General features: G+C 35.0%; 6 protein-coding genes and 1 long non-coding RNA gene across 19 annotated transcripts in view; 4 read left to right on the top strand and 3 right to left on the bottom strand.

The window, feature by feature from the left end:
- LOC133880694 (uncharacterized) overlaps positions 1–17,548 on the bottom strand; it is a 19,349-nt gene extending 1,801 nt beyond the window's left edge. The window contains exons 1-9 of one of the 8 annotated variants that reach the window (XR_009902367.1): positions 17,315–17,548; positions 17,174–17,238; positions 16,560–16,615; positions 12,224–13,066; positions 11,274–11,373; positions 11,133–11,197; positions 10,518–10,573; positions 3,803–4,104; positions 3,490–3,728 (exon numbers count right to left, since the gene is read on the bottom strand). This is a non-coding gene — a long non-coding RNA (uncharacterized LOC133880694). Of the gene's footprint in view, positions 1–3,489; positions 3,729–3,802; positions 4,105–10,517; positions 10,574–11,132; positions 11,198–11,273; positions 11,374–12,223; positions 13,067–16,559; positions 16,616–17,173; positions 17,239–17,314 lie in introns of those variants that run through there. The other 7 variants (XR_009902369.1, XR_009902370.1, XR_009902366.1 and 4 more) reach the window with 7 other exon arrangements.
- A 38,092-nt stretch (positions 17,549–55,640) lies between these two features.
- Positions 55,641–59,814, top strand: LOC133880516 (uncharacterized). The gene is made up of 4 exons (XM_062319466.1): positions 55,641–56,364; positions 57,272–57,427; positions 57,555–58,247; positions 58,356–59,814. Exons 1-4 carry the CDS (start codon positions 56,035–56,037, stop codon positions 59,463–59,465), a joined length of 2,289 nt encoding a protein of 762 aa, XP_062175450.1. The 5' UTR covers positions 55,641–56,034; the 3' UTR covers positions 59,466–59,814.
- Positions 59,815–64,852: 5,038 nt separating this feature from the next.
- Positions 64,853–73,348, bottom strand: LOC133879928 (uncharacterized). Of its 3 annotated transcripts, none has more exons than XM_062318748.1 (11): positions 73,184–73,348; positions 72,880–73,021; positions 72,137–72,197; positions 71,906–72,038; positions 71,604–71,727; positions 71,330–71,386; positions 71,112–71,208; positions 70,099–70,306; positions 67,714–67,774; positions 67,089–67,178; positions 64,853–65,098 (listed from the first exon to the last, which is right to left on the bottom strand). In XM_062318748.1, the coding sequence occupies exons 1-10, from the start codon at positions 73,288–73,290 to the stop codon at positions 67,113–67,115; spliced, it is 1,056 nt and encodes a 351-aa protein (XP_062174732.1). In that variant the 5' UTR covers positions 73,291–73,348; the 3' UTR covers positions 64,853–65,098; positions 67,089–67,112. The 3 variants fall into 3 exon arrangements, 2 of the variants coding, with proteins under 2 accessions (XP_062174732.1, XP_062174730.1); XR_009902163.1 differs by having other exon boundaries at positions 64,854–65,098; positions 67,019–67,178; positions 73,184–73,347; XM_062318746.1 differs by lacking the exon at positions 64,853–65,098 and having other exon boundaries at positions 66,936–67,178; positions 73,184–73,347.
- A 7,821-nt stretch (positions 73,349–81,169) lies between these two features.
- On the top strand, positions 81,170–85,284 carry LOC133880025 (zinc finger protein GIS2-like). Of its 3 annotated transcripts, XR_009902176.1 has the most exons (5): positions 81,170–81,362; positions 82,280–82,495; positions 83,083–83,175; positions 84,497–85,157; positions 85,200–85,284. XR_009902176.1 is itself a non-coding variant. In XM_062318882.1 (4 exons), the coding sequence occupies exons 2-4, from the start codon at positions 82,371–82,373 to the stop codon at positions 85,062–85,064; spliced, it is 786 nt and encodes a 261-aa protein (XP_062174866.1). In that variant the 5' UTR covers positions 81,170–81,362; positions 82,280–82,370; the 3' UTR covers positions 85,065–85,284. The 3 variants fall into 3 exon arrangements, 2 of the variants coding, with proteins under 2 accessions (XP_062174866.1, XP_062174867.1); XM_062318882.1 differs by having other exon boundaries at positions 84,497–85,284; XM_062318883.1 differs by having other exon boundaries at positions 81,189–81,362; positions 82,213–82,495; positions 84,497–85,284.
- A 6,799-nt stretch (positions 85,285–92,083) lies between these two features.
- Positions 92,084–120,299, top strand: LOC133879673 (zinc finger CCCH domain-containing protein 44). Of its 2 annotated transcripts, XM_062318349.1 has the most exons (12): positions 92,084–92,223; positions 92,427–92,772; positions 92,815–93,746; positions 93,866–93,945; positions 96,226–96,413; positions 105,394–106,318; positions 106,421–106,548; positions 107,334–107,393; positions 107,482–107,532; positions 117,066–117,136; positions 117,701–117,855; positions 117,942–120,299. In XM_062318349.1, the coding sequence occupies exons 2-12, from the start codon at positions 92,470–92,472 to the stop codon at positions 120,152–120,154; spliced, it is 5,106 nt and encodes a 1,701-aa protein (XP_062174333.1). In that variant the 5' UTR covers positions 92,084–92,223; positions 92,427–92,469; the 3' UTR covers positions 120,155–120,299. The 2 variants fall into 2 exon arrangements, with proteins under 2 accessions (XP_062174333.1, XP_062174332.1); XM_062318348.1 differs by having other exon boundaries at positions 92,427–93,746.
- A 1,810-nt stretch (positions 120,300–122,109) lies between these two features.
- Positions 122,110–123,563, bottom strand: LOC133880236 (uncharacterized protein At3g28850-like). Its single transcript, XM_062319148.1, has one exon. It carries the CDS (start codon positions 123,410–123,412, stop codon positions 122,291–122,293), a length of 1,122 nt encoding a protein of 373 aa, XP_062175132.1. The 5' UTR covers positions 123,413–123,563; the 3' UTR covers positions 122,110–122,290.
- A 2,932-nt stretch (positions 123,564–126,495) lies between these two features.
- LOC133879878 (agamous-like MADS-box protein AGL61) lies at positions 126,496–127,212 on the top strand. Its single transcript, XM_062318681.1, has one exon. The coding sequence runs from the start codon at positions 126,496–126,498 to the stop codon at positions 127,210–127,212; it is 717 nt and encodes a 238-aa protein (XP_062174665.1).
- The last annotated feature ends 2,036 nt before the right edge of the window (positions 127,213–129,248 follow it).

Raw genomic sequence — 129,248 nt, 5'->3', positions numbered from 1 at the left:
GTATCAAATAGAGTCCAAAAATTATGAAATTTGGAGGGTAGCTAGAGGACTTCAAGATGAGCGTCTCAGTTTTTGAATCGACCAAAACGGAGTTCGTTTGACCCTGTTTCCGTTATTCCAAAGTTTAAGGTCTGTTTTGAGTTTTTATCAAATTGCAACTATAAACGTTTCTACAAACAAAAATACACATTTATTTTCATAAATAATCGTAGTTATTCTTTTTCCTTATTAAAAATGTCTTAAATTGGTTTTTGATGTGAAAGTTATTGAGTAAAAATGATATTTTGGAATTTGTGATTTGAGAAAAACCTCGGTTCTAAAGGACTTTGCAATTTTTGAGAATTTATTATTTTAACCGAGATGTGAAGTCAACTTTTTTGGAATTGACAATAAAAGAAGAAAAATTTGTGAAACCCTCCAACACGTTGCCCCTGGATATACAAGAAAAGAATGAGAAAGTTTTGTGAGAAAACTCTATGAGATATATATAAAGGATAAATTTTTGAGAAAAGGGCACGTGTGTGGAGGAGACTATTATTTTGAGCCCCATATATATTCGCAGAGATTCGCAGAGATTAAGCTCGGTACCGATGCTTGAGATGGAAGCGCACCCGCTGATGAACTTAGTGAAAGCGGTAATCCGTCTCTATGTCAGTCTAAGTGCACTTTAATTAATTAGCTGACGTGGGCAGGGCCTGTGGCCACAGGTAAACCGCGTTACTTGCCCGAGGTCACAGCAACGACCGCGCAACCCTATCTACACAGGGCGTAAGAGTGTACAGGGGCTTATTATGAATAATGATTGATTTTAAATATATATTATATCTTGTGTATAAAAATGAGTTTTTGACAATTGTTTTGAGATTTTAAAAAGAATTTAACTCAACTGTTTTATGGTTGAGGATTTCCTTACTGAGCATTTTTTTTCGCTCACCCCTTATTTTGTTTTTGTTTTCAGGTTATGAACAGAGAGACCTAGGCGGCCGGAATGGGATCTAGGAATGCATTAGAATATTGCATTTATGTTTTCTTAATAAGTGCACTTGCACAACAAATTTAGTTTTCTTTGGATTTTCAATTATATTGAATCAAACATAATTGTTTATTTCGAAATAACCGTTTCCGCATTTATTAAAAGCTCTGAGTTTTAAAATCATTATTATTTTTAATTTATTTAAATCAGCATACTAGTTAAGATATTTGGCAAACCTTACGAATCTTTGCAGTTTTTCTAAATAAAAGGACGAACCTAACCCTTAGCGGTTTGGGGGCGTTACAGTTTTGGTATCAGAGCAAAGGTTATAAGGTTCTGTAGACTTTAGGAGCTAGATCATTAAGATAGACTTAGTGGGGTAATGGGGAATCACATTCCGGCCTAGCAGAGTCCGTCCTTTCTTGTCTTGTATTCAGTGCTAGGGAATCATTCCCTATTTTTTTTAACACCTCGCTAAGGATTGCAGGGGAACAACGGAATACTACGCCTGCACGTGTATATACCCTAACTCCAGGTGATTTAGCAGCGTCAAACGAAGTAGTGACGGGTACACTTTTGATTTCATTCCACCAGGCTATTGTGCTCTTTGACTCTGGTACAACGCATTCATTTATGTCATACTCTTTTTCACGAGACTATAACTTGATGTCTGAGTAGTTAGATGTAGACCTAGCAGTAGCTACCCCTGTAGGGAATTGCATCATAGCAGTTTGACTTTGTGAACCCTAGGATTGATCTTATTAAGGTTGAAGTCTCTAAGTTGGAATCAATACTAAGGAGTAAGTTATGATCAGTATCAAAGTATGATAGGTTTTCAAGACCTGTTTAACTAAGTGTTAAGTTGTACAATCTTTCTCGAGGAATAGCAAATTGCATCGGTTATAAACCAACTTGTTTTGGATGGTTAGGTATTGATGACCACAATATTTTGAGGTATAGTCATGATTTATGAAATGCTTTTAAAGATATAAATTATAGAAATTCGGATGCTTAACATCTTGGCAGATTTATGGATATTAAGTCAATAAATATATTAAGCATCACATAGATATTTTATGTGCATAGAGAAAATATTGAAGTTTAGAGATTTCTTGATTTGCTGTAGGATGTAAACAAAGATATCTATGATCTTGAATCTGGTATCCTTTTGAAGATGGACACTTAATCTATAGATGCTGATTCATGTGTTTTAAGGACATATAAGAGAATAAGTTGATCGAGTAAATTGATGATATTTGGGGCAATTATATTCTTGTGATCAGATAACTTTAGTGAAGTTAGAATATATTGAGAAATTATTGAAGTTTTCTAGAGGATAAGATAATCCACATGATAAGATGAATCTCTCGGAAGATCTTAAGTTTGAGAAATGCTCTAATTATCATATTTGAGGATTGATCAATGGTAAAATTGAATTGGATTGAGGTTAAGGTCGAATCCATTGACCTATGAAGATAATGTCTAAATGATAAATTGAAGTCTATGGACTAATTTGAAGATAAAGGTAAGAGACATAATTTTCGTACACCCTTTTGAGGATAAGAGAAACAAAATCTTTTCAGGTAAGGGTTATTTACAGGATTTTATTTAAAGCTTTATACCCTAGCTGATGATGTAATACATGTACAATCGGAACAAATTTTTGAGCTATAAGAGATCAATTGAATTGACTAGAGGAGATAGCTAACTAATTGAACATTGGAGAATTCTATAGACTAAGAATTTACTTGAGGAATTTATTTTTACCTCCCACTAAGCTGCATTTGAGGATGACTGAGGTAAACCATATCTTGATTTATAGTTTGATGCTTAGTGTGATTTTCCTGATGTGATCTACGTGTTTGAGGTCTAAGGAATGAACGACTATCGTCTACTTGAAGATAAGAATAGGTTATGATATACCACTTATATTGATGCCTAGTTGAATTTTAGGAAAGTGAGTAATGCTATGTGATAGACAAAAGGAAGTTGTTCCTAAATCAGGCTACAGGAATATGGTAATTGATTGTAATATTAGATGTTGATAACACATTGATTTTTTTTTAGATGACTGATTTAATGAATTAGATATTAAGTGAATGTCTGATTCCTAGCTGAACACATTTGAGGTTTATCCGATTAACCCTAGAATATAAAGGAAAGATATGTTATGACTAATGGGTATCTATTATTCCAAATCTGGTATCTTTGAAGATAGGTGTATAAAGCGTAAATTATTGATTTATATATATATATGAGGAAATTAGTTGATCAAATGATTTAATGATTTTTGGAGAGATTATTTTCCCTATGCATCTGACGAACTTTGGAGAAGATTATATATATTTGAGGTCTTTCTAGAGCTTAAGTTAAATAAAATTTTGATTATATGATTCATTGATATCCTTGCTTGGCGGATAAGTTTATAATTAGCAAATCTGAGTATTGATTGACTGCATAATTAAATTGGAGTAGTACTAAGGTTTTAATCTAATGAAATTTGAGGATGATAGTAATTATGCAGGAATAAGAAAGAAGATCATGATATCATACAAGAGTTATACCTTAGCAATAGGTCGAAATGAAATAACAGTTCAAAGGATTATAGCAACCTTAGGAGAATTTAGAGATAAGAACAATACGTAGAGAATAATTACTGTCTTACAAGATAGACTACTGGTGATTCAAAGAAAACCATAGACTTGCAAATCGGACCTTTTCTGCATCATTCCCGGAGAGTTCGGTATGCTTATACCTGCAGGTATTTCATAGGACTGCAGTTAGTTATTTATTTTTGTTAGTAAAGAATTGCTAGATCAAATAGAATACCTGGCTAAGTTTTTGGGCGGAAAACCCTAAGGTTTTGGACCGCAAGCAAGAGATCCTTGTGTTGATCTCGGAGACGATTAGTGTTCTGCTCCAAATCAGTATATCTCTTTCCCAGGTCATTCGCATATGAGTCTACAAGTTTCTTGAGCTCTTTATTTTCTCGTTGAAGAACCCGATTTCTTCGCCTAAAGTCCATATACATTCGCTGCAAAGTCGAAATTTGAGCTTTCTGCGCTTGAATTTCATTTCCCCGAACTTGCAGACGTCGAGCCATATTTGCAACAGAAGAAGCACCCTGAATACTGAAAGCCAAAGAGTCATTGATGGCTTGAGCATCAGTCCTATCCGCCAACAACTTTTCATCTCGAGGAGTTATGATGCCTTGAGCCACGGATGCAGCTACTGCATCACTCAGCATCACAGAGTCATTGGTCATAAGACGACCTTTTTGAGATAAGAATAATGGGCGCCAAATTTCTGGTTGTACTACAGGCGCAGCATTCAGATCAAGATTATTTTGGGAAGAGGAAGAAGCCATTTTTGGAAAACTCAGGAAATGAAAATATTCCTCAAAGGACCTGAAGGAGAAAAGAAAGAAATGAAGCGGTTATTCGAAAGATCTGAAAGGAAGAAAAGAGAACTTAATCAGTGAACGAGACGCAGTCTAATCGACGTCATTCTGAGCGCAGCTGCCACTACCACTAGCAGACAGTTCTCGAATTACGAGACTTCTTCTTTTTCAATTTTCACCCTTTTCACCTTCTCTAATTCCGAATTCACCCAAAGACTTTTCCGGATTCATCGCCGCACTTTCCGCAACTAGCAGTCGTAGAGGGGCATCCCGAGAATGAGCTGGATGAGCATTCCGAGAAAAAGAATGGAGATTTTACGATCCACTGTCGGTACCACTTGCACCAACCCTTCTCAAATCTCCTCTATAAATTCACTCATCTTCTCCCTTGAAAAAAACACACCTTTGAGCTCTCAACCCTTCACACTTTGAAAGCCAAAATTTTTCTTCTGGTCTAAGCTTATCATCGCTTCCTGAGAAGGAAGATGTAGTTTCATAACCAATTTCAAAGTCTAAAGTTGAAAAAATGAGCATCACAACCAGATTCACAAACAACGAAGCAAGATTATTTTTGATCATATCATCCAGAAGCAAGATTATCCTTGATCACGCTTCTGAGATGAAGTATCTTTCTCTTCCTTCGCATCACCATAAACTTTTCTGGCATCTACTCTCAATCCGGTGATGGCGATCTATGACAGAAGAGAGAGAGCACTACGATATGAGTACCGCACTCATATCCTTTCCAGATTGCTTGCCTTGCCTCCCTCCTTCCTGGATTCCATGCTTCTATTTGGCAAGCTTTCCACCAAGATTATCAGAAAACATCCTCACAAAGAGAAATTGTTGTGCAAGAAATTTCCTATAATGAGAAATAAATATTTTTCTTTTCTGCAACCTACCCATTAGTTTGATCTATTATACTTCTTGTTAATGAGCATAAAATTCTATATTTGATAATTAATCATACGGTTGTATACTTGTTTATGTTTCTTGTTTATAAATTCGATACTTTACGTAAAAACTGTATTACTAGACTTATGTTTTAAAAATCTAAATTTTACCTTAATAGAAATTTTATACGAAGCATAGCCTACAAATTTCGAGGACGAAATTCTGTTAAGGGGGGAAGAATGTAACACCCCAGTTTTTAAAACATATTTTTAAAATTTAAGAATAAAAATGATTATTTATGTGAATAAATAATCGTTCGATTTATAAATTGTTTTATAAATATTTTCAATTGATTTTAATGAACTATGTTTTAGTAAAACTGATAATTATTTTATCACCAAAGAATTTCTGAGTTAATAAAATAGACAGATAATTAATCATTAGATTAATTATCCTTATTTCATAATTGTGCAAATATTATTTTGACAATTTATTATTTAATGTAATAATAATAAGTGTATTATTGTTCATAATAAAATATCTTTATTTATGAAATAATCTAGACTCAAAATGAATTTAAATTACACTCTAGTGAATTATTATTTGATAAAAGACCTTTTGTAAAATACTGACAAATGATTTTAATCTGCTGTGATTTGATGCAATCAGCACCTTCAGTTTTAAAAATTAGCTTATTCTCCACTGCATTTTAATTAAACCGCACCATCTAAATTCCTCCACCAATAACAGATTTTTATATCGGTTATTCCCTCCACTCAGCATAAAATACAATCTCCAACCATTCGGCCAGCATGCACCATCAATTGCTTTACACATTATTCTTTCCATGAATCACGCATGATTTGCTGCCCATACTGAACCCTCCACTCTGATTTTATTAAACTCTCCAACTTACCGCACCAACTCAACCCACTCAGCATCTTCTTTCTTCTTTTTCTTTCTTTATTCTTCTATTCTCCCATCGACAGACGCATGTTTATTTGTTTTAATCCAAAAGAAGTTTTGGCCAGCTTGTAGTCAATTGGATTGAATTGTATATTGAATTGTGCGTCTAGTACATTGCAAACTTATGTATTTATAGAAGATTAATATTTGTAAAGAAAGAATTCCACCACTAGACAGCATCATTCCTCATCTCCAAGCACCTTTCGGCCAGCAGCAATGCGGACAGCTCATTCTAACATTCAACCATATAGTAATCATCATTTCCACTAACATTTCTCCCCTCAAATAGAGAAGGAGAGAGCGAGTGAGAAACAGAGAACTGAGATCAGTTGTGAGTTGAGAGTTGTGAGTTAAGGGTTGAACTCGAGAGATGAGTTGAGAGATGAGAGAAAACAGAGGGGAAGAGATAGAGAGCTGAGTTGGGGGTGAGAGACAGTAAACCCAAGAAGGGAAGAAGCCGATTGTAGAGGGAGATCGTGACCCACTGAACCAGCTGGAACCCGTGGACTCGAACCCAGCCGACCCGAAGCCAGTGAACCCAGAACCTGTGGCAGTGACCCGAACCCAGTGAAGTCCGGCGCGATCTCCGGCGATTGGGGGCTGTTCTCCGATGGTTTTTGACGGTAGAGGACTGCCGGCAAACTGAGGAGAACCCGGTTCTGCCAGCGATGGTTTTTCCGGCGAGTTCCGGTGTGAATCCGGCGAGTCCCAGTGTGTTTCCGGCAGTATCCTCCAGCGAAACCCGTGAGGAGGGGATACCAGAACCGCGACCCAGCCGGCCCTCCGGCGTGACCCCGACCCCAGCAAGCACGAACCCAGTGACCAAACCCAGACCGTACGTGCATGAAGCCGTGACCCAGACCCAGAACGGTGCAAACCCGGAACCACGAACCTATCTCCAGCCCAGCCCAAGACCGTAGCCCAGAATTTCTTAAGCCCGAAAGACCCGAGCCCATAACCCGAACCCCGTAAGCCCATACCTGCGAACCAACCAACCCGGCCCCAAACAGTGGCCCGAACCCGGAGACCCGACCCGGCGGCGACCCGCCTCCGGCATACTTTTCCGGCGAATTTCCGGCGAATTTCTGTGACCGAACTCCCTGTTTTCACTGGATTTTCTAGTGAAAATTCTTAATATAATAAACCAAGAAACTATACAAAGAGAGTAAAGCTCGATCCCGATGCTAATGGGAAGTCCAAGTAAGGGAATCCTCTACCCCTTCTCAAATTGTTGTGTTACTTTAATTATTCATTTATTTGCATAATTGCGATTTGATTATTTTTGATTCAGTATTTCAAATTATTTTGTTTATATAAAGGATTTGTCCTAAATTGGTTTATTATATTAAGAATTTTCACTAGAAAATCCAGTGAAAACAGGGAGTTCGGTCACAGAAAATCGCCGGAAAAGTCTGCCGGAGACGGGTCGCCGCCGGGTCGGGTCTCCGGGTTCGGGCCACTGTTTGGGGCCGGGTTGGTTGGTTCGCGGGTAATTAACTCAGCTCTCTATCTCTTGCCCTCTGTTTTCTCTCATCTCTCAACCCATCTCTCGAGTTCAACCCTTAACTCACAACTCTCAACTCACAACTGATCTCAGTTCTCTGTTTCTCACTCGGTCTCTCCTTCTCTATTTGAGGGGAGAAATGTTAGTGGAAATGATGATTACTATATGGTTGAATGTTAGAATGAGCTGTCCGCATTGCTGCTGGCCGAAAGGTGCTTGGAGATGAGGAATGATGCTGTCTAGTGGTGGAATTCTTTCTTTACAAATATTAATCTTCTATAAATACATAAGTTTGCAATGTACTAGACGCACAATTCAATATACAATTCAATCCAATTGACTACAAGCTGGCCAAAACTTCTTTTGGATTAAAACAAATAAACATGCGTCTGTCGATGGGAGAATAGAAGAATAAAGAAAGAAAAAGAAGAAAGAAGATGCTGAGTGGGTTGAGTTGGTGCGGTAGGTTGGAGAGTTTAATAAAATCAGAGTGGAGGGTTCAGTATGGGCAGCAAATCATGCGTGATTCATGGAAAGAATAATGTGTAAAGCAATTGATGGTGCATGCTGGCCGAATGGTTGGAGATTGTATTTTATGCTGAGTGGAGGGAATAACCGATATAAAAATCTGTTATTGGTGGAGGAATTTAGATGGTGCGGTTTAATTAAAATGCAGTGAAGAATAAGCTAATTTTTAAAACTGAAGGTGCTGATTGCATCAAATCACAGCAGATTAAAATCATTTGTCAGTATTTTACAAAAGGTCTTTTATCAAATAATAATTCACTAGAGTGTAATTTAAATTCGTTTTGAGTCTAGATTATTTCATAAATAAAGATATTTTATTATGAACAATAATACACTTATTATTATTACATTAAATAATAAATTGTCAAAATAATATTTGCACAATTATGAAATAAGGATAATTAATCTAATGATTAATTATCTGTCTATTTTATTAACTCAGAAATTCTTTGGTGATAAAATAATTATCAGTTTTACTAAAACATAGTTCATTAAAATCAATTGAAAATATTTATAAAACAATTTATAAATCGAACGATTATTTATTCACATAAATAATCATTTTTATTCTTAAATTTTAAAAATATGTTTTAAAAACTGGGGTGTTACATTCTTCCCCCCTTAACAGAATTTCGTCCTCGAAATTTGTAGGCTATGCTTCGTATAAAATTTCTATTAAGGTAAAATTTAGATTTTTAAAACATAAGTCTAGTAATACAGTTTTTACGTAAAGTATCGAATTTATAAACAAGAAACATAAACAAGTATACAACCGTATGATTAATTATCAAATATAGAATTTTATGCTCATTAACAAGAAGTATAATAGATCAAACTAATGGGTAGGTTGCAGAAAAGAAAAATATTTATTTCTCATTATAGGAAATTTCTTGCACAACAATTTCTCTTTGTAAGGATGTTTTCTGATAATCTTGGTGGAAAGCTTGCCAAATAGAAGCATGGAATCCAGGAAGGAGGGAGGCAAGGCAAGCAATCTGGAAAGGATATGAGTGCGGTACTCATATCGTAGTGCTCTCTCTCTTTTGTCATAGATCGCCATCACCGGATTGAGAGTAGATGCCAGAAAAGTTTATGGTGATGCGAAGGAAGAGAAAGATACTTCATCTCAGAAGCGTGATCAAGGATAATCTTGCTTCTGGATGATATGATCAAAAATAATCTTGCTTCGTTGTTTGTGAATCTGGTTGTGATGCTCATTTTTTCAACTTTAGACTTTGAAATTGGTTATGAAACTACATCTTCCTTCTCAGGAAGCGATGATAAGCTTAGACCAGAAGAAAATTTTTGGCTTTCAAAGTGTGAAGGGTTGAGAGCTCAAAGGTGTGTTTTTTTCAAGGGAGAAGATGAGTGAATTTATGGAGGAGATTTGAGAAGGGTCGGTGCAAGTGGTACCGACAGTGGATCATAAAATCTCCATTCTTTTTCTCGGAATGCTCATCCAGCTCATTCTCGGGATGCCCCTCTACGACTGCTAGTTGCGGAAAGTGCGGCGATGAATCCGGAAAAGTCTTTGGGTGAATTCGGAATTAGAGAAGGTGAAAAGGGTGAAAATTGAAAAAGAAGAAGTCTCGTAATTCGAGTGCTAGTGGTAGTGGCAGCTGCGCTCAGAATGACGTCGATTAGACTGCGTCTCGTTCACTGATTAAGTTCTCTTTTCTTCCTTTCAGATCTTTCAAATAACCGCTTCATTTCTTTCTTTTCTCCTTCAGGTCCTTTGAGGAATATTTTCATTTCCTGAGTTTTCCAAAAATGGCTTCTTCCTCTTCCCAAAATAATCTTGATCTGAATGCTGCACCTGTAGTACAACCAGAAATTTGGCGTCCATTATTCTTATCGCAAAAAGGTCGTCTTATGACCAATGACTCTGTGATGCTGAGTGATACAGTAGCTGCATCCGTGGCTCAAGGCATCATAACTCCTCGAGATGTACTTGTTTGTTTTTCCATGTGGGGCGCAAGTCGCCCCACTCATTAATATATATATATATATATATATATTATTTTATTAATTAATAAATTTATTTCTTTTATGATTTATTTTCTTTTATATTTCTTTTTTAATTTCTAATTTATTTTCTATTATTTCAATTTTCTATTTTATTTAAACTTTAAAAATATTACTTTTTACATTTTTAATAATACTAAAATTATTTTAACTAATCATTTACTCAAATTTTATACTCTAAATATTAAATAATGTCCTGGATATTACATCAATGAGTAAAATATCACCTGACTGCGCGGATATTAAGCACTAGGTCTCCTAGACATCACCTTGCAATGTATCACTGTGAAATAACACATTGCACTATTTAGCACATTAAGTAATTAACACCCTAATTAGCACTTGAATCGCTCAAGGCTAAACCGTTGGAAAAACTATAATATTTTAAGGGTTCCAAACGCCTACCCATAAATCCTAAACACTAACTAAAACTCAAACAATACTAACCCAAAGTATTTACTAAGGGTTAGATATTAAAATCACTTATTTAATTATTTACACTAACAATTTTATAATAATATTAACCCTAAAATTATATTCACTAATCTCTAGATTATTTTTCACAAACATTTTCTCGATATCATTAACTCTAATATTATTTCATAAATATTTTTACCTCAATTACTAATATATTAACACAATTTAATCATCTAGATTTTTAATCACTTAAAAACCCCAAATTAGTTTAACCTAACAAATTAGAGTCTCTAAACTTTAAATCATAATTTATAAACACTACCTCAAACACGATATTATTAACTCAATAGCTTTTATTAAGGGTTAATCATAATAAATAGCATTTTAACAAAATACCCGAAAACTAATGTCTATAGAAAACTTACCAAAAATTCGCCAAGCAAAGACCAAATGCTCGGGAAGCTCCTAGCAACTCCAAACTACCCAAAATCTAGAGAAAACGCCAAGTTAAACTCATTTCTATAAGATTTATAAAAATCTCCAAAAATGCTAGTTTAGCGATTTACCTCAAGACGATCGGTAAAAACGTAGATCGAGCTTCGTAAATCACGTTACCCAAGTCGGATCGAAGATCGGACCATTGGATCTTCGTAGATCAAGGATTTTCTATAAAAATCCATAAGAGAAAAATAAGGAGAAGAGGCACTGCCTCCTCAGGTAAGAAGAAAAGAAAAGGGCCGGATGGCCCCTTTTTTTTTCCCAGCAAGGCGCACACTGCGCCCTTGCTTTATAGTGAAGGGCCACTTGGCCCTTCAATTTTATATACATATATATATAATCTTATTTGATGGCCATTTGACCATTTCTTTATTAAATGGCCAAGTGGCCATTTGAGTGAGTGTGGGGCGCAGGTCGCTCCATATATATATATATATATATATATATATATATATTTGTATTTGTATTTCATTATTTTCTCTTCTTATTTTTATTTTTATTAATGAAAGGCCATTTGGCCTTTGTATCACGTGAAGGGCCATTTGGCATTTCACTTGTTTGTTTTTCCATGTGGGGCGCAAGTCGCCCCACTCATTAATATATATATATATATATATATATATTATTTTATTAATTAATTAATTTATTTCTTTTATAATTTATTTTCTTTTATATTTCTTTTTTAATTTCTAATTTATTTTCTATTATTTCAATTTTCTATTTTATTTAAAGTTTAAAAATATTACTTTTTACATTTTTAATAATACTAAAATTATTTTAACTAATCATTTACTCAAATTTTATACTCTAAATATTAAATAATGTCCTGGATATTACATCACACATTTCATCTATACATCGTATCATAACATCATTAATATTATTTGAACATAGTTGAAACTACTCAAATCAACCAAAACAGATAATTAACATACAGTTGGTTCAAATTTATAAAACACATATATTTTTCTATTTTAATAAAATAACAATAATAATTTTTCAGTGAGTAAAATATCACCTGGCTGCGCGGATATTAAGCACTAGGTCTCCTAGACATCACCTTGCAATGTATCACTGTGAAATAACACATTGCACTATTTAGCACATTAAGTAATTAACACCCTAATTAGCACTTGAATCGCTCAAGGCTAAACCGTTGGAAAAACTATAATATTTTAAGGGTTCCAAACGCCTACCCATAAATCCTAAACACTAACTAAAACTCAAACAATACTAACCGAAAGTATTAGTTCACCGCCTCAGTACATAATACCGAGACCTCAGTGATATTAAACTAACTGAGTTTTTCCAAATGAACAAACTTTTCTTTTTAGTCTCGTGTACACTATAACAGCTACCAATTTATAGAATTTTGTTTGAAAACCCCCATAGCTGATATAGTCTACACCGACTATCAGAAAACCTTTAAAACATACTATGCAGTTAGACCCATACGTAGAAGTTCCATTGCGAGAAAAAGAATGGAGATTTTAAAATCTCCATTCTTTTTCTCTTTTTCTCGGTATCTTGCTCTGATACCAAAACTGTAACGCCCCCAAACCGCTAAGGGTTAGGTTCGTCTTTTTATTTTTAAAAACTGCAAAGATTCGTAAGGTCTGCCAACAACCTAGCTAATATGCTGAATTTAATAACGATAAATAATAAAGATTTTAAAACTCAGAGCTTTAATAAATGCGGAAACGGTTATTTCGAAAATTTAATTATGAAAGTTTCAATAACTGAGAATTTAAAGAAAAGCTAAATTTGTTGTGCAAGTGCACTTATTAAGGTAATTGAGATGCAATGATCTAATGCAAATCCTAGATCCCATCCCGGCCGCCTAAGTCTCTCTGTTCATAACCTGAAAACAAAAACAAATAAGGGGTGAGCAAAAAAATATGCTCAATAAGAAAATCCTCAACCATAAAACAGTTGAGTTAAATTCTTTTCTTTAAAAAAATCTCCAAAAACAGTTTAATTATCCAATGCGGTTCAAAGTATAAATATCACTTATCAATTTGAATTTCAACTCTCAATAACCAGGGTAAAACCCACTTTTTATACACAAGATATAATATATGTTTGAAATTAATCATTACTCATAATATGCCCATGTACACTATTACGCCCTGTGTAAATAGGGTTGCGCGGTCATTGCTGTGACCTCGGGCAGGTAATGCAGTTTACCTGTGGCCACAGGCCCTGCCTCCGTCAGCTAATTAATTAAAGTGCACTTAGCATGACATAGAGACGGATTACCGCTTTCACTAAGTTCATCAGCGGGTGCGCTTCCATCTCAAGCTACGGTACCGAGCTTAATCTCTGCGAATCTCTGCGAATATATATGGGGCCCAAAATAATAATCTCCTCCACACACGTGCCATTTTCTCAAAAATTTCTCCTTTATATATATCTCATAAAGTTTTCTCAAAAAACTTTCTCATTCTTTTCTTGTATATCCAGGAGCAACGTGTTGGAGGGTTTCACAAATTTTTTTTTTCTTCTTTTATCGTCACTTCTAAAGAGGTGACTTCACATCTCGGTTAAAATAATAAATTCTCAAAAATTGCAAAGTCCTTTAGAACCGAGGTTTTTCTCAAAATCACAAATTCCAAAATATCATTTTTTTTACTCAATAACTTTCACATCAAAACCAATTTAAGACAAATCCTTCATGTAAACAAAATAATTTGAAATACCGAATCAAGAATAATCAAATCGCAATTATGCAAATAAAGGAATAATTAAAGTAACACAACAATTTGAGAAGGGGTAGAGGGTCCCTTACTTGGACTTTCCATTAACATCGGGATCAAGCTTTACTCTCCTTGTATAGTTTCTTTTCTTTCTTATCTTATCTTCTTCTCTGTTTCTTTCTCCTTCTTTCTTTGTTCTTTTATTAGCACACCAGCCGAGCACACACACACGCACACTCAAGACAGGTAGGCCGAACTCACACACACAACCCAGGGAAAGGAGAGGTTTTCCTGTTCTGTTTAGGTTCGGGTGATGTGGGTTGGCAGGAGGTGGGGTTTGGTTCGGTTGAATTCACTGCTGGTTTGGAGGAGAGAATCAAGAGGGTTTCAGCTCTTTTTCTGCAACAGAGAAAGAAGTGAAGGGAGGGGCGCTTGGCGGTTTTCTGCAGAAAACAGGGAAGAGAAATGGAGATGAACGTTGCTGTCCAGTTTTCTCTCTACTCCGTTTTCTTCTTTCCATCTCATGGTCTCATACTCTCTCGTTCAGTCTCCTCGTCTCTCTCTCGGTAAGAGAGAGTAAAAGGGGAACGGGAGAGAAGGAGAACAGAGAAGAAAGAAGAAGGAAGGAGGGAGAGGTGGAAGTTTTGTTGAGAGAAAAAAAAGAGAATGCCTTGAAAGAAAAGAAAGGCTGCTGCATAAAAACTACAGAGATCAAGAGAGGAACGGAGTTCCTGCTGGAAAAGAAAAGAGGAACCGAGAATGAAGAAGAGGAAAATCTGTGCGTGAATCCAAGGGAAATGCTCCTTCTTTTATAGTGAATTGGATGGCTTGGATGGCTTGCTTTTGATCTAATCTAAGGGTTAGGAATGCTGCCTGGGCAGCAAGTTGGTGTGTTGGAGGAGCTGGATACGTGAGTGGAAGGAGGTTCTGCTGGGACCCATACCCACTCCTTGTCTGCTGCATGTTAGTCTTTTAACCTTGTTTAGTGCAAAGTGCTGAACACCTCAACCTTTACATGTTTTTAATGAATATAATCATGAACACCATAACTATTAATGCTTGCTTTAACTAAAGAATCTAACTTAGTTGCTGATCGGTTTTCTTGTGATTATTAGAAGCTGGGTTGTCATGTGGATTGGGTTTGTGAGCAAAAATAACAAATGGGCTGGGCTGAATTCTTATAGAGAAGAAATGGGCTTACAAAATTTATAAATATCTGAATTTTCGTCCAATTCAGAGGTGTAATTTTTCACGGATGTTTTCGGGTACCAAATAAAGTCCAAAAATTATGAAATTTGGAGGGTAGCTAAAGGACTTCAAGACAAGTGTCTCAGTTTTTGAATCGACCAAAATGGAGTTCGTTTGACCCTGTTTCCGTTATTCCAAAGGTTAAGGTATAATTTGAGTTTTTATCAAATTGTAACTATAAACGTTTCTAAAAAACAAAAATACACATTTATTTACATAAATAATCATAATTATTATTTTGCCTTATAATATTAATTTAAACCATTATAATTTATATCTTAAAATCTGGGGCGCTACATTCTTTCCCCCTTAACAGAATTTCGTCCCCGAAATTCGAAAGCTATAAAGTTTTCCCTTAACAAAGAAAATAAAGCATACTTTATACTATCTTGTCGTAACTATGACTTCCAATGTAACCATCACTATCCACATCGTTTCCATTTCCATTTCTCTGCTTCATCGTAAAGGTCTGCTCTTATGTAGAGCTCGTCTATTTCGTTCGTCTGTGTAACGACTCACCCCCAATGACATAATATTGTCCGCTTTTGGCTCCCCAAACAGAACTTCCCAGGAGGTCACCCATCCTGGGATTGCTCTCGCAGCAGCACGCTTAACTGCGGAGTTCTGATCGGTTCATGGCCATCACGGCTTTAAAACGCGTTGTTGTGATATCAGAGCACGTCGCAGCCATGGTGACCCACCCACAATATTGTCCTCTTTGGTATCTTGGGACTACTCGAACCCTCAACCTCAAGGCTTTGTTCCTTACACCCTACCATTTGGGCTCCAGACGCGTTGTGTCATAAAGGATGCATTTATACATATAAGCACATCCTCATTCCCAGGCGATGTGGACGTTCGACCCTTTTTTTTTCCAGCAAGGCGCACACTGCGCCCTTGCTTTGTAGTGAAGGGCCACTTGGCCCTTCAATTTTATATACATATATATATATATAAAATCTTATTTGATGGCCATTTGGCCATTTCTTTATTAAATGGCCAAGTGGCCATTTGAGTGAGTGTGGGGCGCAGACCTGCGCCCCATGCTCTATATATATATTTGTATTTCTATTTCATTATTTTCTCTTTTTTTTTATTATTTTATTAATGAAAGGCCATTTGGCCTTTGTATCACGTGAAGGGCGTCGCCCCACTCATTAATATATATATATATATTATTTTATTAATTTATTTATTTATTTCTTTTATAATTTATTATCTTTTATATTTCTTTTTTAATTTCTAATTTATTTTCTATTATTTCAATTTTTTATTTTATTTAAACTTTAAAAATATTAATTTTTACATTTTTAATAATACTAAAATTATTTTAACTAATCATTTACTCAAATTTTATACTCTAAATATTAAATAATGTCCTGGATATTACATCAATGAGTAAAATATCACCTGGCTGCGCGGATATTAAGCACTAGGTCTCCTAGACATCACCTTGCAATGTATCACTGTGAAATAACACATTGCACTATTTAGCACATTAAGTAATTAACACCCTAATTAGCACTTGAATCGCTCAAGGCTAAACCGTTGGAAAAACTATAATATTTTAAGGTTCCAAACGCCTACCCATAATTCCTAAACACTAACTAAAACTCAAACAATACTAACCCAAAGTATTTACTAAGGGTTAGATATTAAAATCATTTATTTAATTATTTACACTAACAATTTTATAATAATATTAACCCTAAAATTATATTCACTAATCTCTAGATTATTTTTCACAAACATTTTCTCGATATCATTAACTCTAATATTATTTCATAAATATTTTTACCTCAATTACTAATATATTAACACAATTTAATCATCTAGATTTTTAATCACTTAAAAACCCCAAATTAGTTTAACCTAACAAATTAGAGTCTCTAAACTTTAAATCATAATTTATAAACACTACCTCAAACACGATATTATTAACTCAATAGCTTTTATTAAGGGTTAATCATAATAAATAGCATTTTAACAAAATACCCGAAAACTAATGTCTATAGAAAACTTACCAAAAATTCGCCAAGCAAAGACCAAATGCTCGGGAAGCTCCTAGCAACTCTAAACTACCCAAAATCTAGAGAAAACGCCAAGTTAAACTCATTTTTATAAGATTTATAAAAATCTCCAAAAATGCTAGTTTAGCGATTTACCTCAAGACGATCTGTAAAAACGTAGATCGAACTTCGTAGATCACGTTACCCAAGTCGGATCGAAGATCGGACCGTTGGATCTTCGTAGATCAAAGATTTTCTATAAAAATCCATAAGAGAAAAATAAGGAGAAGAGGCACTGCCTCTTCAGGTAAGAAGAAAAGAAAAGGGCCGGATGGCCCCTTTTTTTTCCCAGCAAGGCGCACACTGCGCCCTTGCTTTATAGTGAAGGGCCACTTGGCCCTTCAATTTTATATACATATATATATATATATATATATATATAATCTTATTTGATGGCCATTTGGCCATTTCATTATTAAATGGCCAAGTGGCCATTTGAGTGAGTGTGGGGCGCAGACCTGCGCCCCATGCTCCATATATATATATATATATTTGTATTTCTTTTTAATTATTTTCTTTTTTATTTTTATTTTTTATTAATGAAGGCCATTTGGCCTTTGTATCACGTGAAGGGCCATTTGGCCTTTCACTTGTTTGTTTTTCCATGTGGGGCGCAAGTCGCCCCACTCATTAATATATATATATATATATATATATTATTTTATTAATTTATTTATTTATTTCTTTTATAATTTATTTTCTTTTATATTTCTTTTTTAATTTCTAATTTATTTTCTATTATTTTAATTTTCTATTTTATTTAAACTTTAAAAATATTACTTTTTACATTTTTAATAATACTAAAATTATTTTAACTAATCATTTACTCAAATTTTATACTTTAAATATTAAATAATGTCATGGATATTACATCATCAATTTGTCTTTTATAATTATAGCCCGTAGGGAGTGGCCTAGATATTCGTGCACCAAATCCCACTTTGCTTCAAGTTGCTTAGGTCATTGACTTAGTCCCCCCCTTTCATGTTGTTTTGCTATATATATATATGACGTGCTTTAAACTAATTGTCTAATTAGTGTTGATCAGATTAAGACATTAAGTGGTACAATAATATATCGAATACAATAATCAAAATAATATATCTAGGTGATAAAGTAAAAGTATTCTAATACAGTCGTTCAAAAGGCATTTAGTAAAGAGTTTTGAAAGGAAGGATGGGTGACAACTCTCGTTAGAGTGTTGCTCATATATATGGGAGAACCTTTTGAGAAGTCTTTTGAGTAAGTAGAAATCGTGGGCCAATGCATCCTTTTATAGATGCAGGATATCCATTCCTAAAAGATGCAACTCTTACAAGAGATAGAACCCTTGGAATGGTTGTTTTATTCCTTACTGATTCCATAAGAACCTATCACCCACGGAAGGTAATTGAATATTTGGGGATACACGCTATTATAGTGTGATCACCCACATAAGCCTGATAAGATTTTCAATTGGACATGATTTACCTTGGAATCAAAATTTTGTTCCGTGCCAACTCTCATTTATAAAACCTACATATCAGCGTCAGATTGTGACTTATGGACTTTTACATGGTATTAGAGCGGGTTCTTTGAACGATGATGGCGGGTCTTTCCCCCCGATGTTAAACACGTATTTGACTAAAAGTTACCACACATGAGGGGGTGTGTTAAAGTGTCTCACATCGCTAAGAAATACATGACCTGGGTACTTTAAAAGTCATGGACATCCTCCATCTCTCAAGGCGTCTTTTAAAAGTGAGTTAGGCACATGGACTTTTGCAATGATTTTCTTTAGCGTGAGTAAAAAGGCACCGTAGAGTAATAGACTCTGGACTGGTCTTAGGCAATAGGTCCAAAGGGCCTTTGGTAATTGGGAGGCATAATAAGGTCCTCAGTATATTAAGCACACCAAAGGAAAATATAAGTTAGAACGAAAACTTACTAGGTTTGTCAGCAAGAAATGCCTCTGATGCTTAAGTTAGTAAAGGGCATTGAGCAAAAGATTAGGTGCTAGAATGGTAAGTGTGTTGAGATATGAGGAATGAATCTACCTAAAATGGCTGGCTCTTTCTTACGTATACGAAGGACCTCTCCCCTTGCATTGCTTAGGCCGTGTGTTGCTCAGCTATTGGGTAGGACCTTGTCCTGGTGTGGTGTTTGAAATAGGGGCGGAGCCAGCTTTTAGATTTTGAGGGGGTCAAATTGAAAAAAATAAAAATAAAAATTGGGAGAGCCAAAACTAAAAAAAATAATAAAATAAAAATTAGGGGTAAAATTTAATTGTTTTCTTTTTTTTTTTTTGGAAAAAGCTTGGGGCTTGGGAGGGGCCATGGACCCCCCAAGGCTCTACCTAGCTATGCCCCTAATTTGAATAGTATTTTTGTCTAAATACTATAGTTGTAATGTATGGTAGATCTTTTTGTCTAAATATTCAAGATTATTTGTAATACTTTAATGATCTATCTTCAACATTTATTAAGGCCAAAAAAATCTTGGACATTATTAATTAATATTGGACCGGCATACGGCAAAAGACTAGATGATTTATATGATTGAACATTATGAACATAGGTATGGTGAAAAGTCTCAATCAATCAATTAAGACCACTTAAAGTATCATATGGTTACACTTCCCAAAAAGATATTATGCATGATATTTTATTTTATTTTTTATTATTATTTTTTTTTAATGACCAATTCAATTGATTTCTTCTAGAGACTTTCGATAACCGGTTAGTAAGGAAATTTTGTCCATACATAATTAAGAAAAGTGAATTAAGTAGCAAAATTAGTAAACCGTTTCGATCCCTACCCAAAATTTAGGTATAGTTCTTACTTTAATTAATTTAGTCGATTACCTAATTTAGGCATAGTGCTTTCTTTTAAAAAAAAAAAATATAATAGGGCAAATTGTGTCACATAATGTTTCTTGCACAACTATTGTACACTTTGTATAACAACACTGATGTGGAAATGATTTTCGCAATACTTGTACACAATTTTTTTTCACTTTCACAAAAAAAAAAAAAAAAAAAAAAAAAAAAAAAAAAAAAACAAAGAAGGTGAAAATCATTTCCACATCAGCTTTGTTGTACAAAGCGTGTACAATTCATTTGGGCATGCGAGTTTTATATGAGCTCTATTACAATGTCTTATAATGTGCTGTACAAATTACTTTAGGATGTCGATCCTTAGAAAAGTTGTATGGAACCTTTGCAATCAAGATTCAAAATCCAATGAATGGCGAACACAATCAAATTCCCAAAAATTGGTAATTTTTGGGGATAAATATAAAAAAGCTTATTAAACTATCAACTATTTTTAATAAAGTCCCACAAAGTGAGAATCGTGATATTTTGTATTAAAGATGCTAATTTTCTATCATTCTTCCTAAAATAACCCTATTTTCTTAAAAACTAAAAAAACTAAAATAATAATTTAAAAAACTAAAATCAAAATAAATCAAAAACTAAACAAACAAAATTGAAAAAAGTGGCCTTTCTATTTTAGTTTTTCTAAAATAATTTTTAATTTTTTTTTTAAGAAAATAGGCATATTTTAGGAATAATGACCAAAAATTGGTATTTTTTGTACAAAATGGTAGTTTAATGTCGCAAACTATTACACATCAATTTTTGGGGTTTAATTGAAAAAGACTGGTAGTTGAGGGAGCTTTTATTATATTTTTCCCTGATTTCTTTGTTCTCACAATTTCCTTTTCTAACTTCTTCCTCTCGTATAATTTGAATGATGTGTAGGTCATAATTATTATATGACAGTCATACAAAAAATGTTATAAAAAAGCGTGTTAACATGCTAATTAAGTGAACATGGGAGTTTCATTGCACCAACTAAGTGTGACTGAATTGACATTAAAATGACTCAAAATATTGTTTTATTATATAATGCTTTGGTGTTTACAAAATTTGAAAGCAGAAAAAAGAGAAAAATGGTAAGATATTGGAGGAAACTAACTTTTTCTCTTGAACATGAAATAAAGAGGGCATTTGCAGCTTTGTGGCTTAACGAGAAACAATATTAAGGTTTGTCCTCTAAATTTCAACTACTTAATATTGATGTTTATGATAATGTATCACAATGGTTCGTGAATTTCTTTTATTATATCCCTAGGAATACTGTTGACTTTAATAGCTTATTTGGTTTGAGATTAATAATAGGAAATAAGTTGGGCAAGCTTGGAATTAGAAAAATAAAAAATAAAATTACATTACTAATATTTGAAGATAATGAGTAAAAACTTTTTCTTTTCTGTTTTATCAATTTTTTTACCTTTTTTTTAAGGGAATTTAAGAAAATCCACAGCATATAAGGAGACAATCAAAGAGATCAAATGAGGCATGGTACCGGGGTTGACAACTCGACACTGAAATAAAAATAGCACAACAACACATGTGCTAAACCACTTTCCAACACTAAATGAAAATAGAGACGTTATTTCTTAGGTAATTCTACTACTTGCTTCAATCTCTCTCAGTGATTTTCCAGATATACATATGTATATTTGTCTTCTTGTGCGACTTATCCAACCCAAAATTTCAACCTTGGCGTCACGGCTCCACTTCTGCGCTAGTCTCCTTCTCCACCAAGCACTTCGCCTCCTCCACTGTGTTGGTAGCCAAATTTGTCATGAGTTTGAGATTGGATTTCTTAAAATCTAGATGTACTTTCATCCGACAGACATAGCCGCACACGCTCCCCTCCACCGCATCCACCATTGTTACAGCTTTCTGTTGCCACCGGCCGATGCTCATTCCGACCTCCCCATGCCGGCGCGTGGATCATACACGCCCCTCCGTCCTCCTGCCTGCTGCTGAAGCTGTTGCATTTTTGAGATTTTTGTTGTTTTTATGTTTCTATGTCTTTATGTTACTTGGGTTCTTGGATTGAATATCTTGGATCCTTGACACTAAGTCTTGTTCTTTTTTCTGCAAGGTTTTACCCTCCTCAACCTCCTTTTGGTGGTTACAGCTTTTGGTTGTATTTTATGTTACAGCTTTTGATGGTTTTAGTTGGGAGAAAGGCTCTCTTGAGTGTCGTGCCATTTCTTCCCTTGTTTTGGTGCCTATACCGCTATATGTGGCAATTTCCTTGGAAGCTCAAGGTATAGAGAACCAGGATTTTTTTTGACCTTTTTGAGGTCATAAAAATAGGGGTGTAAGCCCGGGGCCAGTTCTCAATTATTGGCGAAAAATCGAGAACCAACTCCGAGGTCCCCAGTTTTTGAATTTTAATAACCTACTCCGGACCATGGTTACCCAAGTAAAACCAGTTATCCGGACCGGGTAATGATTTTTTTTTTTTTAAAAAAAATGATAATTATTTTTTGGGCCTGTTTTAGGTATTGTGCCTATCTTTTTGGACTTCATTTGAATATTTTTTGGGCTTTATTTAAACGATATTAGCCATTTTTTAAGGTATTAGACTTAATTCAGTCAAGAAATTAAAGTAGGGATGTAAAAATCTCAAAGGAAATTATTTATATCTACATTATGAAAAAAAAAAAAAAAAAAAAAAGAAAGAAAAGAAAAAGAAAGTATGCAGCATTATACTAAAAACCTCCAAAAAAGAAGTATGATGTACAGCCTGTATTTAGCATTTTAAACCTGAAATTTTATGATTAAGAGCAAGTCTACTAAAATTCAACCACCTTTTTTACACAATCCAACAACCAAAAGTTCATAAACATATTAAAAAAGTTCATAACCAAAAGTTCATAAACATATTAAACATATCAAAGCATGGTACGATTTCTGGCTTTCTACAGCTCTGCTCTCAATCATCTATAACTACAATAGAAGAAAAAAAAAAAAAAAAAAAAGGAACGAGTTAAATCCAAAAAAAAAATAAGCAAGAAAAAAAAAATCAGAAAGCATAGTACAAAAGTTTTTAGCTTTATCTCGTATTTCTTTGGAACTACTTTGCATTTATCTTTGAAGCAATGAAATGTTATCGGGAGACCACCCTAATTGAACTTTGTAATCCTTTGCTCTCTTAATGTATGAGGTTCTTTTTTTTTTTTTTTTAAGAAAAAGAAAAACAACTATTAGCTATAGTCGTAATGTATGGTAAATCTTTTTGTCTTACATTCTATTTCTTTTCAAAAGGCAGAGAAAAAAAGAAGTAATATTTTTCACATAATTTTCGTACAATTTTAACAACTTTTTTTTATGATTAACCATTAGATCTAACAACTTTTCTTAAATTCAATAATTGATCATAAAAAAAATAGTTGTTAAAGTTGTATAACAATCTATTATAAAAATAAATAAATAAATAAATAATGAAAATACTCAAAATTATTTGTAATACTTTAATGATATATCTTCAACATTTTTTAAGGCCAAAAAAATCTTGGACACGTATTCATATTGGACCGCCGCATACAGCAGAAGACCAGATGATTTATATATATATATATATATAGGCATAGTACTTTCTTTTTCTGAAAATATATATATATATAGGACAAATCAAGTCTATTAATAGACCGAGTCAGAGGAAACAAAAAGACTTGGATTCTGTTTCTTAACAATCTTTAAAAAAAAAATAATAATAATAATATTAATAAATTAATAAAAAGCCTTATGCTTTTAAATGAAATAAGGGCTCAATACATATATGACAGAAATCTATTTTCTAAACTTCAATTATTTTCTTCTTCTTTTAAAGGAAATTAAGAAGACAGAAATCTTTGAAGATGTCATGTTAATAGTATATTTTCAAACTAAACTACGTGGTTTCCTTAACACCGTTTAATAACAAGGTTTATATTATGTCTGAAGGCAATATTTCTAAAGTCTTAGATCGATTCAATCTTTCTTTTTGATGGAATTAAGCTAGACCAATCAGGAGCATATGCATTGCCATAGATATTATCCATGTCTATTCAAAGGTTGAGGGTTCTCGATGTAATTGTAACGAAGTAAAATCTGAAAATAACAATGTTGAAGGGTTTGAATTTTTAATCCTTAGACATTTTTTTTTTTAAGTTTTTACACAAAAAAAAAAGTTAGCAGTTGTGCTAAAGTAGAATAGAATTAATAAGTACACAAACAAAAGGGATTAGGATCTCTAGCAATTTATTTGGGCAAACGAGATTTATATGAGCTCTATTATAGTCTTATGGATTTGCTAACCAAATTACTTTTGGATGTCAATCCTAAGAAAAGTTGTATGGAACCTTTGTAAGCAAGATTCAAAATCCTATGAATGGCGTATTAAGACTAAAGTTATAACGATTTAAAAGACAAGAGTTAAAAGATGATAAGTTAGATTTAACGTTGTCAATATAAAAGTTGAAGAAACTTGTAAAGCTCAGATTATTTCTTTATAAATGGGATCTTTGTATACGATCAAATAAATCAAGCAAAGATGTAACAAAGAAAAGGTTTTGATGTATGAATGCAGGCTATACGCTGAACGACTTTAATTCACTGTCAATATTTCTTTGTTCTTATCTCTTTGTTAGATTATGTGATCTTACTTGGTATCAGAGCTATAGGCTAATACTAGTATTTGATCTTATGCCAATTTTTGTTTTTTGTTTTTTTTTTGTTCACTCATCCTTTTGTATCTTCGATCCTAACCAAAATTAAAACGCTCACAAATATCTATCGTGTACCAAATTTTTATTTTATTTTCTTGAGTTTTCTCATCCTTTCACATTTTTTCATCCTGTGTTCGAGCTATTTCTCTTCTCACACCCACATGAGTCTCTCTCTTTGTCAAGATGACATGAAGCACTGTCATTGTTTCCTCTACTAGCAAATAACACCACCCAATTATCTCTTGTTGAAAAAAAATAAATAAATAAATTGTCCAAAGAAGTTTCATGCCCATAGTTTGCCCAATTCCGACCATAGTAGCCGCTTCTGGCCAAAGTTGTCGATGTCCAAATTCTCCCAAAGTCGTCGATGTCTAAGTCCCAGCCATAGTAGCCGATGCCGGCCATAGTCGCCAAAGTCTAAGTTTCGGTTATAGAAACGGATGTTCCAATTCAAGACATAGTAACCATTTTTTTCTTATAGACCTTGATATTCAAGATCAAATCTCAATGTCTGTGATCTACTGTTAAGTTTGCGTGAGCATATTAAGACTAGAGTTACAAGCATTCAAGAGATAAGAGTTACAAGATGATAAAAAATTAGATTTAATGTTGTCAATATAGAAGTAGAAGTTACTTATAACGTTTAGATTATTTCTGTGTAAATAAAGTCTTGTATACAATCAAATAAGTCAAGTAAAGATTTAGCAAAGAAAAGGCTTTGATATATGGATGTAGGCCATATGTTGAACCACCTTGATTCTCTATCTCTATTTCTTTGTTCTTATCTATTTACTAGATTATGTGATCTTATATAGCAGACATAATCAAGTTCCAAAAGATTGATAATTTCTTGGGATAAATATAAAAAAAAACTCATTCAACTACTAGCTATTTTCAATAAAGCCTTACAAAGTGACAGGCATGATAATTTGATACATCAAACTATAATTTGGTTTAAAATTTTCTATCATTCTTCCTAAAATACCCATATTTTCTTAAAAACTAAAATAAAAAATTAATTTTAAAAAATTAAATCAAAATAAATCAAACACTAAATAAACAAAATTGAAAAGGTGGCCTTTTTATTTTAGTTTTTTAAATTAATTTTTAATTTTAGTTTTTTAAAAATAGGGGTATTTTATGAATAATGACATAAAAGTAGTCTTTTTGACCCAAAATGGAAGTTTGATGTATCAAACTGTCACACATGTCACTTTGTGGGACTTGATTGAAAATGCAGGCCGGTAGTTGAAGGGTTTTTTTTTTTTTAATATATTTTTTCCTAATTTCTTTGTTCTCACAATTTCCTTTTCTAACTTCTTCCTCTCATATAATTTGAATGATGTGTGGGTCATAATTATTATATGACAGTCTTACAAAATGTTATAAAAAATCGTGTTAACATGCTAATTAAGTGAACATTGGAGTTTCATTGCACCAATTAAGTGTGACTGAATTGATATTAAAAGGACTTAAAATACTTTGTTATTGTATAATGCTTTGATGTTTACAAAATCTAAAAGCAGAAAAAATAGAAAAATGGTAAGATATTGGAGGAAACTAATTTTTACACTTGAACTTAAAATAAAGACTGGGCTAAGCTTTACGAGGGCTAGCCTGCCTGAGTGACAATCATATTCTACAAAACTTAGAACCTGATTTGAAATTGCATGTGCGAGACTATGTGATCTCGTCCAAACCTAACATAAACTCAGTAAACCATTAATTTTTTCAGTCCCTCATTACTTATATCTCGCCTTTGCTTCCTCATAACTCCCACCTCTATTTCCTAGCCACGCACTGCTCTCTCCGAGTCTCCTCAGCTTCTTCGTGTCTAGTAAGTTCTCCTTCATGTTTACACTTCTTTTGTTGCGTTTGGTTCGCGAGAAAGTTGAGTTCTTGGTGTTTTGCTTTTGGTTACAATCTTTTGCTGTTTACCCAAAAAGAAAAGAGAAAAAAGAAAAAAAAAATTGAAAGGTTGTACTCAGCTGGAAGGAGATAATTTCTTGGGAAAAATATTAAGAAAAAAAAAAAAAACCCTTCAACTATCAGCTATTTTCAATAAATCCCCACAATGTGACAGTTGCAATATTTTGTATCAAAGAGGCTAATTTTCTGTCATTCTTCCTAAAATACCCATATTTTCTTAAAAACAAATATATATATATATATATATATATATATATATATATAAAAAATTTAAAAAACTAAAATCAAAATAAATCAAAAACTAAACGAACGAAATCGAAAAGTGGCCAATTTATTTTAGTTTTTTAAAATTAATTTTTTAGGAAAATAGGGATATTTTCGGAATAATGACAAAAAATAGGCATTTTGACACAAAATGGTAGTTTGATATATCAAACTATTACACATGTCAATTTGTGGGGGCTTGATTGAAAATAGTTGGTAACTGAAGGAGTTTATATATATATATATTTTCTTTTTCTTTTTCTTTTTCTCTAATTTCTTTGATCTCATAGTTTCATTTTCTAACTTATTCCTCTCACATAATTTGAATGATGTGTGGATCATAATTATTATATGACAGTTATACAAAATGTTATAAAAAAAACGTGTTAGCATGCTAATTAAGTAAACATTAGAGTTTCACTGCACTAGCGAAGTGGGACTGAATTGATATTAAAAGGACTCAAAATAAGTTTTATTGTATAATGCTTTAATGTTTACAAAATCTAAAAGCCAAAAAAAAATAAAAAAATGGTAAGGTATTGGAGGAAAATAATTTTTCCTCTTGAACATGAAATAAAGAGCTGGGCTGAGCTTTGCCCGACCTGAAATATTACTTTGTTGAACCCCATATCATGAGAGCTAGCTTGTTTGAGTGACAATCATACTTTACACTATTTTACAAAATTTAGAACTTGATCGACATTGAGTGTGCGAGATTATGCGGTCTTGTCCACACCTAATATAATGTAACAGGTATGTTATTGACTTGTGTATTTTTGAAAATGAATTTATGAGATTGAAAGAGAGAAATGCTTATATTGATACTGAAATTCTAATTACACCATTACAGGAGCTAGTCTAAGTGCTAATCTAAGACTAATCTGATTACAATTCACTAAATGACATTTCCAAGATAGATTTGAGCTATTTATTCTGTAGCCAACTTGTGTGCCAACTAAGCCTAAGTGGACAGCCCACTAGCCTTACAACTAGAATCAGTTACAACTACTAACAAAAGGTCAGTCTCGTATAACAATTATGAGTAATGTTTTTTGCACAACTTTTAGACAATTTTTTTTTTAAGATCGACTATTGAATATTTATGACCTACGTGTAGGAAAACAAATCCAATAGTTGATTATAAAAAAAAAATCAGTTAGAGTTGTACAAGAGTTATGTAAAAGCTGTGCAATAATCATTACTCAAAAACCAATGGGCCGTTTGGATGTTGAATTTTTTGAATAAGAATAATATTCTGAAGCTATTCGCGAATTTTGATGCAAAGAAAATGTGTTTAGATATTGAATAGAATTCAGATTCTTTTTGAATTTATATTTGGATGATGAATTTTTTAGATTGAAAAAAAAAAGTGTTTTTTAATGATAGGAAGTGATTGGATTGCATGAAAAGTTGTGTATAATGATTGATATTAAATTTTTGAGATTGGAGACAAAATGTTTTTTTAATGATAAAAAATGATTGAATTGTATGAAAGTTGTATATAATGATTGTGTTATGAAAATTAATGTTGATAATGATTGAAATAATCATGGCATTTGAATAAGGGAATTTGAAAATTAGAATATTTAAATCCGAATTTTTATTCAGATTGGGTGTGGGTTTTTTGGATTCTGAAAAATATCCGATTAGAATATTGAATAATATTCAAACCAAAGCCCAGGGAATAAAGCCCAATCCGGTCTAACAACCAACTGACCCACAAGACCCATTAAACCAAATTGTCGGTACAATTACTACCATGCCCTTTCATCAGATATGGCTGCCAGCAATCAGCATAGCAACCCACTTAGTTATAGACTCCCATTGATACCTGAACACCCTTCTCAAACCCTGATGTGTAACATATAAACTCAGTAAACCTTAATTTTTTCAGCTTTCTCCGAGTCTCCTCAGCTTCTTCGTGGTGTCTGGTAAGTTGTCCTTCACGTTTACAATTCTGTCGGTGCGTTTGGTTCGCGAGAAAGTTGAGTTCTTGATGTTTTGCTTTTGGTTACGGTCTTTTGTTGTTTACTCAAAAAGAAAAAAACGAAAATCGAAAGGTTGTACTCAGCTGGAAGGAGATATTATGGTTGTTTTAGACCTGCAAGACTAGGAGTTGAAAAAGTGGGGAAAAGAAAATGATTCATAGACAAAGTGAACAAGCTTCTTAAGAATACAAATGTTGTCTCATGCAGTGGAATTTGAACTGATTTTCAGTACTTTTCACATGCATAGGCTAGCAGACCATGTTGACCTAGTATCCTTTTTGCTAAAATCTAACATACTAGCCACTCCTTTGAATGCTGTAATTCATTGCTCTGTGTGTGTGTGTGTGTGTGTTAAACTTTTGTTTTGTTTTGTTTGCTTAATATCTTGACACTGCTGAGAATGAACTTAAAGCTTCCCTAATGGAACAAATATTGCTAAATGTTCGCATCTGAAAATCTGGAGTCCAAGGTTGTCAGAAAATGTATATGGTACTCTAAGCATCTAATGATCTTATGCAGTATATGTTCTGATGGCTTGTTTCCAAATTGTCAGAAACTTTTATCTAAACATTTGGCGTAGATTTTCCTAGATCAGAGCCATACTCTTATTGGAGGATGTATATTGGATGATACTTGGATTTCTCATACGTTTACTGATAATATACGAAACTATGTCTTACAATTTTTTAACATGTTTGATTACTAGCTTCTTCTATGCTCTCTCAACTTAGCAGTGGATGATGCCAATGGTTTTTGGACCAAATGGCATCTTTTGTTGGGGGATTTTGGACCAAGTTAGTCATGTCATGTGTCTCCTATTTGTTTAACTGGCACATATATGCTAATATTTTAGTTTGAATTGTAATATTATATATTTAATTAGCCTATATTACAAATTCACATGTGAATTATTTTTCTTCCTTTTTCGTAAATATTAATGTCAATTTGCAGTGTATAATTGGTGCCCATTCATTGATATGAACTTTGTTATTTGGGTGGTACTTGATTTACCAACATATGCATGCAGCTAATCATATAACTATATATTGTGGCAAGTTGTGCCAATTTCTCCTCTATTTATGCTTATTGATTTCTAGAAATTTGTTTTATTTTGTCTACACAGGTTTAATAGTGATTAAATAATCCTCTTCAAAAAAAAAAATAGTGATTAAATAACAAGCACTAGCAGCCTCTTATGGTGTTTAGAATAACATGGTTTTTTAGGAAATAGGAACTTTTACGTTTGGATTGGAGTTGAATTTTTTTGAAATTGTTACAATATTCGGGTTTAATACAACCCAAATGCCCGATTTACCGAAAGATTTATTTATTTATTTTTTTTTAAAAAAAAAGAACCGAACTCGAAGGCATGGGACCCATGTATCTGACGCATGGAGAATTCTTTCATTTGCAAAAAAAAAAAAAAAAAAAGTACAAGTTATCGTTTATCATTTCAAAAATAATAATTATTCACCTTTATTTATATTAAATAATAATTATTTCAATCATTATTTTACACTAATTTTCATAACTTTAATCATTCTACACAACTTCTCATACCACCAATCGTTTGTTATCAAAGTTTTCTGTAAAAAAATAATTTTATACAATTCTTACTCAAACTTGATTTTAAAGAAAATTTAAATTCTACTCAACAATCAAACACCTTTTTTTATCTCGAAATTTACACGTCAAATAATAATTGAATTTTGATGTAAAAAATCAAGCATCCATATGTACAAGACTTTTTATCTGTCAAACATAATTCCTTAAATAGCCTAAGATATCCTAGCAAAAATTTGCTTCCAAAATACATAAAACAGGGACAGCAAGTAGCAAAAGAGAAATCGTGGTTAAATCTAAAATTAATTCAGAGCAAGAGAAGACGAGAGAAGAATGGATGATACAAACTTAAAAGACCCAAAGGAATAAGTAACCAGGTAGATTATAGATATGTGCCCATGGACAGCCAAGTCCCAACATCCAGATATAGTGAAAGCAAATATAATGGCTATATTTGTATTGACAAATGACTACTAATGCGTATACAAAGCAAAGGGTTAACACTTAACACAAAAAGTAATGCTACACTTTATACTCATGTCACACCAATTGACATGACGTGTTTTAAGTAACTTATTGACGTATAAGCCACTGAAAATACGTTATGTCAACCGATATGACATAGGTATGATAAAAGAATTTAAAAAATAACATTATTTTAACACGAATAAAAGAATGTTTCAGTCCAGCAGCTCAAACTACGATGGCATAGACACAAAAAAGTGATCAAATAACCAAAGGTTAAGCCTAATCAAAACTAGCCAGGGGCAGGAAAAAGTTCTACCTTCTAATTTCTATAAGTTCAAACAAGAAAACTAGAAAAGTATATGAGATGTGATTTCCTAATTTATCCATATTAATTTAATGTTGGCGGGTTGGGTACTTGGGTCTTACCATCTGTTAGATGTTGAATTGGAAATATGTGATCTATTCTAAAATAAGATTGAAGAGTCTTCTGGTTTGTGCATTGACACATACAACTGATACCAGAGAGCTCTGGTAGGTATGAGTGTCCTTTTTAGACCAGGACGCTCCAATATTAGAGTACATTGGAAAAGCAATTGGGCCCAGATTTTGGGCATTCAATTTCCATGCTATCCATATTTGATTATTGGGATTTGAGTTTAGAATTTTTTGTTGATTGGGCTGGCTTTGTGTCTGAGAAATTAATAGGAGTGAAAACTGAAAATGAATTGGCCTTGGGCCTGAGAAGAGTATATATGTTTCATTCTTTTTTTCTTTTTTCTTTTTTCTTTTTTTCAGAATTTTCCCACATGTTATTGTTTGATAATTTAATTTTAGAATAGCTGGACTCATTTTCATCTTAGATGCTTGGGACCAACCTTGTTAAGGTAAAATCCTAGATATACTAGTTGCATTTTCATAGGGACATATATAGGGTGAAGGGAAACTATAGGGCAGCCGGAGTCAATAGGTCGATATCCTTCTTGAGTAATATTCTCAAAAGTTATTTAAGGGTGTTGTTTGGAGTATTATACATTTTACTACAATTTCCTTACAACTTGACGTAAACTTGACACTTATCACGTCAGTCATTAAAATGTATATTGTCATATAACAGTCCATATAACACTTATCACGTTTACAAACTGACTTGTGACAATATACGTGACATTCATTTTCATAAAATATCCACTATCACATAAGTTTGTGAAAAAGTTGTAGATAAAGCTAGAAATTCTCAAGCATTTTCTTATTTTACGAAACTCAAAAGGAGATGCTTTTCGATGGCTCAATGCAATTTGTATCCTCTTCTTTCTAATACACCAATTGGGTTGGCTTGCCATTTACAATTGTAATATGGGCAATGGACAGCTTTTTATTTTTTTTATTTTTTTTTATTGTTTTATTTATTTTTAGAAATTAGACAGCTTTAATCATCCTTCGGTTGAACTATGGGCGTTTGTGTAATATTAAATATTTATATACCAAACCCAACATGGACGTGGTGGATTGAACGTGTAAGGCTTAAAGTCAACGATATCCTTTTTCCAATCTTATATGAATAAATGGCAGGCGGCGGCAATGGGCCATTGGAAGATAAATTGTCGTTCCCTCCAACTCGTTTCAAAGTCAGCCAAGCCTGATGTCACCTTTGCATTATGGCTTTTCAAAGAAAGAATCAAAATTGTTTCCTTCTTCTTCTTTTTTTTTTTTTTAAATAAAAATATTAACAAAATTTAAAACTCAAACACCCAATTATTTTTACCATCTAAAAATATCATCTAAAAAATAAAATAATACTAAAAAAAATTACATTTTTATTTTACAGCTGTTATCTCAACAAACACTTGAATTAGTTATTGTTAAAATAAAAATAAAAAGACCTAACGCCTGGTTAGAATTGTCACGCTTGCATTATAAGATAGTAGTGAAAAAAGAAAAAAAGAAAAAAAGAAAATATATATATATATATATATAACATTTCTCTTAAAAATTATTAAAAAATGGAGGCTTTTTTTTGTGGGGGGGGGGGGGGGGGGGGGGGGGGGGGGGGGGGAAGGGATAAGCAAGAAAGTCCCAATCATATGTTGGGAGATTGATAAATTCAGAAGGCCAATTGGCTTATTTGGTCGTTGACTTGATATGAAGGTAATCAAATAGTCATAGATTTGGCATATCTATATGCATGTTTGAAACGTATTACTGTGCATATGTCATGGACTATTGCTTTCCCACTTTATGTGTGCCTTTTGAGATCCTCTGTACAGGAAAACAAGTCCCCACTCGGTTTTGTCCCTTTCTTCCCCCCACTTTACTTTACTTTTCTTTTCTTTTCTTTTCTTTTCTTTTTTTTTTTTTTTTTTTTTAAGAATTTCACTTAAGGGTACTTTTTTTTTTCAATTTTTTTTAAAAAATAATTTTTAGAGTTTTATATTTTTAATATATATATATATATATTATTATGATTAATACGTGTCGCCATCTTATTAGCGCTGAAGTGGTGCCTAACGGAATCTATTAAAAATTTTAACGGAATTTGACTTTAGGGAGCACTTTGTAAATTAAGTCAACCACATGAATTTTTGAATTAATTTAAATACCAGAAAAAACGATTGGTAATTTAGGCCAACCACAATGACCAATAATGTAATTTTCCCTTAAATTTATTCTCTAAATTTCTAAATTCAACTTTTATCGCCTTAATATTTATTAATATCTTTTTAAAAAATTTTCATTTTTCATTTAAAAATTAACACCTTCCATTACATGGTCTTAACATAGCGCATCAGCAGTTTTGACATGTCATTTAAAAATATATTTTCTTTAGATTTTATATTTTTAAAATTATTTGTGAATAGTTTTCGAAACCAGTACAAAAGTAGTACATAAATGGGGGGACTATAGCGGTCCTTCCCTCCACTAAAAAATAAAAAATAAAAAAATAGGACAATTTTATAATTTTAAATTTTTTAATAATGATCTCCCCACCTAAACCAGCTTATTCCATCCCCTTTTTCTTACCAACCCAGCTAAGCTTCCTCCCGTTGATGCCATCTCTTTCATTTTAATTTTTTTTTAATATATATATATATATATATATATATATATATATATATATTATAAGTTCTTTCATTTTAAATTAAAGCGTGATAAATAAAATAAGAAAGGTTGACAGAATACTAACAAAATACTTTTTGAACAAAAGTTTAATGTTTTATGTATCCGTACATATATCTAGATTATAATTAATGTCTTTAAGAAAAGGAAAAATATATTTTTTCCCTCAACTTTGACTAGCTCAATTGGTGTGTTGAGAGGCATGCACAAGCCCATCTCAAAAGCAATTATCTATAGAATTTGTAGACATCTCCTCTTGGGGTTATTATAATTTTCACTATAAATTCTTTTACAAATTAATGTAGGAATACATAATTGGTAAATGATTAAACAAAAAATTAATTTGACACGTCAAACTACAAGAAAAATGGTCTTTAGTGACCATGTCACGGGCGTCAACAATTTGAGGTTGTTGTTGATGTCACGCAAGAATTTAACAGCGCGGGAAGTCGAGAAAAGATATTAACCACGAATTGAAATTGGACCTATTTGTGATAACAATTGACTAATTTAATTAATTATTGACTGACTTATTAATCATACGTACACTCTTATACATTTGACTAATTATAAAATGGCACAGCAATTTGTGTAATAATCCAAATATTTTCCAATTATATATAAGTTGGTGCATGCCACGAAGAAGACATCATGCATAATATTTTCACAGTTTCTCATATGGCATTCACCTGGCCTTATTCAATTTTGGTATTCATGCCAAGGATTTGTTCTGGTTTTCTCTTGACAATGACTATCTGTCTCTCACTTGTACATCTATCATCCTAACTTCAAAGGATTGGCTCAAGTGGTAAGAGTTTTGGTGACATCTATTAGGTATAAGGTTTGAATCTCTTTAAGTGCAAATAATTTTTCGGAGCCATGCTTGCCGATGAAATTGGAGTCTTATTTGATCCGTGTGGAGAAAGCGTTTTGCACATGGTTAGATACACGAAATGACCATAACTTGAAAGAGTTCTCCATCATCCTCCTGAAAATGGTAGTCAAAAGAAGCTGAAGTACTCATCAAGTTAACATCTAAAAGATCAATTAATAAGAATATATGAAATGTTTTCCATTAATTTTCTGTAATGACACCTCCCTGGCCCGGCTCTCCTTTGAACTACCCCAAGTGGAATATCCAATATTGATCAACTTCTTTACCAAAATAATAGGCAATATATGAACTAATTCCTTTTTATTAACCATATAAACAGGCTCAAATATTCTAACTAAGAGGGGAAAAAAAGGAATGCACTAATATCTTTACGTGGTTAAATTATTCACAATTGTTGGGATACAATTCTGTGCATTCGTTCCGTGCGAACACCGATAGATTTTAGGCAGAATGACAGCTCACGGTCCAATAAAATTGAGTGATTAAAATATTAATATTTCCCCATATGTGTTATGATATGGTTTGCTTATCTAAATACATAGATAAAGGTGCTGGCACTAAGATGCATAATTCAACAACACAAGTTGCAGAAAAATCGACACCTTGTGATCTAAGAAAGAAATAAAAGTGGGGCTATATCAATATTTTAATGACTTGATTGTGCATAATATAACCACATAATTAAAGATATATATTAGTGCATCCCTTTTTCTTTTCTTCTTTCTTTCTTTTTTTTTTTCTTTTTTTTTTTTTTTTTGGCTTAGAAAAAAGAAAAAAGAAAAGTAAGAACACGTATTTTTTTAATGGAGAACCCTGGTGGGTTTGCCGGTTTGGTCGGTTGTAGGCAATAATTCATTATGCAGAATATATAGTCGGTTCACATTTTTCTGTCCATAATTAGTCATCTTTTATTTATTTATTTTTATATATTTTTTTATTTTATTTTCAAGTGGTTCATAATTGATAATTACTTCAACAGTGCAAATTCACGGCATTTGGCAGGATGAGAACTTTGAAAGCAGAACATGCCATATGCACCTCAGCTTTCATGGTTATTATATATATATATATATGTTGGGTGGGGGAGATGATGGTTTCCATTTTTTAATTTTAATTTTTAATAATTATTAGTCCCTGCTTATAATTACAAGAAATTTTGCATCTTAAGTTTCAAGAGAGCAAAATCATATTTTTTGATCGTTGGATTGGACAATGGGTGACCTGCAAGACAAGAAAAAAAATTACTTGGAGTTGCGTTGGCCGACTGGAAAACCTTCGATGTTGAAGTCAGTAAATTTGTTAAGAAAATATAATAGAGTGAGTTTTAGGGTAGATCGAAAAAGTTCTTATCTTATACGCAATGATGGCTCCTTTTTATATTAAACTCCTTATTTGACTGCCACCTATTGAGTCTATGATTGTGGAGTAGTGATATGTAGGCAGGAGGCTCATTGGCTTTTCATCATTTCTAGCGAATAAGCTTTTATGTTAATTGACCCCAGGCTTTGGGTCCTAGACTTATTTAAAGTATCATCAAATAGTACATACATACATACATATATTGTCCGAAAACCCACTAGTAACGATCAATTATCAACTATTTCAACTATTTCAAAAATCAAACACCCAAACGGACCAACTTTTTATCTGTCGAACATAATTCCTTCAATAGACTAAGAAATCCTAGCAAAAATCTGCGACCAAAATACATAAAACAGAGACTGCAAAGTAGCAAAAGAGAAATCATGGTTAAATCTAAAATTAATTCAGACCAAGAGAAGACGAGAGAGAGAGAGAGCGAGAGAGAGAGAGAATGGATGATACAAACTTAAAAGATCCAAGGGAAAAAGGTAACCAGGTAGATATGTGCCCATGGACAGCCAAGTCCCAACATCCAGATATAGTGAAAGCAAATATAATGGCTATATTTGTATTGACAAATGACAACTAATACGTACACAAAGTAAAGGGTTAACATTTTACACGAAGAGTAATACTATACTTCACACTCATGTCACATCGGCTTACAGTAAGTCACTTAAAACACGTCATGTCAGCCGATGTGACATAGGTATGATAAATGAGTTTGAAGAATATCATTATTTTAACACGAACACAAGAATGCTTCAGTCCAGCAGCTCAAACTACGGTGGCATAGACACAAAAAAGGGATCAAATAACCCAAGGTTAAGCCTAATCAAAACTAGCCAGGGGCAGGAAAAAGTTCTACCTTCTAATTTCTATAAGCTCAAACAAGAAAACTAGAAAAAGTATATGAGATGTGATTTCCTAATTTGTCCATATTAATTTAATGTTGGCGGGTCGGGTCTTACCATCTGTTAGATGTTGAATTGGAAAGATGTGATCTTTTACAAAATAAGATTGAAGAGTCTTCTGGTTTGTGCATTGACACATACCACTGATACCAGAGAGCTCTGGTAGGTATGAGTGTCCTTTTTTGTCCGAGACACTCCAATATTAGAGTACATTGCAAGATCAATTGGGCCCAGATTATTGGGATTTGAGTTTAGAATTTTTTGTTGATTGGGCTGGCTTTGTGCCTGAGAAATTAATAGGAGTGAAAACTGAAAATGAATTGGGCCTGAAGAGAGAGTATATATGTTTCTTCTTCTTTTTTTTTCTTCTTTTTTTTTTCAGAATTTTCCCACATGTTATTGTTTGATAATTTAATTTTAAAACAGCTGGACTCATTTTCATCTTAGATGCTTGGGACCAACCTTGTTATGGTAAAATCCTGGGTGTACCAGTTGCATTTTCATAGGGACATATATAGGGTGAAGGGAAACTATTGGGTGGCCGGAGTCGATAAGTCGGTATCCTTCTTGAGTAATATTCTCAAAAGTTATTGAAGGGTGTTGTTAGGAGTATTATAGTTTTTACTACTATTACCTTACAAACTGACGTGAACTTGACACTTATCAAGTCAGTTATTAAAATGTATAATTGTCATATAACAGTTCACATGACATTTATCACGTTTACAAATTGACGTGTAGCAGTTTACGTGATATTTATTTTCATAAAAAATATGTACTATCAGATAAGTTTATAAAGGAAGTTGTAGATAAAGCTACAATTTTTCGAGCATTTTCTTATTTTATGAAGCTCAAAAGGAGATGCTTTTAGATGGCTCAATGCAATTTGAATCCGCTTCTTTCTGATACACCAATTGGGTTGGCTTGCCATTTACAATTGTAATATGGGCAATGGACAGCTTTTTTATTTATTTTTTATTTTTTATTGTTTTATTTATTTTTAGAAATTAGACAGCTTTAATCATCCTTCGGTTGAACTATGGGCGTTTGTGTAATATTAAATATTTATATACCAAACCCAACATGGACGTGGTGGATTGAACGTGTGAAGCTTAAAGTCAACGATATCCTTTTTCCAATCTTATATGAATAAATGGCAGGAGGCGGCAATGGGCCATTGGAAGATAAGTTGTCGTTCCCTCCAACTCGTTTCAAAGTCAGCCAAGCCTGATGTCACCTTTGCAATATGGCTTTACAAAGAAAGAGTCAAAATTGTTTCCTTCTTCTTTTTTCTTCTTCTTTTTTTTTTTTTTTAAATAAAAATATTAACAAAATTTAAAACACGAACACCCAATTATTTTTACCATCTAAAAATATCATCTAAAAAATAAAATACATTTTTATTTTACAGATGTTATCTCAACAAACACTTGAATTAGTTATTGTTAAAATAAAAATAAAAAGACCTAACGTCTGGTTAGAATTGTCACACTTGCATTATAAGATAGTAGTGAAAAAAGAAAATATATATATATATATATATATATAACATTTCTCTTAAAAATTATTAAAAAATGGAGGCTTTTTTTTGTGGGGGGGGGGGGGGGGGGGGGGGGGGAAGGGATAAGCAAGAAAGTAGTCCCAATCATATGTTGGGAGATTGATAAATTCAGAAGGCCAATTGGCTTATTTGGTCGTTGACTTGATATGAAGGTAATCAAATAGTCATAGATTTGCCATATCTATATGTTTGAAACGTGTTACTGTGCATATGTCATGGACTATTGCTTTCCCACTTTATGTGTGCCTTTTGAGATCCTCTGTACAGGAAAACAAGTCCCCACTCGGTTTTGTCCCTTTCTTCACCCCCACTTTACTTTACTTTTCTTTTCTTTTCTTTTCTTTTCTTTTTTTTTTAAGAATTTCACTTAAGTGTACTTTTTTTTTCTTTTCAATTTTTTTTTAAAAATAATTTTTAGAGTTTTATATTTTTAATATATATATTTTATTATGATTAATACATGTCGTCATCTTATTGGTGCTGAAGTGGTGCCTAACGGAATCTGTTAAAAATTCTAACGGAATGTGACTCTAGAGAGTAATTTGTAAATTAAGTCAGCCACATGAATTTTTGAATTAATTTAAATACCAAAAAAAACGATTGGTAATTTAGGCCAACCACAATGGCCAATAATATAATTTTCCCTTAAATTTATTCTCTAAATTTCTAAATTCAACTTTTAACGCCTTAATATTTATTAATATCTTTTTAAAAAAATTTCATTTTTCATTTAAAAATTAACACCTTCCATTACATGGTCTTAACATGGCGCATCAGCAGATTTGACATGTCATTTAAAAATATATTTTCTTTAGATTTTATATTTTTAAAATTATTTGTGAATAGTTTTCGAAACCAGTACAAAAGTAGTACATAAATGGGGGGGACTATAGCGGTCCTTGCCTCCACTAAAAAATAATAATAATAAAAAAAAAAGGACAATTTTATAATTTTAATTTTTTTAATAATGATCTCCCCACCCAAACCAGCTTATTCCATTCCCTTTTTCTTACCAACCCAGCTAAGCTTCCTCCCTGTTGATGCCATCTCTTTCATTTTAATTTTTTTAATATATATATATATATATATTATAAGTTCTTTCATTTTAAATTAAAGCGTGATAAATAAAATAAGAAAGGTTGACAGAATACTAACAAAATACTTTTTGAACAAAAGTTTAATGTTTTATGTATCCGTACATATATCTAGATTATAATTAATGTCTTTAAGAAAAGGAAAAATATATATTTTCCCTCAATTTTGACTAGCTCAATTGGTGTGTTGAGAGGCATGCACAAACCCATCTCAAAAGCAATTATCTAAAGAATTTGTAGACATCTCCTCTTGGGGTTATTATAATTTTCACTATAAATTCTTTTACAAATTAATGTAGGAATACATAATTGGTAAATGACTAAGCAAAAAATTAATTTGACACGCCAAACTACAAGAAAAATGGTCTTTAGTGACCATGTCACCGGCGTCGACAATTTGAGGTCGTTGTTGATATCACGCAAGAATTTAACAGCGCAGGAAGTCGAGAAAAGATATTAACCACGAATTGAAATTGGACCTACTTGTGATAACAATTGACTAATTTAATTAATTAAGGACTGACTTATTAATCAAACGTACACTCTTATTTATTTGACTAATTATAAAATGGCACATCAATTTGTTTTAAAATTTATATAAAAAAAAAATTGTAATAATCCAAATATTTTCCAATTATATTTAAGTTGGTGCATGCCACGAAGAAGACATCATGCATAATATTTTCACAGTTTCTCATATTGCATTCACTTGGCCTTATTCAATTTTTGGTATTCATGCCAAGGATTTGTTCTGGTTTTCTCTTGACAATGACTATCTATGTCTCTCACTTGTACACCTATCATCCTAACCTCAAAGAGTTGGCTCAAGTGATAAGAGTTTTGGTGACATCTATTAGGTATAAGGTTTGAATCTCTTTAAGTACAAATAATTTTTCAGAGCCATGCATGCCGACGAAATTGGAGTCTTATTTGATCCGTATGGAGAAAGTGCTTTGCACGACATGGTTAGATACACGAAATGACCATGACTTGAAAGAATTCTCCATCATCCTCCTGAATACAGTAGTCAAAAGAAGCTGAAGTACTCCTCAAGTTAACATCTAAAAGATCAATTAATAAGAATATATGAAATGTTTTCCATTAATTTTTCTGTAATGACACCTCCCTAGCTCGGCTCTCCTTTGAACTACCCCAAGTGGAATATCCAATATTGATCAACTTCTTTACCAAAATAATAGGCAATATATGAACTAATTCCTTTTTATTAACCATATAAACAGGCTCAAATATTCTAACCAAGAGGGGAAAAAAAGGAATGCACTAATATCTTTACGTGGTTATATTATTCACAATTGTTGGGACACAATTCTGTGCATTCGTTCCGTGCGAACACCGATAGATTTTAGGCAGAATGACGGCTCACGGTCCAATAAAATTGAGTGATTAAAATATTAATATTTTCCCATTTGTGTTATGATATGGTTTGCTTATCTAAATACATAGATAAAGGTGCTGGCACTAAGATGCATAATTCAACAACACAAGTTGCAGAAAAATCGACACCTTGTGATCTAAGAAAGAAATAAAAGTGGGGCTATGTCAATATTTTAATGACTTGATTGTGCATAATATAACCACATAATTAAAGATATATATTAGTGCATCCCTTTTTCTTTTTCTTTTTTGCTTAGAAAAAAAAAAAGAAATAAAAGTAAGAACACGTATTTTTTTAATGGAGAAAGTAGAAGCCTGGTGGGTTGCCGGTTTGGTCGGTTGTAGGCAATAATTCATTATGCAGAATAGTCGGTTCACATTTTGCAGTCCATAATTAGTCATCTTTTATTATTTTTTTTAAAAAAATTTTATTTTCAAGTGTATCATAATTGATAATTACTTCAACAGTGCAAAGTCACGGCATTTGGCAGGATGAGCATTTTGAAAGCAGAACATGCCATATGCACCTCAGCTTTCATGGTTATTAATTATATATATATATATATGGGTGGGGGAGATGATGGTTTCCATTTTTTAATTTTTATTTTTAATAATTATTAGTCCTTGCTTATAATTACAAGAAATTTTGCATCTTAAGTTTCAAGAGAGCAAAAGCATATTTTTTGATGGTTGGATTGGACAATGGGTGACATGCAAGACAAGAAAAAAAATTACTCGGAGTTGCGTTGGTTGACCGGAAAACCTTCGATGGGTGACATGCAAGACAAGAAAAAAAATTACTCGGAGTTGCGTTGGCTGACCGGAAAAACTTCTATGTTGAAGACAGTAAATTTGTTAAGAAAATAGAATAGAGTGAGTTTTAGGGTAGATCGAAAAAGTTCTTATCTTATACGCAATGATGGCTCCTTTTTATATTAAACTCCTTATTTGACTGCCACCTATTGAGTCTATGATTGTGGAGTAGTGATATGTAGGCAGGAGGCTCATTGGCTTTTCATCATTTCTAGTGAGTAGCTGTAGGCTTTTATGTTAATTGACCCCGGGCTTTGGGTCCTAGACTTATTTACAGTATCATCAAATAGTACATACATACATACATATATATATTGTCCGAAAACCCACTAGTAACGATCAATTATCAACTATTTCAATATATAATAATAATAATAATAATAATAATAATAATAATAATAATAATAACTACCTATAAGTGACTAATTAGCCATACCAAACCAAGTTTAACCAAGTAATTAAATTTTGTAGGTAAATAAAGAATATTTAGGTGGTTTTAGTATGAAGACCTACTTCCACGCACAATCCAACAAAGAAGAAATCTATTTTTAATAGAAGAAATTACAACAAAAGAGGTTCATCAAGCACTTGTCTCTCTACAAAAACAATGTAAAATGCAAGTATTAACTCTTATAATCTCATAAGTGTATATATCCGATTAGAGAAAGACCAGATTCAAATATTTTTTAGTCATTAATTTTTTTTATTCATAATTGTGCAAGCTTTGGAAATCATTTCTAACTTTATAAGAATAGGGAGGGAAAAATAACTCATGACAAAGAAAAATATGTAACGATCGACACTAATATATATGAGAAGTGTCATCAGTTTGTCTTCTATAATTTGAGGAAGTGGCCTAGATATTCGTGCACCAAATCCCACTTTGTTTGCTAAAGTTGCTTAGGTTATTGACTTAGTCCCCCCCCCCCCTTTTCATGTTGTTTTGCTATATATATATGACGTGCTTTAAACTAATTGTCTAATTAGTGTTGATCAGATTAAGTGGTACAATAATATATTGAATACAATAATCAAATAATATATCTAGGTGATAAAGATAATGTATTCTAATACACTCTCGTTAGAGTGTTGATCATATGGGAATGGGAGAACCTTTTGAGAATTCTTTTGAGTAAGTAGAAATCGTGGGCCAATGCATCCTTTTATAGATGCAGGGATATCCATTCCTAAAAGATGCAACTCTTACGAGAGATAGAACCCTTGGAATGGTTGTTTTATTCCTTACTGATCCCATAAGAACCTATCACCCACCGAAGATAATTGAATATGTGGGGATACACGCTATTATAGTGTGATCACCCCACATAAGTTGGATAGGATTTTCAATTGGACATGATTTACCTTGATATCAAAATTTTGTCCCATGCCGATTCTCATCTATAAAACTTACATATTGGCGTCAGATTGTGACACGGCCCTACCTTAATGCCTGAACTTTTACATGGTATCAGAACGAGTTTTTTGAACGATGATTAGTCTTTTTCTCCCGATCTTAAACACGTATTTGGCCAAAAGTTACCACACGTAAAGGGGTGTATTAAAGTGTTCTACATCGCCAAGAGATACATGACCTGAGCACTTTATAAGTTATGGACATCCCTCCTCTCTCAAAGCGTCTTTTGAGAGTGAGTTAAACACATAAACTTTTACAATGGTTTCCTTTAGCATAAGTAAAAAGGCAGTTTGGACTCCTGACTGGTCTTAGGCGGTAGGTTCGAAGGGCCTTTGGTAATTGGGAGGCATAATAAGGCCCTCAGTATATTAAGTACACCAAAAGAAAATATAAGTTAGCACAAAGACTTACCGAATTTGTCGGCAAGAAATGCCTCCAATGCTTAAGTTAGTGAATGGCATTGAGCAAAAGATTGGGTGCTAGAATGGTAAGTGTGTTGAGATATATATGGGAATGAATCTACCTAAAATGGCCGGCTCTTTCTTACATACACGGAGGACCTCTCCCCTTGCAAGGCTTAAGCCGCGTGTTGCTCAGCTATTGGGTAGGACCTTGTCCTGGTGTGGCGTTCGAATAGTATTTTTGTCTAAATACTATAGTAGAAATGTATGGTAGATCTTTTTGTCTAGATATTCAAGATTATTTGTAATACTTTAATGATCTATCTTCAACATTTATTAAGGCCAAAAAAATCTTGGACATTATTAATTAATATTGGACCCGCATACAGCAGAAGACCAGATGATTTATATGATTGAACATTATGAACATAGGTATGGTGAAAAAGATGTCAGTCTCGATCAATCAATTAAGACCACTTAAAGTATCATATAGTTACACTTCCCAAAAAGATATTATGCAAGCTATTTTATTTTATTTTTTATTATTTTTTTTTTTAATGACTAATTCCTTTGATTTCTTCTCGAGGTATTTGATAACTGGTTTGTAAAAAAAATTTGTCAATGCATAAATTAAGAAAATTAAATTAAGCAGCATAATTAGTAAACTGTTTCCTACCAAAAATTTAGGTATAGTTCTTACGTTAATTAATTTAGTCGATTACCTAATTTAGGCATAGTGCTTTCTTTTTTTAAAAAAAAAAATTATATTAGGGCAAATTGTACACAAAGTCTTATGTGCGTAATGTTTCTTGTATAACAATTGTACACTTTGTATAACAAAGCTGATGTGGAAATGATTTTCACAAAACACTTTTTTTTTTTCACACTTTCACAAAAAAAAAAAAAAAAAAAGTAAAAATCATTTTCACATCAGTTTTGCTGTACAAAGCGTGTACAATTGTTGTGTAAGAAATATTTCTCGTCCTTAGCAAGTTTAATAACAAAGTTTATATTATGTCTGAAGGCAATATTTATGCAGTCTTGGATCGATTCAATCTTTCTCTTTGGTGGAATTAAGCTAGACCAATCAAGAGCATATGCATTGCCATAGATATTATTCATGTCTATTCAAATGTTGAGGTTATGATATAATTATAATGAAGTAAAATCTGAAAATAACAATATTGAAGGGTTTGAATTTTGAATCCTTTAGACTTTTTATATAAAAAGTTTTTATTTTTTATTTTGACAGTATTTTATACAAAAAGTTAGTAGTTGTGCTAAAGTAAAATAGAATTAGTACATAAGTTAACAAAGTGGATTAGAATCTCCAACAATTTATTTTGGCATGCGAGTTTTATATGAGCTCTATTATAATGTGCTACCCAAGTTACTTTGGGATGTCAATCCTAAGAAAAGTTGTATGGAACCTTTGCAATCAAGATTCAAAATCCAATGAATGGCAGACATAATCAAGTTCCCAAAAATTGATAATTTCTTGGGATAAATATGAAAAAGCTCCTTAAACTATCAGTTATTTTCAATAAAGCCCCACAAAAGTTGTGAAAAAAAAAAAAGAAAAAAAAGAACGAGTTAAATCCGGGGGAAAAAAAAAAGCAAGAAAAAAAAAATGAAAAAGCAAAGTACAAAAGTTTTGAGCTTTATCTTGTATTTCTTTGGAACTACTTTGCATTTATCTTTGAAGCATTGAAATTTTCATATATATATATATATATATATATATATATATATATATATATATATATATATATATATATAAAGATTCATACTTCAATAAGAATTTCCCTGCACCTAATATCCAACAATGGTTTAAAGAACACTAGAAAAAGTCAAAATGCCTCAATTGAACACAGTTTCAGCACAACTACAGAAGAAATGCCATTTCATACGGGAGAGAAAAGAACAAGTTTATAATTAATGGACCACCTCGCAAAAAAGAAAAAAGAAACAGAGACAAGATCACATCTGATTTTGAAGTTGAAGCAACGTTTGGTAACATGATGCATGTCCCTTACAAAAACTGTTTAAACAAGAAGAAAAAAAAAAAAATTGAGACCCATATGGTCCGAAAGCCACAGTGAGAATTACATAGTAAACACAGATGGAATTTCGGTCATAAACAAATATTTGAAATAATAAACCACACTCAAGCACCAAAACAAAAGATTTAAAGAGCGAATCTAAAAATGAACCAAATTTAAAGAACATATCTACAAAAACATGAACCAAATCTACCAAAAATTTAAAAAAAAAATAAAAAAAAAAAAAAAAAAATAGAGCTAACCTAACCGTCTGCTCCTTTTGCTCATTCTGCTTCAGAAATGACCAAATCTGTAGAGAAATAGAGAAAGACGAAGTCAGTAAGGGTGAGAAAGATCAAAGACGAAGGTCAATTCAGCCGAAGGATGATTGAGTAATTCTGGATGAAGGGGTGTATATCGTGTAAGGCCGAAGAAGAAGAAGAAGAACTAAATAAGTGAAAGAAGAAGAAGACACCTGAATTGAAGAGTGAAAAACTGTGAAGAAGAATAAGTCTGAATGAGCGTGCCGCAAAAGGGTGAGAAGTGGGAAAAGAAACTAAGAAAGTTAGAAAGAAAAGGCGGAAATAGGAAAGGGGTGTAGTATTGGGGTAAAGGGCATAGGGGTAATTTTATTTTTTTTAATATATTATACACCCGAAGTCGGTTACCCGATTATAACCAGGTGTCTAGGAAATTAATAACCAGCTCCGGCTCCGGGTACCAAATCGGTTTCCTAGTTACCCGGTTTCCCAGCTGGTTATAACCAATCCGAAATTACACCCCCCTCGTTCTTCTTCTAATGTTCTTCATGCTTCTCAATAATTCTGCAAAACAAATTAGCTTCTGAGGGAAAAATCTATTTAATGCATAAAATATTGAGTCTTTGTTTATACCTGGGTATGTGCATATTTATATGTAAAGATGTGGATTCAAACCTAAATTAGAATTCCTGTTTCTTATTGATCTAGAATTGTTGTCAGAGTTCTAATTGGACTTTGATAATTTATTAGACTTCTGATTTGATCATTCTTTTGATCTGATCTCTTATTTGACCTCTGATCTTATTGGACCCTGAGTTCTATCCCAATTCTATCGGGAATATGACTATTGATCAAACTATAATTAGACTAAGAGTCCTATATCGATTCTATCGAGATATAACTGCTAATCGGATTATGACTCTTACTTCAATTTAACTTGCAGTAGAATCCTAATATGGATCTATTGAGATAATTGATACCTGATTTCTTAGGAATAACTTCTAAGTGTCTATCTTTCAAGATTGGACTTTCAGGGAGTCTTGTTGTCTCCTCCTTGGGCCAGGCTGAGTAGAATTTATTCCCAACAACTCTCTTTTTTTTTTTTCTTTTTTTTTTTTATTGAGAGACTCACCCCGATTGAACTTTGTAATCCTTTGCTCTCTTAATGTATGAGTTTGTTAGCTATAGTCGTAATGTATGGTAGATCTTTTGTCTACATTCTATTTCTTTTAGGTAAAAAAAAAAAAGTAATTTTTTTGCATAATTTTCGTATAATTTTTGTACAACTTTAACAATTTTTTTTTAATGATCAATCATTAGATCTAACAATTTCTTCTAAATTTAATGGTTGATTATTAAAAAGAGTTGTTAAAGTTGTACCACAATTATTTCTCAAAAAAAAAAAAATTAATGAGAATACTCAAGATTATTTGTTTTACTTTAATGATCTATCTTCCACATTTATTAAGGCCAAAAAAATCTAGGACATGTATTAATATTGGACCCGCATACAGCAGAAGACCAAATGATTTATATGATTGAACATTATGAACATAGGTATGGTGAAAAAGATGTCAGTCGCGATCAATCAATTAAGACCACTTAAAGTATCATATGGTTACGCTTCCCAAGAAGATATTATGCACGTTTTTTTTATTTATTTTCCAATGACCAATTCCTTGGATTTCTTCTAGAGGCCATCGGTTTCATAAAGAAAAGTAAATAAAGCAGCATAATTAGTTAACCGTTTCTCCTACCAAAAATTTAGGTATAGTGCTTACGTTAGTTAATTTAGTTGATTACCTAATTTAGACATAGTGCTTTCTTTTTCTGGGAAAAAAAAATTACAATAGGACAAATCAAGTCTATTAATAGACCGAGTTAGAGGAAACAGAAAGACTTTTTGATTCTATTTTTTAACGCTTTTTAAAACAAAAAAATAAATAAAAATTAATCCCGTTTGATTCGCGGAATTAATTCTTTGAATGGAATGATTATTCCATACTATTCCATATGAATAATCATTCTTTTGTTTGGTAGAGGTCTATTCCTTGGAATAGTTATTCCTATTGAAATACCTATTCATTTACGAAGAGAAACACATATTCCTTTAAAAAAAAATTAGAGGAATAGCTATTCTTTGAGGTAAAGGCAATATTTTTCAGAAAAAATTATTTATTTTATATTTTATATATATTTTTTTTTAAAATAAAAAATAAAAATCAAACCCCTCACTAGCTAGCCGGCCACCCTGGGGTGGGTGGCCGGCCATATATGGAGCCGGGGGTGGTGCGACCACCCCCGGCACTTTTGGGGGTGGCCGCGCCCACCCCAGGTTGGCTTTGGGGGTGGCCGGCCATCCCCGAAGCGGCCACTCCCGGCTCTTGGTGGGCAGTCGGCCACTCATGGGTTTTTTTTTTTTTTTTTAATAATTTGATTTTCTTTTTATTTTTATTTTTTAAAATGTGAGGTTTTTTTTAGTAATTTTGATTGGAATCCAATCAAAATATATGAGTTCCTACCAAACTAAAGATTATGAATAGTCATTCCATTCCGCCACTTTCTATTCCTAAGAATAACTATTCCTTTTTATGATGGAATAGCCATTTCGCAAACCAAACGAGGTCTTATGCTTTTAAATGAAATAAGGGTCCAATACATATATGACAGAAATCTATATGCTAAACTTCCATTATTTTCTTCTTCTTTTAAAGGAAATTAAGAAGACAGAAATCTTTGAAGATGTCATGTTAATAGTATATTTTCAAACTAAACTACGTGGTTTCCTTAACACCGTTATTAAAGGTTTATATTATGTCTGAAGGCAATATTTATAAAGTCTTAGATCGATTCAATCTTTCACTTTGATGGAATTAAGCTAGACCAATCAAGAGCATATGCATTGCCATATATATTATCCATGTCTATTCAAAGGTTGAGGGTTCTTGATGTAATTGTAACGAAGTAAAATCTGAAAATAACAATGTTGAAGGGTTTGAATTTTTAATGCTTAGACTTTTTATACATTTTTTTTTTTTTTAAGTTTTTACACACAAAAAAAAAAAAAAAAGAAGAAGCTAGCAGTTGTGCTAAAGTAAAATAGAATTAATAAGTACACTAACAAAAGGGATTAGGATCTCTAGCAATTTAATTGGGCAAACGAGATTAATATGAGCTCTATTATAATGTCTTATGGATTTGCTAACCAAATTACTTTTGGATGTCATCCTAAGAAAAGTTGTATGGAATCTTTGCAAGCAAGATTCAAAATCTTATGAATGACGTATTAAGACCAGAGTTATAAGTGTTTAAGAGACAAGAGTTACAAGATGATAAGTTAGATTTAATGTTGTCAATGTAGAAGTAGAAGAGACTTGTAACGTTCAGATTATTTCTTTCTTGTATATGATCAAATAAATAAAGCAAAGATGTAGCAAAGAAAAAGTTTTGATGTATAGATGTAAGCCATACGCTGAATCACTTTAATTATTTGTCATTATTTCTTTGTTCTTAACTCTTTGTTAGATTATGTGATCTCACATGGTATCAGAGCTATAGTCTAATACCAATATTTGATCTTATGCCAAATTTTTTTTTTTGGTTTACTCATCATTTTGCATCTTTAATCATAATCAAAATCAAAATGTCCACAAATATCTATCGTGTGCCAAATTTTTATTTTTTTTTTCTTGGGTTTTCTCATCATTTCACATTTTCTCATCCAGTGCCCGAGCTATTTCTCTTTTCACACTCACGTGAGTCTCTCTATTTGTCAAGATGACATGCCACACTGCCATTGTTTCATCTACTAGCAAATAACACCACTCAATTATCTCTTGTTGAAAAAAATAATAATAATAAATTGTCCAAAGAGGTTTCATGCTTATAATTGGCCCAATTCCGGCCATAGTAGCCGCTTTTGGCCAAAGTTGCCGATGTCCAAATTCCGGCCATAGTAGCCGATGTTGGTTAAAGTCGTCGATGTCTAAGTCCCGGCCATAGTAGCCGATGCCGGCCATAGTCGCCAACGTCTAAGTAAAGGTTATAGAAACAGATGTTCTAATTCAAACCATAATAACTATTTTTGTTTCTAGACCTTGATGTTCAAGATCAAACCTCAACGTCCGTGATCTATCGTTGGGTTTGCGAGGGCATATTAAAACCATAGTTACAAGCATTCAAGAGACAAGAATTGCAAGATAATAAATTAGATTTAATGTTGTCAGTGTAAAAGTAGAAGTTACTTATAACGTTCAGATTATTTCTCTATAAATAGAGTGGTGTATACAATCAAATAAATCAAGCAAAAATGTAGGAAATAAAAGGCTTTGATGTATGAATATAGGTCATACGCTGAACCACCTTAATTCTCTGTCTCTATTTCTTTGTTCTTATCTCTTTGCTAGATTATGTGATCTTTTACATAGCGAACATAATCAAGTTCCAAAAGATTGATAATTTCTTGGGATAAATATAAAAAAGCTCATTCAACTACTAGCTATTTTCAATAGAGCCCTACAAAGTGACAGGCGTGATAGTTTGATACACCAAACTATAATTTTGTTTAAAATTTTCTATCATTCTTCCTAAAATACCCATATTTTCTTAAAAACTAAAATAAAAAATTAATTTTAAAAAATAAAATCAAAATAAATCAAATACTAAATAAACGAAATTGAAAAGGTGGCCTTTTTATTTTAGTTTTTTAAATTAATTTTTAATTTTAGTTTTTAAAAAATATGGGTATTTTATGAATAATGACATAAAAGTGGTATTTTTGACACAAAATGGTAATTTGATGTATCAAACTGTCACACATGTCACTTTGTGGGGCTTGATTGAAAATGCATGCCAGTAGTTGAAGGGTTTATATATATATATATTTTCCCCTAATTTCTTTGTTCTCGCAATTTTCTTTGGGTTAAATACATTTTAGCCCCTCAAACTACCAATGCTTAGAATCTGGCCCCCTAAACTACCACTTTCTGATTTTTTGGCATCATCCGTCCATTTATGTCGTCAATTCTAAATAGAAACCCGAAAATACCCCTCCTACACTTTGAAATTCCCACGGTTAAGGGATGGGTATTTTCGGGTTTTTGGCCAATTTCTGTTAGAATTGACGGCATAAATAGACGAATGGAGCCAAAAAATCAGAAAGTGATAGTTTGGGGGGCCAGAATCTAAGCATTGGTAGTTTGAAGGGCCATCCGAATAAAGGATGGTAGTTTGGGGGGCTAAAATGTATTTAACTCATTTTCTTTTCTAACTTCTTCCTCTCATAATTTGAATGATGTTTGGGTCATAATTATTATATGACGGTCATACAAAATGTTATAAAAAACCATGTTAACATGCTAATTTAGTGAACATTGGAGTTTCATTGCACCAGCTAAGTGTGACTGAACTGATATTAAAAGGACTTAAAATACTGTTTTATTGTATGATGCTTTGATGTTTACCGGAAAAAAGAGGAAAATGGTAAGATATTGGAGGAAACTAATTTTTTTATCTTGAACATGAAATAAAGAGGGCATTTCCACCTTTGTAGCTTAATGAGAAGCAATATCAAGGTTTGTCCTCTAAATTTGTTTTTTCTTTTTTTGTTTATATATATATATATATATATATATATATTGTTTAACGTTAAATAAATTGAAGAAGAAAGAAGAAAATAAATGGAGGAGACTATTAAACATAATCATGAATCTATTGGATGTAATCCAAGACTGAAGGAGTATGATGATTTAAAATATTCAAACAACTTTAGAGTTAAAAACATAAGAATATTCCCATTATGGTTGCTATCTTTTTCGGTGATGTTTTGCACTTATATCAAATTTTTACATTACTCTATATCTTTTATCAGCTTCTTTCAGCGTAAGATATTTTCTATCAAAAAATATTTTTAGCGAAAGACATTTTTTTTTCTTGGAAAATTTTACCATTTCCTGTAGTTTGTTTGGAATCCTGAAAATGGTATCAAAAATAATTTTTGATGTTTAGCTCAAGCGAAAAATCACAAAATATTTCTTATATAACAACTTTCATACAATCATATTAAAAGTGAAGAAAAGATTGCTGCACACACTTTTATATAATCATATTTTTTTTTATGTGTAATTGCTACTGAATCTAACACTCTCACAAAAACAATTGATGTTCCCTACAAATATACAGCTGAGCTAGGAATACCGTTAACTCTAATAGCTTATTTGGCTTGAGATTAACAAATTGGTCATTGATCAATTAACCCATCTTTCTTTCCTCTTCTTTTTTTTTTTTTTTTTTTTTTTTTTTTTTTTTCTTTTTGTTCTCTTTTTCTCAGAAGAGTCCCATCCAATAAATTATAGCATGTTTGGATGAGAAAAAAATTTCAACTACTGTTTTTGAAATATCAAATTCTACTTAGATTTTATCCAACTTTTTTTAATTTTGTTTCAGGTTTTTTAAACCATTCAAACATAATTTCAAAAACCAAATTTTCTCGGTATTTACAATTTTTAAAAAAATCGCACACCTAAACAAGTTATAAACCACTCATCGAATGAATGAAACTTTTATAAAAAAAAGTTAAATTGACACTGTTACGTCAGCATTATAAGATAATAATGTAATATAAGCTAAAAAACTAAAAATTTAGCCTATTGGCCCCTACCAATAATTTTTTTTTTACCACCGGCCCCTGCCCATAAGAACTTCTGGCTCCGTCCCTGTGGAGGGCTGGGAAGAAGTTGCACAATGGTGTGTTGTAGCTTTGAAAGGTGATAGCTTGAAAACTAGATTATGTAAGTTAAGTATTGGAGCTGCTGTTTATCACCTTTGGAAGCATAGAAATGATCTGATTCATGGAAATACTCCTATTACATAGAGTCTCTTATTGCTAAGATCAAATGGGAAGTTAGATCGAGACTGTTGGTAAAGGCTAACTACAGAAGGAATGCTAAGAATTTAACTCTAGTGCAGATATGGAATCTGTAGAATTTGGTTTGATGTATTCTGTTTTGGCTGTAAGGGTTGTTGAGTTTTAGAGTTGTATTTTGCTACTGATTGTAGCTGATTGTTTTTTTGCCCTTTTGGGAGGATTGTTCCAGTTTTTACTAGGAGAAATGATCCCTACACTCATTTATCACAACAGCCCCACAACAAGCTGACGTGGCTGGTAATATTTTATTATTTTTTTTTGTTTTGTTTTGTTTTCTTTTTGTAAAAAAATAATAAAATATTACCAGCCACGTCAGTTTGTTGTGAGGCTGTTGTGAGAAATGAGTGTAGGGATCATTTCTCTTTTACTAGAGTGTTGGTAGCTTGTGTTGGTTTTATAAAGTTTTCATTTATCTAAAAAAATAACTAAGAGAGAGAGCTATCAATAAGAAAAGATAAGTTGATTATTATTTTAGAATACAGTTTTCTGTGTTTTGAAGGTTAAGGCTCCCTTGAAGTAGTCATTGAAAATCACGACTTGAAGTAGCCATTAAAGATCACGACTCTCTTGAAGTAACGGATTTATCATTTTCTATGTTTTGTAACTAGTGAGTTCTTATCAAAGATGAAACATGATAAGTATGGAGAGAAAATGTGACCTAATAGTTGGATTTGATAAAATATTAGACTAAAATAAAGTTATAAGTGGTGCATCTTTAATAAGTCTTAATTACATCAAGTTATCTTAACTTAAACATAACCCATTTCTTATCTTATCTTCCAAATTAAAGAAGCCAAGGCATGAGAATGGCATGCCAGCACTAAGCAATGTCACAAGCTCAATCTCTTTGTTTATGTTACTTTTAAACCAAATCTTCTTCTTCCCTTTTTTTTTTTATTTTGATTTTAAAATATTTAATACATTTGAAACCAAAGTTTAAGCCAATTCTAAATTCTGGACCTCAGCTATATTTTTCCATCTAATGAAAGTACAAATAAACTATTCTAATAAAAAATTTAAATAAATAAAAGCCAACAACAGGCGTGGTTTTGTTTATTTTATTAGAGTAAAATAATTGTATTTTCGTATCTATTTCTATTACCTATTTGATGGAAAGACTGACGAAGGTCTGGGATTTAGAATGAACATAAATTTAAGTTTTGAATTTATCAAATTTTGAATTGAAAATTTGATCAGTTTAAGTCAAAATAAAAAATATTATAGACGGCTCCTCACAGGAAGTCTTTTGATTGATATGTATATATATATATATATATATATATATATAACAGTATGAAGAAAATTTATATATTAATTAAGAAGCTATTTATCTCTCACGAATATTAATTATTAATGTGTTGACTACAATATTAAAATTATATATATATAAAAGTCATTTTTACACGGAATCTCAATACAGTTATATATATATATATATAAGTCATTTTACACGAAATCTCAATACAGTTGTTTGCTTGCACTACAAAAGAAATAAAACAAATGTATTGAAATCTAAGCAAAAACATGTAAGCAGAACAAGCAAAACAAAGAAGAATTTTCTAGGCAAAATGAGATAAAAATAACATTTTCCTTAATATTAGGAAATAATTTGGGCAAGCCTGGAGTGAAAAAAAAAAAAAAAAATCTAGTAATTATTTCATCAATAAAATTGAAACATATTACATGCACATCTTTTATATATTTTTTATATATCGTTTTTCTAAATTAACAATTGAATATGTAAGCTTAAACCCTGCGTTCAGCTACGATATTGTATATTTGTATTAGTTGGATGTAGTGTTCATCGATGAGATGATTGATAGACTATTTTTTTTTATTTAAAAATAAAAAACTTTACCCTGTGCCAATTTTTTTATTTTTACTTACTCTCAAGTTGCCCAACTTATTTCCAATTATTAAGGAAAATGTTATTTTTATCTCATTTCGTCAAGAAAATTTTTCTTTGAGTGCTGTTACAAGAATCTTACAAAATTCATATAAAACTCTTGCAGTAATATATATTGATAATACTCCAAATATATTATTTTGTTAATTTTTTTAATTACTATTTATTCTAAAAATTTAAACTAATAAAAAATAATACATTTAATTATTTAAATTAATATTTAAGTAAAAAATAAATTGTAGCTCAGTTTTGATACCATGTTAAATTAACATTAATTTTTAAAAACTAATAAAAATAGTAAATCTATTATTTACACTTATATTTGAAGATAATTAGTAAAAACTTATTCTTTTCTGTTTTATCAATTTATTTACGTTTTTTAAGGGGAATTTAAGAAAATCCAAAACAAATAAAGAGTGAGTCTTTTTTTTTTTTTTTTATATATAGATAAATAAAGAGTGAGTCAGAGAGAGATGAGGCATGGAAATGGGGTTGACAACTTGACAATGAAATAAAAATAGCACAACAACACGTGTGCTAAACAACTTTCCAACACTAGCTGGAAATAGAGACGTTAGTTCTTAGGTAATTTATTGCCGGCTTCAATCTCTGTTGGCGATTTTCCATATAAATGTATATCTTCTTCCCCGTTAATTCTCTCCTTGAATCTCCCATCAACTTTCAAAATCCAGCTATATATCTCCGCTTAATCTTTCCCTTCCAAACCCCAAAGCTCGCAACTTTTTCATACACTGTTCATTCCCAATTTCAAATTGTGAGACAAAATCTTTGTTAGTTTGTTCTGTGGTGAATCTTCGATACCCATTTCCTTAAAGATCTCAACTTTCATTCAAAATCTTTGTTCGCTTGACCCAATTTGAGATACCCAGTTCCTCAAATTCCTTTTTCTACAAGCCCATTTGGTGAAATTTGGCCTCAATTTTGGGTTTTAGCAAATGGTGGTGAAGCTGATACGGTGGCCGTCATGGCCACCACTCTCGTCGAAGAAATTCGAAGCAATAATTGTTGTTCGCCGGCTTGAAGGTCTAAGTTTAGCTCAAACTGAGGGAGAGAAGGCTATGGCGTGTGAGATCAAGTGGAAAGGTCAGAAGGGAGCTTTGCGGTCACTGAGGCGCCCTGGGAAGAGAAATCACACCAAAGAAGTGGGTGTTGGAGATGGTGGGGTGGTGGAATGGAACGAGACGTTTCGGAGTGTGTGTAGTTTCTCAGGCTATAAGGAGGGTGTGTTTAATCCATGGGAGGTCTCATTTACAGTGCTCTTCTATGTGAGTTTGTTGTCTTTTTTCTTGCTTACGATTCTTCTGTTATTGTATCAAGTCTTCTTCGGCTTGGATGATTTTGGGATTAATTCATAATATTGGTTTCTCTCTTTTCTTTTCTTTTTTTTTTTTTTTTAGAGGGATTTGACTTTTGATGCTACAGGAATTTTGGAGGGTTTTTTGTTCCTGGGGGAATTAAAATTCTTTGAGGCTACGTTGGTTTTTCTCTTGTTATTTCTTGCTTATTCATCCAAAACAAAAAACTTTTGTTTTTAGTGGATTATAGGTTTTTGTGATCATAGATTTATTTTATTTTGTTTTTAGTTTGTCGATTATTACCTATTCTAGGTTAGTATATTGGAGATTGGGTTTTTGTGTGTGTGTGTGTGTGGATGATTGGTTGAGATTCATTAGTTCCTCCTAAGAATATGATTATGTGCGATTTTGGTGCTGCCCTTTCTGTTGATCCTTTTTGGGATAAAATGTCCTTTTTTGGCGTCACGGCTTTACAACTTGGTTCAAAGATGCTACTTTCATCCTGATGTTTGACACGCATCTGTGGATGAATGATGCTGGCATATTCTCTGCTACAGAATTTGGTCAATTTTGTTGATTTAGACGTTTTCAGTATTTGAGCAAAGGGTGCTAATAAACTTGAACATGCTTTATTTTTCTTTTTTCCTTTTTTTTTCGCCCCCGTTGAGACATATTACTAGTCGGTGTTGTGAAATCGAGTGGAGCTTCTCACGAATTCTACAACAGTGCACTTTTTATCAGAATGTTGTAATTTGTCTCCACCAATTTAAGGGACATGTCCAATGTTTTATATTGTTTCTGAAAGTTTGTGCTTTGTGTCATTGATTTGTTAGGTTGTTGCTGATACTAACATTTGGATTCGTTCTTTTGAATCCAGGGTATGAAAGAAGGATCCAGAAATAGGGTTCCTGTTGCTGAAACTACATCATTGAACTTAGCAGAATATGCTTCTGCTGTTGACGGAGAAGAGACTCAAATAAATTTTTCCGTCAAAGTCCCTATTGGGATTACTGAGTGTAGTCCCTCACTCTGTGTAAGTGCCTTATACAATTTTTAAGTAGGATTTTTATATTACTTCTCCTATCATTTATCTCTTCTTTTCATGTCTGTTCGCGTTTTGGAAATTTGTTTATCTTATCCCATGTTTATTCATAATGCAGTTATCTCTCAGTTTATTGGAATTAATAACTGCTCAAGAACCTTCAGAGACCGTGCATAAATCAATATTGTGCCTTCCACTGTCACCCTGTTATGTGGAAGCTCACTCAACTGAGAAAAATGAATTATCTGCCCTTAAAGCTGGTCTAAAAAAGGTGAAAACCTTTGCAGATTATGTCTCAGCAGGAAGAGCAAAGAAGGCAAGCCGTGAAGGAGAGAGCAGTGATGGCAGGTGCTCTGACAGAAGCGTGGATCCTGAGTACAATTATCCCTTTGACACAGATTCACTTGAGGATGATGTTGATAATGAGGGGCAATCAGAGGAAAGTAAGGATGATTCTAGCATTAGGCAGCCGTTTAGTTATGAAACATTGGCCTTTGCAAACTGTTCCAAAGGATTATTATACTCCAATACAATAAACAATGGTCATGATGAATGCTTGATCTACTACAGTAACTGTAAACTGGAGGTGGAATGCTACAATATTGAGAATTCACATGCATCTCTCTCCCAGCTGATCCTGCAGCCAAATTTAAAGCGCAATATCCTTTCTTGGAAGAAAAGGAAACTAAGCTTCAGGTCCCCTAAAGCCAAAGGGGAGCCTCTTCTAAAGAAACATTACGGAGAAGAGGGTGGGGATGATATTGATTATGATCGTAGGCAGCTTAGCTCCTCTGATGAGTCCAGTCTTGGGGTATGTATCATATCTTTTGCTTAATTGTTACTATTCTTCCCCTTCCCCTTTTAAATAAAAGTATTTGTTGTTCAACTAATGACAATTGTTTTTTTCTGACAATGGCAGAAGAGTGAAGAAGGTTTCAGTACTGATGAATCGTCAATAACTGAATTTGGGGATGACAAATTTGCTGTAGGTAGTTGGGAGTGTAAGGAAGTAACCAGCCGTGACGGACAATTGAAGCTCCAAACTCAAGTATTTTTTGCTTCAATTGATCAAAGGAATGAACGTGCTGCTGGGGAGAGTGCATGTACAGCTCTGGTCGCAGTCATCGCTGATTGGTTGCATTCAAACCAAGATGAGATGCCCATCAAATCTGAATTCGACAGCCTCATTAGAGATGGATCATTAGAATGGAGAAATCTTTGCAAGAACGACGTCTACATAGAGCAGTTCCCTGACAAACACTTTGATCTCGAGACTATTCTCCAAGCTAAAATTCGTCCTGTTTCTGTTGCTGCAGAAAAATCCTTTGTTGGATTCTTCCATCCAGAAGGACTAGAAGAGGGAGGTTTTGACTTCCTTCATGGTGCCATGTCCTTTGACAGCATATGGGATGAGATCAGCCTTTCTGCGTCAGACTGCCCAAGCAATGGTGAGCCTTTGGTATACATTGTATGTTGGAATGACCACTTCTTCATCCTAAAGGTTGAGAAGAATGCTTACTATATCATCGACACACTGGGGGAGAGGCTTTATGAAGGATGCAACCAAGCATATGTCCTGAAATTTGATAAAGACACAATAATTACAAAATTATCAAGCGAGGGTCAAACATCAGATGAAAAACCTGCCACTGCCAGTGATAAGATGCAACCTAAAAGCTGCGAGGAAACCTCAACTAGGGGGACTCCGGTAGACCAATCCAATGAGTCGTCTGATGAAAACAGTGAGAAAGAAAAGATTGTGTGTAGAGGGAAGGAATCATGCAAGGAGTATATTAAGAGCTTCTTGGCTGCAATTCCAATAAGGGAATTAGAGGCTGATATCAAGAAAGGGTTGATGGCTTCTGCACCTTTTCCTCACAGGCTACAAATTGAGTTCCATTATACCCGGTTCTTGCCACCGATGGTTGAATCTCCAGTTGCAGAAGCAACGGTTGATCCACCAGCAATGGCATTGGCAGTTGCCGAAGCAATGGTTTATCCACCAGCAATGGCATTGGCAGTTGCATAGGTGACTCGTATATATCTCTATAAATTGCCTGGTTTCTTTTGCTGTATGTGTTTAGGCTAACGGGTAAGTAAAGAAAATCTCATCTCTCTTTTTGATTCCCTTTTTTCTTTTTTTCTGGTGGTGCTTTCAGTTCTAATTGTAAAGCGAGGAAATGGAAGCATCTCCTTTTCTATTACACGTTTTGGAGTTGTGTGGCTATTTTTTCTATTCTTTTTTTCCATGTAAATGACTGTTTATTCATGCTGCTAATTTCCGTTTAATTAGTTACATTTCCTTTATTTATAAACTATGACTCCATGTAAATTTTGTAATCCTTATTCAAAGGTTTGAGCCTTTTATATAGCGACAACCATACTGTTTCAGTTTGGTCTGCTTTTCTTTCTTTAGTCAATAATCACATATCCATAGCTCTACTATCTACGTTGGGGTATGCTTCCTACATAGCTTATTATTAAATTAATTACAATATTAAAAAATAAATAAAGTATAAATAAATAAAATATATGATACCGTAGTAATTTAATACACAAATTATTTTATTTCAATGAAAGGCAGGCCCCATAGAAGTAAGCTTGAGCCAGCTCAACGAAGACATCACATTATTCGAGAAAAACCATAAATGTCAGAGTAAAGAATCGTCAACAAGGGCATTTTAGTGCCTAGCATATAGTTATTATTTGATTTGATGACGCCATGTGAATTGCTAGAAACATGCAAAGCATATAGCTAACCCAATAATGAAAGTTTCTTAGGGAATACGAGCAGGTTACGATGGGACAAAAGATCTTCTTAAGATTGTCAATAAGAGCATTCTAGTGCGTAGCAGATTCTTATCATTTGATTTGATGATACCATGTGAATTGCTAGAAACATGTGAAGCATATGGCTAACCCAATAACGAAAGTTTTATAAGGGAACACGAGCATGTTACCATATGATAGAAGATCTTAAAATCGTCAACAAGGGCATTCTAGTGCGTAGCAGATTCTTATCATTTGATTTGATGATGCCATGTGAATTGCTAGAAACATGTGAAGCATATGGCTAACCCAATAATGAAAGTTTCTTAAGAAACACGAGCAAGTTACGATGAGACAAAAGATCTTCTTAAAATCGTCAATAAGGGCATTTTTATTGCGTAGCAGATTCTTATCATTTGATTTGATAATGCCATGTGAATTGCTAGAAACATGTGAAGCATATGGCTAACCCAATAACGAAAGTTTCGTAAGAGAACATGAGCGGGTTACCATTGGACAAAAGATATTCTTCTCAACCTTCTTGTGAATAAAGAATACGCGATATGCTTGCCAGGATTAATCCCTCCATGTGAGTAGATTAAAGAAATATGATAGTAACTTTCGAATTGCTTATATGCTGTATGCATGGAATAAAATCAGTTTCTGTTCGTCTGATGTTTCCTCCCAAGATACACAAACCAATAAACCATGTTCTTCGACAACTTCCTAGGCGACCAAGCATGATCAGTGTTGTAAAGATTTTTCTTTTTTCTTTTTTCTTTTTTTCTTTTTTGGATTATTGATTTTTTATTTGTATTTAAGCTTTATATATATATATATATATATTCTTTTGTTTTTATACTTTACCTTCCGAGGACATTTTTGAAAGTTTTGGTAAAAAAAAGTCTCGTTCCATGCACGTGACTTGATTTCCGTCTTAAGTGACAGAAAAAATAGACGAATGATATTTTTTTGCCGCATTAAGATACATTGAGGGGTCTATCGTTGATGTTTGAACATTTGATGCCAAAACACAAATGATTGGACACTTCGTGAGTAAACTTTAATTTTCCCAAAAAAAAAAAAAAAAAAAAAAAACCAAGAAGAAGAAGAGCATGGACTCAGTATCAAACCTATGTCAAGAAACACAAAAGCTTGCAAATGTAGAGGCCATCTTCTTCTTCTTTTACTTTTTTTATTTTTTTATTTTTTTATTAATGTAGAAGCCACCTTGCTCTATAATAATCACATCCATGTGTTAAACTACAATATGCAGGTGATAAAGCAAGACTTGAATCTGTCAAGTGATAAAGTTGGGATTTCATTTTTTTCAATTTCTTTTTTAACCTATTTTTTTAGTTTTTCATTAGGTGTAAAGTGTTTTGAAATAGACATAAAAACTTAACGGATGGTACACAAATATCACAGTTTGATAGTTTATAAGATTTGAGTGTCACTTTTTAAACTTTGAAAGTAAAAATGTGAAAGTTATAATATGAGCTTGTTTGGTAAATCATCCACAAAATTTTCATTTTCATTTTACTTCTCCCAAAAATATCAAATCAAAAACATTCTTACTTTTTTACACTTTTTACATTACATCAATAATTTTTTATTATTATTCAACCAAAAAAACCCACTACAAAACAAAACTTTTTCACTTTTCTATAAAACATTCTCAAATTTTCTATCACATCAATCATTTCTTACTACTATTCAAATAAATATTCCAATTCACAATCACTTACCAAACAAGCCCTTAAATTACTTTGGGGTAGAGTATATTTTTCCCTAAATTTATTATCTAATTTTTTTAAAAATAAAAAAGCAAAAAATAGAGATGAAACCTCCGTCCAAAAATTGATGGAAGTCCACATCACTAACATTAAAAACCGACACGTGTCCATTTGCCTCATTAAAAATTTAAAAACTAAAAATCATAAAAACATTTTGAAAAAAAAAAAAAATAGGGGTGGCTCGAGCCACTCCCATGGCCGGTCTGAGGGTGGCTTCAAAGGCTGGTTTGGGGGTGGTCGAACCATCCTCATAACCCATGAGGTTTGGTTTGGCCACCCCCAAAGACTAAACCCTTAGATGATTTTTTTTTTTCTTTATAATTTTTTTTTTTCTTTGGCCTCGTAATGGTGGCCAAAACCATCCCATACCAAACAGGGGTGGCTTGGCCCTTGGAAGTGGTTTCAATCACTCTAATTTTTCTCTTGGGGGTGGCCGAACCTCCCCCAAGGGCCTTAGGGATGGTTTGGCCACCCCTAAATCGGTCATGGAGTCATTTCAAAAAGTTTTTTTTAAAAAAAAAAAATAAAGTTTTTAATTTTTTTTAAAGTTTTAATTATTTTTCATTTTTGTAGTTTTTTAAATTTTAAATTTTGTATTTAAGCTTGAAAAAGAAAAAAAAAATAACTTCTTTTGTTTTTACACTTTACCCTTGATGGCATTTTAAAAAGTTTTGGTAAAAAAAAAAAATCTCACGTGCCATGCATGTGAATTGATTTTCATCCAAAGTGACAGAAAAAATAGACGAGTGGTATTTTTTGCCACAATAAGATACATTGAGAGGTCTATCATCGATTTTTGAACATTGGACGATAAAAACATAAATGAGTGAATACTTCGGGGAGGTAAAATTTATTTTTTCCCTTTTTTTTGTGTCATATTTGATAATTCATGTCATTGTTTGAATATGTGGTCACTGTGAAAAAAAAAGAGTTACTATCAAAGATTTTTAAAAGTGGCTTGAGAAGTTGATATATATCAAGGAGTGAGATCTTACTGCAATCAAAACTTCGGCGCATTGGGTGATCGCATGTAGCATTGTAGAAACACCCTCTTCAAGAAGGAATTAAAGTCCTTTAAATATAACAAAATAGTAAGGAATATTCCTCTTGTTTAGATTTAATGTGAATGATTATTATAAAGCTTTGGCCTAAGTATTTCAGTGGGAGATACTAAAACTTTAAAGCACATAGTGAGATGAGGTCTCGCATAATACAAATGATAATCATGTAATTAATTAACTCGGGTACTTAATGTTAAGAGGTAATGAATAAAGTGACAACTTATTGACTTTGATTCGACTACGGAATATTCCATGGAAAGGTAATATGTATTAAATAAGTATGTCATGAGGATTAATTGATTAATTCAAAAATACAAATTAAAGTGTAGTTACGTTATTTTTGTGGAATCAATTGTGACTTAGTAACCTATGACAAGTCATGGATGACAAGTGTCACAACATATTGAAGTTAATTGCATTATTTTTTTCCTTTTAGGTTTTCATTAAGCTGATGTAATTTGACTATTGGTTTTAGGCCTCCGTTATTTATTCATAGTTGTTTTATTTTATAAAACTTAGGCCAAAGAATTTAATTCCAATGTGGCTTGTTATTTGGAGTTGTTTAGGCTCAAAAATTTAATTCGTAAAGACTTAAGCAGTTAAAAGAGTTTTGGTCTTAGGAAATTAATTTCTAAAGGTTTAAGCAGCTAAAAGAATATTGGGCTAATGAGAAAACACAAGTCGAAGCATTGGGTTTCAAGTAAAATGGCTAGGTCTTAGCCCTAGGTGGCGCATGGGGAGAGTCTCTCCCATGGCTAGCAATCGTAATCCCCTTGTGACCATGAATCCTAGTTCTACAAAAATTTGGAATCCTTCAAGGATTAGGAATCCTAGTCCTACAAGGATTCTAGGATGCTTCTTACTACTTCTCCAAGTAATCTGAAGTCTATAAATAGAGGACCATAGAGAAGAATAAGTAGACAATATTTTACACCGAACAACACAATTTTCAGAGAATTGTGAAATATACAATAGAGAGAAAATTTATTCTCTTAGTTTATGCTTCTAACTATTCTCAAGAAACTAAGAATAGTTTGTGAGCCCACACTTACAGTCATATTCAGTCATCAAATAGAAGACTTGAAGTCTAAATCAAATCCTCAAGAACAAGAAGCCAACGTGTTAATCATCAAACATGCAAGAAGAAATTCAAGCAGAATTATATAGCCCAACATGACTAGGAGAGGCCAAAAATTCATGTAACTAACACTAACTTGTGTATTTATTTTAAATCTAGCTTTGTTTATCTTACAGGAAGTGATTCATGAGATTATTTTCTTCTGTGTATACTTTTATATGCATGATCCCAATAGAGACGGTCTCCGGTATGTTCTCTTCAATTACTTTCCTCCACAAACATTTAGTAAAACTATATTCAAAGTAGAGATGATCTATACTCTCAATACAATTTCTATAGCATACACACCGGGAATCCCTTGTATATCCCCATTTCAAGAATCTATCTTAGATAGAAAGCCTGTTTTTGATTATATGAAAGCATGTCTTGAAATTGCGGATGAGAACTATAACACCTCTTAAATTAATTAACTTGTAAGCAACTCAGTGCGTCTCCCTGAACCTATTTACCAAGTAAATAAATCCCAATGGATCAATTAATACTCCAAATAGAGAACTACTCAGTGAAAGATAACATTTAATATAGTCACAAGATAGCCAAATCTAATAAACAATAATACAACAAATATCCAAAGAAAAATACTAAACCTCCAATATAAATTGAATAACAAAGAAATAACTATCAAGGATCTCATCCAAAACTAAGCTCCAAATAGTATCTTAAAACAATACAAAAGAAAATTGTCTCCAAATCCTTAAAACCTAAACCTTGTCAAACCATAACAAAATCAAACTAAAGTCATCAAAGAGGCTCATATCCTTGACCTAATATCGAATCATGAAAGGGATGAACATGATCCAACCACAAAATTTGATTCAACTCGGGGTTTGACTCCTCAAAGACCATCCTAGCCAAATCCCCTCAAGCCTTCGATCTCATACGTTCCGCCATCTAACAACTGGGCAATTGTAAAACAAACATGTTTTACCAATGGAAACAATTAAAGCATAAGTTCACGACTTATTGAGTAAAGTACACATGGAAGACAATTACCAATGTAGTGAATTCATTATTTAATAAAAAGATTTCATAATAAAATCAATATCATGTAAGACAATTCTTGGTAGAATATCAATGCAAAGGATGAAAATGCATTATTCATATAGTACATGATATTGTAGAAATTTAAGTCATAGCTCAACTCCATATGGTTTAAATTTTTTTTATTTTTTTTTTTGGTTGCATGTTAAAGAAGCTCATGAGAACCCAATAGCATCTAGTTCAACATAAACTATGGGCCATCATTATTATTTTTTTCTAATGAATACAGGAAAATAAGGTTACAAGGAAACAAAAACCAAGAGAGGGTGGACTCTCCAACATAGGCCAAGCCAGAATTATAGTGCTCGAAAAAAGTATAATTGAATAACTGGAAAGAGTAATGCTACACATCATCCTCTTGTCCACCTTTTATCCTCCCAAAATTGATGTGGCTCTTAAAATCACCATTGGATCAAAATTCAATAATGATCTATCATAAATTCAATGGTGATTTTAAGAGCTACATCAAATTTGGGAGGACAAAAGGAGGACAATGGGATGATGTGTAGCATTACTCAACTGGAAATATGCCAAAAAAATAGCCAAGTTTACTATATCATGGGCAAAAAGCCAAGCAATATATAGGCTGCATAAGGCGGTTTTTGAGCAAGCCAAGAGGCAGGTTTGCTTGAACTCTTCTGCAACGGCAACCAATTGGAGACCACTAAAGGAAAAGAAGCATTGCTAAAAACCGATATGAGCCCGTCGATGAGAAGATTCATTTTTAAGTCTCATAAAAGGGGTGTCGAACTCCAGTTGAAAGTGTCTCCACCGAAGAAAGAAGAAGAAGAAAAAAAAACCAAGAATCTGCAGGTCCAGAAGAGACGAGGAGCAGTGGGGAGGCGCTTGAGGCCCACACACGGGGAAGAGGAGCGAGCAGTACATCAAGGTGGCCGGAGATGGCGGGAGGGTGGCCTGTCGGATGTGGAGGCTGAAGGTGGAAGACAGATATGGGATAAAAAAAGCTCAGATTTGTTTTCTATGGACGACATGTGGGTCTCACTCCAAGTGGAAGGGAGACAGTGGCGAAGAGAGGAGGCGAGAGATGGTGGAGACAAGCCGAGCTTGTAGTAGTGGAGGAGGTGGAGTTGTAAATTAGGCAGGTAAACCAACAAAAATACAAGAAAAAAAAAAATTGAGAAAAGAGAGGAAAAAGAAATGGGGGGTTGGGGAATAGACAAAGCTCATCTGTCCTCTCCGGGCACTCACAACGGAATCGGATAGACTCACAGGGAGGGGCTTTTCCGCGTAGGGGGGTTGGGAGAGGCCTTATGCAATGCATAGGAGCCTGGTAATTCATCTGGGAGCTTGTTAAATTGAATCAAGTATGCTTGCTGATATTAAGTTGTGTATACAATTTATCTTCCATTAATCAGCACAATTGATGTCGACCTAACAAAATCCACACTGAAAATTAGCTTCATCAGGTGTCACAGCCATTTGCTGTACCCAACCAAATGTTTATAGCCAAAAAGGTGAAGAGAAGCAAGCCCCACACTGCAACAGCCATGGGGAGTGGGGAGTGGACATCTGGGATTAGCATCTTAGTTTAGCAATGGTTAGGATGGTGGATTATTAATATGATGTGCATGCGTTCTTTTTTTTCTTTTTTCTTTCTTTTTTTGGAATTTATAAGGATATTTAAGAATTTTTATTGAAAAAAGTTTAGAATCATTTTTGTCTTTTTGCTAACCTTGGAGAAGATTGACAATTTTTTAAAATTTGAGGGGATATGCGTACTTTTCTCAAAGAATAAATAAATAATATAATCACAGACCCCATGTTAGCATAGCTTCTCCTATGAAGGAAGGCTTCCTCCAGTGAATTTGCATATAGTAATCAATCACCTCCAAATAAACAAATCCGAGAGGTTAATCACCTCCTGCTGGACATAGCTGAGAAACAAGCTTGACTACTCCCCACATGGCTGCGTCATTCTGCAAGCAAACATAAGCTGAAATCATTATTGAGGACATGACTTCTACAAAACTCTCTCTCTCTCCCCGTGTGAGCGTGTGTGTGTGTGTTTGGTGTGTGCGTGCGCACGTGTGAGAGAGCTGAGCAACATTTTGTGATAGTGCAGGGATCATCTCTTGTAACAAAAACACTATCTTAACTGACCCTCATTGAAGATTGCACGCACACAATTTTATGAAATGAGAAGTTCTCTTTAGTCTAGGCCCTGCATACGAAATGCTTCAAGAATGGGATGTTACATGGAGCGAGATGATTACCTAAGGACAAAGGTATTCTAACAGCATAAATATTGCCAAATTCACAGATTCATCTAGATAGCTTCACTGGATGTCTCATAAAATCCTTTGTTGCTTAATTGAGCCAGATGAAATCATACCTAAGGTTGTAGCAGCAGTCCGGGAGAAGATTATCTAATATTAGCAAGACTATTTTTGAGGCACCAAAGGAAGGAAATAGACAAACCAAAGACATTTTGTAACAAGGCATTCAACTCACCAGGTAAACAATATCAAAGGCTTTTCTGTAGCCATCAAGAGAGTTCTCAATATTGTCATTCCTGAGACAGCATTTCATAGGTTCAGTTACTAAATTAAGTTAATAAATTATAGTATTCCAGCATTAACTTTTAACCCAAGTGATAACAGAATTAAATAATAGAAAAAGCAGATGCATAAGTAAAAGAAGCAGCAATTTTAATATGAAAAACCAAAAACTAACTCGCTTGTTTTCAGTAGTGCTTGATGCTTGATTACAATGATACAACATAAACTTCACTTAAAACATGTGATCACTTTATTCTGCCTTCGAACATGACCACACAACACCTCCTTCCTTCTTACTTTCCAGCAGAACCAAATCAATGATCCCTTTATTTCGGCTGCTCTTAGACTCCACATAGTTAATAGTTATTTTTAAAATGGGTGAGCACTTCAATTTTTATTGGTAGCTTACATAATTATATATATAGCAAAATTTTGGTTCCCCCAAGTAAAAGATTTTTTTAATATGTGAATAAACTATTTTCATAACAGAAATTTTTTAAACTCTGCCACAAACCAACATTTCTATAGAAATGCACTCTATCTTACTTACCTAAGCATCTGTAAGCATGTGAATTAAATTTAAAATAATAATAATAACTTACATACACATATACAGGTAAATATAAATCCATACATGAAACTGCATATTAAATAAAATCTTCATCAGGGGTTCTATAGGGAAATACTATAATATTAGGGGCTTATACAAATAGATTTTATTGCTAACGGACCTGCATAACTGTCACAAATTGCTATGGTACATGACATTTCATATACGCCCATTAGCAAGAATTTCCATCCCTTTTTGTGTGCCATTTGATCTCTAATTATAAACAACCGGATGCAAACCATTAATAACTCCCAACAAGCTTTTAGTAACATGTCGTATAGCACATAACAGAAAGCTATTATTTTAGAAAACTTAATTCCATTTTAAAATTTGTGTTAGTCCAGAAAATCTGTCCTATTAGAAGATTTGTGTCATACTAGTGGACACTCATGTCCACCCAAGATGTTCAGAACTACAAGTGTTTGGAATTCTTTGTGAAGAAATATAAACATATTTATATCACCCAAACAAAAGCGCAAAAGTAGATAAGTGTATGCATCTAATAATATAAGTCACGAAGAGAAACATATATAATTTTGTCTCCATGTATAGATTTTTAAAAGTTGCCTTGTCTTTGCTGAAACACAACACCCATGTCCATGTCCACACATAGTGGTTAAAAGGAGAGTTTAAAACTGGCAGACGGAAAAAAAAAAGATTAACAAGAAATAATGTGGGCTTGCCCCAACTGATATAATATAAAAAAATAGAATCATGAACTGATCGAGAACATTTCTGAATAAATAACTTGTCGAATATATTGCGATGCCAGAGTCGCTAAAAAAAATAAGCCTAATAGGAAAAGAGCTCTAATGTGAAAAGAACAACAGTCCAGATTTTTTTTTTTTTTTTTATTACTTGTAATCGAAATTCATTAAAAAACCAAAGGTCGTACCAAGTACATAGGAAGTATACAAGTTTATGAAAACAATCATAGGCAACCATCCAATGGAAGAGAAAAAGTATTTGGAAACAAAACATGTAGTTTACGGAATTAGACACATTAGATGAAGTGCAAAAACATTTAGAATTGCATCTAGCATCTTTTACTGGGATTTGAGAATTTGGAAATGTTTGATTATTTTCTAAAATTACGTGAAGGTACTATGGAAGTATTATGCATTCAATATACTTCTGTAACTATGAGCAAGTGCTGTTAGTCTAAAATCAATTTTTACTCAAACTTCTTGTAAATCTTGGAAATATATTTTCCAATTACAACAAAGGAAAAATGATAGCAACTCAAGCATTTCACATTCTGTTTATTCACCGGAGAAGTTGTATATAAAGGTGAACATGACTATCTAAATACAAGAAGTGAAACATCATAGAAACAAGTTTATTCAAAACCAATGAATTTAGACAGAACAAAAGATCCATGTTTAAATATGCTTTAAAAAGTGAAGGCAACTTTACAATCTAAAATCAATTTTTACTCAAAACTTCTTGTAAATCTTGGAAATATATTTTCCAATTACAACAAAGGAAAAATGATAGCAACTCAAGCATTTCACATTCTGTTTATTTGCTGGAGAAGTTGTATATAAAAGTGAACATGACTATCTAAATACAAGAAGTGAAACATCATAGAAACAAGTTTATTCAAAACCAATGAATTTAGACAGAACAAAAGATCCATGTTTAAAGATGCTTTAAAAAGTGAAGGCAACGTTACAATCTATCCAATATATATGAATTGTTGAGGTTGAGCAAGTTTTACAAACTTACAGAAAACCCACAGATATTCGAGTCTCGTAGTTCAGACCATCAGACATTCCCAAGTCCCCAATGTGATCACCAAGAAGCAGCACGTTGGTCCTCTTCTTCACTGAGGCACTGTTGTCAGTTGGCCCATCGATATCACCCAATCGGTCATGCAAAGGAGCAGCCATGTCAAGAGCATGCTCATTTTTATTAAGGCTATGGATCGTCTTCCCTGTAAATAGTTCCCAAGCAAAAATTAAAACAGATTTATATTCAAAACCATATGCAAATCAAACAGAATGAATGTATTACTCCCTTTGGCAAAATAGATAATGTGCTGTCCTTTTCGGGTTGTTCCAAAATAGATGGAAGTTTTCCAAAAAAGAAAAAAATCCATTTAACTTCCCATATTATCCCTAAATTTGAACCCACAATTTTTCAAATTTGAACTCACTTTCTCATATTTGAACCCATCTTTCTTAGCTCATCTAAAGACATTTTAGGAAGAGTGTTTGTTTCAATAAAATGCATGCCATTGTAAACTTTCATCTATTTGTGTAAAGATTTATCAAACAAATAATATATAACAAAAGTACTAACACAGGTATGAAATAATTAAATACAGCCGTCCTACCTTTGTTACAAAACAGGCATAACTTCAGGATTATTCAATTACTTCCGGAAGGACTTACATTGGACTGAATGTAAACTTTACAAACAAAATAATAATGTCAAATTTTTCCCTATATGGCACTTTCTTGAGTGTTAGCTTTGTCAAATTGACAAATTTGCCTCAAAATAACTCATTTCTGGTACCGCATAAAAGAGTTGATAAATACCACAGGATGCAAGCCATTAATACTACATTGGCACAACTCCATGGACAGAAAGCAACCTAATCAAGCTATTATAGATCCTGATGGAAATTTGGGAGGTGCAACTCTATGTAGAATTATAGAGAAAACATGATTATCCAGAGATCAAACTCATTACTATAACTATTAACCCCTTTTAAGGCGAGAAGAATCAAAGGATACCTTTAAAAGAGACAAGGAAACCGTTGCTGTCAAATATCATTTGGTTTGAGACAATCTTAACATTTTTAAAAGATCTGTGAAGTTTCTGTCTCAGGACCTAGCGCAGTGAAAAGAAAGGCACAGACAGATAAAACAGGTGAAAATCAGACCTAACATTAATGAATAAACTCTATATATCTGGAATATGACCACTCCAAAACAAATTTTGTTAAACTAACCTCCTCTATGATATCAGCAAGCCCTGCAGAAAATATAAGAACAGGAATGTTTCTTTCCTGAAAATTATCAAAAGACAGAATAAAATATGAAAAGTAAGGTGGACTGTGTCAGATAACCAATAGCAACATAATGCGATTTGCTACACCAACTAAGACAACCCAAAATCACGAGATAAAATTCCTCACTGGATTGCTTAGTATATTTTGTCTCGCAATCATGCATGATCCAAAGTGGTGATAAAGAAAAAAAAAAATATAACGAAATCAGGCGTGCCTCCAAAAACTCAAACAGTTCAACGACACCCTCTCTAAAAGCAATTCTGGCATTAGCAACGGATTGCTTTATTGCACCATATGTAAGGCCTCCCTCAATAAGAAGCGCATGAGTTTTTCCCCACCTGTACCAATGAAACAAACAGTTTTATTCATAGGCCATTTAACCCACATAATGTACATTCCAAGGAACACAAATTAATAATTCATTTATCTCATTTAGATGTTTATAAGCTACAATAGCGCCTATGTTGAAGCACACGAGAGTCACATGGAGGCAGCACAGTTGCTGAATTCACATACCACTCCTCCATGAGCCTCGTCTTCTCTTCTATTGGAATTGTTGCGGAGAACTCTAACGGATGATAGTATTCATATAATTGCTGCCTCTTGGCATCATATTCCGGATTCCCCTGTTGCAAAAGGCCATGACTGCCTACACATGTTATTAAAGAAAATTGAAAGCAAATCCTGTAAACAGAGTTGTAAGAAAGAAAATAATCAAAAGACAACATAAATGCTGGAAAGACTTACTTTGCCCCTGTCGGCCATCGATTGAATACTTTGTTAACGTGCGATCAAAATCTACAATTACCTGATATATATCGAAGATATAAGAATACAACATTGTGCTAAGGAGGCAAACAAGAATATAATTCCAAAATTAGTAATGCAAAATTGAATAATCTTATTTTTTCACTTCCACCAAAATAATGTTTTTTATAAGTAAATGGAATTCATTAAAATACGCAAAGATGCAACACAAGTAGACAGTAAGTATACAAAATGTGAAAAGTTCATGGGCCCATTGACACTTTCAAAAAACTCCTTAAGAGAAAATGGGACATCATGACTTATAAAGTATCTAGGCGAAGGAAATCTTAGCGACGTGGGACACTTATCACTTCCACCCAAAAAAAGAATTTTAACTAAATGATTAAATTCATCATTTCCTATTCCCTTAAGCTATTGAGACAGCCGATGATTTAACATGTATAAGAGCAGAACCTACCTCACCTTAAACATTTCATATTTCACGAGTTGGGCTTCCCTTATTGACCTCATAATCGACATCATGGAATAAATTCCTTAACAGGGTTTAACATATAATACAATTAATACATAGTTACAATGTAATCGCTAATAGGTTCTTCATTAATAATCGGATATTATTTCATCTGAATTATTAATCCAGCAATTAGAGCAGTAGCCATGAGTTCGAAATCGTACTCCAACAATATGTTAGAGGATATGTAAAGAAAAATGCATGAAAAAACCTGGAGTTTTTGGGGACCCGCGCTTCGAATCGCAGCGATTTTCTGGTCCAGCAGCTCAGAGTCGCCGATCACCGCCTCACAAGCCTTGGAAACATCATCTCCGTCCATTCCGATTTGGTTCCTACAACAGCGAAACCAAGCCCTACCCAGAAAGCAAAAGGCAAAAAGGAAGCAACACGTACGTTAAACGATGAGTATGTGTACGAGTAATGGTGTGTGCGCGAGGGAAATGAAGAGAGAAGCGTAGAGGGAAAGCAGGAAATGAAGGTGTGTGTGCATGCGTTGTGGAGTGCAGATCACGGACCTGGGAGCCGGAGGGAAGCGGGGCGGAATGGAGAAGGAGTGTTTGGGAAAGGTGGTGAAGCGGAGACGGGTGTTGATGATGGTGCTGCTTTGGAGCCGATAACTCATTTGTGTGTGCGAGACGGAAAGGGAAATAATTGGCTGAACAGTCGAAGCGACACAGTGCCCGCAGAAGGCATGTCGCAAGTTCTTTCTAGAAACAACAAAAACTAATTAAATTGATATGGAATTTGGAGAAGAAAGTTTTTAGACATTTTGTTACGAAAACAAATGTAGGGAAAAATGTAAATTAACTTTATGGCATAAAAATTAATTGAGAGGTTCTTTATCTTAGGTAAAATTGACAAATTACTTTTTGAAGTCAATTTCTGTCTAATAATTTGACAAAAATCGTTAGGTTGTCAAATTAGCATCATCAAGCTCAATTAAAACGTGACACGTGTTACTCATAATCAAAAATTAAAAATTTAAAAACTTAAATATTTTTTTTTAAGGTAAAATAAAACAAAAATAAGGGATTTAGGGGTGGCTGCGAACCACCCTTAGAAGTAGCCACATGCCACCCTCAGCCCCATCTAGGGTGGCTCGAGGGCCACCAAAAGCAAGGAATGGCGGCAAGCCACCCCATAAATATATTAACAACAACGTGTCATATTTTTATTAGACTTGACGACACTGACGTGACAATCTAGTGGTTTCTGTCAAGTTAGTTGACGGAAATTAATTACAGGGTGTAATTTGTCAATTTCGCCTACCACAGGGACCTATTAGTTAATTTTTATAATACATTGAATGATTTGTAAATTATGTCAACCACATGGACCAATTTTACATTTTTCCCAAAAATGTAAAATCAATTTTGTAATTTTTCTTAGTCATAAATAACTTTTGGGTAAAGTCCACATACTCCTTACAAACTACCACACAATTGATAATGTCCTCCAAAACTTTTAATTTGGACAATATCCCTCTCAAAAAATTACTAAAAATTGTCAATATTCCTCCAATTATGAAAATACCTTTAATAAAATAATAAATTTATTTTTTTTTTAAAAAAAAAATACATAAAAACCAAGAGTGACTAAATTTAAAAATTTTAAAAGTTTTTTATTTGTTATTTCAATTAAAATTTTTGTTTTTTTAAAAGAAATTAAAAGTTTTCATTTTAAAAATTATATATTAAAAATAAAAATATATAAAGCTAAAGAATTATTTTTCTTTTAGAAAAAAAGAAAAAATGAAATGGTTGGCTGCCAGTTGAGTAGCTACCCTCAAGTGACCCGGGGTGTTGCGTGGCTACCCCCCATTGGTTGGGGTGGCCAGGTCACTTCCGGGCACCCACCTCTTTTCATTTTTCATTTTTTATTTTAAAAATAATTATTATTATTTAGTTTTTTTATTTTATTAAGAATGTTACGTGCCATCATTTTATTAGTGCTGACATAGCACTTAACAGAATTTGTTAAATTTTTTAACAAAATTTAACTCTAATGAACGATTTGTAAATTAGATCAACCTCAATGATTTATGAACTCATTTTAATACTACAAAGAAACAATTTGTCAATTAATAAAAAAAAAATGCCTCAAAATATCACCTCAATTTTTTTAAAAAAATAATCACATAGTCAATAGGCTCAGTAAATCTCTATTTTTTTTTTTTTTTAATTATTTCAAAAAATCACGTAGATATATTTGTTTCTAGGAAAATGATAAATGTACATCGCATTTACAACAAGGGTACAACACTCCTCTCACATGGGGTGGGCTCCACACACTGTGGGGTCCACCTCATGTGAGAGGGGTGTTGTACCCTTGTTGTACATGCGATGTACGGGAATCACCTCTCAGCTACTCAACTGGCAGCCAACCATTTCATTTTGGAAAATGTTAAATTTACAACACCAACACAACAACCACACAACAACCCCTCACATGAGGGTGGACCCCACACACTGGGGCCCACCCTCATGTGAGGGGTTGTTGTGATGGTGTTGTGTATGAATCAAATCCCTTTCATTTTTTCTTTTTTTCTAACACAAAACTTACAACAACGATACAACAGGCTTACGTGGAAAGTGATTTTTTATTATTTTTGTTTTTTCTTTTCTTTTCTTTTGGGTTTGAAAACTGGTTGGAGGGGATTGAAATTTTCATTTCCCCTCCAACGCAGCTCTCTCTCTCTCTCTCTCTCTCTCTCTCTCTCTCTCTCTCTCTCTCTCTCTCTCTCTCTCTCTCTCTCTCCAACTACCGTTGCCGCCGCTGGTCTTCCCCTTCCCGGCGCCGCTTCACTGGCGGTCGGTCTCCTCCGTCTGAAACCGCCGCTGGTCTCCCGCTCGCTCGCTCACTCACCGGTCGTGACCGACCCTCTCAGCGGTCGGCTTCTGTCTTGGTGGTCGGCCACCCTCCACCGGGCCATCCTTCACCGGAGTTCTGTTTCCGGCAGATTTGGCGGCCGGATCTGTATCCGTCGACGCTAAAAAAGGTACTCGTTGTCACTGGCAGATCTCCCACTTTGCCTTTGTGGGCTGTGAGTTTCTATCAATATTACTATTTTTTAGTTTTATCTTCTCTATTGAATTTTTTGTTCATTTGTTGATCATCGAGTTTGGCTGTTTTGCTATTGTGGGGTTGTCTTGTTTTTGATTCATTATAAGTTTGATGACCTTTCAACTCTTTCACTTCTTTTTATATCTCCTTTGCTGGAGCTTATTCGCTTGCGTGATTGGGACAGAGAGAAAAAATAAATAAGGATTTATCAATGAAAATTATTATCAATAGGAGGTGGTGTTGGAAATAGATGTTGTTTCTAGTTTCAAAAGCCTTTTTGAAATGAAACTTTAGAATCTCTTTTAGTATAGTTTGTATCTTTGATTGAAAGAACAATTGCAATGTAAGCATCTTAAGCAGACTAAACTAGTATCAGCCATATTTCTCCGGACTAACCAAAATACCTTTTGTGCTACAGGAATAGCCACTCCAATACTCCATCAATGAAATATTGATTCTTTCTTTCTCTTATTCTTTACCAAAAAAAAAAAAACTCTGAAAAATAATATTTAAATAAAACAGAGAGTAGAATAGATAATTGTTGGAGTGTGTATAGAAAAACATTTTCTAACATAGAAATTTGTATTTTTTCACTTGGTATTTTAGCTATTGGAGATGCTCTTAACATGTTCTCAATCTTTGATTTCTGTTTGTGGTAGTCCATCTATATCCCTTTTTTTTTTTTTCCTTTTTGTTTTGTTTTGTCTCAGTTTACTAACTTAGAATGCAAGAAATCAAATTGCAATGAGCTAGAAGATTACCATTTCTTTTTATGCCGTGTTTTTACCCTTTTTTGATCTCATCTTTTCTATTTAGCTCTTGACTTTCTTTTGTATTGATGTTTTAAGGCACTGAGTTAATAGTGAAGAAAGTTTAAAAGTGTTTAGCTAATAGTTTTGCGGAAACTTTTATCTAATTCTGATTTATCTGCAATCAATCAACTAGTTGTTCTCTCTTAAAGGTAGGTACTGCTTCTTGCAAGTTTGTGATTTTTTGTTGGTAAATACATATACAATGACCATTGATGAGGATTGGGATGCTTTATAATTATGGCTTAATTATTTGGCTATGTATCTCGACTTGAAAATTTTTATGGTGGATCTTCATGAAATTGCTTTATTTGGTGATAGAAGAGGATTTCCATGCCTCTTTCCAACCAAAGAAAGGAACATAAATTTCGGTAAAGAAAAACAATTCTACAGATCAACTGATGCAAGGACTTGGTTCTTCTTTTTCTCCACCAAACTTAAATGATTTTATTTTTTTCGTTTATCATGCTCTAAGGGCTATTGGTTTTAGGTTGGTAAATTCATCATTTTGCCCAAACTTGCCCTTGTGCAGTGAGTGTAGTGGGGCTGGTCAACAAGTGAAATCCTGTGAACCAATCTTGAGGTCCAAAGGATGAGCTGTGAGCTGTGCTTAGCACAAGCAAGCAAAGCTCATAAGCCTTTATTGCTAAATGAGCCTTAGCCAACTTAATTGGGGGTGGTTCCTTTCCTCTCTTTTTCTATCTTTCATTGTTAGTTCCTGGTTGTCATCTTAAATGTGCACACTTCCTTGAGACCATTAGAGTGACGTTTTGGATGTAATAAATTTTACATATTTTGACTGCAATCAAGGACAGTTGACATGTGGCTCATGTTCCTACTGTGTAAGTTTTTTTTTTCCCCGGATTCTGAGTATCAACCCACTGTCTTAGGATAATTATCTGAAGGCTCAACATTAGTACTTGTGTTCTCTCGGTCTGAGATTTTCTTTCCAATCTTATATACAACCTTGACTGCTTGTATCATTAACAGATATCAGTATGCAGATGTGCGTTCTTTTATTTGTGGGAACAAATGGTGAGACTTACTACAACACAGTTGCTCTGGTTTCCTGTGTGCAAAATTTCCCAAAAAGTCGGGGTCCTGTGGTCGGAATTCTAAAGGGCTTTGCTGGATTGGGTGGGGCAATTTTGACTCAGATATATGCAATGATTCATTCCCCTGATCATGCATCTCTGATATTCATGGTTGCAGTTGGTCCAACAATGATATTCATGTGTGAGCCACAGAAACAAGAACTTGACAGACTTCAGCAGGATTCTAGTGAATGTATATTTGATGCTGAATGTATATATATTTGTATAGTTAAGTCGCAGAATGTATATTTTATGTACAATTTGATGGGCATTTTGAGCTCTAGTGTATGGATTGAAGGCAGAATTTTTTCCCAAGTTGCTTGGTATCTTTTAAGTGAATTTGGTTTTGTCCATTGATGCAAAGCCCAGGTTAAATGGACTCCAGAACTTCATCAAAGATTTGTTGAAGTTCTGGAGTAAATCAACTTGGAGGGCCAGACAATGAGTCTAGAAGTTGGTTCCCAAGGGATCAAGATTCTGCAAGAAAGGAAAGATGCTGGTGCATTTGGTATCCAGAAAAACCCATAAGAAACTCTTAACTCCATGTGAATGTATTTTTGATGCTGAATGTATATATATTTGTATAGTTAAGTCGCAGCTGAATCACAACAATATGTAGCCAGGATTGGCAAGCATTTTGCCATTTTTGGATTGTACTAACAATTACTGATTTCTATGGGAAAGAAAAAAAAAAATTGATATTAGTGGTTCATTTGATTGTTGTGTAATAAAAAGGCCAAGTAGTTTTCTGCCATATATTCTGCGTGCAAACACATTGTGGTTGAGAATATTGTACCTGTAGCTTCTGATCATATACTATTTTTATGCATTTTGTTTGAAAAAAGTATTTGTTCGTTATGAAGAGGGTGCTTTTAGAGGTGTTGAAAAACATGAATATTTGTTACATTTTTTTCACCCAACAATGCAAGCCACACAGACATGCCTAACCATCAACCAACAACAGAAAGGCTAAAAACCAAACAGCCTAAAACAACAACAAACACACCAAGGTTCTGAACACTCAAACTGCTACAAGCAGCACACCGACAGACTAAACTACAACTTGAGTGAGCGATACTGCAATTCTACAACTTGCTGCAACTCTAGAGCCAGTTTGGTGCCATCTTGCTTGACATTGGCTTCAAGGATGGGTCATCTGAAACCTTGGCGAGTGAGCGATACTGCAATTTTACACTTTCGGCATAGTCCAATGTCTTGACTACCTACCTGTATAACAAAAGCAAATTCAATTTTTATTATATTAGATTCGAATGAACAATTCACTTGTTTTCTTTCTTTTTGTTTAGATTATTCATTAATTCAAAGACACTATTAGCTCAAATCATGGGTTAAAAATCAACAATCAAAGCAATCCTAGCCTGAGCCAAATACATACTGCTTAATTGAAAGGAAATAAATTTACTCGAGATAATTACCAAAAAAATAAAAAACTGATGAAAATGATACAAATTAGAAAATTTTAACAGAAAACAAGCTAGAACAAATTTGCATAGAAAAATCTGGGTTCTGAAAGGCTTCCACATCTACAAAATCAGATTTTATTCTTTTTTGTTTTTTTTCTGGAACAGACAACAGATTAATACTTTTGTTTTGACAAGGCTACAGAATTGGTTCTAAAAACTAAGGTACAAAAAGTCTCTAACCAAGGGCAGTAAAGACTAAAATGCATATCATAACATACAAGGAACAAGAACTCCATAATATCCAAATGATTCCAATTTGTTTTCCGCAACATTTGATAGTTTTTCAGCACCAAATAACTTACAGGGTATTGTTGATAACTTCCAGAGGGGATTTGAAAAACTGGGTCTTGTTGATAACTTATAGGATTTGTGCGAGACAATGGATTGGTAATACTACTACTATCACTGTGGAATTAAAACAAACACCAAATACCCAATTCAGAATTTGATCATCCCTTCACAAAGAACAAATAAAAAACAGTCCAATCAAATTACAAAAATTTGGAAGTAAAATGAATCAAAAGAGTACCTTGAAACTGAATCTGGGGAAGGCAAATCAAATCCACCACTTGACTTCGGTTGGGGCAGTTGAGGGGCTGCGGTTTCCGACGGTACTCACAGGCAGATCCGGCCAGAGAGAGGGATGGGCTGCGGGCTGCGGTTTCCGACGGACACCGGAGGAGAACTCCGGTGAAGCAGCGCCGGCAAGGAGAATACCCACGACCGGAGAGGGACGCCGGACGCCGATTTGGGATGGGGACTGTACGGAGAGAATTCAGAGAGAGGGAGGGGGGGTGCGTTGGGGGGAAATGAAATTTCATTTCCCCTCCAACCGGTTTTGACTGAAAAAAAAAAAGAAAAAAAAAAGGAAAAAAACGGTTAAAAGTGCCTTTCCACGGACTGCCGGCCGGAGAAGAGACAGAGAGAGAGACGCGTTAGGAGGGGAAATGCGATGCACGGAGAGAGACAGAGAGAGCGTCGCCGGAGAGTACCTTTTTTAGCGTCGACGGATACAGATCCGGCCGCCAAATCGGCCGGAAACAGAACGCCGGTGAAGGATGGCCCGGTGGAGGGTGGCCGACCACCAAGACAGAAGGCTACCCCCGAGAGGGTCGGTCACGACCGGTGAGTGAGCGAGCGAGCGAGCGGGAGACCAACGGCGGTTTCGGACGGAGGAGACCGACCGCCAGTGAAGCGGCGCCGGGAAGGGGAAGACCAGCGGCAGCAACGGTAGTTGGAGAGAGAGAGAGAGAGCTGCGTTGGAGGGGAAATGAAAATTTCAATCCCCTCCAACCAGTTTTCAAACCCAAAAGAAAAGAAAAGAAAAAACAAAAATAATAAAAAAATCACTTTCCACGTAAGCCTGTTGTATCGTTGTTGTAAGTTTTATGTACGAGAATCATTTCCCTCAAGTGACCCGGGGTGTTGCGTGGCTACCCCCCATTGGTTGGGGTGGCCAGGTCACTCCCGGGCACCCACCTCTTTTCATTTTTTATTTTTTATTTTAAAAATAATTATTATTATTTAGTTTTTTTATTTTATTAAGAATGTTATGTGCCATCAGTTTATTAGTGCTGACATAGCACTTAACAGAATTTGTTAAATTTTTTAACAAAATTTAACTCTAATGAACGATTTGTAAATTAGATCAACCTCAATGATTTATGAACTCATTTTAATACTACAAAGAAACAATTTGTCAATTAATAAAAAAAAAATGCCTCAAAATATCACCTCAATTTTTTTAAAAAAATAATCACATAGTCAATAGGCTCAGTAAATCTCTATTTTTTTTTTTTTAATTATTTCAAAAAATCACGTAGATATATTTGTTTCTAGGAAAATGATAAATGTACAACGCATTTACAACAAGGGTACAACACTCCTCTCACATGGGGTGGGCTCCACACACTGTGGGGTCCACCTCATGTGAGAGGGGTGTTGTACCCTTGTTGTACATGCGATGTACGGAATCACCTCTCATTGTTCTAACGTACGGCTAATCTTTGGTTAATTAAAAAAGTCCCTAAAAATTGCTCTGACGACGTCGTTAGAAAGAAAAACGAAAAAAGAACACCCAAAAGCCCAGTCCCCACGTCCCCCAAACTCGGCCTCCGATCTGTACGCTCACAACCACCTGTTTTGGAAACCCTAAGGCCTAAGCTTCTAAGCACCCGATAACCGATCGTCCACCCCACGAAATCTACCATCCTCGACGACGGAGGGATTGAGCTTCCCTTCCAGGTACCCATTTCATTTCTGGTTAAATTCTTTGTGTATTTGGTATTCGTGCTTCTGTTGTGTTTCTTTGTGTTTGTATGTATGCGAGCTTTTTTTGTTCTTGATTTTTTAGATTCATGGGTTTTATTTAGTATTCCTTGTTATGGGGCCCATAACATTCCTCTTGCTGTGATATATGGGTTTTGGCTGTTGTTCTTGCTGGTCTACTGTGTGAGTGGAAATTGGCTTGTAATGTTGTGTTTCTGTGTGATGGTGATTGTAAAAGTTTGGGCTTGTTTGTAATTAAAGGGTTATTGTTCTTGTAATGTTAATTTGGTTGGTTATGACTCTTTTTTTTTCTTATCTAAGTTTCGAAAATATACTTTGAAATTGTTTTTTTTTTTAATATTTTTTAGTAAAGTTGGCCAATTTGTATAAATTTATGCCATTTATTTGTATCTGAAGTAATTATTGACGTTTTGAGCCCGATTTGGCCTCTGAACCTTGAACCTCTTGCATTGCTGGTTATCCGAACGGTCAGGTGCAGTCTGGATCTCAAAACTATGGCCACACCTACTGTTGTAAAGATTCCTCTCTTGTGTCAAATAAGTAATTTGTCCCATTCTCTTCCTCTCTTTCTTTCTCTTTTCAATTGCTTTGGGCTACTATCTAAAGAAGTCCATCTGCTTTAGATGATTTCATGAGAAGTTGGAGTTTGAATCGATTCACTTGAATTTCTAATGATGGGTGAGGATGAGGAACTGGGTTATTGACATCTGGGTGCTGAGTACAGTGATACTAGTTGCTTGAGATGGTTGCTTGTTGAAAATAATTTGTTGTTTGCTGTTGGGGTTTGGTGTTTTCTATTTTGAAGGAGAATGTAAGGGGTTTGGTTTGGACGAATGGATGTGATCTTCGGTGTGTGGTTGTTGTGTGGACAGGGAGGAGGCAGCAGCTGTTTGGTGTTGTGGTGGTGGTGGTTGTATTCCTGCAGATCAGTGGTGGTAGGTTTTGTTAAGGATAATATTGAACATGAGTTCAGATAGCAGGAGCAGAAGCAGGAGCAGGAGCAGGAGCCCATTGGATCGTAAGATCCGTTCTGATCGCTTTTCTTATCGTGATGCACCTTACAAGAGAGATTCACGGCGGGGTTTCAGGTTTTCTGACTTTTGACCATTTATATATTATTTACTTTGTCTACACAATATGTGGGCTAGGGAAGAAAAAGTAAACTCTTATGCTTCACCAGAGACAGTGTATGAATATAATTATCATCCTATTTGTGTTGAGTAAGACTCCTACTTGAATTTGTCCTTGAAATCCTATATTATTCGTATTTTATAATTTTTCTTGTAGATGATTTTTTGGCTTTTGCTTTGTTTTTTGAACTATTGTCTGGAAATACTGTAATTTTCAAAGAGCAGTGCCAATCCGATGAGATTCAGTGCCCTCCCCCCCCCAAAATATATATATATATATATATATTATGCTCCATAAATAAAGATTTCGAGTATTAGATTTTGTATGTTATGTATACATATGCTGAACTCCTAAAAACTGTATTTCATCTGCTTTTGGAATCTTTACATATTCGCAGCATGCAAGTGATGTAGTTTTACATTTTGAATGCAGTTTCTGTGCATATTTTTATTAGATCATGCATATGGTTCTTCCTGGGAAGAACTTGTGTAGGATACTAACCCATTATCTTGGTGTTGTTTTCTGTATTTGGTTTTGTTTTCAGCCGAGACAATCTATGTAAGAATTGCAAACGTCCAGGTCATTATGCTAGAGAGTGCCCTAATGTGGCAATTTGTCACAATTGTGCCCTGCCTGGGTAAGTAAACTTATTCTGGCTCTGCATTCTAATTGAAACATATGTGTTCATTTAAAGACATTACTCACGTTATAGTCCCACTTAGTTGTTCAATACTTTTTAGTATATATCATTGGAAAAATATAGAGTATTCAGTTTATGTCTTTAGTACATGCCTGTAAATCTTGAAATCTGTAAATTTAAGCCTCTTTTTCTCACTGCATCTAACACGACCAACTCCACTTAACTCCCTTTCTGCAGCTGCTGTTACAGCCTACATAACTACCTAATACCACTATCTCACATTACCACAACCACCACCAGCATATAGCCATTGCTACCCCTGCACTGCATTTGAGGTACTGCCACTTCCAAAATTACCAACTCCCTCTACCTTTATCAGTGCACTGTCTGATCCATCTCCACCCTTAAGCCAGTGTCAACGCATAAGCCAGTGGCATCAATCAATTTGTGATGCAAACATGGGTTGCCTGCGTCAAAGCACCATTACTACTTTTTTCACCACCCCCATCACAATTTTGCCTCTACTGTCCTGTCTCCACTCTGTTCTACTTCACTATAACCTCTGCCTCTGCCTTACTTTTGCATCTGCTCTCATCAGCTTAAGAAACAATGGAGGCGTTTGGCCTAACGCCAACTTTCATCAATGGCATCCAACAGTATCACCTCTATTGTGTGCCTTATTGTTATTTCGACTGCACCACTCATGTCTCAAGAGAAAGAGGGATGGTCCTGGGCAATAACAAGGTTGCTGTGTATTAGAAAAGCTGGCATTCTTTTAGCTTTTGCTAGAATTTATAATATGCTGCAGCCGTGGGATACCCAACCTTCGCAGGATTAAATTACCTTAAGCTCAAACCAATCTCTGTGCAGAATTATGTGATCCCCAAAGGATGAGAACAAAAAACTTCCAAGGTTTGGGTGTATGAGAACTGGAGCATGGACATCTTAAGACTTTCCATGTTTCTAGCAAAAGTAGAGCATGGCCTTATGAGGAAGAGTAATGTTACATACTCAACTCCCATCCCACTAGTCTGACGTCTCATTTGCCTTTAGATCGGCCTGTATTGAAAAATGAAAAAATTCATGGGCTGGTGGGTACTACCCCATCAACCCAGTGGGATGAGAGTTGAGTATTTAGAATTATTCTACGAGGAATGTGGGAAGGGTATATCTTACTTTGTTCATTTCACTCCAATGATAATTATGTCATTTTCATATAATGGGAATGTAATTTGTGTCTTCATCCAATAGTACTGATATTCCTCCTTTTTTTTAATGGGACCTTTCATTCAATACTGAAATATTCCTGTCTTTCCAGACACATTGCTTCAGAATGCACTACAAAGTCGCTGTGTTGGAACTGTCGAGAACCTGGTCACATGGCCAGCAATTGTCCAAATGAGGGCATCTGTCATACCTGTGGTAAGGCTGGACATCGGGCTAGAGAGTGCACGGCTCCCCAGCTACCACCTGGCGACTTGAGGTTGTGCAACAACTGTTATAAGCAGGGTCATATTGCAGCTGACTGCACAAACGAAAAGGCATGCAACAATTGTAGGAAGACTGGCCACCTGGCACGTGATTGTCCAAACGATCCCATCTGCAACTTGTGCAATGTAGCTGGGCACGTAGCTAGACAGTGCCCAAAATCCAGCATTCTTGGAGAACGCGGTGGCGGTGGCGGTGGTGGTGGTGGTGGTGGTGGTGGTAGTGTTCGCAGCAGTGGTTACCGCGACATTGTATGCAGGAATTGCCAGCAGCTGGGTCATATGAGCAGGGATTGCATGGGCCCCTTGATGATATGTCACAACTGTGGTGGACGGGGACATCTGGCATATGAGTGCCCTTCTGGCAGGTTTATGGATCGCTATGCCAGGAGGTACTGATGATGGATGGCAGATCATTTTCTGGGCAATCTATTTTCTTAATTATGTTTTTACCTTGAGCATTAGTGGCTTAGCTTTTGGACAAAATTGAAGGTTGAGACTTAATAGTTGCTTAGCTTTTGGACAAAATTGAAGGTTGAGACTTAATAGATTGTGAGGAATGGATTTGAAACTTTATTTGGCAGGGTTGTGCTGATATTGATGTGGAGCGTTTGTTTTTTCTTTGGAACTTATTTCGTATGATTGTGCTTGAGATCAGTATAGATTTAACTATTATAAAAGCTATATGCCAATTATGTTACTAGACGATGTGATCATGTATAATTTCCTTGGTGAATTCCTTGAACTCTTTTTGTAATGTCTTAGGTATCCTATTTTCCATGATTTAGAAGCTTTGCAAAATAAATATTGGATTGGACTTACGTTGAAAAGGTTCCTGTTTTACTTTGGTGCTAGTGTTGACCCTTGGAATGTGCAATCTTTGGTAATGAAACAGGAAAATGCAGTCAACTTGTGGAGTTAGAAAACTGCTATTCCTCTTTACTCAGAAGCTGCTTGTACATTACTGTGCCATGGTTTCAGGGCATTCTGTAAAATATTATTTGAATCTGGTTAATCAGGGTTCCTTATCAATTACGATTCGAATCTGGGCTTGTGTGATTTTTTATGTTATCGCGTCTGGTTGTTGCCGATGGTTTTTTTACTGCTGTGAAGCTTATTGAAATAAAAAGTAAAATAAATAAATAAATCTTGTGTCAAGGTTTCGAAAAGCATATCCATACATGTACGACGATAGTTTCAAGAGGTTGAACACTTGAATGTGACACATATCTAAAAATTGAGTGTTTTACTCTGTTTATTTGGAGACTTGCTGTGTAATGGGAAACAGAAAGATACACAATTTCTCTTAAAGAATGCTATAGATGAAGAGATCGGGGTTCTCTGCGATTCTCTTGTCTGAATTGTAGGGGATTCTTTGCATTTATGAGAGGTTCTTAATGGAGTCTATATGCTTGAATATGTGTTCGGGTTGATTCTTTGTAATTGTGAGAAAATGGGACTTATCTGTCCGAACACCTGCTCGAGCAGGTAGCCCATTGTTGGGGTAGATTAACTCTATTGAAACTTCGCATAATTGCATGCTTGATTGAAAAAAAATAAAAAAATAAATCCCCAATTATAAAGGATTGTGATTCTTTATTTTTGCTCAATTTGCCCGTGAATCCCCTGGCATTTTTGCAATTTTATGTGACAATTTGTAATATAAAAGGACTAAAAATTGCCTCACGGTTCTTTTATAGCCTTCATAGTGAATGCTGATGGTGATACCAAAGTAGATTGAAGAAAGCTTCTTAACCTCACATGGTTGTAAAAGAAAACCTTATAGACTATTGATCATAATCCTTCATGTAAGTCTTCAAAAACTTACTGGTTTTATGGAGTTTGAAAATATCTCAATAACCAATGCGTCACTCCCAATCATCTTTATTTAATACTTTATATTGTTTCACTTCTTCATTTTTTTATTTTTTATTTTTTATTTTTAGAACTTCACTTAATGATACGAAACTTTCACCGTTTTTAATAGAAGCTACCTGAATTTCAAAACATATTAATTTAGTATATTTATTTTTCGGAAAGTCTCAATTAGGGTTCTCCCTTAAGATTTTCCGTTAAATCTTTTCAAAATTTCCAAAATACCCTTTCATATTTTTAGGAAAAAAAAAATAGAAAAAAAATTGTTAGGATTTAGGTGTTGGTTATAATTTAACAGAATTTGTAAAAATACCCATGCCTTAATCTTTGAAAAAATTTATAATTTTTTTTAAAAAAAAAATTAAAAACACAATAATATTTTGAGAATTTTGATAGAATTTAATGAAAAATCCTAACAGAATACTCCTAATTGAGACATTCCTAAAAATGAAAATTGAGACGTTTTGAAGTTCAGCTACCTTCTATCAAAAATGATAAAAGTTCGGTACCCTTAAGTGAAGTTATCCATTTTTTTTTTTAAAAAAAAAAAAAGCTTATCATTAATGAGAAAAATCTTGAAAACTGTTATTAGTAGTTACAATGTTACGAATACAATATATATTCCTCTATATTAATTAATTCATTAGTAAGAGAAAGCACTTACTTAACTAGCCTAGAAGCTATTCCAATGTCAACATTAGTTTATTAAATGGACAAAAATTTCTTACAAACGGATTTGTAAGAATTTTTATATAACCCACGTATAAAATTGACATGTATCATTTAGTATGTGAGAAGCACGTGTTGTTTTAATAACATGTGTTTCTCATATGCTTTTTTTTAATATCATTAATAAAAAAATATGTGCTTCTCATATGTTTAAAATGACACATGTTACTCTTATATGTGAGTTGTATGAACTTTCTTACAAACCGATTTGTATGAAATTTTTGTCCTTACTAAATTTAGCTTGAAGGAGACATTTTAATAGAATATATATAAAAGAACTATAAAGTGCAAAGGATATATTTTTTCCTTCGGGTATGCCAGGGGCCCATTTGATCCACGGAAAATACAATGGAGACAATCAAGTCCATTCTTTTCATTCTCCCTAGTGCCTACATTAAAATACATTGGAAGACGAGCCTCTTATACGATGACAAGAAACTTTTCAATTTAGTTGACTGATTCCCATAAAGAAAAACTTGAATGCTTTTCAAAGATTTGGTGGGCATAACCCTCTAGCTTAAAGTAGCATTGTTAGAAGAGGGCTGATTGCCACCCGTTTTGATTAAGAGCCTTTCTACACGAGTAATGTTACACATCATTCCATTATCCTCCTAAATTTGATGTGGCTCTTAAAATTACCATTGAATTTATGATAGATCATTATTGAATTTTGATCTAATGGTGATTTTAAGAGCCACATCAATTTTGGGAGGATAAAAAGAGGACAAGAGGATGATGTGTAGCATTACTCTTTTCTACACATCATTCACTCATCCCTCCTTCATTATCCTCATTTCCTTAAAAAAATTGATTTTTATTATAAAAGGGTGATAAGGGGAGGATGAGGGGAGGATGTGTAGAAGGGCTCCGAAAAATATAAGGCTTCTTATAATTTTTGTTTTTTTACTCTATTTCTTTAGAGAGCAAAGTGGTGGTGGCATCTTTAGTTTGCGAGAAACATTTTTTTTAGTGGTAGAATTATGAAGGATATTTTTTTTTTTTTTTTTTTTTTTTTTTTTTTTTTTTTGGTACCCTTATTTTTTGTTTCCCAAAAACATAGCAAAAGAAAGTAAGATGAAAAATTTAGACTTATGTTTTTCTTATAAAAAAGGCTAAATAACATATAAAATGTGCCTAAAAGGCCCATATTAAAATGCAGTAATGCAATGCAATTTTAGCAACCGACAGTTATTTTAAAAACGCTAATCGCATAAAGCGAAATCATTGCGGTTATTAAAATATGATAATCGCCTAAAATAATTATGATTATAAGCAATAACTAATCGTAACTGTCTTTTCATGTCTATCAACTCCCTTCTAAAGAGTGGTTCTAACAAGGGAATTGATTGTTGGGAGACGAAAAACCGTCCCCCAACCGGCATATATAATAAATAAATGTTTTTTTAATCAAAAAGTAATTCTGATGTCACATCAGAATTGTTTTTTGATTAAAAAAACCATTTATTAATTAAAAGGAATGCTAAACATCTTCCACTCATCCTCCTTCGTCATCATCTTTTCCTTAAAAAAATTGATTTTTATTAAAAAGTTGTCTATGATGTCCCTATTTTCCGTTTCATAGTTTTCTCAACAACCAAACAAAATTCATTGAAACAAAATTAAAAATAAAACTGAAAACTGTAAGACTCCTCTTAGTTTTCTCATTTACCAAACAGATCGAAAACTCATTTCCTTCTTTCTCTGAGCAACGTACCAAGCAGAGCGTCAATACAGAGAGAGAGAGAGAGAGAGAGAGATAACAACTGTAAGACTCTTCTTAGTTTTCTCATTTACCAAACAGACCAAAAAACTCATTTTCTTCTTTCTGTGAGAAACCAAACAGAGCGCCAATACACACACAGAGGGAGAGAGAGAGTACAGCATGTCAAGGCGGTCGAACTCCGGGAGTCACACCACGGCGCGCTAGGCACGTTGCTCATCTCCAGGTTGATGGCGATGAAGTCCGTTGCTAGCACCTGCAGCTGTAGCCCACTCAGCGCCTGAACCTTAATGTCTCCTTCTCACCCAATGTGTGTGGTGCAGCGTGAAAGAATGAAAGGTTCAAAATGAAATGAAAAAAAAAAAGAAAAAAAGAAAAAGGCTTGTAAATCCTAAACCCAAAACCACATCATTTTGGTATATAAATATATATTTTATATATAATATATATTATATATAAAGATAGGTGGTTATCTGTCATTAACCGCTTTGCTTTAGGCAGTTAGCAGTTTCTTCTAACATCCTACCAAAACGGTTATACGATTAATGGTTATATATGGTTAGCGGTTAGCAGACAATTAATAACCGCCTACTTATACACTCCTAAGAGTTGATGCATTCTACCAAAAGAATAAGATAAATTTTCCAATCTTTCTCTATTTTAAATAAATATTTAGCTCTACACGAGGAAAAATAAAATAAAATATTAATTATAAAAAAATAAATTTATTATTTTTTTTTTATCAATTCAAACTTTTAAAAAATAGATATGAACTTCCCTCTCCTTGAGTCTCAATCTAATGAGACTTATCAATGGCCCTATTTTTAAAACAACAGATCAATTAAAATTCTTATTGGGCGGGGTTTCACTCATAATGCTCTATTTATTTTAATGTAAAAAAAATTTCGTTGTAAAATATAAAACATTTTTCAATGTTTGGCGCTTACAAAAAAAATCACAAATATTTTTTATATTTTCATTCAATTATATTAACTTATAAAAATTCATTTTTATTCACAAGATAAAAATATTAATGTAAAATAATACAAAAATTATCGGTGACAAGATTTCGTTACTGACAAGTAGGATTTTAGCCACTTTCACCATATTCCGGCTACTATTGCCGGATTTCGACGATAAATGCCAGAATCCGAACAATTTCATTAGAATTTGGGTTGGACGGATTCCGGTGAAAGTGGCCGGAATCTAGCCATTTGTGTCGGAATTTGGCTGTTCTGGCAAGATCCCGGCCAGCTGGCAGGAATCCAACCATTCTGGTCACCGAAATCTTGTCTAGCCGGATTCCGGTAACAGTGACTAGACGGTGTCAAATTTGGTGACCAGATTCTAGTGGTAGTCAATTGCTTCAGCGTGAAGGTCGATTGTTTCGTTTAAAAGATGGTCGAATGCATCTACCGTTTATGAAAAATGATTTACGCTTTTAAAAAGTGTAATAATTTTTTGAAATTTACTAAGCATTTTTTGTCAAACAAAAAATCATTTTCAGATTGACTACTATTTTCGTCCCTACCAAACAGTAGAAGATGTCGAAATAATTTTTCAAATAACATTTTACGCCGAAACAAATGAAGCATGATAATAATTCTAATAAAATTATTTGTATACTTTTTCTTTTAACAAGAAGTATCCAAAGTTTGGTTTCAATTAGGTTTGGGTAGGTATAGTTTGATAAAGTATTGATTAAATGATTAAATTTATTATTTATTTTCAGCTTAAACTTTTAAGATAAGTGGTAATTTATTGTATTGATTAAATAATTAAATATATCTATTCCTATCAACTTATCATTTTAGAATAAATGATGATTTAACATAGTTTTTCTCTCTCTATTCTACACCTATGGATAATGAAAAAAATGTTAGATTTAAATGGTGATTCAACATGTGATTAGAAAGTGTTAAATATTTTTTCTTTTAGTGAATGATGTATTTCAATGACATTTTAACACGTGTCAGCAAATTATAAAAAGAGTTATATGTGTAATATTATTTTAGGTAACTATTGAGTTACGAAGAATCTTGACAGAATTTCAAGAGAATTTTTATTATTAGTCTGCTCGACCTTATAATTTCACAGGCCAAAAGTACGATTTTAAATAAAATCAAATAAATTGTATCGTTTGAAATATATTTTTTAAAAAATCGAGGTTTGAAAAAATATAAATACATGCAATTATTTATTTTTTAGATCGTAGGCAATTAAGAGTATTTTTAGAAACACGTAACTTTAAATAAAAAATTAAAATTTTACTAAACTTTTAACTCCGTTTTGAGGGAAAGAAAGCATTTCATTGAGATCAATAGCATTACAACAACAGACACCACAACAAGGGTGAAACATAAGCACCATAAAGGTGTACAAACATCTCAATACAATACAGACAGTTGCTACTAAATAAAACCCAGCCAACAGAATGATGCCTCTGCGTTGACATACACCTTTACTTGAACAGGGAGTCGGTCACACATTCTGGGCGATTGCCAATGACTAGATTAATGTACATACAAAGTAAACTGTCCAAAGAAACACAAACAACAACAAAACAGGAAAAGCTCAACGGAGGAGCTGTCTGCCGGGAGAGCCACCGCCTGTGGCGGCGCGTGCACCGCACGCGCCGGCACCAGAGAACAAGCCCATCAACCCTGAAGTGCCAAAAGCCTCCGATCATCACCAGAACCACCATACATGGCGAAGAAAACCGGTTTGCAGCCTTCACGCGCGATCCAAAACGAAAACCACCCAGGCGCGTGAAGGCCACGCGCTGATCATCGAGAGACCGCACAGCCGTGGAGAGTGGCTGGAGCACCAGAGACTGACGACGAACACAGCTAACAGGCGCGTGTCCACCAGAAGACGGCGAAAACTTGTAGATCTGGCCTCCAAAAAAAACTTTTAACTCCGTTTATAAAAATATCATATTTTAAAATAGCCGATACGATTCCAACCCGACAGTAAAATATCGGTAGAAGAACCGTAAAAAACAAAAGAACATAAAGTAAACAAGCCCATTAAGGCACTCATGGAGTCGTGGCCCAGTAAAAAAACGGACTTCTCCTAAAACTGAAAAACAGAAGGCGGGCCTGAGCTCCAACTATTATAACCGAAGGCTTCTGTCGCCGCTCTTACCCAAATCGCGCTTTTCACAGACTCAGACTCACAGTTTTTGTGCTCGTTCGTCTGATTTATCCGCTGTTCTCGACGCCGCGGCATCAGGTTCGTTTCCCCTTATCTCGCCATATCAAATGGTTCATTGTGGTTTTTCGTGTGATGGATTTTTAGGGTTAGGGCTAATTCTTTTTTCCCTGTTCATGTTTAAGCGTTTTTGTGTGCATGTATGGATGTTTTGGTTTAATTTTTCCTCAGTAGTGATAATTAGGGTTACGTATGATGTGATATTCTGTGTTGTAAATGCGCAGATAGGTTTAAAGGAGATGCTTAGGAGTAGGGGCTGAGTAGGAGATGGCTGATGTGACACAGGAGACGGGGGTGGCTGAGGAGGCAGGTGTGGTTGGGGATTTGCCCGATGAGGCGGAGCGGACAGAGGTTGCGGATGTGGCTGGCATGGCAGATGTGTGTTATGTGGAGGTGGAGAAGGATGAGGCTTCCACGGTGGGAATGAGGGAGGTTGCTGAGAAGGGGGATGTGGCTGACTTGGTGGATGGGAAGGAGGTTGGTGCAGAGATGGAGGACATGGCTGACTTGAAGGAAACGACAATGGTTGCAGAGGAAGAGGATGTGGCTGACTTGGCGGAAACGAGGGAGGTTGCAGAGGAGGATGTGGCTGACTTGGCGGAAACGAGGGAGGTTGCAGAGGTGGCCGTGGCTGACTTGGCAGAAACGACAGAGGTTGCAAAGAAAGAGGATGTGGCTGACTTGGCGGAAGCGAGGGAGGTTGCAGAGGAGGAGGTTGTGGCTGACTTGGTGGAAATGACGGAGGTTGTTGAGGAGGAAGATGTGGCTAAATTGGCGGAAGTGACAGAGGTTGCAAACGAGGAGGATGTGGCTAAATTGGCGGAAGTGACTGAAGTTGCAAACAAGGAGGATGTGGCTGACTTGGTGGAAATGAGGGAGGTGGCAAAGGAGGATATGGCTGACTTGGTTGAAATGAGAGAGGTTGCAAAGGAGGATGTGCCTGACTTGCCAGAAATGATGGAGGTTGCAGAGGAGGAGGATGTGGCTGAATTGCCGGAGGAGACATATGTGGCTGGCCAAGTGGTGGAAGATGGGGATTTGCCAGGTCCAGTAGCTGAGGAAACGGATTTGACAGGCCCAGTGGTTGAGGAGACAGATCTGGCAGGTGCAATGGGTGAGGAGACAGATTTTGCAGGCCCGGTAGTTGAGGAGACAGATTTAGGTGGCCATGTGGATGAGAGAGAGGAAGCAGTAGACGAAGCAAATGTGGCTCATGTGGCAAATGAAACCATGGAGGCAGAGGAGGACTTGGCAGAGGAGGCCATGGAGGCAGAGGAGGCCATGGAGGCAGACGAGATAGAAGCAATAGAGATGACGGAAATGGCTGAGGATGCCATAGAGGCAGAGGAGATAATAGAGGCCGAAGAGGAAATGGAGGTGACAGAGGAGATGGAGGCGGTGGAGGCGAGTAAGGGAAGTGGTGGAGGGAAGAGGAAGCGTGGCAAGAATTCTCGGGCCCCAGCAAGAGTCCCAAGGAAGAAGGTGGAAGAGGATGTTTGTTTCATTTGCTTTGATGGGGGTGATCTTGTGCTTTGCGATCGCCGGTGAGATTATCATGGACTTTTTTCTTTGTGATATTTGTTGTGCCAGTATTTTTCTTCTTCAGGGTTTATGGTCAATTTAATGAGATTGTTTTTTTTTTTTTTTTTTTGTGGATTATTAGGGGATGCCCTAAGGCGTACCATCCTTCTTGTGTTAATCGCGATGAGGCATTCTTTCGAGCTAAGGGTCGATGGAATTGTGGTATGTTGCTGCTTTGGCCTTTGATTTCCGTTTTGTAATTTGAACTAGTAATGTTAAGTTTTGGTGATTGGTGGTGTATATCTGATGTGACCTAAGTTTGTGGTATGTTAACTTCAGCTATAATTGTTGAAGTTCAATGGTAACTGGTAATAATAGTATTGATTATTTTATGCTATACAAATAAAAATTCTTCATACAGGCAGTGTAGTTTTTGTGCTGGGTTTTAGTTTTATATGCTAGTAACTGAGTATTACACAAAAGTTGAGGACATTCAAAACTTGAACAGTACTCTTCTGAGTCATTTCCTCAATTAGAATGTTGATATATGTATTGAAGTTCTTTTATTTTCCTTTTCAAAAGGTTTGATGTATACAACAGCCACGAGTGGACTAGTGTAATGGGGCTGGAAGTTCAATCTATAACTATTGAGCAGCACACTCTTTTAAGTTTTGCAAGCTTGTCAAGTTGGTAATTTGCTTGTGAAGTTTAGTCGTTTCTGGTGATGACTGGGATAAATGAATTCTTCGAGGTATGGAGGTAATTGCTTGCCACTAGCAAAATTTTGGATTCCAATTGCTATTCCAAAGGTTGAAGGTGTGGAAAGGGAAAAGGAGATACCTAAAGCTGAGGTGTATATATGTAGTAAAGTAGGACCATAGAGAAAATAAAAAGAGTTCTTCAATTCAATGGGTCAGGGTTAAGGTCTTGTTAGCTGTGTTGAATTAGGATATATAAGGTTTTTATTACTTGACGTAATCATCTTTGAATAACTGAGTCTTACGGCCACTTGAATTTTCTGTATTCCAGGCGGTAAAGGTGTTTTTTGACCTACAACTGGCTTTCTGATGTCTTATATTTGTGATGTAACTTGCTAAAAGTGGTGAGATTGTGAGTTACTAGTTGCAATAGAACCTTTCTCTGTTACATTTACATGAAACTATATGGCCCTTGCCCTTTGGACCATAAAAGTATAGGTCTTTCGATTGTAATGAACAACTGTTACCAAGTACAAGATATTGCTACTCTGTAGACACCATTTTCCCCTTTACCCCAAAGAAATTTCTACTCAAGTTAATCATGGCTTTCATTCTGTTCTATTTGGAGAAAGGGATGAGCATCTAGAAATGTTGTCATTTATTGTGTTCAACTAATTACAGGACTGAGGTGATGATGGGGAACATCACTGGCAGCCCCCTTGAAGACTTATAAGTGGTGAGGAGGTTCTAATGCTCAAGCTTTAATATGGGATATTTCAGATGATAGAGAGCTCTCTTGGGACTTTGATGAGCTAGTCTAAGTTGATTCGAGTCTTAATTTGTTGTTTATCTGGGTTAGGTTGCAGCTAGTTCAGTTTTTTTTTTGATAAGTAACTAGTTCAGTTTTATTAAGTTATACTAAAGTGGGGCAGTTGAGTAATTTTTAGATTTGCTGTACTCATGGCCCATGAGTCTTATTTTATCTTTTGGAGTAGTTTTCTATTTTGTTTAATTCTTTCTTCATGGTTTAGTTGTTCTTTTTCTTTTTTATTCAAGAATCCTATTCTTTGTGGGAAAAAGATTGGGAATTGCCTGGTTCTTGAGAGGTTTTCATGTCATCTGTCAGGTTCATAGAACAAGTTGAATAAAGTCACAGAAGCCTTTTTAAAAATGTTGAGGGTTTGATTGCCTCCTCCTTCGTTGGGCGTCTCCCTGTGCACCACGGCTTGCATGCACCTTCTCATGATTGTACCAACTCATGCCGTCGCTAATCCAATGGCCAAGATCAAAGCATTAAATTCCTTCAAGATTCAATCTTTTATAACCTAAACATCCCTAAATTCCTTAAACATCAACCCATTCAAGAAACCATTGAGAACCTATCCTAAACTCTTATCTAGTGCTAAACATTTAAGATCTTGTATCCGATTTGTTATGTGAGGTTTCCCTGTTCTCTATTCAAATATATTCACATAAAATATGATTCTTTCAAGGCCCGTTTGGTTGTCCCATTTTACTTTGTTTAGGATTTTATATATAAATCCATCCATTTGAACTTATAAAGTATGAAACTAAAATCATAGATGCACTTTATGTCAGAAGCTTGAAATGGTGCCATTTCACAAAATCACGCTAATGGTGCTATACCAATGATTCTTGTTGGACTATCATTCCACCTTTATTTTTCATGATCTGGTTTATTAAATTCTTATTACATATTGAATTTCCAATTTTAAAAAGGGGTCTGTTACTTTTGTTGCTTAGCCCTATCTAACTTAAGTGTTACTATGTTCATGGATTTTAGGTTGGCACCTGTGTAGCAACTGTGAGAAGAATGCCTGCTATATGTGTTATACCTGTACATTTTCCTTGTGCAAGGCATGCATCAAAGATTCAGTTATCTTATGTGTGAGAGGAAACAAAGGCTTCTGCGAGACATGCATGAAAACGGTCACATTAATTGAACACAATCTACAAGGAAACAAGGATATGGTATGTGTTTTTCGCTTTTTTGTTTTCACGTCTATTGTGGTTTTTTTTTTCTTCTTCCAATTCTTTGCTTGCGCTCATTCAATGGGTTTAGTCATTATTTATTTTTTACTTTCCTTTGATTAATTGAGACCTGACAGCATAGTTTTGTTGTAATCTAAAATTGATTGCTTCAAAGTGAGGTAAAATATGAGTTCTATATGTTGGTGCCCTTGGGCTGTTTAATCTGTTTATTTTTGCATGTTTGCTGTGTACTTTAGTGTTTATGATGAATAATTTATTTTAGTGTTTATCCCAAGGTGTTGGCTCAAGTGGTAAAGGCCTTGGAATTTGGTGATTATCCTCATTAGGTCTAAGGTTTGAATCCCCTTGGGTGCAAACAATTTCTTGGGGCCTTCTCACACGGTGAAGCCGTGAATTACCTGATCCGTGTGGTGGGGGAGCATTGCACAGGTCTGGGGTTTAATCTTCAGTGGTAAATACACGATGTGGTCCTGCATTGGAGGGGTTCCTTGTCATTAAAAAAAAATTATTTGTCTTTATGGTGGATAATTAATGAGTATCATTTTTTTTTTTTGGCTGTTGCCTTTTGTCACTATTTCTGCATTCACCTTGGGTAGTATTACTTTAGCTGAACTGCGTGTATAGAACCATTTGGACTAGCACATAAGCTGACCATAGCATTGTAAATTGTAAACTTGAATAGCTGCCAAGTATATTGAGTCATTTGCTTAAGTAATTATAGCTTTTTGGACTAGCCAAGGTATGGATTTGTTTTTAATAACTGGCTGATATATAAAGTGTGAACTGTAAGCAGTACGATGTAGTTTTTCTTTTGTACTTGGATCTACTAGAAGTAACTCATCCTCCTTCCGTAGTCAAATACAACAGCAGAGGTTGATAGGCAGCAATAAGTCAATTTGTGACTCTCTTACACAACTTGTGGTCATCCCAAAACCATTTGTGACTGTTGGTGTGTGACGACCCATTTATTTTTTTATTTTTTGAAAACATGCATATAGCGTAAAATGGATCCTCACAGTGGTACGACTACTTGTCGCTCAGCCAACATAACGTACACGTTCCATAACCTGTACCTGATATTCAGAGTAACATCTAACACAGCGGAATATATTATGATACCAATCAGTCATAACAAAAAGCACATCTATAACTAGTCTGTGGTCCATACAAAAGAGCCAATTACTCGTCTATCTGTTTAAGGCTTACAACATATACCATGATTACAAAAGAATGGCTATACCAAAAATACGTGACACATGCGTCACAAGCCATATACAAAATATCCAAATGACAGGACTCCGTAGTCCAACACATTACGATCGTCGCTGTGGGCTTCAATCGTAATACCCCAAATATAAAGCTACTGGGTCATCATCTAGCTCAGGAGTACTTGCAGTCACAACATCAGAATCTGCATGGTTGCGGGGGTTGCCGCATCCGTACAGGTGGAATTATGAGCCCATCGCCTTAGCATAATTAATTACACTAAGATCTTAGCGGTATACTATTCACTGAGTTTTCGCAAAGAACCAACTCTTCATTTTTAGTCTCGCGTACACTATAACAGCTACTAATTTATAAACTTTTGTTTGAAAATCCCCATAGCTGATTTAGCAAACACCGACTAATAGAAAACTTTTAAAGCATACTATGTAGCTGTGAACACATATAGAAGTTCCAGTCATCCCACCTTGGAAACAACGACATATCTTCTCACCTACTATAAAACTATTGTATTTTGTGGCTCAAATGTACAAAGAAACAACATTGCCAGATGTAGGTAATTTCATGTCCAAAGACACTTACATTACACAATCCAGTAGCGTACAATCTAGGTACATCAAGCATAAAACAATGGTGGCTCAAATGTACAAAGAAACGTCATTGCCAGATGTAGGTAATTCCGTGTCAAAAGACACTTACATTACCCAATCCAGTAGCGTTCAATCTTGGTACATCAAGCATAAAACAATGGTGGCTCAAATGTACAAAGAAACAGCATTGCCAGATGTAGGTAACTCCGTGTCAAAAGACACTTACATTGCCCAATCCAGTAGCGTACAATCTTGGTACATCAAGCATAAAACAATGGCATCTTACTTAGCAATACAAAGAAACAACATTGCTAGATGTAGGTAACTTCATGTCAAAAGACACTTACATCACCCAATCCAGTAGCGTACAATCTAGGTATACTAAAGATCGATGCCTTCAAATCATGCAAATAAAAATATACATAACATAAAAACAGCTCACCTTAACACACCATGATATATGTATGCATATGCAATGTCCTCAGAGCCCCTGGCTCAAGAAACTGAGTCCCAGACTCAAATCGTCGAGTCCCAGACTCATATCGCCGAGTCCCAGACTCATATCACCGAGTCCCAGACTCATATCGCCGAGTCCCAGACTCATATCACCGAGTCCCAGACTCAAATCACCGAGTCCAAAGTTGTGCCGTTAAGCACGCAATGCATCATGTCCCCCCCCTTTATAACTCACTAAAAATCTCAATCATTTTAATGCAATCCTAGTCTACAAAATTCCCAACCACCAAGTACAGTTACACAATTATTCAAACTCAACATATCATATACATACTTCAACATCATCATAATTTCAAGATATTCAAATCATCCAAAACAGATATAATCAACATATAGTTGGTTCAAGTTTATAAAACTATATCTATTTTGCAATTCATCATATATGAAAATAATACTTTTCTCAGTGAGTAGAATACTCACCTTGGATTGCTCGTTCTCCTGATTCCACAATCCTAGGTTCGACCCACAAAGTGTCGCTATAATCACAACACAATGCACCATTTAGCTATATAACCAATAACCATAACAATTAGCACTTTGAATCGCTCAAAGGCTACGATATAAGTTTCCCGCTAATTAACTAAACCTATACATGAAAATATTCCTAAATTTACAATTAAAATCTCCACTTTATACTAATTACTATTTTTAGGACCTAATCCTATAAACGCCTATTTTTCATAAAACTTATAGATGATTTTAGAATTAATTAACACTTCCAATGCAATTAATCCATAAACTCACAATCTATGTGTTAAACACTTTAAAACTCCCAAATTAATTTAACTCATCAAATTAGGGTTTCCTAAACTTAACCCATAATTATAAAACACTATCATAGTCACAATATCATTAACTCATGGCATTTACTAAAGGTTAATCCCCTAAAATACATCTAAAATTTAATAACTACAAGTTAGGATTTGATGAAAACTTACCACAAGATCACCAAACCAAAACCCAAGGTTTGGATAGCTTCAAGCAATTTCCAACAAGCTCAAATACCTAAAGAACATAGAGGATTAAACTCATTTATAGGATTTTACCCAAAATCACATAACTATGAGTTTAGTGTTTTACCTCAAAGCAAACAGTAGGAACGTAGATCTGAGTGCAAGGATCTCGTAGCCGAAGACGGATCGAAGATCGGACCGTTGGATCTTCGAAAATCACGATTTTTGTATATGGAAAATCTCTCTCTCCCCCCTTTTCTCTTCTCTCGGCTTACAGAAATGAGGCACTGCCTCATTACTTTCTTTCTTTTTTTTTTTCTTAAGTGAGGCGCATGTGCGCCTCACACTTCTCTTTTTTTATTTTTTATTTTATTTTATTTTTATTTTTTTTTAAATAGAAGGGCAATTAAGCCCTTTAGTTACAAATGGCCATGCGGCCAATTAAATGGCCGCGTGGCCACTTTTGTTTTTCTTTTGTGTGAAGGGCATTGCCCTTCACACCTTTTCTTTGAAAGTGGGGCGACCTGATCGCCCCACATATATATATATATATATATATTAGTTTAATAATTTATTACTTTTATTTATTATATTTTCAAATTCTTTTCTTTTCCTATTATTCCAAATTTTCTTTTATTTATTTATTATTATTATTATTTTTAACATAAAAATATCACTTATTCTTTCTTGAACATTACATGGTGCTTGGTTCATGTAGCTTCTATAGTTCTTCTGGCCAATCGATAGAGGAACGTGAGACCATTCCTTTTCAGCAGAGCTATGAGAAATAGATGGGAAACTTGGGTTAGCTCATGCCATATTGAGTAAAGTCTTTGTGTAGTATTTTTGAAAAAGTCTTGTTGATTGCCTTGATAGTGTGCGAATCTTATAGCCTCTTCTGTCCATTCCTATACCCCCTAACTTCCCTGTACTTCTCAAGCAATCATTTGTAATTTACCATCTTGGTTTAGGCCAAAGAAGGTATTGATTATGAAGAAACCTATGACCATGTATTTCTAATTTCTACCTTTCAGAATGGCCCGTGGCACAAAGTGAAGCAATAATGTGATTGGGGAGTCAAAATGCGAAAGGGAATCGGTAAACAAGTGTGAAAGGATCCCCAATGTTTTGCAGAAATGAGCAAGGTTAAAGTTTAAAAACCAAAGAAAATCATTTGAAACCTAGTTAGTTGCATTGGTGAAACATGCACGTTCGTTAGTTGTGTGGGACAGGGGCTCCCATCTCGTTTTGAGAAACAATGGGCTATTTCTTTGCAAAATTGGCTGCTCTCATCCTTGATGTAGCTCTTCCTGGAAACTACTTGACTTATAGATCAGTCTCCATCTTTATCCTAGATATCATTGCTTTAGGGAAGATCCTCACTATGGATAACCTAAGGAAGTGAAATGTTAACTATGCTTAGAAGAATGGTAGACCTTTTCGCTTGCTATAAAGGGCAATTTGGTAGTATTCAGAATGTTGTAGTGTGGAAGATGGTTTTGTCCTTTGTAATGTGATGTCTTTGGAGGGAAAGAAATGATCGGAGTTTTGAAGACTGTGAGCGGACAATGGTGGAATTAAAGGCTTTTTTCTTCAAGACACTTTACCGCTGGGCAGCTGCCTTTGGCATTAATGTAGCTTTCATTTTTTTGATATGTTTTCTTTTTTTGGTTAGGTGTATCTCTTTTGTACTTTTTCTGTATTTGGGTTGCGCCTTTGCGCTTTTTAAGAAAATTGCAATGACTTATAAAAATAAACTAGAAAAACAAATTCTAAATTGGTGCGGTGCTTTTGGAAGGTATCTTCTGTAGAGATCTTCCATTGTGCATTGTATAACTATGCAATGGCATTGCATTATGTCATTAGCTTATGGTAGGAAGGATGAATTAGCTCCCTATAGATATAAAAGCGGATGAAGGTGAAGTTGTCTACAAATTTCCAGCAAATTCCTATTGTACTAAGGGGTGTCTTACACTTTTTAATGAAATTGGTTTCTTACTTATAAAAAAAAAATTATTATTTTTTTCCAGCAAAGGAACCACAATTTTATAAAAAAAATACTTGTTTATCTGTCTTAGCCTTCGCTGTTCCAAATTGCCATAGGTAGATATGACAGTCATGGCTTCAAAAGATATTTGTTTGGGAAGCCCTAAACCTTGTTGAGAAATTTTCATTTTGGTGTGTTCTACTCCCTTTAGCTTCAAAAACTGTAGATTTTATTTTATTTTATTCATGCAAAATCTACTACCCTTTTTGGATGTTTTTGATGACGTGGGTGGACATACTAGTTCTATGTAGAATGAGATCTTGTGATACGGATGAGGTCTCATGAGGCATGTCATCTGTGGATGATATTGAGCTAGTTAGTGAGAGCAATTTGAGGTGAATCCTAAATTTGAGATGATGTGACACACTTTGGACTTTGATAGGTTTAGGTTAATAGGACTAGCAGAAACATAATGGTGCAAGTTTGGTTTGGTTATGATACAAGTTGGTGGTAAAAAAGAAAAAAAAAAGGAAAAGAAACAATTTTTGGTATTGTGGATTGGTTAGTCATAATAAGGATGGAGATATTGAGAGATTCCATTCATGGTCCTGAGCAAGCTGGATGAGATTGAAAAGTTCATTGGGAATTGTTTTGATTGTATCATAATGTTTAGTGGAAGGAAGAATTTCGTTGGAAAAGTTAGGGTCTAGTACACTTGTGATTCAGATCTCACAACTATATATATATATATTGTTGTGAAAGACCAACTAATGCACCATTGAGATAAAGTAATTTAATTCAAGAGGGGGGAAGAATGACCAGCTCCTTACCAGTGGGCGGTTCCAACTAGTGGAACGTGAACTTTACTAGAGAGGCACACGATTGTGAGGTGGATGTTTTTGCTTCTTTTCTCTAGGCGTGCATTCAGTTAAAGTGCAAAGAGGTAGCGAAGACAAGATGTGGTGGGTCTCCTCCAAAAAAGGTTTGTTCAAGGTCAAGTCATTCTTTTGCTCCTTGGCTTGTTTTGGAGGTAGTCGATTCCCCTGGAAAAGTGTTTGGCGCACTTAGGCTCCGTTAAGGGCGGCCTTTTTTGCGTGGTCAGCGTCTCTTGGCAAGACTTTTACCCTGGACAATCTCAGAAAGCAGTATGTTATCGTGATAGACATGTGTTACATGTGTAAGAAGATTGGAGAGTTAATGGATATTCTTCTTCTTCACTGCGACGTGGCTTCTGCTTTATGCAGTACTCTCTTCAGTCGTTTTGGGATGTTTTGGGTTATACCCAGACGGGTTATCGACTTGTTTGCTTGTTGGTGGTGCTCTAGAAGGCCAATGAGTGTTGCGTTGTGGAAAATGATGCCTATTTGCCTCTTTTGGTGTTTATGGAGGGAAAAGAACAATAAGAGCTTTGAGGATTTGGAAAGGACCTGGGAGGAGATTTTATCTTCTTTTTGCCATACGTTATACCTTTGGACTACGACTTATGTGTACCCTTGTCATTTAGTTTTGATGACTTTATTGCTCGCTTTTCTCTTTCTAATTAAGCTCAACACCGCCCTTGCGTTCTGCCATACCTAACACTGCCGCATAAGACTAGTACCTTTGATGACCAGTTCTGTCTTGTCTAATGTGGAGGGAAATAAATGATAGAAGTTTTGAAGACCGCTAGAGGATGGTAGTGGAGCTAAAGTCTTTCTTCTTCAATACTCTTTACCACTGGACAATTGCTATAGACTAGATTAATTTTCCTAAATTTATTGATTTTCTTCCTTGTTTTTGCTAGATGTATATCTTGTATACTTTTTGTGTATTTGGGTTGCGCATTTGCACTTTTTTAATAATATTTCGTTTACTTGTAGAAAAAAGAGGGGGGGGGGGGGAAGGGGAAGAATTGGTCAGAGAAAAAAAGGGAGAACTTCACTTAATTTTTTTTTATTATTTTTTTTAATGACGAGGAATCCCTTCAAGCCATGGCCACTTCGTGTACCTACCTCTATTAGGTAAACTTCGGACCCGTATAAAACGCCCCTTCCATATGGATCGGGTAATACTCCGGTTTAGTCGGCAGGCTGGCCCCAATGAATTGTTTACACTAAGGGGATTCGAACCTTAGACCTCATGGAATTACCACAAAGACCAATGCCCTTACTACTTCAGTCAACCCATTGGGGTTAGATAAAACTTCACTTATAACCCCTGATATTTCATAACTTTTGAAATTAAGTACTCAAACTTTAAAAAGTATCAGCATCTTTCAATTTGTTTCAATTTCAACTATCCATTAGAATTTTCTGTTAAATCCTATCAAAATTTTCAAAATACCATTTTTTTTTTAATTCATAAATTTTTTCAAAGATTCAGGTATGAGTATTTTTCAAATCTATTAAATTCTAACCAACAGATAAATCATTGTGTTTTTTTTTTTTTTTTTTTTTCCAAAAAAAAAAGTTGAGATTTTTTGAAAATTTTGATAGGATTTAACGGAAAATTTTAATAGAGGGTTGAAATTAAATTTTTTTTTGAAAGATGGATACTCTAAATTAACACTTTTTAAAGTTCGAGTACTTAATTGTAAAAGTGATGAAAGATCAAGGATTATAAGTGAAGTGTTTCCAAAAATGCCTTTGTTTGATGAGGCTGTGACAGCTCTCAGTGCTCCAACGACGCCGTCTTTGGGTGCTTCTTCTCAGGCTTTGGGCAGGACTGTGGTCTAGTCCTCGCCAAAGCCAGGTGGGGGAGTAGTCAGTAAGTCTCCTTCATCTAGCTTTCTTTGGCGAGGCTTCCTTCTCCCGAGTGTTCCCTCCCCTTTGGGTGGTTGCGCCTCTCTAATCGTTGAAAAGGCTGTGAAATTCAGGTCGGATGGCTTGATCCAATCTTAGAAGTGGCTTTCGGGTTTAAGGGCTTAGGTCCTTGTGGGTTTGTTTGGGTTTCTTTTTGTGGGCTGGTTTGGTTGTTCCTATATATACTTCCTGTGTACTTGAGGGCGCCTTACGTTTTTTTAATAAAACTTTTCTTACTTATTAAAAAAAAAAAGTTTTCCCAAAAAACTAATAGTAGTGGAAGATGTTATGATGAGGTTGATGGAAGAGTTACAAGAGTAAATGGCGTTAGATAAGGCAAATTGGCAAAAATATACATGTAAATAAACTCTTAATATTTGAAGAATTTTTTTTGTAACTCTTGGAATTAAAGCTGCGGAAGGATTTGTTAGTTGCTATTAAGGTTTAACTGAGTTGCATAGATTTTGATTTTTCTGAATTATTTCTTAAACAAAAGTAAAAGAGAGTGTTGTATTTCTTTATGGGAAACTCATTATAAATTATGTGTTTTTTTTTTTGGGTCAATGTCTGTGTCTGCCTCTTTTAGCCTCCAATGCCCAAAACTTCTGTGGACAATAAGTATTTTCAGAGATCTTTGTTGGGGGTGAAAAACTCAATTATGCATTCCCTTCAACATTGAAAGAACATTTTATATTCATTTTAGGATTTTTTTTCCACGAATTTTCTTTCTCATTTTCCGCCACTTAATTACTATTGTTTTTTCATGAAATATGCCCTTACATTTACCCAGCTGTGGTTGATCTGCCTGATGTGTGCTATTGTTTGTTAATTTCACTATGTTTTGGCTATCAAATTTATTGCGGTGTCATATTTATTTTCTCTTTTGCTCTCTTCTTTGTGCTTATGCAGGGTCAAGTAGATTTTGATGACAAAAGTAGCTGGGAGTATCTTTTCAAGGATTACTGGATAGATTTGAAAGAGAGGCTGTCTCTGACTTTAGATGAACTAAATCATGCTAAAAATCCATGGAAAGTAGCTGACGTATTTGCTGGTAAACAGGAATCGCCTGATGACCTTTATGATGCTAATAATGATGAGGGGTCAGATTCAGACAGTTCTGGGAATATAGAAATCAACAACTCTAAAAGAAGGAGAGCCAAGAAACGGTTGAGGCCCCGTTCCAAGGAGGCTGATTCACCAGCCCCTGCAACATCAAGTGGCGCTGAAGGTCCATCCATGGATGACAATGCTGAATGGGCATCAAAGGAGCTCTTGGAGTTTGTTATGCACATGAAGGAGGGTGACAGATCTGTTTTATCTCAGTTTGATGTTCAGGCTCTCTTGCTAGATTATATAAAGAGAAACAAACTCAGAGATCCACGTCGCAAAAGTCAAATAATTTGTGACTCAAGGCTCCAAAGTTTATTTGGGAAACCGCGCGTGGGGCATTTTGAAATGTTAAAGCTTCTTGAATCTCACTTTCTTATAAAAGAGGATTCACAGGTTGATGATCTTCAAGGGAGTGTTGTTGATAATACTGAAGCTAGTCAATTGGAGACTGATGGGAACTTGGATGCCCTAGCAAAGACTGGTCGAGATAAGAAACGTAAAACTCGTAAGAAGGGTGATGAGAGAGGACCTCAATCAAATGTAGACGACTATGCAGCCATTGATATTCACAACATTAATTTAATTTACTTAAGACGTAATTTAGTGGAAGAACTACTTGAAGACATGGAAAAGTTTCATGACAAAGTTGTTGGTACTTTCGTGAGAATAAGGATTTCTGGTAGTGGTCAAAAGCAAGATTTGTATAGGCTGGTGCAAGTTTTAGGTAATTTTTTGGATAAATTGTCTTGTATACTATTCTTGACTTTGAGTGTAGAAGGAATAAATCTTGCAAGATTGTAAAATTTCGTAATGATTTTTTGGACAGGTACATGCAAAGCAGCTGAGCCATATAAAGTTGGTAAAAGGATGGCAGATATCTTGCTAGAAATATTAAATTTAAACAAGACAGAGATCATATCATCTGATATAATCTCAAATCAAGAGTTCACTGAGGTGATTGAACATAGAAGATTTAGTACTTTTTATTTGTACTTTCCTTATTCAAGTTGTCCTATTGGCTTTGTGATGAGAGAGGGAGATAGTGACCCTTCCAATCTACCATTCGAATGATCTTTTTCTTTTTTAGTTTTGGACAAAGATTTCTTCCAAACTGGGTTGGAGGAACTTCTACCAATTCAGTCTATAAAAATGCCATCTGTCTATCTTGCATGTGAGAAGTATATGCTTTTTTAAATAGAAAGGACTAAGTTGGAAGAAGTATTATTCAAAAAGCATGTCTCTTCGAACTCTATCATTTCTATTTAAAAAGTATGTGCTTCTTACATGCAAAATGGACACATGACATTTTTCTTGACTGAGTTGGAGGAAGTTTCTTCAACCCAGTTTGGAGGAAATCTTTGTCCGTTAGTTTTTATGGATGTTTGGTTTATGAGTGACATATAGCGGATGTTAAAAGGAATACCTGAATTGGAAGTTTTTACATTTTGATATGGGGACATCCCACCTTAAATGTGGCATTGAAAAGTTAAATAAACTATTAGTGAGTAATACGTGTTGCAATGAGGGAAATGAGCAGTATTATTCGCACTTGGCGGCTTGTTTGATAGGCTTTTTCTTTAATTGAAAAAAGAACAAGAAAAAAGCACTTGTGGTGTCCAAATTTATAGCATATACGGTAATTGGTAATGATTTGGGTTTAAGACTTATGCCCACTCTTTTTTATGTAGTTGTTATTTCTTTCTTTAAAGATTTAACTCATTTCTTCTTTATATCTCTAGGATGAGTGCAAGCGTCTGCGCCAAAGCATAAAATGCGGACTTATCCATCGGCTGACTGTGGTATTCTTTTGCTTTTGTCTCCAATTTTATGTTTTAGCATTAAGCATCTAACGTTCTAAGTTCTTAGAAAATTAATGTTTGTTTGTAGGGAGACATTCAGGAGAGAGCAATTGCACTCCAGGAGGTCAGAGTCAAAGATGTAAGTTTTTTTACTTGTCAATTGTCATTACAATTGATTCTTGCTCTGCTTGTATGTCTGTGCTCAATACTTTGGAACTTTATTAGATTTCTCAACATATGAGATGCATTGACAAATGGGAAAATATGTAAGAAACGTCACAAGGTTCGAGACCATGGTTTTCTAAGAGTAGATCTACAAAAGAATAATGTTTTTAGAATCTCCATTCTCTTGAAATTTAACTTGTATTTTCTTCGTAAATCACTTTTATAATAGCAAGATGACAATATTTCTATTACCTTCGAAGTCACTTTCCCCACTTTCTCATTCTTCAACTGCTTAGAAGGATTTTAACCTTTGGCTTTAGACCTGAAGCCCCCAAACTTGGAGAGATGTCAGCTCATATCTGAACACAAAATTGATTGTGGATGAGAAGATAGTGAAATTCCTTTATGTTAATTCTGCACACAATGCACAGGTTGGCATAATCTATCCAGACAGTTTTCAATTTACGTTGTGCCTATAGAGAAAAATGTTTTGGTTCTTGTACTCCAAATGGGGAATGCCAGATAATTAATAGGGTACTCCCAAGTACTACTGAAAGAAAGGGTGAATTGCTACGGGCATGTTTGGGTGACAATTATTTTTCAAATACTGTTTTTTAGAATTCAAAGAATTGTTAACTACTGGTTTTTCCGGTACTCTTAATAGTTGGTGGGACAAGCATCTCACCCAAGAGGCTAAAACCCGGATCAAAATTGCTGTTAAAATAAATGCTGACGGGAGCTAGGCCTATTCAAATGAATGCCGAAACTTTAGATTTTTGTCAGAAAGAAATTGCTGACTTGCTAGCGAAAAATGATGACGGGATCCCCGTCCTTAATGATGGCAAGCAATTGCCTGATGGTGTCAATACTTTGATATACACCATCATCAAACATTTTGTTGGGACTCCGTCCGAAAGGAAAATCCCAACTAAAGCTAGGCCTATTCAAATGAATGCCGAAACTTTAGATTTTTGTCAGAAAGAAATTGCGGACTTGCTAGCGAAAAATATCATTCGCAAGAGTAAGTCCCCCTGGTCTTGTGCTGCTTTTTATGTTATTCTACTAAGATTTTATCAAACTTTTTCTAATCTTGTTTCAGGTTTTCTAAACCATCCAAATATAATTTCAAAAAAAAAAAAAAATTCTCTCGATATTCACAATTTTGAATATATTTCAAAAAAATCATATACCCAAACGAGCCCTAAGGGTTTTAGGACCCTATTGTTGATATCTTGTCTGGCCTCCTAACCTTTTTAAAACTGGTATGGAGATGAAGATGTCTTCCTTAAAACCTTTCACTTGTATGTGGAGTGTATAAAGTAATTAGATACATCTTGTTCATGAATTAATCCACACCCCTTTTGAAGACTATCACATTACATCTCTTCTCTTTGGAGCCATTGATAATAATGTAATATGGACGAGTGGGATTTTTTAAAGTTTAGGACTATGGTTGGGGATTATTTTATTTTATTTTATTTTATTTTTTTGATAAGTAAGTAGAAATTTCATTAAAAAAAAAAAAAGCGTAAGGCGCCCCTTAGTACACAGGGAGTATACAAAGGAAGAGCCCAGCTAGCCCATAAAGCAGAACCCAACAAGACCCTCAAAAACCCCATAACCCAACACCACCCAAAACCCTCGAGAGCCCCAAAACCCAAAATAGAAACAGCCCCCATTAAAAACAGTCCACGAAACCACCCAACCCTAATCCCCTAAACCCCTAAGCCCCTAAAGCTCACAATCTTCAATCATATCCCATCGCGTATGTTCCTCGTCAAGGGCAGAGAGTACAGCCATAGATTTTTCATCTTTTTTCCCGAAAAACAAAGAGCATGCCATAGACAACTCCATAGGAGATAAAGGCTGGAGTTGTTTTCCTTGACCCACCACCGGCTTTGGCTTCCTCCCTTCCGAAGAGCCCATCTCAATGGAAACTTGTGGACCCACGGCAGAATTCTCCGACCCACTCCCTAAGTCCTCAAAAACAGAATGCTTCCGACCAGCCTCTGAGGAAGCCAAAGAAGAAACCGGGAGAGGAAAATGAGAAGAATCGGTGACAAGAACGGGATTTGGGACCGAAACCAACTCCGAACCCATGTTCGAACCCTGACAAATCCTCCGACCAGCTATCCTACGCCTAGAGGGATAGTTCGCGTCACCATAGTTGATGGAACTCTGCATATTAAGTTCCCTTTTTCCTTTAGTCTTTTGGCGCGCAATCATTTTCTCCCGCTGGAACTCTTCTTCCATGGAATCCCTAATTGCCAAGGCCTCCTCCCCAAAAGCCCCTTCCAGTGCCCAATCCAAAGGCAAGCCATCCCAATAATCTTCTTCCTCCTCCTCCCAAACTACAATCTCCCCGTTATGATCAGAATCGATGGGCCACCTCTGAGATTGAGAAATACCATTTCCTTCAATGGAACATGGAACGATGCATCCACTCAAAGGAGAGGAGAGACCAACCGCCCCAACGTCCTTCACCTCACACGGCAAAACATGAGAGACAGAAGCAATCGGGGGTAAATTGAGGAAACCCTTCTTAAAAAGCCCCTGATTAGCTGTGGTCTGGTTCTTCTTTTTCGCACGAGACTCTCCACCCGTTTCCTTAAAAGGAATAGGATCTGCGGAATGCTTTGAGGCTACCAAAGAATCATCTAACAACCCATCATTCCATACCACTTTCTGCCCTGCCCTGATCTCCCTAGCCCTCCTGTAGTAATACTTAAAAGGACAGCTAAGCAAGAAGGGGGAAGAGGGAGATCGAAGCTTCTTCCCCAGCTCATTGGCTCCTGAGAGGGAAGGAAAACCAGAGGATTTTTCACCACTCAAAGACCCAGACGACGCCGGAGGAACAGCGGTCGCCGGCGACGGCAAATCCGCACTCGGCAGTGGAAAGACGAACGCAGTGGCCGGCTCAGAACAGTCTCCGCTCAAAAGGTCCCCACTGGGAACCACCATCTCCGACGAAACGCCATTGCACAGCCCAGAAGAATCCACCGAAGTCGTCTCCGGCAACGACGACCGTGAAGAACTAGGTTTCGGCATGAGGCATCCCAAGCGCAAACCATTCCGACACAGTCCATTCCTTGCAAGACGACCCAGAAGCTTGTTAACAGCCCGGCCCAAAGCCATGTTGGACCCTATGACCCGCTTATTTTTTTGATAAGGGAATCAATCTCATATGGTTGGGCATTATGGTTCGGGCTTACTATGGATTTCTTTAGTCTTGATTATGGATCTGTTAAACAGTGTGGCTGATTAAGTAGATGGCACAGTCCAAAATTGCTAGAATTTCTCTTTAAAATACTAGAAAAGTTGTCTTTACATGCGGGTGCGGTGCCCTGGGAGCAAGACTTTTGGACGTGCACACATGCTCTCTCTCACATATGGACAAGAAGATAAATGTGCCGGCAGCACACATATCCCCTACAAATATGGGGTGATGGGTGAGATCTCACAAGTTTAAATCCTTTTGGGTGCCTGACTTATAATCCAAGAAAATATGTTTAGTTTTCTTACTGGCTTGCCTTTATATGATGGATTTGAGTCTAATGATACGGGGTTGGAACAATTGTAACCAAGATTAATCAAGTTTACATTTAAGCATCCCATCCAAGATGGTCAATGATACCAACTTAATTGATACGTTGATTTTCAATGATAAATTTATAACCACTCGCAATAGAACGAATTTTTGTAGAATAGGACTATAGAGAGGGTATCGAACCTCAAGGACTGTGGTGGTTGTTTGCTTATAAAATATTTAAGACTTTATTCAACTCAACTCAGAAAAGATATTGTTTTGTTTTAACTTATCAAAAAAAAAAAGAAAGATATTGTTTTTGTTTTTGAATTTAAAAATAAAGTAAGCATAAACTAATGACAAGTAAAATGGAGATAAAGGTAGAAGAAGTATAGGGAATTGATTTCACCCAAACCTCATACCAATGGCTGATTGTGTCTAACATGGATTCTCATTATATGCATAATATGAGCGCGTAATGGTTGTAAACATACGACGACCTCAACACGAAAATACTTTTTTTTTTTTTTGATAGGTAAGAGATCAATTTTATAGAAAATGCGTAAGGCGCCCATTAGTACATTGAAAGTATACATGGAAAACACCTATCTAGAAATAGAAAAGCGAATGAGAAAGTCAGAAAAGGAAATATACAAAGGATGGACATAAGCCGAAGTCCAACAAAACAAAGAGCGATAGAGCAAAGAAAGGATCTCTTCTAAGGATCTTTCCAAGTCTTCAAAACTCCTATTGTTTCTTTCCCACCATAAGCATCAAAAGATACAAATAGGCGCCATTTTCCAAACAGCAGCACTCCTTGATCTACCAGATGACCACTAACATGCAAGCAAGCCAATAATCGTCTAGGCATAACCCAAGACATCCTGAAACGGCTGAAGAGAGAATTCCACAAAACAGAAGCCACATCGTAGTGGAGAAGAAGATGATCCACAGTTTTCTCGGTCTTCTTACACATGCAGCATCGGTTGATCACGATAACATGCCATTTCCTAAGGTTGTCCTAGCTGAGTATCTTACCGAGCGCCACGATCCACACAAAGAAAGCAGCTCTAAGAGGAGCTTGAGTACGCCAAGGAGTAAAGCGACTGGTACCAGCACTAGTTAAGGAGTAAAAGAAAGACTTGATTCTGAAAACTCCTTTTTTTTGGAGGGGACCCACCACAAACTGTCTTCATTGTCTCAGTTCACTTTGACTGAGTGAAGAAATTGAAAGAAAGAAACAAAGAAACAAAGACATCCACCTCCCAGTCATGAGCCTCCCTGATGAAGCTTACATTCCACTGGAATGAGTCACCCAACAGCTCTAGATTATCGGCAACAACGGCGACCTTAAGACGAGCAATGCCAAGTAAAGCTAGAAATGCTACTTTGAGGGTTGTCTCCACATCACAAATCATGCCAAAAACTGATCTTGGAGCCATCCCCCATGATAGAACTAGTATATTAGGTTGTTAAACCGTGCTCTATAGATGAGCTTTCATTGAATATATATAGGAGTATTACAAGAGATAAACATAAACAAGAACTCCTATACATAATTGATCTAGGACTTCTTTAGCTCTCAACTAACTAGAATACAATTTATCTTAGAACTCTAACTTCAGACTAGGACTCCGGATAGGATTAGAACTCTTCTCAATAGTCTTTAGATTGTATTGTGCCGCACAAGACCCAATTCCACTTATGAGTCTCGTGCGGCACAATATAATCTGAAGACTATTGAGAAGAGTTCTAATCCTACCCGGAGTCCTAGTCTGAAGTTAGAGTTCTAAGATAAATTGTATTCTAGTTAGTTGAGAGCTGAAGAAGTCCTAGATCAATTATGTATAGGAGTTCTTGTTTATGTTTATCTCTTGTAATACTCCTATATATATTCAATGAAAGCTCATCTGTAGAGCACGGTTTAATAGCCTAATATACTAGTTCTATCACTCATAAGTGGAATTGGAGTCTTGTGTTGGAGTTGTGCTAATACCCCACGACAAATCTAGTAAAACGAGAGAACGAAATCCAGCCTTTCCTAATGTTTTTCCATACCCCCACCCCAAAGGCACTTGTTGGCTCGAGAGAGCACCAACCGTCCCTAAGGCTGCCATATTTAGAGTCCACCACGACTCTCCATCAAGCATCTCGCTCAAACTCTAACACCTTAGCCATTTGCCTAGAAGGGCTCAATTGAAACTCCTCAAGTTTCTGATACCTAATCCTCCCTCAGAGATCGGAGAGCAAACCTTGTCCCATTTGACCAAATGATATTTGAATTCTTCGCCTATCCCTCTCCAAAGAAAGTCTCTTTGAAGCTTCTCAAAACGGTTGGCCACACGAATAGGAATGGAGAAGAGAGACAAGAAATACGTAGGGAGGTTGGAAAGTGTACTCTTGATGAGGGAAACACCCTTGGACAAATACAACCTTTGCCAACTGGCCAAACGATGCTCCATTTTAACCACGATATCATCCCAGGTAAATGTAGCCTTGTGGAGCGCCCCAAACGATATGCCAAGGTACTTAAAGGGTAGAGAGGAAATCCCGCAACCCAAGATAGAAGCCAACTTGACAACATTGTCCACATTGCCAATAGGGACCAAGAGAGATTTAGCAATTGACCTTTAAACTAGAGACAGCTTCAAAACAAACTAGGAGTACACGTAGGTAACGAAGATGGTCAGGATTAGCCTCACTGAAGACCAAGATGTCATCTGCAAGCAACAAGTGAGAAATGTTGATCATGGCAGGCCTAGAACCCACCGAAAAGCCTGAGAGGCGGCCACAATCAACAACACCAGATAGCATTTTGGTCAAAGCCTCCATGACAACTATAAACAAGAGGGGAGAAAGAGGATCACCCTGTCTCAGCCCTCTAGAATTATTGAAGAAGCTAGCCGGCGAACCATTGACCAAAATAGAGTGACGCGCCGAAGAGATGCAATGAGAAATCCAAGAGACCCATTTATCCCCAAAGCCACATCTTTTCAGCATGTACAATAAGAACTTCCAGTTGACGTGGTCGAAAGCCTTCGTAATATCTAGTTTGCAAAGAACCCTTGGGATACCAGACTTGATACGGCTATCCAAGCATTCACTGGCTATGAGGATCAAGTCCAAAATATGTCTACCTTTGACAAAAGCGTTCTGAGGCACTGAAATAATCTTCTCCAAAATACGGCTCATTCTATTAGCGAGAACTTTAGCAATGATCTTGTAAATACCACTCACCAAGCTGATAGGCCGAAAGTTCGCGAGATCTGTTGCCCCTGGGGATTAAAGCAATGAAAGAGGTGTTGAGGCTTTTCACAAATTTGCGCTGAGCATGAAAATTTGTGAAGACCTCCATGATATCAGATTTGGTCACATCCCAGCAATTGTGGAAAAAAGCCAAGGGGAAGCCATCAGGACCAGGAGCCTTGTCTCGATTCATAGATTTCACCACCTCTAGGACCACCCTTTACTCAAAAGGAAGCTCCAACTGGGCGGCCTCCTCCAAGGATAAGGAGTTGAAAGCAATGCCATCCAACTTGGGCCTCCAGTTGTATTGCTCAGAAAAAAGAGTCTCATAGAATTGAACAATGTGGTCTTTGATGGCCGGATGATCAGAAGTGACTGAGCCATTAACAGACAAGGAATGAAAATACTTTTGTTAAGAAATAATGATAACTCATCTTAGTTTCGCACTAATCGTCCACCTAACATCTAATTGTGAAACGATTCATGTTCCCTAGCATGGCCTAAAAAATCTCCTAATAAGCCTACATATTTCAAGGAAAAAGCATAAGTCATCTTAGTTTCGCATTAATCTTCCATCATGTTACGCTACACTAAGATGTGAATTGATTCGTGTTCCCTAGCATGGCTTATCAAACTCACATGAATTTATGTCAAAAAGTATCATTGCATAGTCATCGTTCCTATAATCACAGAAAATATAAACGTTTGAATTCATTCAAGACAAAAAGATTTCTTATAGACAAGATAAACGTTTCTTCATGAATGAATATGAGCATTAAGAACGATTTACAAATGTTTTGCAATCCTGCATACATCTTTCAAGGAAAAAGCATAAGTCATCTTAGTTTCGCACTAATCTTTCACCTATGTTACACTACACTAAGATGTGGATTGATTTGTGTTCCCTAGCATGACTTATCAAACTCACATGAATTTATGTCAAAAAGCATCATTGCATAGCCATCGTTCCCATAATCACATAAAATATAAACGTTTGAATTCATTCAAGACAAAAAGATTTCTTATAGACAAGATAAACGTTTCTTCATGAATGAATATAAGCATTGAGAACGATTTACAAATGTTTTGCAATCTTCTAGGCTATATAATCATTATACATATGTAGAAAATCCTAAGAGAAACACAATCCAAACATGGCACTTGGAAAGAATTACATCAAAACCCTATAAAAGGTTTAGTTTCTCATGAAGGATTTGAGAATCTCTATTGAAGAAGAGAAAACCATTTCCTAGAGTTTATTTGAGCTAAGGGTCGTGCTTCTACCTTTTGCTAGAGCACTAGAATAATGAAACTAAGCTTGTAAAATTAGCTAGAACAAAAACTATCTAACTCTTCTATATATCCCTCAACTCTCACGGATGGGTCTCTTTTATTGAGAAAGAAAGTAGGGATCATCATTTTAAGATAAGGAAAGGAAGGCAAGTTGGCTTGGGATATCTCTGAAGTGATAAGTCGGCGCCTACAATTGCCAACCAAGCCGCAATCTTTGATTAATTTTATCAATTTTCCGTCATTTACTTTCTGCAGATATTTTGACATTCCGGAAGAAGCGAGGCGATCGATCCACAGCTTTTGGCAATCGATCCAAGATGGCAATCGATTCACATATTCTGGCGCTCGATCCGCTTGATACTCTTCAGCTTTCCCTGATGCATCTTAAGCCTAATTTCAATGGTTTTGCTTGTGTTTCCATTAGGACCTAAGAATAAGATAAAACACTAAAACACAACAAAATATTATATTACAATACAAACTATGGTTTAACATATGCGAATTAAGGGGTTTGAATGTGTAACATTCAACGCTTATCAGTCAGGATAGTGATTATACATACAATTTGCAAAGACGCAGCAACATCTTCCAAGCTAATTTCCTAATTAATCCGAAAAGACTTGTCCTTCAAAGTGGCCATTTTACCTTTTGTCAGACAACTTTGGCTCAAACTCTATTCATTGTTTAATTGCTTCTTGATGCGGCGTGGTGTGTGAGAACTCTTCTATAAAACCTACAAAAATTCTAAGGATTATAGGAAAACTGAAGGAAAACACTATCTAGAGCATTTTTATTGAGAAAACTGATAATAATGACAAATCTAACAACTGGGCAGTCAAGCCAGCCTTATTATGCATAAATAGTAGTAAGGGATGCACTTATAAAAAAAATAAAGGGACGCAGCCTTGAAAGCAAAATTACAAAACTATCCTTTACTAAAATGAATGCAAAATCACTTGAGGAAATGTTGTGTGAGTGTTGAGTGAAGTTTCTATCCCATGATTAGCCGTAATCTTGCTCAAGCCAACGTCGCGAGAGATTTTTGAACCAGTTTTCCGGACTTTTGTTGAGAGCCCGTTTTGACCTAGAATATATATATATATATATATATATTTCGTGAAATACAAAAATTGTAGCCCTTTAGATCAACTTTCTAACGCCACTAAGTTTGTCTTCATTTGATATTGAAATCAAAAGATATGATAGTTTTACTTTGACTGATCTGCTTGGTTTCATGGTAATCAATTTGTTGGTGCACCAACTTGTACAGTTTTGATAAAAAAAACTGACTTCGATAACTTTTTTCTTGCCTGTACATCCCAGTTAATTTTACTTATCAAAAAAAAAATTCTTCATGTTTGATATTGTTATATTGTGTGGATGTTAGATTTAACATCTACAACCATTTTTCCTCATGCATTATGCTCTCTATTCTGATCCAGTGGCTGGAAACGGAGATTGTGCGACTCAGTCATCTTCGTGATCGAGCTAGTGAAAAAGGGCGTAGGAAGGAATATCCTTTACTCTACAACACTTTTTTTTTTTTTTTTTAATTATCATCATTCATGCAGTTGGGTTGCCTTTAATTACTTCTTATTTATATGGTGCAGAATATAAGGTGCAGGAAAATGAGCCCTGAGTGTTATATTTATTGCAGTTTTTTTTTTTTTTACTTTCTATTTCCTCCTTTAAATCATTTAGGTAAATTTTAGTTTTTCTGTTCATTAGTTGTGGTAGGTATCAGGAAATTTGATTTGTCAGCAATTACTGAGCTCAGGTGGTGATGCTTTAAATTGTTGGTTCTTAAATTTCTTCTGTCTCTTGTCATGTCCTTTATCCCTGAAGTAGAGCACTCAAAATATTGTATTTGGTATGAGGATTAAAAGATATGGAAATCTATTTATAGAAAAATCAAAGAAAAAAGCTTTTATAAAGCTACAACATTTTTATTATGCAATCTTTTATTTTTTGGTTGTTTGTTACTCATCTGTAGTTTGACACTCATTATGTGTTCCTTTGAAATGGAAATGGCCCAACATATCTCACAATACTTGAGTAATCCTTCACTTCCTTTCACGCTTAGAGAATGTGTAGAGAAACTACAGCTTCTCAAGACACCTGAGGAGCGCCAGCGCAGACTGGAGGAAATTCCAGAAATACATGCTGACCCACATATGGATCCAAGTTATGAGTCGGAAGAAGATGAAGGCGAAACTGATGATAAGAGACAAGGTTCCTTTCAATTTTGAAGTCTTTATTTTTTATATTTCATTTTTATTTATCATTTTTTGAGTTACATTTGCTTCTGGTGCATGCAGAAACCTACATGAGACCGAGAGGTACTGGCTTTAGCAGGAGGGCCAGGGAGCCAGTTTCTCCACAAACAGGAGGTTCTGCCTTTAGTGATTCCTGGAGTGGGACGAGGAATTATTCTGACATGAGTAGAGAATTAAGCAGGAGTATGTCTAATAAGGGGTTGTCTTATAAAGGAGATGATACTACTGTTGCTGGTGAGATGCTGAATGAACGAAATCAAGGAAGAGACAGAGAAACACCACAAGCAAGTAGTTGGGAGAAGCAAAAAATTGCTGCAAGTTCGGAAATTGGCGCTAGTAAGACCCATTCTGTGCTAAAGTCTGACACAATTTCTTCTGTGTCAGAAATTTCAGCAGCATCTCTCTCTACTGCAGTGACACAATCTGCTGCCTCAATCAATGAAACAGAAAAACTGTGGCGTTATCAGGATCCAAGCGGAAAAATCCAGGGACCATTTTCCATGGTGCAGCTGCGTAAATGGAACAACACTGGATATTTTCCTGCTAATCTGAGGATTTGGAGAGCCACTGAGAGGCAAGATGATTCTCTACTTTTGACTGATGCATTGGCTGGAAAGTTCCAGAAAGACCCACCGTTGGTGGATAACAGCTTTCCAAAGGCTCAAGTGGTGCACAGTTCAAATATATCATCCTCATATTCTGGGAAGCCTCATGGAGCATCCTTTCAGCAAGGCATGGAGGGTCAAGTTGGTGAAAGATCTAACCTCGATCAAAATCGTGGAGTTCTGAATTCACATTCTAGTCTGGGTTCTTCTGGCCAATCTGCAGGAGGGAGTTGGAGATCTCAAGCTGAAATCAGTCCTGCAGGCAGGCCTTCTACCTTGTCAGTTGAGGTCCCTCAAACTTCTGCAGATGGGTGGGGTTCTAATTACCGCAATGATTCAACAAATCTTCCTTCGCCTACTCCAATCAATACTACACCAGGTGCGACAAAGGGGCAACCTCATGAAAGCAAATGGTTGCACAATCCTGTTCAGTCAGTTGGTTCTGTCATTGGAGCTGGTCCATTCTTGGGAGCCAACGGAGAGCTGCAACCGCCTGCTGCAGTTATCCCAGAGAGTGCAGCGCGAGGTTCTGAAAGTAATGGTGCAAGTTCACATCCTGGAGCGACTCCTGTACCCAATCCAGAAAAAGGTATGCTGGTAGGCTCTCTAAATGCTCTTCAAATGCATGTTCAATCAACAGTGCCGTCATCCGTTTTGGCTGATGCTTCAGTGAGCCCGGGTGCTGATATTAAGAATACTGGCACTAATTTCCACAATTTGGATCGGTCTGTGGCTAATCATAATCTTCCAATTGAAACTCAAGGATGGGGTTCTGGTTTAGTTCCAAAACCTGAAATGACCGCTTCATGCCCGATACCTGGGAGTGAATCCCAGGCCTTTGGAAGTGCTCCTTCCCAGAAGGTAGAACCAAATAATCCTGCTACCATGCCTGTGCAACCGCTTGCTCATGGTCGCTGGGCTGATGCTCCATTTATCCACAATTCTGCTCCATCATTCAGCTCAGGAAATCCAGTGGGGAGTTTTCCCGCAGCAGGCTTCTCAGGTTTACCTCCATCTGAACCTTGGAGACATTCAGGTCCAGGTAATCAATCAAACATTCAGCCTCCAGCTCCACCCACCCTAACTTGGGGCATGGGTGTTGCAGAGAACCAAACTGCAGGTACAAGACCAGGGCCAGAGAATCAAACCACAGGTTGGGGTCCAGTGCCAGGAAATCATAACATGGGCTGGGGAGGACCAGTTCCAGCAAATGCAAACATAAATTGGGGTCCTCCTGGTCAGGGGCCCGCACCCGGAAACCCGACTGGAGGATGGGCAGCACCTGTTCAAGCACCTGGAAACGCAGTTCCAGGTTGGGTCCCTGCCAGTCAAGGGCTTCCTCTGGGAAACACAAATCCTGGTTGGGTTGCTCCTGGTCAAGTGCCGCCACCCGGAAATGCAAATCCTGGTTGGGTGGCGGCACCCACCGGGAATCCAGGCAACAACACAGACAGGTTCACAAACCAAAGTGTTAGGGGTTCTCACGGTGGAGAGACTGGTTATGGTGGAGGTAAAGCTTGGAACAGGCAGTCATCATTTGGTGGAGGGGGAGGAGGTTCTAGGCCTCCTTTCAAAGGGCAAAGAGTGTGCAAGTTCCATGAGGGGGGGCATTGCAAAAAAGGAGCTTCATGCGATTATCTCCACCCTTGAGTCTTTTTTAAATTTTGTATAAGTAGAGCAGTTAATACTGTACAGTAATTTTTCAAAAAAGCCTTTTGACTTTGTATAAGCTTTTGTTGCTTTCTTCTACATATATAAGTTAGTGCAGGTTCTAATCTCCCCCGATTTTGCTTCATTCTGTCTCTTAGTAGATGCTTTCCTTGCATTTTCTATTGGGAGTCCCTACTAAAACCCTAGGAATCGATGGAGGTGGCTTCTGGATCACCTCTTTAAATGTTACCGGTGGCTTCTCTGATCTTGATGATTTCAAATGGATGTGCACGTCTGCTTTTAGGGCCTCTTTTCCTGCAAGATTTCTGGGCTCGATGGGCAATTGACAGTTGAATATAGGGCAATGAATCGAGCAGTGCTCAACAGCATTAGTCTTTTTTATTTTATTTTCTTTTTTGGTTGTGCTGAGAAATAAATTATCCTTAGTTATTTGGATACCATATTGTGTATAGCATGCTTTGCAATATATTTTATTACTAGTGTCCAGTGTCAACAAACGTTTGGACGAATATCCGGATGTTTTCTTCTATCAACTATTTAGGTCAATTTTAGCAAGCGTAATTCTGTGGACACTTGCTTCAGCAAGCCTAATGCCATCATACATAGCACAACGTTTTTCCTCGAAATATGGCTGGAAAGACGATTAAGAGAATTTTGCTTTCAACGTATAACTTGCTATCATTTTACTACGATGTCGCATCAACAAAACAAAAACTTGACCGTAAAATGGATCATAGCACTTAAAGTTAGGTGCTGTCTCAATAGTTGCTTGATACTTTTTCTAAGACGGCCTCTTCCCCAATTAGCTTGATTAAGTCTTCCTGGGAAAAGTGCTCGGCTCCTTTGCTTCAAAGGCCTTTTATCAATGAAAAATGATACAGATTGATTTCTACTTACCTCATTTTTAAATTGACTATTAGATTTGTGGGATCCAATGTGGTTCTCACAAATTTAATGTTGAATTTGAAACTTGATTGTATGGAGATGGTTAGAGAAATGAATTCCACTGACCAGGAGAAAGGTTAAATGAAGCTTTTTATATTTATATTGGAGAAGAATTTTTATCCTCATTTCAAAGTGCAACCAAGACCCATGAAGGGCACAGATAGGGGAACTAAATGTTTTCCTTAGTTGCTGCCTAGTCTTATAAGGGCAGCTTGATTTGCTGCAAGTTAACGTCTGACATCCTCTCGGGTTGTGGAAGGCTCCTTTTGTATAGGGCTGACAATTTTTGATACAACCATAAACCTCTTATTGTGGAATTTGCCATGCCGTCGGAGCTTTTCCTACGGAGCCGTGCCAACATTAATCTAATATGAAATTAACGGATTAGGAATGAAGGATCTAACTCATTTGATTAAATGAGTTATGTTAAGAATGATTCATACCAATGCCTTGACAAGACATGAACCCGATATGTGACATTTAAAACTGTCAAATTTTGACATGACTTGCGAATCCGACACAAATTTAGCGTTACACAGCTCGAATGCGATACGAGAATATGAATTGCCACCCTAGTTCTATATGATTGCTTCTGGTTTTTGCTATGAAGTAGTTTCCTGGATGCCTTTCTTTGTGCGCAGGATAGGTCTGCCAAGCACTCTCGATTATGATTTGTGAGAGGCTTGATATCCAGGTGCAGTACGAATTAGGGAACCCCACTACAGCTATGAGCTTTGTTGTACATCTAAATGTTTTGAACAAAACTTACTTTACCAAAAGAAAAGAAAGCAGATTATTCTTTACAGCCATGCAAAATGATGAACTTTAAAAGCAGTAGCAGAAGTGGGGGGGAAACCAAAATAAAAGCTTGAAAAGCTCCTCCCTGGTCTCACTCTTTTTCCAATCCCAAATTTTTCATTTCAGATTCTCACTTTACATAGACGATGAATCTATTATCAAAACAAATTGGAATCTTAGAAACTCTTGAATTAGCACATGCAAACAAAGAATGTTCATATGTATATATATTATATTCCAAAGCTCCAAGCATCACAAAAGAATGTAAAGAATGTTCATGACAACCCAAAGAAAAAGAAATTACAAAAATGAAGTAAGAAAAGAACTCAATTGTAATAAGTACACAAGAAATAAGAGTCTTTGATGCTGTTTTCAGCAGCAGTAGGGGCATATAATTAACCCATTCTCATTGCACACCTCGCACTTATTGGACTTTCCATCATCGGCAACCACTCTGTGGCTTCCATTGCAGTTGAAACAGAGCACAAACCGAAATCCGGCACACCCTTGGCAGGCAGTATCGGACTGATTTATTGGAATTCCTTGAAAGAGCGGCCTGAGCTTCCCTTGCTCGTGTAGCACCAAAACCTCTTCCGCTCCGCCGATGTATCTCCCCTTTATGAAAAGCCTCGGCGGAAGTGGTTTTACTGTTCCATCTAAAACCCTCCACAACTCGTCCTTGAACTCCATGTGCATCGACACGTCCCTCTCGAAAAAAAGCACCCGAAAACTCTCCAAAAGAAAGCGAATGCTATTACACTCCTCGAACGTCTTCCTTATCCCTCGCAGCGTCGTCGTGTAGAGGATTACCGCGTCGGTGCCTCCCGGCGGGCACTTCTCTTCGAAGGCGAAGAGAGGGTTTTCTTCATCGAGGTCGTCCTCAACGCGACGTGCTTTCGATGGCGGCTCTTCTTCCTCATTCTGTTCAAGGCTCTCTTGCTCTGTTCTGCCTCTTCTCTCTGCTTCACTGATTCGCATATGCTCTTTCACCGCTTGCTCAAAGGCGGCGAGTAGGTTCGGGTCGAAGAGGCTTCCGGAGTTCAATTCCGGCCGCCGAAAAGACGAGATGTCAATCTCCGACAAAGGTTTTTGTCTACAATCACTAGGCCTAGATTCCGATGCTTCCGATGCTCTGTTCTGCCGAAATTCGGGCTCCGATTTCAGCGAATTCTCAGATTTTGGTGGGCCGATGTTCTCTTTGTTTTCGATATCTTCGTCAAAATCCATATCTTCATCTTCGAGGTCTCTCATAAGCTCCGCCACATCGACAACTTCAGGCTCTTCCACTACCAGACCGCTCTGTACGACCTTCTTTGGCCCCATTTCTTTGCAAATCAACTCGGTCTGAGCCTTGAGGCTTGGATTCTCCGGATGAGACTCAACATTCCCATCTGGCGCTGCATATACTTGAAGAATTCGATCTGGTTTCAGATACCCAATGGGTCGAATCGATTTGAGCTTCTTTAGTAACTTTCCCTTCATAATTCCCTTCATTTTCTCGACGCTCAAGAACCAAAATCTGATCTGGGAAACGGATATTCAAAGCTTAAAATGGGTTTTCTTAGCTGTGATATATTATTGAGAAGTCGACAGCAAAAAGTTGGATGTTTTCGCTTTCTGGGTTTGGACGCACAGAGAGAGAGAGTTTTCCAAGGTACAACGGTTAGAAAGTTGTTGCGGCATTTTAAAATTCGAAAACGTTGATGCTTTCATGTAATGGACTGCGGTGACACTATCAATGCCGCTAACGGTCATAAATCCCTTGGCGGCCCCCACAATGGCCTTACTTGACTTGAGTGTGCATGATTTTTATCATCGGCTTTACTATATTCCTTTTTCTTTTTCTGTTTCTCATCATATATATTGATCTTAATTTCCTACTCCTCCTTCTTTTTTTTTTTCTTTTTTTTTTTTTTTTTAAATTTTTTTTTTTAACCAATGTGATTTAAAAATTTTATTTTTTGCTTTACATACTTCATTTCATATTATAAATAATGCATCGTTTATGACTAAAGATAGAAATGGTACTTCCGTCTAAAAACTTAACAAATTTTACTTCATTGGCCTTAAAAAACCGACACCTGCTTCTTTGCCCAATTAAAAATTAAAAAATTAAAAAAAATCATAATAAAAAAGTCTCAAAATATGAGATTGTTTAAAATCTTGGTTAAAAAATAAATAAAAATTCAGTCCAAATAGAATTTTCTAGAATAAATTAATTACAGAATTAAATTCTTTTCATCAACTTTCTTATTATTTAATTTTTCTTACTAACTTGCAGTCCTTCAGTTGTAGTCGAATTAGATGAAACTACTCAAACTAGACCTTTTTTTTTTTTTTTCGAGGAAATTCTCTGAATATTGTAAAACAAATAATTTAATGAGAATTTGAGCTTTATTTAGTAACGAAGGAAAAATACAGATCACATGGCGTCAAATCCAGCAGATCTTACTCTTGGCGCGGATTGATATGGGTGGGAAGATTTTTTGAAAAGAGAAAATTAATGATGGAATTAGATCCTTCTCACAATTAATCTCCTTTGATCAACAGTATGTACCTAGATCTAGAAGCATCCACCTACTACTACTACTACTATTATTATTAATAATAAATTATTATTATTATTATTATTTTTCGTCTGTGTAGTATATTAATACTCTAATTCCTTTTAGTTATATATTTGTTTTGGAAAAAATACCTGGGTACTCTTTACAAACTCATGTGGAAGAATTAATCTTAATAATGAAAAAATTAAATGACAAAAATTTGATATATAGAAATCACATTTTTATTCTACAATTATCTGACAATGCTGACATGTTAATCTTATTCATTCCTTATTTTGTTTTTAAATTTTTTTTTACAAGGATTACCAAGGGTTGGTTGTGACTGCTTTATCAGTATTATGAGATAGATGTTAGATAACAATATGGTTTTTAGCATTACTATAAATTTAATTATTGACTCCACTTCCACTAAACTGATGTGGCCGGTAGTGCCTATCAACTCTTGATTATTATTTTTATTTATTTATTATTATTATTATTATTACTTTTTTTTTACTATAACATGAGTAAATTAAGTGTGATAAAAGTGAGATAAAAATGTAGTAGTATGCGGAGACAGAGGAAGGGGGTGGCGGTAGGGGCCCCCAAACTTCTTCAAAGAAAAATTAATAAGGTTAACAAAAATTAAAAAAAAAAAAAAAATTTGTAGAGAGCCCAAGAGGAAGACGAGAGCGCGATCGAGTGCTTAGTCTGCTTTGCTGAGCACATGCAAAAGAGTCTGGAGAGAGAAAATGGGGGGAGGACAGAGAAACAGGTTGAGAGCCGCCATAATTGGTTACAAAGAGAGAGAAATGTTAGTGAATTGTGATGGATAGAAAAACTTCCTGAACGAGTGTTTTTTTTTTTTTTTGGTAGAAAAAATGAGAAGGGAGGGCGAGCCAGTTATGGTTGAGCTTTTTTCCGCCTTCCAAATTGATCACAAGTTTTAAATACCGTACCAAATTACCAAATAATTTTATCAATTAGCCATATATTCATGTTAAGCTGGTTATGTTTTATTAAAAAAATATCGTCAAAAACTAGATAAATCATATCTTAAAAAAACTAAGTTTTTTTTACCTCAAGAAAAGTGGAGGAAAAATAATACATAATTTGTAATAAACAAAAAAGAAGTTAAAAATGAGCTGGCATTTTTTTAAAAAGAATGCTATATGCATAATTCAATTTAACATTCTTTTAGCAAAGTTGGATGTGACACACCAAATTAACCATTGATTTATTTTTTATTTTTTAATTTTTTTTATAAGGATTAATCCAAGGGTAATTCTAGATATTATATTTTTATCCTATAATTGTCAAAAAAATGTTAACCTGACACTTGAAATCAACGATTGAATTTCTTTTTCTTTTTTTCTTTTACCATTAATTTGAGGTCCTTTAGCATGAAGATATACAAAACTTGATTTGAGAAACCAAAATAAGTTTTGGGAACTTGGCCTTGCCCAAAATTACTACTACATACTTGCATGCATTCACTATCATATCAGTTTATCAACAATTTATATAAAAGTTTTAGTATTCTTAGCAACACTTTGCGGGCTTGTGTATTATTTGATCATATTTGTGTAATATTATCAAGAACACAAAAAAAAAAAAAAAAAATGTTTAAGATTTTTTTACTACGTAATTCAGATATTGTCATGATAATTTCTCATCATGGAAAGTTTATAATTAGCTGCTGAATTATGGTAAATTAACAAAAAGGAAGGAAAACATGTACAATTAAGGATCTTTTCGAAGCAAAATTATAGGGTAATTTGACCCTTGGATAAAGGAGCGAGCCACCAATTATAAATATATATTTTGCACATCCATCCTCTCCCTTTATGCACACATATCTTCATGATCATCAACTTTCTTTCAATATATAATATATTTTGCACATCCATTCTCCCCCTTTATACACACAGATCTTCATGATCATCAGCTTTCTTTCAATATATAATATATTTTGCACATTCTTCTTCTTCAATTTTTATTTTATTTTATTGAATTATATAGCCTACAGATATGGGTTCGCAGAAGAAGATGATCACCAAAGGCAAGAAAAGCATAGGCCGACAAAGGATAGAAATCAAGCTACTGGAGGAGGAGAGCAAAAAACAGGTAACTTTCTCAAAGCGCCGTTCAGGTCTCTTCAAGAAAGCCGCCGAGCTTTGCATCTTGTGCGGCGCTGAAGTTGCTGTCATCGCCTACTCCACGCACGGCAACGTGTTCTGCTTCGGCCACCCGGATGTCGAAACCGTCGTCAACCGCTATCTCTCGGGAAACACGTGTTGCCCGTCAAAGAGCCTTAACAACGTTGTGCCTGTGGATGATTTCAATAGGCAACACGCCGAGGCCCAGAAGGAGTTGGAAAAGGAAAAGAAGCGTTTGAAGGAGATCGTTGAGAGGCAGGCAAAGGAGAAGAATGGTGGGTTCTGGTGGGACGAGCCGTTGGATGAGAATATGGGGTTGGAGGAGATGGAAGAATACCTGAGGGCTTTGACTGAGGTTCGCCGGAAAGTGGCTGCCAGGGTGGAAGAGTTTAGGATGGCCAGAACATCTCTGCTGCAGCCGGTGGATATGGCGGCAGGTCTTGGAAATTATATTAATGGTTTGGGCAACGATTTTGTCATTCAGGATTTGGAAGGTGGCAGTGGTAGTACAGGTTTTGTTGGGTCTCATGGTCATGGTCATGGTTATGGTTATGGTTTTGGTTTTGGTTTTGGACAAGGGCAGATATGAAAGTTTGTCTATTCATCTAAAAAAAAAAAAAAAGATATGAAAGTTTGTCTTTATTTTCTCTTTTTTAGGGTTAGGGTACTGAAGGGGAGGATTTGTGAGGGATCATAACTTTTTCTAGTTTGCTTAATGAGTTTGTATTTAGTATAATGCTATATAATTAATATATAATTGAGATGACGTGATAGTGAAAATCATCTCTTATATCTTTGTTTTTACTAAGGGATGATTCTTGCGGCTACATCTTCAAGTTGTATGGCAATTACATAATAGTGTACTAAATAACATTATTCTTGCTTAATACATGCAATCCTCTCATGCCTCTAAGTTTGTAAAGAGGGTTGAACGGAGACATTTGTTTAATGCTCTCTTGTTTTTCATTTGAACCCTTTTTTTGAATAATATATGAATCTTGTTTATTAATGATTTTGTTCTTAGTTTAAAGATATTAACAAATAATTTATAACATGTAACGTAAGAAATTTATTTTTCTTAAAGAAAAATTAAAGGCGAAAATACACTTTATCCCTCAATATTTCACATCTTTTTCAATCTTGCCTCAAATGTTAAAAAATTTACAATTTACACCAACAAAGTATTCAAATTTTTCAATGTAGCCCATCCATTCAATAATTTCTTCTTCTTTATTTTCATAATTGGAGAGAAGAGAAGAGGCCGATAGATAGAGAAACTAGGGTTTCGTCGACAGGTACTTGTGTTTATTAGCTCGAAGAAGAAGATGGATGCCACAAATGCAACCTCCAAGTTCACCTACAGTGGTGCTAAATCTGCATAGCAGAGAGTTTGCTACTGCGAGTGGCCGATGATTGTGAGAACCGATCACAGTGAAAAAAATTTCGGTAGATCTAAGAGATGATTTTTAGGGCTACATCATCAAGTTGTATGGAAGTCATATAACAATGTACTAAATAACATTACTCTTGCTTAATACATGCAATCCTCTCATGCCTCTAATTAAGTTTGAAAAGAGGATCGAGCGGAGACATTTGTTTAACACTCTCTTGTTTTTCATTTGAGCCCTATTTTTGAATAATGAATCATGTTTATTAACAATAATTTTGTTCTTAGTTTAAAGATATTAACAAATAATTCAAAACATGTAACATAACAAATTTATTTTATTTTTTTTAAAAAAATTTAAAGGGCAAAATACACTTTAACCCCCCAATGTTTGACCTCTTTTTCAATCTTGCCTCCAATGTCAAAAAATTTACAATGTACCCCCAACAAAGTTTCCAATACCAGATGAGCTAACCAGCATACGAGTTTTCAATGTATACCATCCTTTCGATAATTTCGCCTTCTCTGACAGAAATTACTACAAGTGTGATTTTTGTTGTTTTCTTCATGAAATTACCCTCAAGTCCACACGTTGAGAAGTTTAAGTCTAAAAAACTTTATTTTTACAAAAAAAAAAAATACTTTTATATGAGCAATGCAGGTTTTTTCTTTCTTTATTTTCATAGTTGTAGAGAACAGAGGCCTATAGATAGAGAAACTAGGGTTTCGCCGATTGGTACTTATGTTTATTAGCTTGAAGGAGAAGATGGATGCCTCAACACAGGAAGATGCAACCTCCAAGCTCACCTACAGTGGTGCTACATATGCACAGTAGCGAGTTTGCTACTGCAAGTGGCCGATGATTGTGAGAACCACCCACACTGAAAAAAATTTCAGTAGATCTAAGGGATGATTTTTACGACTACATCATCAAGTTGTATGGCAGTCATGTAATAGTGTACTAAAGAGCATTACTCTTACTTAATATACATGCAATCCTCTCATGCTTCTAAGTTTGTAAAGAGGGTCGAGCGAAGACATTTGTTTAATACACTCTTTTCATTTGAACCCTATTTTTGAATAATGAATTAAGTTTGTTAATGATTTTGTTCTTAGTTTAAAGATATTTAGAAATAATTCAAAAAATGTACAATGTACCCCAACAAAGTTTGCAAATTTTTCAATTTGTTCAATAATTCTGCCTTCTTTGACAGAAATTGCCGCACGTGCACCTCACA

The sequence above is a fragment of the Alnus glutinosa genome, chromosome 10, assembly GCF_958979055.1.
Source record: "Alnus glutinosa chromosome 10, dhAlnGlut1.1, whole genome shotgun sequence".
Lineage (NCBI taxonomy): Eukaryota > Viridiplantae > Streptophyta > Magnoliopsida > Fagales > Betulaceae > Alnus > Alnus glutinosa.
Note: the sequence above shows the minus strand (reverse complement) of the source record. Positions and strands in the feature narration are given on the sequence as shown.

Coding starts and splice junctions, on each gene's coding strand:
- LOC133880516 (XM_062319466.1), top strand. CDS start 56,035: ATGGTGGTGAAGCTGATACGGTGGCCGTCATGGCCACCACTCTCGTCG. Junction 56,365..57,271: donor CATTTACAGTGCTCTTCTAT/GTGAGTTTGTTG, acceptor TTTTGAATCCAG/GGTATGAAAGAAGGATCCAG. Junction 58,248..58,355: donor CTGATGAGTCCAGTCTTGGG/GTATGTATCATA, acceptor TGACAATGGCAG/AAGAGTGAAGAAGGTTTCAG.
- LOC133879928 (XM_062318748.1), bottom strand. CDS start 73,290: ATGAGTTATCGGCTCCAAAGCAGCACCATCATCAACACCCGTCTCCGC. Junction 70,307..71,111: donor TTTCCTTGTCTCTTTTAAAG/GTATCCTTTGAT, acceptor AACTATTTACAG/GGAAGACGATCCATAGCCTT. Junction 67,179..67,713: donor CCTTTGATATTGTTTACCTG/GTGAGTTGAATG, acceptor GTTTGCTTGCAG/AATGACGCAGCCATGTGGGG.
- LOC133880025 (XM_062318882.1), top strand. CDS start 82,371: ATGAGTTCAGATAGCAGGAGCAGAAGCAGGAGCAGGAGCAGGAGCCCA. Junction 82,496..83,082: donor GATTCACGGCGGGGTTTCAG/GTTTTCTGACTT, acceptor TTTTGTTTTCAG/CCGAGACAATCTATGTAAGA. Junction 83,176..84,496: donor CACAATTGTGCCCTGCCTGG/GTAAGTAAACTT, acceptor CTGTCTTTCCAG/ACACATTGCTTCAGAATGCA.
- LOC133879673 (XM_062318348.1), top strand. CDS start 92,470: ATGGCTGATGTGACACAGGAGACGGGGGTGGCTGAGGAGGCAGGTGTG. Junction 96,414..105,393: donor TACAAGGAAACAAGGATATG/GTATGTGTTTTT, acceptor GTGCTTATGCAG/GGTCAAGTAGATTTTGATGA. Junction 107,394..107,481: donor TTATCCATCGGCTGACTGTG/GTATTCTTTTGC, acceptor GTTTGTTTGTAG/GGAGACATTCAGGAGAGAGC.
- LOC133880236 (XM_062319148.1), bottom strand. CDS start 123,412: ATGAAGGGAATTATGAAGGGAAAGTTACTAAAGAAGCTCAAATCGATT.
- LOC133879878 (XM_062318681.1), top strand. CDS start 126,496: ATGGGTTCGCAGAAGAAGATGATCACCAAAGGCAAGAAAAGCATAGGC.